At 41.9% G+C, this 121,896-nt stretch overlaps 1 protein-coding gene across 1 annotated transcript; it reads left to right on the top strand.

The window, feature by feature from the left end:
* The first annotated feature begins 962 nt into the window (after nt 1–962).
* LOC109875886 (E3 ubiquitin-protein ligase RNF152-like) lies at nt 963–117,459 on the top strand. The gene is made up of 2 exons (XM_020468326.2): nt 963–1,190; nt 112,790–117,459. The coding sequence occupies exon 2, from the start codon at nt 113,266–113,268 to the stop codon at nt 113,905–113,907; it is 642 nt and encodes a 213-aa protein (XP_020323915.1). The 5' UTR covers nt 963–1,190; nt 112,790–113,265; the 3' UTR covers nt 113,908–117,459.
* The last annotated feature ends 4,437 nt before the right edge of the window (nt 117,460–121,896 follow it).

Raw genomic sequence — 121,896 nt, 5'->3', positions numbered from 1 at the left:
CAAAGCGCAGAAATGTATTCTTGGTAATAAATGTCTAGACAATCTCCATTATGTCCATAGACCTGGAGGCGCAGCATGAACTTCAGGTAGCTAGCAACTAATAGTGAGGTTGACTCCCAAGTAATCAGCATACTAACATTAACACCTTCATTTAGCTGTAAAAATACGGAAACTACTTGTAGATTTACCATCATACAGTGTTCTGAGAATGTCCTAAAAAAGTCCCTGGGACATCCCTGGAACAATAATGTAACTAGACAAAACCTGGAGGGGACCATAACTTTACATTTTAATTAATGTCTGTCATACCTTTTTAAGTAAATTATTCTAAATTACATTTGACATCTCAGCTTTCACATGTGCTCAAATGTTGTCACATGTATAGTGTTATGGTACAGTATCACATTCCTCATGTTGTCACATTTATTTCACATGAGATCGTGTTTTCACATGTCATGTGTAGTTTCATGTTCTCACATGTTGACATTTTGCATCCCCATGTTGCCACATTTATTTCACATTCATTTAATGTGAGATCATGTACTCATGTGCTTACATGTCACATGTTGCTTCACTTGTGTTCACATGTTATCACATTAAATCCCATCAGATCACTGAAATTCATCTGTGTTTTTGTAAGGATCACTGATGTAATGGACAGATCGTAGAAATTCAGTGAATAAAGAAATTCAGTGTAAACATGAAACGGACAAAGGTGAAGACCATTAATAAAAAGCCAACTTTCCCCTACTTGACTACGCAACGGATCACCTACATTGTGTCACACAAGGTGGCTCTCTCTACACATCGGAAGTGCTAAACTCAAATTGAATTGTTTCACAATGTCTAGCAGTTAAACAGAACGATCTTCATAATAAAGGAGAATTCATATTAGAGGGCGTATCCATCTGTGCGGAGGCTGATATATCAACGGTAAGAGAGCGCGGAGGGAGGGTCTTCGTTTGGTTGGTAGGAACAGGCACACTGTACACAACCACTCGGTGAAGTAGCCCACTCAAACTACATCAAGGCGAAGCCAGCATTTTTTAAATCGCTGTCTATCCAGTGTAGTCTATACTCGTGCGGCAGAGACAGCCCAGGTACAGACATAACATATCAAACAGACACTGAAGCCGAATGTGGATTGCTGCTGTACTTTCAGTATAGATGACACACAGCGGATATATAAGGTGAGATTGAGATGATATTGTTGACGTGCATATTGTATGGTAGGCTTAATTGTTTGAGTTGTCTAAACAATATAAACTTATTTATTGGATAAGGCTACAAATGTTCAGTAACATACACTGTCTGCAGCTTGCTACCCTCGTTAGCTTGGTGCTTTATCCTTTCTCTGATAATAATGTTACAGGAAACGTTAAACATGTGTTATGACACCGATTGCTGCAATAACACATTGATTGCCCCTTTATATTTTAAAATAATTTAGCCTACACATCAAGCTTCAGTTTGGTTGACAAATAAGTGTATCATGCAATGCATTGATGGGGAGGTCAAAATTCCAATATATCACGTTTTTTTTAGAAAGCTAATTGGTATTTCAAAATGTCTACCCTGTTAATAGTGTTATGTAAAAACTGTGTTACAGTCTTTTTGTAGTTGCTTCTATTTGACTTCAGAGCCCACTCTGCTCCCTGATATGGAGAGAGAACAGAGAAAGATAGACAGACCATGACATAATAGGAAGGTTTTGCATTGTCTCAAGTCCATCGCATGATTTGCCTATTGCTTGTAGGCCTAGGATATAGAGTAGGGCCTAGTCTGATTTAATCAGGCTGTAATACACAATTAATTGGTATATATCTACAGCCTGAAACAAATGCCTGCAAATTCGTGTAAATGTTCCTTACAAGCGAGAATGTTGAATACAATTAAATGTAAACTTACTCTACTGGTTGTCTGTGCGGTATGTCCTTCAGCTGCTCGAAATTTGAGACAAAATATCTACAGAAAAATATATTTGTTTACCCAACATTTTAGAGAGCCTGTAGGTATGTAGTTCGTTTTGGCACCTAGGTTAAATTTGTTTTATATTAGATGTTTAGCTTTCTCTCGTCAATAGCTATTGAACCAAGCATGCCATGACAGTGAAATCCGAATATGGCTGTATATACCAATTTATTCAAGTTTTAATGTCATGTGCACATGTACAGTGAAATGCCTTCCTTGGAAGATCTAAACCCAACAATGCAGTACTTCATATCATTGTAGTACTAAATATAACATAAGGTAGGACAAGAACACACAAGATATAAAAATAATAAATAAGAAGATGAGAAAGTAAGAAGCTATATACAGTACAGGGTTAGTTTCAATACCATATTTACAATGTGCAGGATACTGTAGTGAAAGAGGTAGATATGTATAGGGGTAAGATCACTAGGCATCAGGATGTATGATAAATAGAGTAACAGCAGCGTATGTGTGCAGAGTCAGTATAAATGTGTGAGAAAATTGTGTGTGTGTGTGTGTGGTGTGTGTGTGTGTGTGTGTGTGTGTGTGTGTGTGTGTTGGAGTGTCAGTGTGCTTGAGTGTATAGAGACAGTGTAAAAAACAAATACAAAGAACAACTCAGTGCATGTAGCCATTTGGCTGCTATTTTGCAGACTTATGGCTTGGAGATAGAAGCTGTTACGGAGCCTGTTGGTGTCAGACTTGATGCACCAGTTACTGCTTGCTGAGTTGAAGCAGAAAGAACAGGCAACGGCTTGGGTGGCTGGAGTCATTAACAATTTTCCAGGCCATCCTTTCACACCATCTGATATACAGGTGCTGGATGGCAGAGAGCTCCGTCCCAGTGATATACTGGGCTGTCTGCACCACCCTCTGTAGTACCATGCGATCGAGGTCAGTGCTGTTGCCATACCAAGCAATGATGCATCCAGTTAAGATGCTCTCAGTGGTGCAGCTGTATAACTTTTTGAGGATTTGAAGGCCCATGCCAAACCTATCCAACTCCTGAGGGCCGAAGAGGTGCTGTAGCACCTTCACGACTGTGCATTTGTGTGTGGACCAATTTAAGTCCTTAGTGATTTGGACAGCCTTAATTGTGTATTACAGCCTGATTAATCAGGCTAGATAAAGAGCTTATTCTGTAGACAGCAATTCAGGCATTGATGGTGGATGTATGATATTGACCCTTTCAACATGTAAATGTTTCATAATTCTATCTAGTTTTTTGGGGGGCAAATAGCCCAATAATGTCTCTTCAGGAATGTTGGCAAGTTTACCAAAACTCATTAAGTTTACCAAAACTCATAGTAGAGAGAATTATTTATTTCAGCTTTTATTTCTTTAATCACATTCCCAGCGGTTCAGAAGTTGACATACTAATTGAGTGTATTTGGTACTATTGCCTTTAAATGGTTTAACTTGGGTCAAACGTTTTGGCCCATTCCTCCTGACAGAGCTGGTGTAACTGAGTCAGATTTGTTGGCCTTCTTGCTCGCACACACTTTTTCAGTTCTGCCCACAAAATGTCTGTAGGTTTGAGGTCAGGGCTTTGTGATGGCCACTCCAATTCCTTGACTTTGTTGTCCTTAAGCCATTTTGCCACAACTTTGGAAGTATGCTTGGGGTCATTCTCCATTTGGATGAACCATTTGCGACCAAGCTTTAACTTAACTGATGTCTTGAGATGTTGCTTCAATATATCCACAAAATTTCCCGACCTCATGATGCCATCTTTTTGTGAAGTGCATCAGTCCCTCCTGCAGCAAATCACCCTCACAACATGATGCTGCCACCCCCGTGCTTCACGGTTGGAATGGTGTTCTTTGGCTTGCAAGCGTTCCCCTTTATCCTCCAAACATAATGATGGTCATTATGGCCAAACAGTTCTATTTTGCTTCACCAGACCAGAGGACATTTCTCCAAAAAGTATGATCATTGTCTCCATGTGCAGTTCCAAACTGTTGTCAGGCTTTTTTTATTGCGGTTTTGGAGCAGTGGCTTCTTCCTTGCTGAGGAGCGTTTCAGGTTATGTCGATACAGGACTCTTTTGACTGTGGATACAGATACTGTTGTACCTGTTTCCTCCAGCATCTTCACAAGGTCCTTTGCTGTTGTTCGCACAAAAGCACTTTAATCTGTAAGAGACAGAATGCATCTCCTTCCTGAGTGGAATGACGGCTGCGTGTTCCCATGGTGTTTATACTTGCGTACTATTCTTTGTACAGATGAACGTGGTACCTTCAGGCATTTGGAAATTGCTCCCAAGGATGAACCAGACAAGAAGGTCCACAATTATTTTTAAGAGGTCTTGGCTGATTTATTTTGATTTTACCATGATGTCAAGCAAAGAGGCACTAAGTTTGAAGGTAGGCCTTGAAATACATCCACAGGTACACCTACAATTGACTCATGATGTCAATTAGCCTATCAGAAGCTTCCAAAGTCATGACATAACTTTCTGGTGTTTTCCAAGCTGTTTAAAGGCACAGTCAACTTCGTGTATGTAAACTTTTGACCCACTGGAATTGTAATACAGTGAATTATAAGTGAAATCATCTGTCTGTTAACAATTGTTGGAAAAATGACTTGTGTCATGCACAAAGTTGATGTCCTAACCGACTTGCCAAAACTATAGTTTGTTAATTAACAAGAAATTTGTGGAGTGGTTGAGAAACGAGCTTTAATGACTCCAACCTAAGCATATGTAAACTTCCGACTTCTGTATGTGTACATATTTACGTCAATTACCTAGTACCTCTGCATATCGACTTGGTACTGGTACCTCGTGTATATAGCCAAGTTATTTTTACTTTTTGTTTATTTCTTCCTTTTAAAATGTTTCTATTTCTATTTTGTTTCTCTGCATTTCACTGTTAGTCTACACCTGTTGTTTATTAAGCATGTGACAAATAACATTTGAATTGATAATTTCACAAATGCAAAATATAGACTTACTGTACACTTTTATCCGGCTTTATCACAGTTGCAGGCAACAGTATTTTTCAGTTAGCACACATTTCTGGCGACCTTCTTCTGTTACACACAGGTGTTCGGATTATGCTAGATAACTAATTAGCACAGGTGGTCGCCTCTGTCTTCCGTAAACAGGCGCTGTAACATGGAGATATGGCTGTGTGGGAACACTAACCATATAAAGGTGTGTAGTAATTTAACCTTTTATTTTTTTGAAAATGATTTCTTGCTGATATGAAAGATAAGGACCTTATGCTTCCAATACCGTATGGCAAGCAAAGCGTGTTCACTTGCAGAATGAGCGTCGGGGCTCTTAACAAAAGTCCCCTCGGCTTAAGGCAGTTAGCGTATATGAATGGGGTCGGTGGCAAAGAGCTTTGATAAGATAATACTGAATATTTGAAAGCCTGTTTTAACAGTAAAGGATACCAATCTGTAAATAAGAACCACTGTTGGCATTGACTTGTAAGCATAATCAGAAATGACAAGGATAGCAAAACAAGATATTGTTTTCAAAACCGGATGTTTTAGAGAACCACACATAGCAGAGATACATCATTTCGGGGGAGATTTTCAGTTTCAACATTTCTTTAGCCCCATCCCTCATCAGTTTACCAAAACAAGAGTTGGAGGTGTCCACTTTGCCCTTTGTTCCCAAACCCCTACTTTCTTTAGATAAATATATGGATACTATCCATTGGATAGTTAGGTTTCATAACTGTTGACAAGTATTTTCCAATACAAATTAAAAGGCTGGAAGGTAAGAATGCTGGAGGTCTGTATCATTTTAGGTTCACAAAGGTGGGCATGGCACTTTGGTCGATATTTTTGCATACACAGTAGCTGAGGTGTGATGTCAGTGGGAGTATTAAAAATAAATTAAAAAAGACACATTTCTCCAGTATAAATAGAGCAGTGATTGACACCCAGTCTTATTTAATCAATGCGTTGGTGGGAGGACATATGACAAAGAATACCAATTCAATTTAGGTTTCAGAATGAATACGCCTCTGTTGATTTTACAGTTGGATAATCTTATGAATAAATAGAGAAATATTCAATGCCAGGGCTTTCATCATCTCTTTCATACATCCTTCTATATTCACACCCTTCAGGTGTTTGTCTAACATCTCCTGGGAACCTTCCTCCCTTTCTCTCCTCCTCCTGTTCTTAATACAGACTTTCTACCCAACTCTCTCTTTCTCACCACCCCTCTCCCTCTCTTCATATCTCCCTCTCTCTCTGTGTCTCTCGGTCTCTCCCCCCTCTCTCTCTGTGTGTCTCTCGATCTCTCCCCCCTCTGTGTCTCACGGTCTCTCCCCCTCCCTCTCTCTACCTCTCTCTCTCTCTCCCTGTCCCATTTTCCAAAACTGCTCCACCACCTCCACTGTTCCCTTCATTAATTTCTCCTTTCCCAAGATGGCTTTCTCAGTACCTCTCCTCCTCCTCCTCCTTTTCTCCTCTCTTCCCTCCATTTGCATCCTGGCGCTACGCTCCACGCGTCTGGCTGGAGTCAGATGGCTAATTGTGTCCCATCTGTTGGGAGAGGTCTGTGCTAAATCCAGGCTAAGGCCCTATTCTGAGATGAAGGACAGTCTCTGAGGAGCGGAGTGGCGAAACAGATTTCTACTTTTCAATTCATATTACCTCCTTGCCTTACCTTTCGTTGTGGCTGGCAACATCACATTCTTGGTCCACAGCTCAAATTGACTGTAAATATCACAGTAGCCACTAAGCCACAGTAAGAACAAACTATTTAACAATCCTATCAACTTTTCTTCTAAAACATGTTACAATGGTTAATAATGCAACAATTCACAAGCATGTGCAGACAATTAAAGGGTATATTTTCTCATCTTTACACATTAAATTAGCAAACAATACACAGCTAAATCCTGCTAGCTAGCTAACTAACTCTATGCTTAATGATCTAGTAAGGTTTACCCCCCCATATGAATGACACTGTTTGCATACAGTGTCATTCATACTATAATATAGGCTACACATCTAGGTAACGTTAGCTAGCTAAAGAAAATAATTTCTGCATCCTCACATAAACATAAATGTTCAGCTGAACCATAGCTGGAAAGGAGAGCTCTTAGGCTTACACTGGCTACAGTATTAAAGTTACCTTAGAACAAACCAGGCTTAATTTGATCAATATCATTGAAGTCATTACAGTGCTGGACATTAACTTTGTCCTTTGGACAAGTAAGACTGATTATAAATTTTTTTGGTCTGAAAGCTCAAGTCAATTATCCCCCTAAAATGAATGGTCAGTACACCGTGGGCCAAAAAGGTGACTGAAAATTGTCTTTTGGATGCGAGAAACCACTGCACAAAATACATTTAATTATTATCACTGGTCTCTGATCCCTGTATTATATCTCCTGCCATTGTGGCTTTGACTAATGCACTTGGGGAAAACCATCCACGTCGCGGACACCAACACCTTCTTCGCCCGCTTTGAGGATAACACAGTGCCCCCGACGCGGCCCGCTACCATGGACTGTGAGCTCTCCTTCTCGGTGGCCGACTCGAGTAAGACGTTTAAGCGTGTTAATAACACTCACTGCTGCCGACCCAGAAGGCATCCCTAGCCGCATCCTCAGATCATGCACAGACCAGCTGGCTGGAGTGTTTACGGACATATTCCCAGTCTGCTGTCCCCACATGCTTCAAGAAGGCCACCATTGTTCCTGTACCCAAGAAAGCAAAGGTAACTGAACTAAATGACTATCACCCATAGCACTCACTTCTGTCATCATGAAGTACTTTGAGTGGCTAGTCAAGGCTCATATCACCTCTACCTTACCTGACACCCTAGACCCACTTAAATTTGCTTACCACCTCAATAGAGCCACAGACGATGCAATCACAATAGCACTGCCATATCCCATCTTTACAAGAAGAATACCTATGTAAGAATGGTGTTCATTGACTATAGCTCTGTATTCAACAACATAGTATTCCATAGTAGCACCATAGTAGCTCATCATTAAGCTTGAGGCCCTGGGTCTGAACCCCGCCCTGTGCAACTGGGTCCTGGACGTCCTGACGGGCCGCCCCCCAGGTGGTGAAGGTAGGAAACAACACCTCCACTTCGCTGATCCTCAACAGTGGTGCCCCACAAGGGTGTGTGCTCAGCCCCTCCTATACTCTCTGTTCACTAATGACCGCGTGGCCATGCACGCCTCTAACTCAATCATCAAGTTTGCAGACGACACAACAGTAGTAGGCCTGATTACCAACAATGACAAGACAGCCTACAGGGACGTGGTGAGGGCCCTGGGTGTGTGGTGCCAGGAAAATTACTTCACTCTACGTCAACAAAACAAAGGAGCTGATTGTTGACTTAAGGAAACAGTAGAGGGAGCATCCCCTCATCCACATCGACTGGACCGCAGTGGAGATGGTGGAAAGCTTCAAGTACTTCGGTGTACACATCACTGACAAACTGAAATGGTCCACCCACACAGATAGTGTGGAGGCTGAAGAAATTTGGCTTGGCACCTAAAACCCTCATAAACTTCTACAGATACACAATTGAGAGCATCCTGTCGGGCTGTATCACCTCCCGGTAGAGCAACTACACGCCCGCAACCGCAGGGCTCTCCAGAGGGTGGTGCGGTCTGCACAACGCATCATCGGGTGCAAACTACCTGCCCTCCAGGACACCTACAGTGCCCGATGTGACAGGCCATAAGGATCAGGGACAACAACCACCCGAGCCACTGCCTCGGGAAGGCGAGGTCAGTACAGGTGCATCAAAGCTGGCACCGAGAGACTGAAATACAGCTTCTATCTCAAGGCCATCAGACTGTTAAATTGCATTCACTAGCACATTCGAGGCTGCGGCCCCATATACATAGACTTGAAATCACTGGCCACTTTAATAACGCAACACTAGTCACTTTAATAATGTTTACATATTTTGCATTACCCATCTCATATGTGTATATACTGTATTCTATTGTACTGCATCTTAGTCTATGCCGCGCTGACATTGCGCGTCCAAATATTTATATATTCTTAATTTCATTCCTTTACTTAGATTTGTGTGTGTTGAGTGTATTGCTGTGAAATTGTTAGATATTGCTGCACTGCGTGGAGCTGGAAACACAAGCATTTCACAACACCCGCAATAACATATACTTAACACGTGTATGGGATTTTGATATCCCCCCACAAAGTAAAATACTGCACTGAAGGATACTGTATAAAACACATGTGGTCTGCCAACCATCCATCTGGAGACCTACTGTGTGTGCTGGCTCTTGACTCAACCTTAATCAAACACACCAGAGTCATCGTATCAAGGTCCTGTTGAGCAGCTGATTTCTGGGGTGTTTGAGCAGGGCTGGGGAAGAAGCCTGCACACCCAGTAGCTCTCCTGGATAATGGTTGCAACATTATCTCTCCTGGATAAACCCTGCAACATTACAATTCCCACCAACTACTTTTTAAGTCTGTTATTAAATAATTCCCTCACTCAATGAACCAGGGATCAAGTGGCTAACGTGTGCGAGGTAGCTAACGAAGATGTTTATCTATATTTAAGTCTTGAATATTCAGTGTTCTGGCCAGGGAGATTTATTTTTTAATTATATTACTAGGCAAGTCAGTTAAGAACAAATTCTTACTTTCAATGACGGCCTAGGAACAGTGGGTTAACTGCCTGTTCAGGGGCAGAACGACAGATGTGCACAGGCAGCTAGGTTCACTTTGGTCTCAAAAATGCATCTTGCGTCTTGCATGATTGAAAGACCGCTCGTGCCTGTCAATGAAAGCCATCAATAATTATACTCCTATGTGCTGTGAGACCTGTCAATGCAGGCCTACAATTATACTCCAGTGCACTCTGCAGAGATTGGGAGGTAAGTGCATAACACATCGTATCCGAAGGACACTTTGGTGGTGTCTAGACTTGACAGTTCATATATTTCTGTATTGTGATAATGGAGTTCTGATCATGGACTTCCGAACACGTCATGAATCTACATTTATATTTAAATGTGTCCACCATGTCCATGTTGTGTCCATTCCCGATCTATATTCAAGTGCCAGTATGCATTCTACAAACTGTGGAATAGGCAGCATATGATAATACCATAACAACTGATGGCAGTAGCTAACTACTGTAGCTAAGTAGCCAACTAACCTCTGTAGCTAGCCACCGAGTTAGCAAGCAACACTAAAGGGATTGCAAATAAGTCTCTCGTAATTTATTTCGAAATATTAGCTAGCTGGCTAGCATTTATGAGGCCTGGCAAACACGTTCCCCATACTCTAGAAATGTATTTCCTCCAACGTTATAATGAAAAGGTGCCTCTAGGGCACAAAATACATGTTTTCTGGAGACTTGTGGGAGGAATGCTGATGACGTTGCCCACTATGCGATTTTGGTAGCCGGATTGCGTCCAGACTGAGGAGGAATCTTCAAAAAACAACAGATCTGAACAGAATCACACCACAAAGCGGCTTTTGTGCGTCTTGACCCGTCTTGTCAATGAGCTCTTCGTATTCTGATAGCAGAAGTTGCATGTAATGTCAAGTGTAGATGACCTTTGATACAATTCTGATCGGAGTAACCTAATTATCTGATATTGGTATTTTTGCATAATGTTTTTTTACATGTCCTTTTAAATAACTTAATCCCTTAATCTATAATCTGCTTGTCCGGCAATTATTTTTACTTGCCCTGGGCTTTAATGTCGAGCCCTGCATCATATGAAGTAAAAGCAAATTGCTATAAAAATATTTGCTGTAAGAGTGCTGGCTCAACAAGATATTTCTGTTTACACTGCCCTGCTTAGAGGTGAGCAATTGTCGGACGAGTGTCGTGTGCTACCTCTGTAGGTAGCGGTCAAGACGTGACAAGTTCATAAATTTACATTGCATTATGTGTTCCCGAAGAGACTTTTAGCAAAAATACAAGTGTGAAGACCCTCTCATTTGTGTCAGGATTTTTACCATATTGACTCAGTTCTGCTGGGGGCAATGGCACCATGTTAACCACTTTCAGTGGGCTCAGATTCACAGATACACATCTTAGTTTTTTTTCTAGTTGTTCATGGACTCTTACTTGTGCTGTTCGGCTTGGGATGTGATTGAGACATTCCTGTGGCAGTGACTGACTTGACAGAAATGTGCAAAATAATGCTCCCTCCCTCTCCCATTCTGTAATATGTTGTACATGTATCAACGAGTTGTATTGGTAACCTCACTCCTCAGCTTGAAATGCCTCCACCTGCACCATCACGTTCTTGTTAGCGTTGTTGAGGGCAGAAATGCGTGTTTGTGAGACAGAGGACACAAGATGAATCCCAGTGAGTGAGGCAGATACAGTATACTGTTAATCAAGCAACAGAGCCCCATTACATAAGGATTGGGCTGAAGTGCAGACAGATCAAGTCTTCACTCTTTCTCTCTCTCACGTCTTCTCAAATTCAAGCTGCTTTATTAGCATGAAAAACATTGCGTCAATATTGCCAAAGGAAAACTGTATACAATATACATTGTAAAAAATAATGAAGAATTATAATACAAAAATAATACAAATAACAGCAACAGTCAATAGTAGAAATATAATAAATATAAAAGGCTAAACATGAAAAAAGAAACTACAACTAACTTAACTGTTATCCTCAACATTACATCAGTACTACAACTACAGTCATCATCATCACTATTATTACTACTACTACCATCATCATCATCATTCAACTGCTATTTTTACCATCACCCCTACTACCCATACCACTGCTATTTGGAATATTGATCACAACAATCATAATAATAATAATAATAATACTAATAGTAATAACAATAATACTAATAGTAATAACAATAATACTAATAATTATTATGTTACTGCTTACTATGCCGATGTTATTATTCAGTGTCCCTCAGCCTATGGCAAGGCAAATACATATTTGGTTGGAAGAGGAGCCGTTGCTCCTTCGACCCATGAGTATTTTTCATTTTTTCTCTGGGTTTAATAAATAAAAATATGGAATAAATGTAGTAGTTTCTGTGAATAATTCATGTCTTGGTGACAAATATTTCTCACAGTAAAGGAGAAAGTGCATCTCTGTTTCTACCTCCCCTCTCGTGTAGTGACCACATACACCCTCCTCTTTGGGTAGCCAAGTTTTTTTTTCAGCCTGCCAGTTTCTATTGCCAGTTGGTGGTCACTCAGCCTGTACTTGGTAAGGATCTGTCTCTGCTTCGTATCTCTGACAGTGTAGAGATAATCGGCCAATTCATATTCTCTGTTGGGGCCAGATAGTAATTTAGTCGGCTTTGGGATTTTGTTTAGTTTTTCGTTGTAAATATTGTTGTAAATATGAGTCCTTTAATTGGTTAATGATTTTGTTTATTTGAATTCTTTCTTTTGAAGCAGTTCTGGTGTCAGCTTGGTTGGTTAGGTCCAACACCAGCTGACTGAGAGGGCTCGTTTCTGGGCTCAGCTCTTGGGTTTGAAGTGCTTTAAATCGGAGACTTGAATTTGGACTTGAATTTAGTTGTAGACAAAATTGTAATTATCTTTTTTTGTACTTTCATTATCACTAGAAAGCGACCTAATCCAGCACTAGATGAATTAGTTGGGCCAGGGCCTAAACTTTGGTTTTAGAAGTGGGGGGGGACATAATTATTATTATTATATTCGCTTTTTATCAGGTTGGATAAACACTTGAAACAGCCTACCCGACTTCTCGGAGGCATTCGCATGGTCCTAAAGCACACCATTGCCTTGCGCAAGCGCTCTCTCTCACTCTTGCATGCTCTCTCTTCCTATATACATTCTTTCTCTCGCTCTCACAATCTCTAACTCTTCCTATATCCCTCCTCTCTCACTCTCACACACACACTCTCTCTCTCTCTCTCTCTCTCTCTCTCTCTCTCTCTCTCTCTCTCTCTCTCTCTCTCTCTCTCTCTCTCTCTATCTTTATATATCCCTCCTGTCTCTCTCTGCCTCTGTCTCTCTGCTTTATTGGCATGGAAAATATATGCTTATATTGCCAATGCAAGTAAAATAGATGATAAACAATGAAAATGTACAGTTGTAACTAGTGCGATGAGAGTCGGGAAGCAAGTTCAGTGAGTGTGTGTTTCAAAAAATAAACACAACATAATTAGAAACAAGAACAACGCACAGACATGACACAGAAATAATAACTCCTGGGGAAGGACCCAAAGGGAGTGACATATATAGGGAAGGTAATCAGGGAAGTGATGGAGTCCAGGTGAGTCTGCCGCACAGGTTTGTGTAACGATGGGGACAGGTGTGCGCCATAATGAGCAGCCTGGTGACCTGCAGGAGAGGGAGCACACGTTACAACAGTAAACATTTCGCTCACAACATGTACAAAAGAATAGACATTTCAAATGTCATATTATACAGTGTTGTAACAATGTGTAAAGAGTTCAAGTACAAAATAAACATACAGTGCAATCGAAAAGTATTCAGAACCCTTTACTTTTTTTTGTTACGTTACAGCCTTATTCTAAAATGTATACATTTTTTTTTATTAATCAATCTACACACAATACCTCATAATGACAGCATTTTTGCAAATGAAAAAAAAAAAAACATGACACATTTACATAAGTATTCAGACCCTATTTTGAAGCACCTTTGGCAGCAATTACAGCCTCAAGTTTTCTTGGGCACACCTGTATTTGGGAAGTTTTTCCCATTCTTCTATGCAGATCCTCTCAAGCTCTCTCAGGTTGGATGGGGAGCGTCGTTGCACAGCTATTTCAAAGTCTCTCCAGGGATGTTCGATCGGTTTCAAGGCTGGGCTCTGGCTGGGCCACTCAAGGACATTCAGAATCTTGTCCCGATGCCACTCCTTTATTGTCTTGGCTGTGTGCTTAGGGTCCTTGTCCTGTTGGGAGGTGAACTTTTGCCCCAGTCTTTGGTCCTGAGCACTCTGGAGCAGGTTTTCATCAAGGATCTCTCTGTACATTTCTCCCTTCATCCTTCCCTCGATCATCACAAGTCTCCTGGTCCCTGCCACTGAAAAACATCCCCACAGCATGTTGCTGCCACCAACCTGCTTCACCGTAGGTCTGAGAGTTTTTAGGTGCCTTTTTGCAAACTCCAAGTGGGCTGTCATGTGTCTTTTACCGAGGAGTGGCTTCCGGCTGGCCACTCTACCAGGCCTGATTTGTGGAGTGTTGCAGATGGATGTCCTTCTGGAAGATATTCCTATCTCCACAGAGGAACTCTGGAGCGCTGTCAGAGTGGCCATCAGGTTCTTGGTCACCTCCCCGATCAAGGCCCTTCTCCCCCGATTGCTCAGTTTGGCGTGGTCGGCCAGCTCTAGTTAGAGTCTTTGTGGTTCCACATTTTTCCATTTAAGATTGATGGAGGCCACAGTGTTCTTGAAGACTTTCAATGCTGCATACATTTTTTTGGTACCTCTCCACAGATCTGTATCTGTCTCAGAGCTCTACAGACAATTAATTTAGACCTTTATGCTCTGACGTTCACTGTCAACTGTGGGACATTAAATAGACAAGTGTGTGCCTTTTACAAATCATTCCCAATCAATTGAATCATGTTCAATCAATGAATTGAATTTACCACAGAAGGACTCCAAGTTGTAGAAACATCTCAAGGATGATGAATGAAAACAGGAATCACCTGAGCTCAATTTTGAATCTCATAGCAAAGGGTCTGAATACTTACGTGAATAAGGTATTTCTGTTTTTTTTCTGGAAACCTGTTTTCCCTTTGTCATTATGGGGTATTGTGTGTAGATTGAAGAGGAAATTATTTTATTTAATCCATTTTCGAATAAAGCTGCAATGTAACAAAATGTGGAACACTGTAAATATGGGTTGTATTTACAATGGTATTTGTTCTTCACTGGTTGTCTTGTGGCAACTGGTCACAAATATGGATGCTGTGATGGCACACTGGTATTTCACCCAATAGATATGGGAGTTTATCAAAATTGGATTTGTTTTCAAATTCGTTGTGGGTCTATGTAATCTAAGGGAAATATGTGTCTAATATGGTCATATATTTGGCAGGAGGTTAGGAAGTGCAGCTCAGTTTCCACCTCATTTTGTGGGAGAGTGTGCACATAGCCTGTCTTCTCTTAAGAGCCAGGTCTGCCTAGGGTGGTCTCTCAATAGCAAGGCTATACTCCCTGAGTCTATACATAGTCAAAGATTTCCTTCATTTTGGGTCAGTCACAGTGGTCAGGTATTATGCCACTGTGTACTATCTGTTTATGGCCAAATTAGCTTTCTATTAAAAAAATTATATATATATATATATATATATATATATATATATATATATATATATATATATATATATATTCTTTCCAATGTGTAATTATCTTTTTATTTTTTCATGATTTGATTGGGTTTAATTTTGTTGCTGTCCTGGGCCTCTGGTCTGTTTGTGTACAGAGCCCCAGGACCAGCTTGCTTAGGGGACTCTTTTCCAGGTTCATCTATGTGTAGGTGATGGCTTTGCTATAGAAGGTTTGGGAATTGCTTCCTTTTAGGTGGTTATAGAATTTTAACGACTCTTTTCTGGATTTTGATAATTAGCGGTTATTGCCCTATTTCTGCCATGCATGCATTATTTGGTGTTTTATGTTTTACTTGGAGGATATTTCCGCTGATGTCTCAATTTGGTGTTTGTCCCATTTTGTGAATTCTTGGTTGGTGAGTGGACCCCAGACTTCACAACCATAATTGGTAATGGGTTCTATAACTAATTCAATTATTTTTTGCCAGATTCAAATTGGTATGTCGAATGATGTTCCTTTTGATGGAGTAGAAGGCCCTTCTTGCCTTGTCTCTAAGATCGTAAACAGCTTTGTGGAAGTTACCTGTGGCGCTGATATTTAGGCCAAGGTATGTATAGTTTTTGTGTATTCTAAGGCAATGGTGTCTATATGGAATTTTTATTTGTGGTCCTGGCAACAAGATCTTTTTTTGGAACACCATTATTTTTGTCTTACTGAGATTTACTGTCAGGGCACAGGTCTGACAGAATTTGTGGAGACGATCTAGTGCCCTCGCCAATTTGTTGATACGCTATATGACAAATGATGTGGACACCTACTCGTCGAACATCTCATTCCAAAATCACGGGCATCAATATGGAGTTGGTCCCCCCTATGCTGCTATACAGACTCCACTCTTTTGGGAAGGCTTTCCACTAGATGTTGGAACATTGCTGCGGGGATTTGCTTCTATTCAGCTATGAGCATTCGTGAAGTTGGGCACTGATGTTGGGTGATTAGGCCTTTTTATTTTTTTTATTTTAAAGAATTTTACCCCCTTTTTTCTCCCCAATTTCGTAGTAGTTACTACAACAATTGGACACTATCTTGTCTCATCGCTAGAACTCCCGTACGGGCTCGGGAGAGACGAAGGTTGAAAGTCATGCGTCCTCCGATACACAACCCAACCTAGCCGCACTGCTTCTTAACACAGCGCGCATCCAACCCGTAAGCCAGCCGCCCCAATGTGTCGGAGGAAACACCGTGCACCTGGCAACCTTGGTTAGCGTGCACTGCGCCCGGCCCGCCACAGGAGTCGCTGGTGTGCGATGAGACAAGGACATCCCTACCGACTAAGCCCTCCCTAACCCGGACGACGCTAGGCCAATTGTGCGTCGCCCAACGGACCTTCCGGTCGCGGCCGGTTACGACAGAGCCTGGGCACGAACCCAGGGTCTCTGATGGCACAGCTGGCAACTTCTTCCATTTAAGATTGATGGAGGCCACTGTTTTCTTGGAGACCTTCAATGCTGCATACATTTTTTAGGTATCTTTCCACAGATCTGTGCCTGTCTCAGAGCTCTACAGACAATTAATGGGGTTGATGTGCAGGCCAGTTACACCCCTCCAGCCGACGCTTAGCATTGCGCATGGTGTTCTTAGGCTTGTGTGCAGCTGCTTGGTCATGGAAACCCATTTCATGAATCTCCCGATGAACAGTTCTTGTGCTGACGTTGCTTCCATAGGCAGTTTGGAACTCGCTAGTGAGTATTGCAACCGAGGACAGACGATTTTTAACCTGTTGCGACGAGCAATCACGTATCCGGGAGCGTAATTATAGCCTCAAGCTCATTACCATAACGCAATGTTAACTATTCATGAAAATCGCAAATGAAATGAAATAAATATATTGGCTCACAAGCTTAGCCTTTTGTTAACAACACTGTCATCTCAGATTTTCAAAAAATGCTTTTCAACCATAGCTACAAAAGCATTTGTGTAAGAGTATTGATAGCTAGCATAGCATTAAGCCTAGCATTCAGCAGGCAACATTTTCACAAAAACAAGAAAAGCATTCAAATAAAATCATTTACCTTTGAAGAACTTTGGATGTTTTCAATGAGGAGACTCTCAGTTAGATAGCAAATGTTCAGTTTTTCCAAAAAGATTATTTGTGTAGGAGAAATCGCTCCGTTTTGTTCATCATGAAGAAAACCCCCCGAAAATTCAGTCATTACAACGCGAACTTTTTTCCAAAAGAACTCCATAATATCGACAGAAACATGGCAAACGTTGTTTAGAATCAATCCTCAAGGTGTTTTTCACATATCTATTCGATGATAAATCACTCGTGGCAGTTTGGTTTCTCCTCTGTTCAGAATGGAAAAATGCACGCACCTGGAGATTAGTTTCGACGGAGGACAACGAGCGGACACCTGGTAAATGTAGTCTCTTATGGTCAATTTTCCAATGATATGCCTACAAATACGTCACAATGCTGCAAACACCTTGGGGAAACAACAGAAAGTGTAGGCTCAGTCCTTGCGCATTCACAGCCATATAAGGAGACATTGGAACACAACGCATTAAAAATCTGGCTCACTTCCTGGATGAAATTACATCTGGGTTTCGCCTGTAGCATTAGTTCTGTGGCACTCGCAGACAATATCTTTGCAGTTTTGGAAAAGTCAGAGTGTTTTCTTTCCAAAGCTGTCAATTATATGCATAGTCAAGCATCTTTTCGTGACAAAATATCTTGTTTAAAACGGGAACGTTTTTCATCCAAAAATGAAATACTGCCCCCAGAGGTTCAAGAGGTTAAGCGCTATGCGCTTCAGCACTCGGTGGTCCTGTTCTGTGAGCTTGTGTGGCCCAGCACTTCGCTGCGGAGCCGTTGTTGCTCCTAGATGTTTGCACTTCACAATAACAGCAATTACAGTTAATTTCTCTAGGGTCTGTGGGACGCTAGCGTCCCACCTGGCCAACATCCAGTGAAATTGCAGAGCACCAATTTCCAAAAGAGAAATACTTATTATAAAAATTCATAAAACATACAAGTGTTATACATCGGTTTAAAGATGAACTTCTTGTTAATCCAACCGCTGTGTCAGATTTCAAAAAGGCTTTACGGTGAAAGCATAACATACTGAGAACAGCGCCCAGCTGACAAATCATTACAAACAGTTACCAGCCAAGTAGAGGAGTTACAAAAGTCAAATGAATCATGATAAAATTAATCACTTCCTTTGATGATCTTCATATGGTTGCACTCACAAGACTCCCATTTACTTAATAAATGTTTGTTTTGTTCGATAAAGTCCCTGTTTATACCCAATAACCTCAGTTTTGTGTCGCGTTTTGTTCAGTAATCCACAGGCTCAAAGGCATTCACAACAGGCAGACGAAAAATCAGAAAAGTATCAGTAAAGTTCATAGAAACACATGTCAAACAATGTTTATAATCAATCCTCCGGTTGTTTTTAGTCATAATAATTAATAATATTTAAACCGGGCAATAGCTTCGTAAATATAAAAGGAAAACAAGAAAGGCGCACTCTCGGTCGTGCGCAGGAAACAACTCTGGGGACTTTCCCAGACCACTCATTCAGAGCGGTCTAACTCCCTCATTTTTCAAAATACAAGCCTGAAACAATTTCTAAAGACGGTTTACATCTAGTGGAAGCCATAGGAAGTGCAATTTGAGTCCTAAGTCATTGGAATCTGTATTGGCAGTCAATGGAAAACTACAAACATGAAAAATCGCACTTTCTAGATGGATTTTTCTCAGGTTTTCAACCTACCATATCAGTTCTGTTAAAATCAAAGACATTATCTTAACAGTTTTGGAAACTTTAGAGTGTTTTCTATCCAAATCGACCAATTATATGCGTATCCTAACTTCTGGGTCCGAGAAACTAGCAGTTTACTTTGGGCACGTCTTTCACCCGGAGGTGAAAATAGTGCTCCCTACCCTAGTGAGGTTAACTTTGGAAGCTATAGTAGCTTAGAATTTTGAGAAACGGACTTATTAGAATCAAATCAAATTTTACTGGTAACATATACATGTTTAGCAGATATTAATGCGAGTGTAGCGAAATGCTTGTGCTTCTAGTTCTGACAGTGCAGTAATATCTAACAATTCCTCAACAACTACCCAATACACACATCTAAAGGGATGGAATAAGATTATGTACTTATAAATATATGTCTGAGCGATGGCCGACCGGCATAAGGAAAGAGGCAATAGATGGTATGAGATACATTACTCATCATATATGTATCTACTGTAAGATATGTAAACATTATAAAAGTGGCTAATTGCTGTTTAACCTTTTGCGTTTAGGGAGCAGTATTTTCGAATTTGGCTAAAAAAACATACCCGTTTGAAACCGCCTATTTCTCAGCCCCAGAAACTAGAATATGCTTATAATTGTCAGATTAGGATAGAAAACACTCTAAAGTTTCCAAAACTGTAAAAATATTGTCTGTGAGTATAACAGAACTGATATTGCAGGCGAAAGCCTGAGGAAAATCCAATCAGGAAGTGCCTCTTATTTTGAAACCTCAGTGTTCCTATGCATGCCTATCCTCCATTTAAAGGGAGATCAACCAGATTCCTTTTTCCATGGCTTCCCTGAGGTGTCACCAGTCTTTAGACATAGTTTCAGGCTTTTATTTAGAAAAATGAGCATGAAGGATCACATTGCGTAAGTGGATGGGTGGGGGCTCTCAGAATGAGTTTTGCGCAACTGAGTAAAGCGGCCATTGTTTCTCCCGCTGTTATTGAAAAAGCTACACACTCGGTTGATATATTATCGAATATATATTTTAAAAACAACTTGAGGATTGATTATAAAAAACGTTTGACATGTTTCTATGGACATTATGGATATTATTTGGAATATACGTCTGCGTTGTCGTGACCGCTCTTCCTGTGGATTTCTGAACATAACGCGACAAACAAACGTCGCTATTTTGGGTATAAAAATAATCTTTATGGAACAAAAGGAACATTTGTTGTGTAACTGGGAGTCTCGTGAGTGAAAACATCCGAATATCATCAAAGGTAAACCATTTTTTTGATTGCTTTCCTGATTTTCGTGATATAGCTACTTAATGCTTAGTGTACATAATGTTATGTTATGCTATCGATAAACTTACACAAACGCTTTGATTGCTTTTGCTGTAAAACATAATTTCAAAATCTGAGACGACAGGTGGATTAACAAAAGGCTAAGCTGTGTTTTGCAATATTGCACTTGTGATTTCATGAATATGAATATTTTTTAGTAATATTATTTTGACTGTGGCGCTATGCTATTCAGCCATTGCTGATGACGGTTTTATTTATTTTACCTTTATTTAACAAGGCAAGTCAGTTAAGAACAAATTCTTATTTTCAATGACGGCCTAGGAACAGTGGGTTAACTGCCTGTTCAGGGGCAGAACGACAGATTTGTACCTGGGTAGCGTCAATGCCTTGAGATAGAAGCTGTTTTCAGTCTCTCGGTTCCAGCTTTGATGCACCTGTACTGACCTCGCCTTCTGGGTGGTAGCGGGGTGAACAGGTAATGGCTCGGGTGGTTGTTGTCCTTGGATGATCTTTTTGGCCTTCCTGTGACATCGGGTGCTGTAGGTGTCCTGGAGGGCAGGTAGTTTGTCCCCGGTGATGCGCTGTACAGACCGCACAATCCTCTGGAGAGCCTTGCAGTTGCCATACCAGGCAGTGTGATACAGTTGCGCCTTCTTCACCACACTGTCTGTGTGGGTGGACCATTTCAGTTTGTCTGTGTATGCCAAGGAACTTAAAACTTTACACCTTCTCCACTACTGTCCCTTCGATGTGGATAAAGGGATGCTCCCTCTGCTGTTTCCTGAAGTGCATGATCATCTCCTTTGCTTTATTGACGTTGAGTGAGAGGTTGTTTTCCTGACACCACACTCCAAGTGCCCTCACCTCCTCCCTGTAGGCTGTCTCGTTGTTGGTAATCAACCCCACTGCTGTTGTTGTCTGCAAACTTGATGATTGAGTTTGGGGCGTGCATGGCCACGCGGTCATGGGTGAACAGGGAGTACAGGAGGGGCTGAGCACGCACCCTTGTGGGGCCCAAGTGTTGAGGGTCAGCGAAGTGGAGATGTTGTTTCCTACCTTCACCACCTGGGGGGACCCTGTCAAAGTCCAGGACCCAATTGCACAGGGTGGGTTTGAGACGCAGGGCCTCCAGCTTAATGATGAGCTTGGATGGTACTATGATGTGTAATGCTGAGCTCTAGTCAATGAACAGCATTCTTACATAGGTATTCCTCTTGTCCAGATGGGATAGGGCAGTGTGCAGTGTGAAAGCGATTGCATTGTCTGTGTAGCTGTTGGGGCGGTATGCCAACTGAAGTGAGTCTAGTGTGGCCGGTAAGGTGGAGGTGATATGATCCTTGACTAGTCTCTCGAAGCACTTCATGGTGACAGAAGTGAGTGCTAAGTGAGGCGATAGTCATTTAGTTCAGTTATCATTGCGTTGTTGGTGGCCATCTTGAAGCATGTGGGGAAAGCAGACTGGGATAGGGAGCAATTGAATATGTCTGTGAACACACCAGCCAGCTGGTCTGCGCATGCTCTAAGGACATGACTAGGGATGCTGTCTGGGCCAGCAGCCTTGCGCGGGTTCACACATTTAAATGTCTTACTCATGTCGGCCACGGAGAAGGAGACAGGGGGGCTGCAGTCCTTGTTAGCGGGCCGCGTCGGTGGCACTGTATTAACCTCAAAGCGTGCAAAGAAGGTGTTTAGTTTGTATGGAAACAATCCGTCGGTGTCCGTGACGCGGCTGGTTTTCATTTTGTAGTCTGTAATTGCCTGTAGACGCTGCCACACACGTCTCGTGTTTGAGCCGTTGAATTGCGACTCTGTCTCTATACTGACATTTCACTTGTTTGTTTGCCTTGTGGGGGGAATAACTACACTGTTTATATTTGGCCATATTCCCAGTCCTCTTTCCATGGTTAAATTTGGTGGTTCGCTATTTCAGTTTTGCGCGAATGCCGCCATACATACATGGTTTCTGGTTAGGGTAGGTATTAATAGTCATAGTGGGTACAACATCTCCAAAGCATTTCCTTATAAACTCACTCACCGAGTCAGCGTATAGATCGATGTTATTCTCTTAGGCTGCCCTGAACATTTCCCAGTCCGTGTGATCAAAACAATCTTGAAGTGTGGATTCCGATTGGTCAGACCAGCATTGAATGGTTCTAGTCACGGGTACATCCTGATTGAGTTTCTTCCTATAGGATGGTAGGAGCCAGATGGAGTCGTGGTCCCTATACAGAAAGGGGGTATCCTATGACAGTGCCAGGTTTAAAGTCACTGAGCTCCTCAGTAAGGCCATTCTACTGCCAATGTTTGTCTATGGAGATTGCATGGCGGTATGCTCGATTTTATGCACTTGTCAGCAACGGGTGTGGCTGAAATAGCCGAATCCACTAATTTGAAGGGGTGTCCACATACTCTCACTCTCTCTATCTATCTAAAATGAGTTTTCCATGCATACAAACAATAGGCATATTGATACACCGACTGTGTCCCAAATGGCTCCCTATTTATACAACGGGTGGGTCTAATCCTGAATGCTGATTGGTTAAAACCACATTCCATCCGGTTTCTATTCCACAAGTTGCCACCGGCTAAATCTACGACCTTAAAATGCCTATTTACTCTGTTCCATCTGACTGCACAATCCACTGTCTCATCAGCCCAGCCAGGTAACTTATAAACACTATAAAAAGCATCTAAACATTATCTCACATTTCTTTTAGACTAACATTTTGTTTTCAACAGTGGAGATTTGTATAAATATTGCTGTTGGTCTATGACATTTGCAGCATTGTTTCAATATTCAAATTCGATCTCCTGCTGTCCCCTACTAATGAACGTGTCGGGAGTCGGAGACAGACAGGCAGGCAGCATTTCTCAGCCAGTCGAAATCATGAATTAGCTGGCATTTTTTTATGGATATATATATCTATTTTTCAATTGAAAAAAGGTTAAACGAAATGCAGCTAATATGCAGTCTTTCCAGCTTAGTTTGAAGTGACTGTGTTACTGCAGTTGCGTTATTTGATAGCTCCTCTGAACAACAATGTCCTTACGAGTGAGCACATTTTCTATGACAGGCAAAATTGCGCCTCATTAGCTCATTGTTATGGATGTACCCAAATAAATGTCACTAGAAAACAGCTTTTAAAAAATGCAAATTAAGCTACTTTGCTGTTATTCTGGCATTACTTTTTGACGTGACTGTTAATTAGCTGTAGTTGGCTAACTACAGTAGCAAGCAAGGAATAAGAACATTGCCAGTCAGTATGCAACATTTAGAACACGTCCATAGATACAGAACAAAAAGATTGGGTCTTGTCTCAAGCGACCCTATATTTCTGTCGGGACTATATCTTGTGGAAGGATGAAATTGTATGAATAAATTAATCAATAACGTTTTTAATTACAATGTCAATCATTCTTTGAATATGTTGGCAACCCGTTGTATAGAACACAATGCCCTCGAAGTGGGTGTTTGGACAGTGGATTTCAGTGGATTTACTCACTGACTTATCCTTGATGACAATATTAAATGCATTTCCGAGGCCTTTCTTGAGCTCTGGTATTTAATAAATACTGTTTTTCTTTCTTTCTCACCTACTAGTTTTGCTGCAATGTCTCCAAATGTAATCAATCACCATCTCTAAGGTGTTCTTGTTTTAGACATCTTCTTGTTAATTATTACTGTTATTTCTAGCTTCCTGGATGTATTGTAAACTTGGCCTGCGTCCCAAATGGCACCATATGCCCTACATAGTGCTCTACTTTTGACCAGAGCGCTATGGGAACCCAATTGGAGCTGATAAAAAGTAGATCACTACATGGGGAATAGGGTGCAATTTGGGACGCAGTGGGCAACAGCAAATGCGTCCATTGTTGTCAGATCAAATTTATTTACTCTGCTTCCAGCGTGCTACTAAGACAGAGGTAAGGTAGAGAGGTAGCATCTGCCGTGGTGGCAGTGATTATTTTAGCATCTGCAGCGGTGGTAGTGGTTATTTTGTTGTACTGTGTGCTGTAGCTAACCCTTCACAACATTGAAAGGTGAAAGAAAGCATTACCACACTAACAGTTGTTGTCAGTGCACACCATGGCTTCACAGCACAGGTGGTCTTCTGTTACATTTTGTTTTGTTCTGAACAGACCTTGTTGATTTGCGTACGTACGAACTGTACGTTAGTAGGTAGTGTACTAGCCAGTGTGTGTGGGAGGTTGGGGACACTGCAGTGACAGTGGTGAATGAATGGCACGGTTTGATACTGTTCAATTAATTACATTCCAGCCACTGTGTCATGTGTTGGGTCAATTCAGTTGTAACATTGATGCTTTGGCAATATTAACTCAATGTTTTTCAGGCAAATAAAGCTATTTGAATTTGAGAGAGAAACATAGAGATTGCGATGAATGGCTGTCACAGTAACATTGATAGTTGCAGTGTAATATCCCTGAGCTGTGAATGTCTAACCCTATACAAACTATATAATGATGTAGAGACAGAGAACAGCGATATGACCCCTAAGTGTGTCATTAGTGCGTCCCAAATGACACCCCTATCCCTTCATAGTTCACTCTTTTGACTCGGACCCATAAGGATCTGGTTAAAAGTAATGCTCTTTAAAGGGAATAGGGTGCCATTTGGGACACACGCATTGTAATTTACTTGGTACAGTCATTGACCTGACACTGCAGATGACCATGACCTTTTTATTATCCAGTCGATGAAATGCAGCCAATGGACTAATCTAGCATAGTTCACTTCCTACCACTCAGATGTGTGGCTTATTCTCTCTCTCTTTCTCTCTTTCTGCTTATTCAGATTGAGGAAGGTTGGATGAGCGTCTGCAGAGCAGACTGGCGAAGAAATGTTTTCTTTTCAATGTATTTTTTTATTACATCCTAGCCTTCACTTTTGTTCTCCATGGAAAATCATTTTGAAAGTTGAATTTATGTTCCCAAAATGTAATAATGATGGTGTTGCTGCTTCCTGTTGACAATACATTATGATAATAGCGCAATGTCAAAACACAGTTTTAACATTTCCAAATCCATAACCAATATGCATAAACAGTTTGTGATATATTGAAAACTGAAATGTACTATCTAAACATACAGTTGAAGTCATACATGTACAAAGCCAAATATATTTAAACTTAGTTTTTCACAATTCCTGACATTTAATCCTAGTAAAAAATCCCTGTCTTAGGTCAGTTATGATCACCACTTAATTTTAATAATATGAAATGTCAGAATAATAGTAGAGTGATTTATTTCAGATTTTATTTCTTTCATCACATTCCCAGTGGGTCAGACGTTTACATACACAATTAGTATTTGGGAGCATTGCCTTTAAATTGTTTAACTTGGGTCAAACATTTTGGGTAGCCTTCCACAAGCTTCCCACAATACGTTGGGTGAATTTTGATCCAAGTTCCTCCTGACAAAGCTGGGGTAACTGAGTAAGGTTTGTAGGCCTCCTTGCTCATACACGCTTTTTCAGTTCTGCCCGCATATTTTCTATAGGATTGAGGTCAGGGCTTTGTGGTGGCTACTCCAATGCCTTGCCTTTGTTGTCCTTAAGCCATTTTGCCACAACTTTGGAAGTATGCTTGGGGTCATTGTCCATTTGGAAGACCCATTTGCGACCAAGCTTTAACTTCCTGACTGATGTCTTGAGATAATATATCCATATAATCTTCCATCCACATACTTTTCTCACCTCAAGATGCCATCTATTTTGTGAAGTGCACCAGTCCTTCCTGCAGCAAAGCACCCCCACAACATGATGCTGCCACCCCCATTATTTACGGTTGGGATGGTGTCTTCGGCTTGCAAGCCTCCCCCTTTTTCCTCCAAACATAACGATGGTCATTATGGCCAAGCAGTTTATGTTTGGCCACATTTCTCCAAAAAGTACGATCTTTGTCTCCATGTGCAGTTGAAAACCGTAGTCTGGCTTTTTTATGGCGGTTTTGGAGCAGTGGCTTCTTCCTTGCTGAGCGGCCTTTCAGGTTCTGTCGATATAGGACTCGTTTTACTGTGGATATATATACTTTTGCACCCATTTCCTCCAGCATCTTCACAAGGTCCTTTGCTGTTGTTCTGAGATTCATTTAAACTTTTCACACCAAAGTACGTTCATCTCTAGGAGAATGTGTCTCCTTCCTGAGCGGTATGACGGCTGCGTGGTCCCATGGTGATTATACTTGCGTTCTATTGTTTGTACAGATTAACGTGGTACCTTCAGGCATTTGGAAATTGCGCCCAAGGATGAACCAGGCTTGTGGAGGTCTACAATTTTTTTCCGAGGTTTTTGGCTGATTTCTTTCGATTTTCCCATGAAGTCAAGCAAAGAGGCACTGAGTTTGAAGGTAGGCCTTTGAAATGCATCCACAGGTACACCTCCAATTGACTCAAATGATGTCAATTAGCCTATCGGAAGCTTCTAAAGCCATGACATAATTTTCTGGAATTTTCCAAGCAGTTTAAAGGCACAGTCAACTTAGTGTATGTATACATCTGACCCACTGGAATTGTGATACAGTGAATTATAAGTGAAATCATCTGTCTGTAAACAATTGTTGGAAAAATGACTTGTGTCATGCACCAAGTTGATGTCCTAACCGACTTACCAAAACTATAGTTTGTTAACAAGAAATTTGTGGAGTGGTAGAAAAACAACTTTTAATGACTCTAACCTTAGTTGGACTTCAACTGTACATGTACAGTTGATATCATATCATAATCATATCACTATTTTTTTTTTAAAGCGAGGACCTAATAACCTGCACACACATCAAAAACTCTACTGTTGTAGCAATAAATTACTTACAGTATAAAATTGTCAGATAAAAATATTTGTTTATACAGACTAGCTAAAAGATGTGAAAATTGACAAATTATTCAATGACAATTTTCTGGTGGCTCATTCGGCCATGTGGACAATAGGCTTTTTCGCTCATCTCAGTCGTGAAGAGGAATAACTTTGTAGGTGTTTCTGATTAATAAAAAATGCCATGCTGGTGGCTGGTAACAACATAATATAATAAAAAACCCAGCCCTGAAAATAAATGTAGGCTGAAAATAATGTGTCATATCATAGGAAAAGACACCGCAAATTAAACAAATTTGCTCAAAGTGGGCAGTTCAGATTTGTCACTTCAAAGCCAACTATATCATACTTTGACTAAAACAATGACTAATTGACTTAAATCACGATCGTCTTTCAGCTTGAAAAAGTGGATTTCTTCTGGTGTGGGTGTTTTAATGCAATTTCACATAACTCAAAACAAGTCTCATATGTCTACACATTTCAGCTGTTTCAACAAACATTGCTCAGCTATTATGATTTTTTACTGTAGGAGCACAAAATTCTGTTTACTCTGTCATGCCTGGAGGGGGGCAAGTCTAGGGACATTGTTGTGTGCCATCTACGGAGGTGGTGTACGAGACATGAAACCGCATCTCGTATGTAAACCGCATCTCGTACGTCGTATGTCTTAGATTACAGTAATACGTCTAGCTGCAGGTATTTTTTTATACCTCGAATCTATCATAGTGTAAAAACGGCCTCTCTCTCTCACGATTCAGCCATTTTAGAGGAAACAGAGGATGAAAGAAACTATTCTAGTTGGAAATGGCTGCACTGAGGAGGGCGCGGCGCGTATCTTGCCGGTGCAATAATTTATTACGACCCTCAAACACTTCTGGATCATGAATCGGAAGCTACACATATTTCAGCCTCCCAGACCTGGAATACTACATCCACTCCTTTGTTCCCCGCACAGCGGGATTACCTGTTGCTGCTGACCAAGATGACCAAAGGCATGACCGGTGATGGAGAAGAGGAAGGAAAGGGGGCTATACGTCTTTTCAGCTAGTCTGAAAAGACGGGCTATACGGCCTCCTCTTCCTAGTATCCTGATGGCTAATGTCCAATCACTGGAAAATAAACTTTGAACTCCAAGGAGGGCTTCATTCGCAGAGGGACATCAGGGAATGCTATGTCTTTGTTTTTACAGAGACATGGCTTGCTATAAAACCAGATGGCTCTTCCATTTTCCATACAGAGAAATCAATACCATGCTGAGAGCCCATACTGCAGCATTCAATGTCAGCAGAGCGAACCCAGATGACTCGGTGGCACACGACCTGTACAAGGCAAGCTCCGAAATCCATTCCGGACACAAAGAAAACTTGAATCAATGTTCAACAACACATACTCGTGACGCATGTGGCAAGAACCACAGACTATCATGTACTACAAAGGCAAATCTAGCTGTGAGGTGACCCCCGAAGCCTCCCTCCCAGACAAGCTTAACACATTATATGCTCGCTTCGAGGCAGACAATACCAAGCCATCCAGGAAGGCTCTCGCTGCTCAGGACGACCAGGTTGCTTTCGCTGTCTGAAGCTGATCTGAGAAATTTAAATGTAGGGGACATCTTCTCTGACATCTTCAACAACCTGTCTCTGTCCTAGGCTGTAGTCCCCAGCTGCTTCAAGGAGAGCACCATCAGCTGTACTCCCTGTTCACCCTAGACTGTGTGGCTTCATATGACACCTACTCTATCATATTGTTTTGCTGATGACACCAGGGTTTTAGGCCTGATAATCAACAATGACGAGACAGCCTATAGAGAAGAGGTAAGTAAACAACAATCTCTTCCTCAACGTGAGCAAATCAAAGGAATTGATTGTTGTTTTCAGGAAGCAGAGAACATGCCCCGATCCACATCGACGGGACTGAAGTTGAGTCAGCAGTTTCTCTGCATCCACATCACGAGGACTTGACATGGACCAACACCACCACCACTCTTGTCAAGAGGGCGCAACAGCGTCTCTACTTCCTAAGGAGGCTGTAGAAATTTGGCATGCCACCCTGGTTCCTCTCCAAACACACCACTGAATCATCGAGAGTTTCTTGACCGGTTGCGTCATGGCCTGGTACAGAAGTTGCTCTGTCCACGACCGCAAAGACCTCAAGTGGGTGGTGAAGATGGCCCAGTACATCACAGGGACCGTACTCCCATCCATCAAGAACATCTACTAGAAACGGTGCCTGAGGAAGGCACGCAGCATTATGAAGGACACCACACACTCCAGCCTTGAGCAATTCACTCCCTTACTTTTGGGCAGACGGTATCAGAGCATGAGGTCTGATACCAACAGGCTCAGAGAGAGTTTCTATTTACAAGCCATCAGACTGCTGAACACTTGAACTGGACTAACCACCTGCACTGACTCTCCACACCTTAGTACACATGCACTCACTCACGCACACAGGCACTAATCCACTCATGCACACTTCCACACATATACAGTGGGGTCTGAAATGATTAACATCCTTTATAAAGGGTTAGGGTTGTATATTGTATGCTCAAAAAAATTGGGACATTATTGTGGATGCTACCTTGATTACGGATGATCCTGAATAATACTATAACTATTATAATATAATTATAATATAATAATAATATATTATACTTACGCAAAAATAAAACATTATATTCTACTGCCATTTACTTTGTTTGGATTATTTTATTAATGCTTATAGTTGTTGCATTTTCAAGAAGGAAGCACTTAGTTGTATGGTGAATACAATGCGTATCTTGTACATATGACTAATACTTCAAACCTGTCTCTTTTCCACCCTTCTGTCAGACATAATCAACATATTTTGCAAGATTGTATCCTGTGATTCTAATCATGAATGTGTCCCAAATGGCAGTCTATTCCATATGGGCCCTGGTCAAAAGTTGTGCTTTATAAAGTGAAAAGGGTGTCGTTTGGGGCGCACTCCATGTCTGCCTCTGAGATCGTGGTGTTGACATCACGCTACTGTGTAGTTAGCAACAGCATCATCAGCCAGACAGACACAACAGTGCATTCAGAAAGTATTCAGGCCACTTCCTTTTTCCATTTTGGTATTTTACAGCCTTATTCTAAAATATTTTTAAAACAAAAATCCCCAGCAACCTACACACAGTTCCCCATAATGACAAAGCACAAACATGTTTTTAGAAATCTTTGCAAATGTATAAAACATACAAATCAGAATGACCTTAATTACATAAGTATTCAGAACCCTTGATATGAGACTCAAAATTGAGCTCAGGTGCATCCTGTTTCCATTGATCATCCTTGAGATGTTTCTATAACTTAATTGGAATCCACCTGTAGTAAATTCAATTGATTGGACATGATTTGAAAGGGCACACACCTGTGTATTTAAGGTCCCACAGTTGACAGTGCATGTTAGAGCAAAAACCAAGCCATGAGGTCGAAGGAATTGTTCGTAGAGCTCTGAGACAGGATTGTGTCGAGGCACAGATCTGGGGAAGGGTACCAAAGCATTTCTGCAGCATTAAAGGTCCCCAAGAACACCGTGGCCTCCATCATTCTTATATGGAATACGTTTGGAACCACCAAGACTCTTCCTAGAGCTTGCCGCCTGGCCACACTTAGCAATCGGGGGAGAAGGGCCTTGGTCAGGGAGATGACTCTAACAAAGATCCTGAGTTCCTCTGTAGAAATGGGACAACTTAACAGAAGGACAACCATCTCTGCAGAACTCCACCAATCAGGCCTTTATGGTAGAGTGGCCAGACGGAAGCCATTTCCCAGTAAAAGGAACATGACAGCCCACTTGGAGTTTGCCAAAAGGCACCTAAAAAGAACTCACACCATGAGAAACAAGATTCTCTGGTCTGATGAAATCAAGATTAAACTCTTTGTCTTGAATGCCAAACGTCACTTCTGGAGGAAACCTGGCACCATCCCTACGGTGAAGCATGGTGATTGCAGCTTTGTGCGGTAGTGATGTTTTTTAGCGGCAGGGACTGGGAGACTAGTCAAGATTGAGGGAAAGATGAGAGATCCTTGATGAAAACCTGCTCCAGAGTACTCAGTACCTCCGACTGGGGTGAAGGTTCACCTTCCAACGGGACAACGACCCTAAGCACACAGCCAAGACAATGCAGGAGGGGCTTTGGTACAAGTCTGAGTGGTCAGCCAGAGGCCGGACTTCTCTGGAGAGACCTGAAAATAGCTTTGCGGCAACGCTCCCCATCCAACCTAACAGATCTTGAGAGGATCTGCAGAGAAGAATGGGAGAAATTACACAAAAACAGGTGTGCCCAGGCTGTAATCTCTGTCAAAGGTGCTTCAACAAAGTACTAAGTAATAGGTCTGAATACTTATGTAAATTTGATATATTTTTTTTTATCGATTTTGCAAAAAACAGTTTTTGCTTTGTCATTATGGGGTATTGTGTGTAGATTGAGGAGGAAAACAATTGAAGGCTGTAATGTAACAAAATGTGGAAATAGTCAAGGGGTCTGAATACTTTCAGAATGGGAATAGGGTGCCATTTGATATGCCAACTGTCTTGCTCTCACATTCACAGCTTCATTATTTAATGTGGAAATTGACACAAACAGTGGTAATTTCTCCTCATAAAAACGTTATGAGAACATCAGTACGACGACCAACACAGTGGTAATGTTATGATTGTAGTGTACGGTAACTTAAGCATATAGTGTCCTTGTAATGATGGGGCGGTGAGTCAGAAGCAGGTGCAGGTGAAACATTTTTAATAAAAACAAAACCAAGAACATGACACCTAACATAAGGCAGTACGCCGATACACAAGTACAGTGCCTTGCGAAAGTATTCGGCCCCCTTGAACTTTGCGACCTTTTGCCACATTTCAGGCTTCAAACATAAAGATATAAAACTGTATTTTTTTGTGAAGAATCAACAACAAGTGGGTCACAATCATGAAGTGGAACGACATTTATTGGATATTTCAAACTTTTTTAACAAATCAAAAACTGAAAAATTGGGCGTGCAAAATGATTCAGCCCCTTTACTTTCAGTGCAGCAAACTCTCTCCAGAAGTTCAGTGAGGATCTCTGAATGATCCAATGTTGACCTAAATGACTAATGATGATAAATACAATCCACCTGTGTGTAATCAAGTCTCCGTATAAATGCACCTGCACTGTGATAGTCTCAGAGGTCCGTTAAAAGCGCAGAGAGCATCATGAAGAACAAGGAACACACCAGGTAGGTCCGAGATACTGTTGTGAAGAAATGTAAAGCCGGATTTGGATACAAAAAGATTTCCCAAGCTTTAAACATCCCAAGGAGCACTGTGCAAGCGATAATATTGAAATGGAAGGAGTATCAGACCACTGCAAATCTACCAAGACCTGGCCGTCCCTCTAAACTTTCAGCTCATACAAGGAGAAGACTGATCAGAGATGCAGCCAAGAGGCCCATGATAACTCTGGATGAACTGCAGAGATCTACAGCTGAGGTGGGAGACTCTGTCCATAGGACAACAATCAGTCGTATATTGCACAAATCTGGCCTTTATGGAAGAGTGGCAAGAAGAAAGCCATTTCTTAAAGATATCCATAAAAAGTGTTGTTTAACGTTTGCCACAAGCCACCTGGGAGACACACCAAACGTGTGGAAGAAGGTGCTCTGGTCAGATGAAACTAAAATGGAACTTTTTGGCAACAATGCAAAACGTTATGTTTGGCGTGAAAGCAACACAGCTCATCACCCTGAACACACCATCCCCACTGTCAAACATGGTGGTGGCAGCATCATGGTTTGGGCCTGCTTTTCTTCAGCAGGGACAGGGAAGATGGTTAAAATTGATGGGAAGATTGATGGAGCCAAATACAGGACCATTCTGGAAGAAAACCTGATGGAGTCTGCAAAAGACCTGAGACTGGGACGGAGATTTGTCTTCCAACAAGACAATGATCCAAAACATAAAGCAAAATCTACAATGGAATGGTTCAAAAATAAACATATCCAGGTGTTTGAATGGCCAAGTCAAAGTCCAGACCTGAATCCAATCGAGAATCTGTGGAAAGAACTGAAAACTCCTGTTCACAAATGCTCTCCATCCAACCTCACTGAGCTCGAGCTGTTTTGCAAGGAGGAATGGGAAAAAATTTCAGTCTCTCGATGTGCAAAACTGATAGAGACATACCCCAAGCGACTTACAGCTGTAATCGCAGGAAAAGGTGGCGCTACAAAGTATTAACTTAAGGGGGCTGAATAATTATGCACGCCCAATTTTTCAGTTTTTGATTTGTTAAAAAAGTTTGAAATATCCAATAAATGTCGTTCCACTTCATGATTGTGTCCCACTTGTTGTTGATTCTTCACAAAAAAATAGTTTTATATCTTTATGTTTGAAGCCTGAAATGTGGCAAAAGGTCGCAAAGTTCAAGGGGGCCGAATACTTTCGCAAGGCACTGTACATTTGCTTTTGATCGATCTGTTCTTTTTTCACTTTAAATAAATGATTGGAAAAATCACTCCCTGATGCTTCCCTTGGGTGAGGTGTTACTGACTCTGTTTTCATGTTGGTGCGTGTTTCATTTATTTATAAAAACACTCAGTCCCTGAACTTACTTCATAACTCTCAGTGCACATCGTTACAGAATAACACCTCACCTAAGGGAAGCATCAGGGAGTGTTTTTAGTTTTTTCATGTCAGTGTAAATGACGTCGGGTCCGGAAGCCGCTACAGTCTCTCATGCCTCCGCCGCATCGCCAGGCTCCTCTGCTTACACCGACTCTCCAGGCTCCCCTGCCTCAGACGGTCTGTCAGGTTTCCACACCCCAGCCAGCTCGACAGGTACCCGCGCCTCAGCCGGCGTGCCAGGTTCAAGCACTTCGGCAGGGGTGACCGGTCTGCTACTGATCCCTGGGTTCGTCCCCTTTGTCGGCGTCCTGCGGCTGGAGCCGTGCGTCGGGGAGGGTGTACAGTAACGTATACTCCCTCTCTGGCCTCTAGGTCATCAGGCTGCTGATTATCCCACACACATCACCATCGTCAAGTGCACCAGCGCCTCATGACACTCACCTGGACTCCATCACCTTCTTGATATTCTTCCCTAAACAGTTGAAGTCGGAAGTTTACATACACTTAGGTTGGAGTCATTAAAACTTGTTTTTCAACCACTCCACAAATGTCTTGTCCTAACCGACTTGCCAGAACTATAGTTTGTTAACAACTACTTTGTGCACGAGACAAGTAATTTATCCAACAACCTTTTACAGACATGATTTCACTTATTCACTGTATTACAATTCCAGTGAGTCAGACATTTACATACACTAAGTTGACTGTGCCTTTAAACAGCTTGGAAAATTCCAGAAAATGATGTCATGGCTTTAGAAGCTTCTGATAGGCTAATTGACATAATTTGATTCAATTGGAGGTGTACCTGTGGATGTATTTCAAGGCCTACATTCAAATTCAGTGCCTCTGCTTGACATCATGGGAAAATCAAAAGAACTCAGCCCCCAGAAAAATAATTGTAGACCTCCACAAGTCTGGTTCATCCTTAGGAGAAATTTCCAAACGCCTGAAGTTACCACGTTCATCTGTACAAACAATAGTACGCAAGTATAAACACCATGGGACCACAGCAGCTGTCATACCGCTCAGGAAGGAGACACGTTCTGTCTCCTAGAAATGAAGTACTTTGGTGCGAAAAGGGGGAGGCTTGCAAGCCAAAGAACACCATCCTAACCGTGAAGCATGGGGGTACTTCGCTGCAGGAGGGACTGGTGCACTTCACAAAATAAATGACATCATGAGGAATAAAAATTATGTGGATATATTGCAGCAACATCTCAAGACATCAGTCAGGAAGTTAAAGCTTGGTCGCAAAGTTGTGGCAAAATGGCTTAAGGACAACAAAGGCAAGGCATTGGAGTGGCCATCACAAAGCCCTGACCTCAATCCTATAGAAAATTTGTGGGCAGAACTGAAAAAGCGTGTGCGAACAAGGAGGCCTACAAACCTGACTCAGTTACACCAGCTCTGTCAGGAGGAATGGGCGGAATTCACCCAACGGAATTCACCCAGGAGGAATTCACCCAACTTGTTGTGGGAGGCTTCCTGAAATGTTTGTCCCAAGTTAAACAATTTAAAGGCAATGCTACCAAATACTAATTGAGTGTATGGTAATGTCTGACCCACTGGGGATGTACGGAAAGAGTAATAGCTTAAATAAATCACTCTCTACTATTATTCTGACATTTCACATTCTTAAAAAAAAGCGGTGATCCTAACTGACCTAAAACTAAAAAAACGTACAAAAAAGGGACTTTTAAATGTCAGGAATTGTGAAAAGCTGAGTTAAAATGTATTTGGCTCAGGTGTAAGTAAACTTTGACTTCAACTGTATCTGTCACTGACTCTGTTTCATGTCGGTGCATTGTTTGTGTTTATTGTTCTGTTTATTTATAAAAACACTCACTCCCTGTACTTGCTTCCTGACTCAGTCCTGGAGGTTAGGGGCCTATCCCAAATGCCACCCTATTCCCTGAACAGTGCGCTACAATTTTACTAGAGTCCTTGTCAAAAATAGGGCACTATTCTGGAAATCGGGTGTCATTTAGGACGTAACCGATCTTGTGCTTGGTATGTAAGTGGGGTTTTGTTTCATTTCTCCCTTCTGTTCACTGGCCAGGTAGCTGGATATTTTATTCTCCCTCTATTTTTGCTCCCTCTCTGCCTGCCTAGCCATAGGCATATCATTTTACTTTCAGATTTGACTCGGGATTGAATCAGAATGTTAATTCCCCTACTGAAGAATTGCCTTGCTGTAGTGATATCTAGGTTCAGCTCCAGTCAACAGGGTCGTTTTTTTTGCTGGGTAGGACTTACTGGGAGAGACTGGGCTGCTGGAAAGGAGGGAAGGGGCTTTAGGGGAATCTTTAATAGGTTATTATCCCTGGAGGGGAAGTGTGTGAGTGTTTGTTGAAACGGCCGCCCAACTGTGTTGATTCTGCTGGGGTGGAGTCGTTGAAACGCATACGCCTGTGGAGCTCCAGATTGTGGATTTATTTCCTGGTTCCGTAAGGACACAGAGCATGTGTCTCAAGTTGCACCATATTCCCTACATAAGGGCACTACTTTCGATCAGGGCCCATAGGGATCTAGACAAAGTAGTGCACTATGTAGGGAATAGGTTGCTATTTGGAATGTAGAAACAAACATCTCCCATAGGGCTGCTTCTCAGTGAAACCTTGCCAATGATCTAAAAAAGGAGAATGAGGGAGAGATCAAGAGGCAGAGTCAAATCAAGGATATACAGTAGCTTTACACAGAGGATGCTTTTTCAAGTCTGTTATACTTTCATATTTTCAAACCATCTCAGTCAGTTTAGACACACTTTAGTGTACTGCCACGCTTTCGCTCTCTTTATCCCCTTTTTGATTTCTCTTACTACCACAATGTTGATGCTGTGTGTGTGTGTGTTTGTTACACTGTGCAGTCTTTCCCATTTAGGCTCACACTCTTATGTGCTTGGCAGTTGCAGCCAGATCTTGGCTGTGTGTAAAAAAAAAAGTCTAAAAGTGAGGGAAATGGGAAGGTAATAAGGAAGGAGTCTTCCATTTCTTTCACACTGTATTTCACTCTGTTTTACACACTAATGTCGGTAGATATAGGCGATAGATGTTAGCTTTTGTATGGGATCTGTCTAACATGGATAATGCCATACTTGACTGTTGCTGTATGTTGTACAGTAGTAGGTGTGTGTGTGTGTGTGTGGTATGCTCTTGATTCATTAATTCATATACACACAGACAGAATGCCTCATTGACTTTACCTATCTTTCTTTATTTGCTTAAACTGCTAACAGTATGACAAACAGGCCAATCTGGCTACCGCAATAATTTATCATCAAATCAAATTATTTATATAGCACATTTCAGACATGGAATGCAACCCAATGTGCTTTACAGGAAAAAACTATGACAAAACAATGAGAATAAAAGCTGAAATATTTAATACACAAAGTTAAGATAAATACAAAAGAATGACACTAACTGAACAACTAAGGAAAAGCTAAAAATGTTTTGGCAACCCTCAGGTTCTCTGGCAGGCTATTCCAGAGGCTGGGGGCATAATAACTAAAGGCTGCCTCTCCATGCCTATTGGTCATAAGCTTTGGCATAGTTTAAAGACCAGTGCCAGAGGACCTGATGACCTACTGGGTACATAACTTAAAAGCATGTCTGACATGTATTGGGGAGCACAATTTTGGATTGATTTTAAAAACCAATAGAAGAAGCTTAAACTCACAGGCAGCCAATGCAGAGATCTTAAAACCGGTGTAATGTGTGCTCTCTTTGGTTTTGTTCAGTACCCGTGCTGCAGCATTCTGTATGTTTCGCAATTGACTTTCTTGGGTAGACCAGACAGGAGAGCATTACAATAGTCAAGCCTGCATGTAATAAACGCATGGATGAGTCTCCCCATCAGCCTGAGAGAGAAATGGCCGCACCTTGGCAATGTTCCTCCGGTGGTAAAAAAAACAATTTTTATCACATTCCTTATGTAGTTCAGAATCTAAAATAACACTTCGGTTTTTTTACCTGGTGTTTTATCTTTATTGCCCATGAATTAAAATGTGCGGGCGGCTAGATTCTCTCTCTGTGCTTTGGCTCCAACAATATGTACCTCTGTCTTGATTTAGCTGGAGGGTTGTGAGCCATCCAAGTATTTAAATCACTAATACAGTAATAATTTATCTGTGGAGGTCAAATCCTCTGGTGACACAAATGTAAAGTTGTGTATCATCTGCGTAGAAGTGAAAATCAATGCTGTGCTTTCTGATAATTCTGCCAAGGGTAACATATATAAACTGAAAAGTACCGGTCCCAAAGTCTAACCTTGTGGAATGCCACACGTGATATGTATTTTCTCTGAGTCATGTTCACCAAGGGTGACAAACCCTTGCCAGGTTAAATAGGTATTAAACCAATTTAGATATGGACTGGAGAGGCAGACCCACTTCTCCAGTCTGTCCAGAAGGACATCATGGTCAATAGTGTTGAATGCAGCACTTCTAAGATCTAAGAGAACAACAGAGAGCTGTTTGGCATCTTTTACTACTTTATTTAAGGCTGCATTTATGCTGTGGTGGGTACGAAAACCAGATTGGAATTTTTCAAAAATACATTTGACACTTAGAAAATCATTTAGCTACACCAATTTCTCCAGAATTGTGCTTATAATTGAAGATTGAAGATTGTCCGAAAATTGCTAAGAGCTGAAGAATCTAGATTACTTTCATTCAGAAGGGGTTTCACCATAGCAGTTTTTAGTGCAATGGGGAAAGTGCCTGTGAACAGGGAGAGATTAACAATAGCTTGCACTTTTTCAGATATGAAATTACATTTTTTTGAAGGGGGCGGGGATAGGATTGAGAAGGCAGGTAGAAGGCTTAAGTTGTGATATGAAATCTAATTTTATTTGTCACATGCGTCGAATACAACAGCTTGTAGACCTTACAGTGAAATGCTTACTTTACAAGCCCTTAACCAACAATGCCGTTCAAGAAAAAGTTAAGAAAATATATACTAAATAAATGAAAGGAAAAAAATAAATAAACTCAGCTAAAAAGGTTATGAGAAATTAAGACACTAAAAGAGGCCTTTCTACTGGTCCCTGCTCATCTGTGTGAACATGCCTTAGGCATGCTCCAAGGAGACATGAGGACTGCACATGTAGCCAGGGAAATAAATTGCAATGTCCGTACTGTGAGACGCCTAAGACAGTGCTACAGGGAGACAGGAAGGACAGCTGATTGTTTTCGCAGTGGCAGACCATGTGGAACAACACCTGCACAGGATCTGAACATCCTAACATCACACCTGCGGGACAGGACCAGGATGGTAACAACAACTGTCCGAGTTACACCAGGAATACACAATCCTACATCAGTGCACAGACTGTCCGCAATAGGCTAAGAGAGGCTGGACTGAGGGCTTGTAGGCTTGTTTTAAGGCAGGTCCTCACCAGACATCACCGGCAACAATGTCGCCTATGGTCACAAACCCACCGTCGCTGGACCAGACAGGACTGGCAAAAAGTGCTCTTCATTGACGAGTCGCGATTTTGTCTCACCAGGGGTGATGGTCGGATTCACGTTTATCCTCGAAGGAATGAGCGTTATACCGAGGCCTGTACTCTGGAGCGGGATCGATTTGGAGGTGGAGGGTCCGTCATGGTCTGGGGCGGTGTCACAGCATCATCGGACTGAGCTGTTGTTATTGCAGGCAATCTCAACGCTGTGCATTACTGGGAAGACATCCTCTCTCAGGTAGTACCCTTCCTGCAGGCTCATCCTGACATGACCCTCCATCATGACAATGCAACCAGCCATACTTCTCGTTCTGTGTGTGATTTCCTGCAAGATAGGGATGTCAGTGTTCTGCCATTGCCAGCGAAGAGCCCGGATCTCAATCCCATTGAGTACGCCTGGGACCTGTTGAATCGGAGAGTGAGGGATAGGGGCATTCCCCCCCATAAATGTCCGGGAACTTGCAGGTGCCTTGGTGGAAGAGTGGGGTAACATCTCACAGAACTAGCAAATCTGGTGCAGTCCATGAGGAGGAGTTGCACTGTGGTAATTAATGCAGCTGGTGGCCACACCAGATACTGACTGTTACTTTTGATTTTGACCCCCCCCGTCTTTGTTCAGGGACACATTATTCAATTTCTGTAAGTCACATGTCTGTGGAACTTGTTCAGTTTATGTCTCAGTTGTTGAATCTAGTTATGTTTATACAAATATTTACATATGTTAAGTTTGCTGAAAATAAACGCAGTTGACAGTGAGAGGACATTTCTTTTTTTGCTGAGTTTTATATATCAAAAAGTAACAATAAGAGAACATAACAATAACATGGCTATATACGGGGGGGTACCGGTATTGAGTCAGTGTGCTGGGGTACAGGTTAGTCGAGGTCATTTGTAAAGTGACTATGCATACATTATAAACAGCAGTGTAAAAACAAACAGTTTCATCAAACTTTCTCATCAAATCAAAATCAAATGAAATTGTATTAGTCACATGCGCCGAATACAACAGGTGTAGACCCTACAGTAAAAGGCTTACTTATAAGCCCCTAACCAACAATGCAGTTAAAAAAATTCAAATAAGAAAGGAAATAAACAGAACAAGTAATTCAAGAACTGCAGTAAAATAACAATAGCGATACTATATACAGGTGGTACAGAGTCAATGTGCAGGGGAAACCGGGTAATTGAGGTAACATGTACATGTAGCCAGAGTTATTAAAGTGACTGTGCTTAGATAATAACAGAGTAGCAGTGGCGTAAAAGAGGGGGGGGGGCGGCAATGCAAATAGTCTGGGTAGTCATTTGATTAGATGTTCGGGAGTCTTATGGCTTGGGGTAGAAGCTGTTTAGAAACCTCTTGGGTCTAGACTTGGTTCCCCGGTACCGCTTGCCGTGCGGTAGCAGAGAGAACAGTCTATGACTAGGGTGGCTGGAGTCTTTGACAATTTTTAGGGCCTTGACGGGTATGTTATTACCTACCTTTACCTACCTTTACCACCTGGGGGTGACCCGTCAGGAAGTCCAGGATCCAGTTGCAGAGGGAGGTGTTTAGTCCCAGGGTCCTTAGCTTAGTGATGAGCTTTGAGGGCACTATGGTGTTGAACGCTGAGCTGTAGTCAATGAATAGCATTCTCACATAGGTGTTCCTTTTTTTCCAGGTGGGAAAGGGAAGTGTGGAGTGCATCATCTGTGAATCTGTTAGGGCAGTATGCAAGTTGGGTTAGGCCTAGGGTTTCTGGGATAAGGGTGTTGATGTGAGCCATGACCAGCCTTTCAAAGCACTTTATGGCTACAGATGTGAGTGCTATTAGCTTAGTGTTCTTGTGCACAGGGACTATGGTGGTCTGCTTAAAACATGTTGTTATTACAGACTCTGACAGGGAGAGGTTGAAAATGTCAGTGAAGACACTTGCCAGTTGGTCAGCGCATGCTGCAGTACACATCCTGGTAATCCGTCTGGCCCTGCGGCTTTGTGAATGTTTAACTGTTTAAAGGTCTTTCTCACATTGGCTGCAGAGAGCGTGGTCACACAGACGTCCGGAACAGCTAGTGCTCTCATGCATGTTTCAGCGTTATTTGCCTCTAAGCGAGCATATAAGTAGTTTAGTTCCTCTGGTAGGCTCGTGTCACTGGGCAGCTCTCGGCTGTGCTTCCTTTTGTAGTTTGTAATGGTTTGCAAGCCCTGCCACATCCGACAAGTGTCGGCGCCGGTGTATAATGATTTGATCTTAGTCCTGTATTGAAGCTTTGCCTGTTTGATGGTTAGTCGGAGGGCATAGCAGGACTGCTCATAAGCTTCCGGATGACAGTCCTTGAAAGCGACAGCTCTAGCCTTTAGCTCAGTGCGGATATTGCCTGTAATCCATGGCTTCTGGTTGGGGTATGTATGCACTGTCACTGTCTTGCTTGAAACCGAGCATAATGTTGGTTATCTTTGAAATATGCCGCAAACTCATCACATTTAGATGTGGAGGGAAGTTCACATAAATCCTATCCCCAAAAACCTATCAGGCCATCAATGTTCGAGAAGAGCACTCTAAGTATTCTGATTTAATAGTGATCATGTTAGAAAAATGAGCCTGTCTGGTATTTCTAATTGCCTTGTTATATATTCCAAGTTGCTCTCTCAGAATATCATAATGGACCTGCAACTGTGACTTTATCCACTTCCGCTCTGCCTTTTTGCAATTCCACTTTTAATTGATTAGTTTCCTCACTCATCCAAGGGGCTCTCCGATTGGATGTTGGCTTTTTCAACTTTACTGGAACTATGACATCAATGATTTCCCTCTATTTGCTCATAAAGTTGTAAACTAAATCATCCTGCACATTATGTGTTCACTTCACTCCAGAGTGTCTCCATGGCAGCCCTTACATTAGGCTGTGGTGCTCTGCCAGCACCTTGCCAGAGGGGAGGTTGACAGTAGATGGTGGATGGCCACGGTCACGTGTGTGTCCCTTAGTCTGAACCCTGTGACCTCCCTCTGGCTGTACTGCCTGTGGACAGATGTTATTCTAGCTGCTGGTGATATACTCCAGGGGCCGGATTCACGAAACCTTCTTAAGAAGAAATGTCTTCTTAACTTTCCTTAAATATACACTTATGAAGAAAGTTAAGCAAATTTACTAGTCCTCAATAAAGTGGAAATGATTTTCCTATGTTTCTTCATTAGAAAAAAGTTAAGAAGAAATGGGATTCTTGAAAATAATGTTCTATGATTTCTTCTTGGAAATGTACTTAACTTTAGGAAAGGTAAACTCTTGTCTTGTGAGGAATGTATACTTTTGCCACCATTAACGTTTTCTTGCGCCACAGACACAGTGGGCTACCGGACGTTTAAATACAGCAAGACCGAGAAATACACCGGTTGGGTGTATTAGGAATGCTGATTTCTGGTCCCAGTCTGTCCCTGGAAGGAAGTGTGTGGATTTGCAATGAGATTTGAAGGCATAGTTGAGCAGAGAGCCTGGGGCTGAAACCTTTTAATGATCCTTCACTATATCAAACCAGCTAAACCATTCCAGCCAGGCTCATGTTGATGTTGAACTTTTCCAAGATGAGATGCTGTTTATTTTCTTGTGAACATCTATACGCGTTGTACAATTTGAATTAATTGGACTGTAATCTAATACCTACCACAGAGTTTTTCAAACCTCTGCATCCCAAATAGCACACTATTCCCTATGAAGTGCACTACGTTTGACCAGGGCTCTGTTCAAAAGTAATACGCTATATATGAAATAGGGTGCCATTTGAGATGTAAACACTGGCATTCTGGATATGGGTGCATATATACAACAGTTTATTCTGAATACTAATTGTTATTAAAATCCTTTCCTTCCCTACCTGGTGAAGAACAGTGTCTGCTCCCCAAATGACACCATATTCCCTCTCTCTATAAACTGCTCACTGGGTCCTGCACTGCAGCTTCCCTCTGCTCCAGCCTCTCCAACGTAATGTGTGTATATGCGTGTGTACTGTATTTAGGGAAGGGAAAAAAAGGCAAAAGAGAAGAAGAAGGCAAATTCCTATCTAGTATGGACATGATATCTTATCTTACATACAGTTGAAGTTGGAAGTTTAAATACACTTAGGTTGGAAAAACTTTTTTTTAACCACTCCAAATGTCTTGTTAACAAACTATGGTTTTCGGTTAGGTCGGTTAGGACATCTACTTTTAGGACATCTACTTTGTGCATGACACAAGTCATTTTTCCAACAATTGTTTACAGATATTTACACAGCTTGGGAAATGATGTCCTGACTTTAGAAGCTTCTGACAGGCTAATTGACATCATTTGAGTCATTTGGAGTTTTCCCTGTGGATGTATTTTAAGGCCTACCTTCAAACTCAGTGCCTCTTTGCTTGACATCATGGGAAAATCAAAAGAAATCAGCCAAAACCTCAGAAATGTAGACCTCCACAAGTCTGGTTCATCCTCGGAAGTAATTTCCAAACACCTGAAGGTACCACGTTCGTCTGTACAAAGAATAGTATGCAAGTATGAACACCATGGGACCATGCAGCCGTCATACCGCTCAGGAAGGAGACGCATTCTGTCTCCTACAGATGAACGTACTTTGGTGTGAAAAGTTTAAATGAATCCCAGAACAACAGCAAAGGACCCTGTGAAGATGCTGGAGGAAACGGGTACAAAGGTATCTATATCCACAGTAAAATGAGTCCTATATCGACATAACCTGAAAGGCCGCTCAGCAAGGAAGAAGCCACTGCTCCAAAACCGCCATAAAAAAGCCAGACTACGGTTTTCAACTGCACATGGAGACAAAGATCGTACTTTTTGGAGAAATGTCCTCTGGTCTGATGAAACAAAATTATAACTGTTTGGCAATAATGACCATTGTTATGTTTGGAGGAAAAAGGGGGAGGCTTGCAAGCCGAAGAACACCATCCCAACTGTGAAGCATGGGGGTGGCAGCATCATGTTGTGGGGGTGCTTTGCTGCAGGAGGGACTAGTGCACTTAACAAAATACATGGCATCATGAGGATGGAAAATTATGTGGATATATTGAAGCAACATCTCAAGACATCAGTCAGGAAGTTAAAGCTTGATGGCAAATAGGTCTTCCAAATTCAATGACCCCAAACATTCTTCCAAAATTGTGGCAAAATGGCTTAAGGACAACAAAGTCAAGGTATTGGAGTGGCCATCCCAAAACCCTGACCTCAATCCTATAGAAAATGTGTGGGCAGAACTTAGAAAGTGTGTGCGAGCAAGAAAGCCTACAAACCTGACTCAGTTACACCAGCTCTGTCAGGAGGAATGGGACAAAAAACTAATAAAATTAAACAATTTGAAAGCAATGCTACCAAATACTAATTGAGTGTATGTAAACTTCTGACCCACTGGGAATGTGATGAAAGAAAGAAATGCTGAAATAAATCACTCTACTGTCTTATTCTGACATGTCTTATTCTGACATTTCACATTCTTAAAATAAAGTGATGATCCTAACTGACCTAAGGCGGGAATTTTTACAAGGATTAAATGTCAGGAAATGTGAAAAACTGAGTTTAAATGTATTTTGCTAAGGTGTATGTAAACTTCTGACTTCAACTGTAGTTAACTTTAATCTGAGCCCAATGGGCCCCGGTCCAAAAAAGTGCACTGCATAGGGAATAGGGTCCCATTTGAAACGCAGCCTATGACCGTGTGTACCTGGTAATGAGGAAAGCATTTATTGTGCAGGAGGCAGCAACTAGCGAGGTAATCAGTAATTAATTGCTTTAATGCCTGGACAGCACTGTAATGGTTCTGGAGATTAACAATTAGACGTGTACAAGGTGTGTGCCTTGTCCTTCTTTCTGTCTCTTTCTCATTTTCTTGCTTGCTCTGGCTCTCTCTCTACCTCTCTTTCTCTACCTCCAAAGAGATGAGCAGTAGGAGATTCTGAAATTGCAGCTGGCTTTTGTGAAATAATAGAGCTGTAATTAGGAAGAGCAGGCAAATGTTAGAGCCAATCTAGCCAGATCTGTCTGGTTTAGCCAACAATTCTGGTGTTGGTTGTTATGCCAAACATGTAGCCATGTAATGACAGTTTACAATTAATGAGTTGGCTGAGGCACAAATAGATCTAGCAGGCTAGGGAAATCAAATCTACCTTAGTTCCTTCCCACAGATCCCAAATACAACAATCATTATGCTACAGACAACAGTCCTGTCTGTCTGTCTGTCTGTCTGTCTGTCTGTCTGTCTGTCTGTCTGTCTGTCTGTCTGTCTGTCTGTCTGTCTGTCTGTCTGTCTGTCTGTCTGTCTGTCTGCCTGCACGCTTATTCTCCCTCCTTTTCCATTCCCCCTAATTACTACAGAAAGCTGGGCTGTAGAACCAAAGCTACGTAAGATGATGCAGATGACAAGATAGAAAGAATGAATGAATGAAGGAGAAATGGAGCAGCAGAAAGGAAGAGCTGAGAGAAAGGGAGAGTGAGTGGTGGAAAAAAAAAAAACAGGGACAGAGAATAAGTTGTCTGGCTTGTCTTGACATTTCTCTCTGTCTCCCCGGGGATAAATCCCTGGGTTTTAAACGATCTAGACTATAGATGGAGGAAAGGTGTGGAGAAGGAGAGAGGGAGAGCAAAGGGGAGAGGGGGGGAGGAAAGGAGGAAAGAGTGACATGAGAGGAGGGGATAGAGAGAGAGAAACTACTTACACACACAGCAGGTAATGCTACTAGCACATAACATATGCAACTTTATAGTACAGCGTTTCTCTGTACCAGTGACTGTACCGTAGTCGTCCTCCTTTTTTTGCCAGCTCTTTTTTAACCAGCTCAAGTTTAAGGCAAATACAACATCTAAAAGCACCACTGGAGATACAACTCACCAGTATATCGTTGCCTCCCTGTTAATGCAGTCTGTTTCTGCATCTTATCTGCTGTCACTCTCTCTCTCTGTCTGTCTCTTGTCTGTCCGTCTGTCACTCGGTCCATCTGTCTGTCTTTGCTTCTCCTTGTGCTCTTCTGTTGTCACTCCTAAGTGTTAATTGCTGTTACATATAGAACCAACATACAGTGCCTTGCAAAAGTATTTATCCCCCTTGGCATTTTTCCTATTTTGTTGCATTACAACCTGTAATTTAAATGGATTTTTATTTCGATTTCATGATATTGACATACACAAAATAGTCCAAATTGGTGAAGTGAAATGAAAAAAATAACATGTTTCAAACAATTCTACAAAATAAAAAACAGAAAAGTGGTGTGTGCATATGTATTCACCCCCTTTGCTATGAAGCCCCTAAATAAGATCTGGTGCAACCAATTACATTCAGAAGTCACATCATTTGTTAAAATAAATTCCACCTGTGTGCAATCTAAGTGTCACATGATCTGTCACATGATCTCAGTGTATATATACACCTGTTTTGAAAGGCCCCAGAGTCTGCAACACCACTAAGCAAGGGGCACCACCAAGCAAGCGGCACCATGAAGACCAAGGAGCTCTCCAAACAGGTCAGGGACAAAGTTGTGGAGAAGTAAAGATCAGGGTTGGGTTAAAAAAATATATCAGAAACTTTGAACACCCATTGGAGCACCATTAAATCCATGATTAAAAAATGGAAAGAATATGGCACTCCAACAAACCTGCTAAGAGAGGGCCGCCCACCAAAACTCACAGACCAGGCAAGGAGGGCAACAAAGAGACCAAAGATAACCCTGAAGGAGCTGCAAAGCATAGGACCACTTTAAGCCGTAAACTCTACAGAGCTGGGCTTTACGGACGAGTAGCTCCCAAAACATATGGATGAAGGTACGCTGGTCAGTTGAGACTAAAAATTTGCTTTTTGACCATCAAGGAAAACGCTGTGTCTGGCGCGAACACAACACCTCTCATCACCCCGAGAATACCATCACCACAGTGAAGCATGGTGGTGCTAGCATCATGCTGTGCAAGCACCACCATGTTTCTTCTCATCTTCAAATTGGTAGGCATGTTGTGTAAATCAAATGATACTTACAAACCCCCCAAATAAAATTTTAATTCCAAGTCGTAAGGTAACAAAATAGGAAAAATGCCAAGGGGGGTGAATACTTTCGCAAGCCAATGTATTAAGGAACTGGCAGTACATCTATCCCTGTTTTCTTCCGACCTCCACTGCACTCACCTCTGAGCGGTCTCTGCTAAGCCTAGCATCCTTTCCCACAGCACTTGTACTAGAAGACCAGGGAATCACACTGCCTGTGCTGGGCCCATCAACATCCCAGTTGTGAATGAATAAACACATGTATTAGATAATGAAGAAAGTTTATGGAATAAATGCCTAAGAGATTACCATTGGCTCATAATACGTTATGAAAGCCTAACTACTTACATTATATTGCAAATATAAGTGCCTGGCTGTCATACATGTCCCCCCCCCCCCGTATCCTAAGGGTTAATTACTATTACAAATATAATATAGAACCAAAATATCAATAAACTGGCAGTACTGTACATTTCGCTCTCTCGCTGTCACTTTGAGTGTTTCTCAATATGCATACTACCGTGCTCCACACTCTGATGCTCCAAGTAGAATCTCTGTGGACATTCTCTTGACTATGTTTTTGTGAGGACGAGAGTGTGGAGAATGCATAAAACATTTAAGAAACATCTGCTCTCCCCCTACTGTATTACCTCGCGCTGCATCTCCCCATTCTCTGAAACGTCTTCCAGCCAGGACAATGGCAACAATAGAGACAAAACAAGACATACACAAAGCAAAAATGTTACTTCATAATTATCAGCAAGATACAGTTAAAGTCAGAAATTTACATAAACCTAAGTGTAAGTCATTAAAACTTGTTTTTCAACCACTCCACACATTTCTTGTTAACAAACTATAGTTTTCTTAAGTCGGTTAGGAGATCTACTTTGTGCATAAAACAAGTAATCTTTCCAACAATTGTTTAAAGACAGATTATTTAATTATAATTCACTGTGTCACAATTCCAGTGGGTCAGAAGTTTACATACACTAAGTTGACTGTGCCTTTAAACAGCTTGGAAAATTCCAGAAAATTATGTCATGGCTTTAGAAGGCCAGCATCCTAGAGTCACCTCTTCACTGTTGATGTTGAGACTGGTGTTTTGCTGGTACTATTTAATGAAGCTACCAGTTTAGGACTTGTGAGGCGTCTGTTTCTCAAACTAGACACTCTGACGTACTTGTCCTCTTGCTCAGTTGTGCACCTTGGCCTCCCACTCCTCTTTCTATTCTGGTTTTAGCCAGTGCACTGTTCTGTGAGGGAAGTAGTACACAGCTTTGTACAAGATTTTCAGTTTCTTGGCAATTTCTCGCATGGAATAGCCTTCATTTCTCAGAACAAGAATAGACTGACGAGTTTCGGAAGAAAGGTTTTTGTTTCTGGCCATTTTGAGCCTGGAATCGAACCCACAAATGCTGATGCTCCAGACACTCAACTACTCTAAAGAAGGCCAGTTGTATTGCTTCTTTAATCGGAACAACAGCTTTCAGCTGTGCCAACATACTGTAATCGCAGTATGTAGATATTCCATAAAATTCCGTATAAAACATGGTCCGGCCCTTCTGGCATTTGCCAGATGGCCAATCCACCCATGGGCAGGTTGATGTATTAGTTATTACACACAGTAGAGTAGAGTTGGCCTATAATTTGGTTTTAACTTGATGTAATTAGGAGATTAAGGCCTCAGCAGTTTTCCCCCAGCTAATTTGTTTAGAAGATGCTAATTTCCCCCAGGTGCCTTGCAGGAGAGCCGGTGGTGACAGCTAGCTCAAACACAACACTGACTCAAACGTAACAATGGCCTACAGGTGTCCAGAGTGTTACTTTTTGTGGTTTGTCACAGTTTTGTTTTACCGCAGCTTACCTCTCACACACACACACACACACACACACACACACACACACACACACACACACACACACACACACACACACACACACACACACACACACACACACACACACACACACACACACACACAATGCTAATAGCCACTGAATAGAGCTGTAAGGGGAGGTACTGTGTGTCATCAGTGGGCTGTAATGAATGGTGATAAATGGGTGGTTTGGCTGGTAGTGTGTACCACCCAGCATGGCCTCACAATGGGAGACAGAGACAGCCGAGCCACGTTTCAATCAGCAGCCAGACGGCTGCACATCATATGAGCTGACAGTACAGACAGAACTAAAACACAACCAGCTTCTGTGAGATATGGGGCTCCAGAGATCAGGGTTTATAGACTGAGGGGGAAGTGAGGAGTGAGAGCGACAGAGAAAGACAGTGAGAGATACCTATTTCAGACAGAATTTACAGGGTTTTCTGTAAAAATTAAGGCAATGTTTATATGACCCCTTTCAAACAGTCCTTTTATTTGCCACTTTCTTGCAGGTATAATTTATATACACCCCAGTGTAGCCTGCATCGCGGAGGGATGATAGTAGGGGGTGTGCCAATGTGGCCATAGCCTACTTGTATTCGTAATCATATCCATAATTGACTGTTGATAGTCTGATAGAGGACTCCAGACTGAGACCATTTAGTCACATTTTGTGACTGTTTGACTTGGCTGTGCGAGTAAAAATATGTATTGGTCGCATCGGTGCAAGCTGCACATTCTAAACAGGTCACCTCAATCAAAATTTCCTATCATTTGGCTAAAAAGATGAAAGTGATTGCCCAGCCCCTATGCCGGTTTCGCTGGAGCCTGCTTCTGAGATGAGCTAGCCACTCTCAGTCCCATCTGCCCTCTGGGAGAAAAAATGTGTTCTGAATTTACAGGGAAACACAGCTATGGAAGAGAAGATGATCCCAGGTTTCTGTAGGTATCATTTGTATTTATCAACTCTCAATAACAACTATTTTCCCTCTGAGATATTTGACATGGCTTTGAGATGGAGTGCATGAAATACGCATCAAGTACAACTGCATTTTTATGGGGGGGACATTACATTTACTGTTAGTACATGGCTACTAATAGCAATCTAGCTACTGTGTTTTGAGTTTCACTTCCTCAGGTGATTAAGTTGTCCCAAATTCAGGAGATGTTTTATGGCTCGGTTTTCAGAGTGGTAGACAGAATCTTTAAAGAAAGTACCGCAATCATGACTACCTCTTGTGGGTTTTACTGTGCAACATTTGTTAACACCTACACCTTTCTGATATGTCGAAAATATGGTATAAAGATGACGCAATGGTAAAGATTGCTCATCTGCCTCAGTATCTGCCTCAGTATCTGCCTCAGTATCTGGATAACATGTGTGAAGTGCTTGATAATGTATGTGATATCAACAGAGGTATATTTTCAGGCTGATTTTAAACATTGACTGGCTTTCATCAAGCAGCCCACTCAAGAAAAAGCTTCAAACAGTAAACAGTGCCTGCATCCTGATTCAGGTTATCAGTCAACCTATCAGGGTATTTATAAACAGCACAGGAATTAAATAATCTAAATGTATTGATCACATTTTTACTAATGCTGCAGAAATTTGCTTTAAAGCAGTATGCACATCCATTGGATGTAGTGATCACAATATAGTAGCCAGGAAAATAACCTCACACTCAACGTCAACAAAACAAAGGAGATGATTGTGGACTTCAGGAAACAGCAGAGGGAGCACTCCCCTATCCACATCGACGGGACAGTAGTGGAGAGGGTAGTAAGTTTTAAGTTCCTCGGCGTACACATCACGGACAAACTGAATTGGTCCACCCACACAGACAGCGTTGTGAAGAAGGCGCAGCAGCGCCTCTTCAACCTCAGGAGGCTGAAGAAATTCGGCTTGTCACCAAAAGCACTCACAAACTTTTACAGATGCACAATCGAGAGCATCCTGTCGGGCTGTATCCCTGCCTGGTACGGAAACTGCTCCGCCCACAACCGTAAGGCTCTCCAGAGGGTAGTGAGGTCTGCACAACGCATCACCGGGGGCAAACTACCTGCCCTCCAGGACATCTACACCACCCGATGTCACAGCAAGGCCATAAAGATCATCAAGGACAGCAACCACCCGAGCCACTGCCTGTTCACCCGGCTATCATCCAGAAGGCGAGGTCAGTACAGGTGCATCAAAGCTGGGACCGAGAGACTGAAAAACAGCTTCTATCTCAAGGCCATCAGACTGTTAAACAGCCACCACTAACATTGAGTGGCTGCTGCCAACACACTGACTCAACTCCAGCCACTTTAATAATGGGAATTGATGGGAATTGATGTAAAATATATCACTAGCCACTTTAAACAATGCTACTTAATATAATGTTTACATACCCTACATTATTCATCTCATATGTATACGTATATACTGTACTCTATATCATCTACTGCATCTTTATGTAATACATGTATCACTAGCCACTTTAAACTATGCCACTTTGTTTACATACCCTACAGTACTCATCTCATATGTACAGTGGGGCAAAAAAGTATTTAGTCAGCCACCAATTGTGCAAGTTCTCCCACTTAAAAAGATGAGAGAGGCCTGTAATTTTCATCATAGGTGCACTTCAACTATGACAGACAAAATGAGGGAAAAGAATCCAGAAAATCACATTGTAGGATTTTTTATGAATTTATTTGCAAATAAAATAAAAATGATCATGCAAGAAGAGCACACCTGTATCATTTAGGACACACAGGATTGGCTCCATCGCCGGATTGTCCTGTAATTCTTGCATTCTTATTGGACATCATGCAGTTGATTTGGTTTTGCAGTTCAAACACGTACACATGGATTTTGTAGATATATGATAGTAGAGTAGTGGCCTGAGGGACCACAATGTGTTGTAAAAAGTGTTATGAAATGTAATGTCATGTAATATTTAAAATGTTATTAATGTTGCTGGACCCTAGGAAGAGTAGCTGCTGCCAAGGCAGCATGGGGATCCTTAATAAATACAAATTCAGGATTTATGTAAAAGGGACTAGAGAGATAGGTGGGTGGAGCATATGGGGCAGAAGAAGAAAAGGGAGAGGGAGGAGTGGGGGTAGAGAAAGATGGCGTGAGAGTATGTGTTTTAAAAATAATGGAAAACTGTGAAGGAGATATATTCCCTGCCCCCGAGGTACAGTGTAACTCAAGGTTTCGCAACATAGGCTAGTAATAATGACAGCCTAAACACACGCATGTCCCTCCACCTCACCAGTCAGCGTAACTCAGAGGAGAAACATTTCTCTATTCCACTTTCAGACACACTTTTTGTGTCACAAAGGATAACACACATATCATTTTCCAATGCAGTATATTTCCATTACTATTGTGTTTTAGTCCAATAAGACTGGTTTAAACTGGCTGTCTGCTCTGCTCTATCTGCGGTTGTAGCTAACCACTGACAAAATCTACAGATAACCATCAGCTTTCTGTCGAGAGAGAGAGACATTTTGCAGATACAAGGTTATCATTTTTGATATTGCTTTGAACTGAACAAATTGGAAGGACACATTTTACAAACCGTATTTTAGGAAAATTATAAATGAGCCCCATTGAGCACACCTTAAGGCTGGTCTACACACCACATGAGGGACAGAGTTTTACAGTGTGTGTGTTGCAAATGCATTTCGTGCACTTGATGCATGTGTACTGTGTCTTCCTGTCCTTCTTGGATCTACACACATCGGAGCGCTTCTTCTTATTGCTACCTGCTGCAATCTAGAATTATGAAAACACTTAGTTCAGGAATTCTACTAACATCTCACTCACTCACATATATAGTTACAGTTGAAGTCAGAAGTTTACATACAGTATACTTAGGTTGGAGTCATTAAAATTAGTTTTTCAACCACTCCACAAATTTCTTAACAAACTAAAGTTTTGGCATGTCGGTTAGGACATATACTTTTTTTTCCAACAATTGTCTACAGACAGATTATTTCACTTATTCACTGTATCACAATTCCAGTGGGTCAGAAGTGTACATACACTAAGTTGACTGTGCCTTTAAACAGCTTGGAAAATTCCAGAAAATTATGTCATGGCTTTAGAAGCTTCTGTTAGGCTATTTTACATCATTTGATTCAACTGGAGGTATAACTGTGGATGTATTTCAAGGCCTACCTTCCATACTCAGTGCCTCTTTTCTTGACATCATGGGAAAATCAAAAGAAATCAGCCAAGACCCCAGAAAAAAATGGTGGACCTCCACAAGTCTGGTTCATTCATCAATTTCCAAACACCTGAATTGTACCACGTTCATCTGTACAAACAATAGTACGCAAGTATAAACACCATGGGACCACGCAGCCATCATACCGCTCAGGAAGGAGACACGTTCTGTCTCCTAGAAATGAACGTACTTTGATGCGAAAAGTGCAAATCAATCCCAGAACAACAGCAAAGGACCTTGTGCTGGAGGAAACGGGTACTAAAGTATCTACAGTGCCTTGCGAAAGTATTCGGCCCCCTTGAACTTTGCGACCTTTTGCCACATTTCAGGCTTCAAACATAAAGATATAAAACTGTATTTTTTTGTGAAGAATCAACAACAAGTGGGACACAATCATGAAGTGCAATGACATTTATTGGATATTTCAAACTTTTTTAACGAATCAAAAACTGAAAAATTGGGCGTGCAAAATTATTCAGCCCCTTTACTTTTAGTGCAGCAAACTCTCTCCAGAAGTTCAGTGAGGATCTCAGAACGATCCAATGTTGACCTAAATGACTAATGATGATAAATACAATCCACCTGTGTGTAATCAAGTCTCCGTATAAATGCACCTGCACTGTGATAGTCTCAGAGGTCCGTTAAAAGCGCAGAGAGCATCATGAAGAACAAGGAACACACCAGGCAGGTCCGAGATACTGTTGTGAAGAAGTTTAAAGCCGGATTTGGATACAAAAAGACTTCCCAAGCTTTAAAATTGTTTAACTTCCCAAAACAAGTTGGGAGAATTTTGGGCCATTCCTCCTGACAGAGCTCGTGTAACTGAGTCAGGTTTGTAGGCCTTGCTCGCACACGCTTTCTCAGTTTTGCCCACATATTTTCTAGAGGATTGAGGTCTGGGCTTTGTGATGGCCACTCCAATGCCTTGACTTTGATGTCCTTAAGCCATTTTGCCACAACTTTGGAAGTATGCTTGGGGTCATTGTCTGTTTGGAAAACCCATTTGCGATCAAGCTTTAACTTCCTGACTGATGTCTTGAGGTGTTGCTTCAATATATCCACATAAATGTCCTGCCTCATGATGCCATCTATTTTGTGAAGTGCACCAGTCCCTCCTGCAGCAAAGCACCCCCACAACATGATTCTGCCACCCCCGTGCTTCACGGATGGGATGGTGTTCTTCAGCTTGCAAGCCTCCCCATTTTTCCTCCAAACATAGCGATGGTCATTATGGCCAAGCAGTTTCTGTTTGGCCACATTTCTCCAAAAAAGTACGATCTCTGTCCCCATGTGCAGTTGCAAACCGTAGTCTGGCTTTTTATGGCGGATTTGGAGCAGTGGCTTCTTCCTGACTGAGCGGCCGTTCAGGTTATGTCGATATAGAACTCGTTTTACTGTGGATATACAGTGCCTTGCGAAAGTATTCGGCCCCCTTGAACTTTGCGACCTTTTGCCACATTTCAGGCTTCAAACATAAAGATATAAAACCTTATTTTTTTGTGAAGAATCAACAACAAGTGGGACACAATCATGAAGTGGAACGACATTTATTGGATATTTCAAACCTTTTTAACAAATCAAAAACTGAAAAATTGGGCGTGCAAAATTATTCAGCCCCCTTAAGTTAATAATTTGTAGCGCCACCTTTTGCTGCGATTACAGCTGTAAGTCGCTTGGTGTATGTCTCTATCAGTTTTGCACATTGAGAGACCGAATTTTTTTCCCATTCCTCCTTGCAAAACAGCTCGAGCTCAGTGAGGTTGGATGGAGAGCATTTGTGAACAGCAGTTTTCAGTTCTTTCCACAGAATCTCGATTGGATTCAGGTCTGGACTTTGACTTGGCCATTCTAACACCTGGATATGTTTATTTTTGAACCATTCCATTGTAGATTTTGCTTTATGTTTTGGATCATTGTCTTGTTGGAAGACAAATCTCCGTCCCAGTCTCAGGTCTTTTGCAGACTCCATCAGGTTTTCTTCCAGAATGGTCCTGTATTTGGCTCCATCCATCTTCCCATCAATTTTAACCATCTTCCCTGTCCCTGCTGAAGAAAAGCAGGCCCAAACCATGATGCTGCCACCACCATGTTTGACAGTGGGGATGGTGTGTTCAGGGTGATGAGCTGTGTTGCTTTTACGCCAAACATAATGTTTTGCATTGTTGCCAAAAAGTTCAATTTTGGTTTCATCTGACCAGAGCACCTTCTTCCACATGTTTGGTGTGTCTCCCAGGTGGCTTGTGGCAAAATTTAAACAACACTTTTTATGGATATCTTTAAGAAATGGCTTTCTTCTTGCCACTCTTCCATAAAGGCCAGATTTGTGCAATATATGACTGATTGTTGTCCTATGGACAGAGTCTCCCACCTCAGCTGTAGATCTCTGCAGTTCATCCAGAGTGATCATGGGCCTCTTGGCTGCACCTCTGATCAGTCTTCTCCTTGTATGAGCTGAAAGTTTAGAGCGACGGCCAGGTCTTGGTAGATTTGCAGTGGTCTGATACTCCTTCCATTTCAATATTATCGCTTGCACAGTGCTCCTTGGGATGTTTAAAGGCAATGCTACCAAATACTAATTGAGTGTATGTAAACTTCTGACCCACTGGGAATGTGATGAAAAAATAAAAGCTGAAAAATCATTCTCTCTAATATTATTCTGACATTTCACATTCTTAAAATAAAGTGGTGTCCTAACTGACCTGAAACAGGGATTTTTTACGAGGATTAAATGTCAGGAATTGTGAAACTGAGTTTCAATGTATTTGGCCACAATAGGTGTATATAGGTGTATATAAACTTCCGACTTCAACTGTACATCAGGCCATGGTAGGAGAGTCAGACACAAACACACACACACATACATGCAACAACATCACTTACACTTACTTCCGGTAGTGGGGTTGATGGTTCTGTGGTTCAGGCAGATGGTGCATAAGCATCCTCCTCACGATGGCCCGCAGAAGCTAGGGTCCTTGGGATATGTTGCCTCCTCTGGATTTGAGGTCTTACCAATGCCTTGTCCAGGTCCTTGAGAAAGAGCAGTCTCTTCTGGAGCTTCCCTCTGTTCCAATCTGGGTTCAACGCTATACCGATGACAAATGCGTTGCATGACGAGATGTTGAAGAATATTACAAGTGACCAGCGTAGGGTTCTTCTTCTGCAGCTGTAGCCAGTCACCAGCTTGTTTGTTGTCCACCCCTCCTTTTGTGGCATTGTAATCCATTATGATTTCTGTTTTTTGATATTCCTGGCCACAGAGTCTCCGATCCCTATGCAGCGTACTCATGAGTATCACATTTTGTCTTTCTTTGGCATGTAGGTCACTAGGGACGTGTCAGCCGTGAACACAACCTTCGAGGAATTGATTGGCTTGTTCCGTTTATTCAACTCCTGAGGTGGGTTCTCTGGCTTGTTTTTTCTTACTGTTCCTACCATCGTCAGCTACCTCTTGAGGAGCTCCTGTCCCAGCTTTTGCATAGTAAAAATAGTTATCGCTTGTGATTGAGTCCCTGTGTCATATTTAGGACAACCCACACCCCTTGGTTCTTCTCAGGGGCTCCTCCATCTGGCTTCCCCATATACACTTGCAAGTTCCACACATATGATGAAGCAGCATCACAGGGAGCCCAGATCTTGACTCCATATTTTGCGGGTTTAGACTGCATGTACTGCCTGAAGGGGCAGCAGCACATGAATGGCATACGCTGCACATCAACAGCAACGTTGGGCGTCGGGTGGTAAAATCAGGGAAGGCGGTCCACCCACTTGTCCCACACTGACCTGATTGCAGCTAGCTTGTCTCTCCACTGCTGAGCTGGTCTGGTGTCTCAATTATCAAAGAGGATAATCCTGGAATTAATGTGGAAGTTTTCCAGACACATTTTTGCACGGAAAAGTTCTCTGCCAGTTTCTGCATCCCACAGGGTTTCTGTGGATTCCCCATTGGATGTATTTTACGCTGCTGCTACTCTCTGGTTATTATCTATGCATAGTCACTTTAACGCTACCTACATGTACATATTACCTTGACACTCCTCTGTACTGGTACCCCTTGTATATAGCCTTATTTTACTGCTGCTCTTTAATACATTTTTTGCTTATCTATATTTTACTTAACACTTATTTTTCTTAACTGCATTGTTGGTTATTAAGGGCTTGTAAGTAAGCATTTCACCGTACACCTGTTGTGTTTGGCACAAGTGACAAATAAAATTTGATTTTAACACCAAGGATAAGATCGCTGAAATATGCATGTAAATGAGTTTGGTCCATCTTTCTCCAAAAACACATTTTCTGGATGGTGTCTGGGATGAACAGTTCAAAAGAAGACTATGTCCTGCACATGAGTAACCACCATCCGATTCGGCCCTGGTTGCATCCTTATCACATTGGCAGTCATGCGGGGTGGCTCATTCTTTGGGCAACATATTTCTTCTCCTGCAGGCTGTTGATGAACTGGTTGCTGACGGGCTGGTCCTTGTTGAGGGTCAATCTCATCTTCTTCCAACTCACTGTCAGACTCTGAATTTTCATACTCAGAAAATGTTGATGTTCCTTCCACACTAGTTTCTCTCTCTGCAAAAAAAAAATTCTAAGGCCCCCTGAGAAGAGATTATTTTTGCCATATTGATTGATTGTGGTAAGGAGCCACAAATGCAAAGCTATTATTTGTTGTATCCCTCCCCCATTTTCACCTGGCTGGGGTAGAGTGTGGGAAAATAGTGAATTTGTATTGAAATAATGTATCAAAATCATATATAGTAATGACATTGTGTTGTTATACACACTACAAAGGGTAAACAGTGCGAGGAAAAGCGGGAGAGGCAGACAGGCAGGGAGACAAACAGGTTATTGGTGCTATGTTGAAACAGCAGGCCGAGGGAGGAAGAAGACAGAGTGAAGGCACACAGCAAACCTTTTTGTTTAATTTTTACTTGTTTTCACCTACACACACTTATTACCCTCGGGTCCAGTAGACCCAAACACCACATATGTAATATAAATATGTAGGAGTGTGCACTCAATGAAAATGTGTTCTTCATGTAAAGTCTCAGGTTGAAAAAATAATTAATTGTATCATTTTTCTTTTAGTAGACATTGAAAATGGGTCCCACAGACCCTAACACCTAAACCTATTTTATTTCAGTTAAGAAGAAGTAGAATTTATAATTCTTTCTATTTTGGTGTCTTGTTACCATGACAATGGCTGCTCCAAAGGATGGGATACAGTGCCTTGCGAAAGTATTCGGGCCCCTTGAACTTTGCGACCTTTTGCCACATTTCAGGCTTCAAACATAAACATATAAATCATTTTGCACGCCCAATTTTTCAGTTTATGATTTGTTAAAAAAGTTTGAAATATCCAATAAATGTCGTTCCACTTCATGATTGTGTCCCACTTGTTGTTGATTCTTCACAAAAAAATACAGTTTTATATCTTTATGTTTGAAGCCTGAAATGTGGCAAAAGGTCGCAAAGTTCAAGGGGGCCGAATACTTTCGCAAGGCACTGTACATTTAGGTTAACCACGGATTAATAATATATAACTATCCAGTATTTCTCCTGCATTTAACAAGAGAAACATCTCTATAGGAGGATAGGTTATGTTTCGGTCACACTTTATTTATAAAGTCCCATATCAACCTGGACTCAGGTCCATCATCAATTTTGTATGTTATTTTACGAATTACAATTTGTATAATATGTTACGAATTGCAATTTGTACTATGCAGTGGGGCAGAAAAGCATTTAGTCAGCCACCAATTGTGCAAGTTCTCCCACTTAAAAAGATGAGAGAGGCCTCTAATTTTCATCATTAGGTACACTTCAACTATGACAGACAACATGAGAGAAAAAAATCCAGAAAATCACATTGTAGGATTTTTATTGAATTTATTTGCAAATTATGGTGGAAAATAAGTATTTGGTCACCTACAAACAAGCAAGATTTCTGGCTCTCACAGACCTGTAACTTCTTCTTTAAGAGGCTCCACTGTCCTCCACTAGTTACCTGTATTAATGGCACCTGTTTGAACTTGTTATCAGTATAAAAGACACCTGTCCACAACCTCAAACAGTCACACTCCAAACTCCACTATGGCCAAGACCAAAGAGCTGTCAAAGGACACCAGAAACAAAATTATAGACCTGCACCAGGCTGGGAAGACTGAATCTACAATAGGTAAGCAGCTTGGTTTGAAGAAATAAACTGTGGGAGCAATTATTAGGAAATGGAAGAAATATAAGACCACTGATAATCTCCCTCGAGCTGGGGCTCCACGCAAGATCTCACCCCATGGGGTCAAAATGATCAGAAGAACGGTGAGCAAAAATCCCAGAACCACAATGGCACCTGTTTGAATGACCTGCAGAGAGCTGGGACCAAAGTAACAAAGCCTACCATCAGTAACACACTACGCCGCCAGGGACTCAAATCCTGCAGTGCCAGACGTGTCCCCCTGCTTAAACAGTATGTTTAAGCATGTCCAGGCCCGTCTGAAGTTTGTTCGAGAGCATTTGGATGATCCAGAAGAAGTTTGGGAGAATGTCATATGGTCAGATGAAACCAAAATAGAACTTTTTGGTAAAAACTCAACTCGTCGTGTTTGGAGGACAAAGAATGCTGAGTTGCATCCAAAGAACACCATACCTACTGTGAAGCATGGGGGTGGAAACATCATGCTTTGGGGCTCTTTTTCTGCAAAGGGACCAGGACGACTGATCCGTGTAAAGGAAAGAATGAATGGGGCCATGTATCGTGAGATTTTGAGTGAAAACCTCCTTCCATCAGCAAGGGCATTGAAGATGAAACGTGGCTGGGTCTTTCAGCATGACAATGATCCCAAACACACTGCCCGGGCAATGAAGGAGTGGCTTCGTAAGAAGCATTTCAAGGTCCTGCAGTGGCCTAGCCAGTCTCCAGATCTCAACCCCATAGAAAATCTTTGGAGGGAGTTGAAAGTCCGTGTTGCCCAGCAACAGCCCCAAAACATCACTGCTCTAGAGGAGATCTGCATGGAGGAATGGGCCAAAATACCAGCAACAGTGTGTAAAAACCTTGTGAAGACTTACAGAAAACGTTTGACCTCTGTCATTGCCAACAAAGGGTATATAACAAAGAATTGAGATAAACTTTTATTATTGACCAAATACTTATTTTCCACCATCATTTGCAAATAAATTCATCAAAAATCCTACAATGTGATTTTCTGGATTTTTTTTCTTCTCATTTTGTCTGTCATAGTTGAAGTGTACCTTTGATGAAAATTACAGGCCGCTCTCATCTTTTTAAAAGGGAGAACTTGCGCAATTGGTGGCTGACTAAATACTTTTTTGCCCCACTGTATGTTTCAAATTTGTAATATGTATAATTCCAATTTCTTGTGGCTAACGTTACCTAGGTGGCTAATGCTAAAGTTAGCTAGGTGGCTAACATTAGCTAGGGTTAGAGTTAAGGTTTGGAGTTAGGTTAAAAGGGTAGGGTTAGTGAATGGGTAAGCTAAGTAATAAGAAGTTGTAAAGTTGCTAAAATGCTAAAGTTGTCCGTGACAAGATTCAAACACGCAACCTTTGGGTTGTTGGATGTTTGTTATACTCTCGCCGCCCATCCATCCATCCATCCACCTGGACCAACCACCCTCCTTTTTTTGTTTGTTTTTGACTTAAGTAACCTTCTGTCTCATGTCACCATACTAAACGTAACATACAGGATCATACTAATTTGATTGAGCTGGATTTACTTTTACTATGTTATGTGTGGTCTATGAGACCAGGCTGCCCATATAGATGATCTACAGATGGTCTTACTATTAACACACCATCTGTTGATAAGCAACTGCTTGCTAAGGTTACAATTAGGGTTAGGTTTAGAATAAGGGTAAATGTTAGGGTTGGAGATACGGTAAGGATTAAGGTTAGGGTTAGTGCATAGTTTGTTGAACTGTTGTTGACAGTTAGTTGAACATCTACAAACCATCTACTTGGGACTATCCAAATAATGTGTTACCCATGTTTCTACTATGATGACTAGCAGCTGGCTTAGGATGTGTGACGTGTGAGTGTACAGTATGTGTACCTCTCATCGACACAGTATGACTTCCCTCTTTCTGGATGTGTCCTGCTGCTCCACATTGACTGGCTTTGCTGACTGTGCATTGTATAGGTCCTCTTTATGTGTCTTTCATTGACTGTGTTTAGGCTGTGGTGTGTTATTCATTGACTTTATATGTGTGTGTGTGTTTCATTGACTCCTCTCTTAATGTATGTGTTTGCCTGATTCTTAACGACCAGCTCATAGTGTGTCATTCCCATCGATTGGTTCTCTGGTGGTGATCTTCTTAAGGCTTTTGTTACTGTGCTGATTTCAGTCTCACACTGCTGAAGTGTGTGTGTGTGAAGGGTTGCGTACAGTGGAAAAAGAACACCAGGTGTTAGCACTTTACAGTCATTAGGTTCCATTCAGACTGATGCTGTTGTGAGTGAATCCCAAATGGCACCATATTCCCATCATAGTGCCCTACTTTTGACCAGGTCCCATGTGGGTAAAAGTAGTGCACTATGGAGGAAATAGGGTGCAATTTGGGACGCAATTTCAAACAATAGGGCTTTTGTGTGAAGATCGTCACTAAATGGCTGTGGTATTAACTAGGGTAGAACCCTCACTCATTATAGAAGCCACGAAGTTCAAGGTTGATCAAGGCACTTCAGGAATTATTTGCATAAAACAGGATACCCAATTATGGTGAAGTGGAAAATGGCAATCATCCTGTAAATAAATAACAATTTAGAAGACAATCATGGTACCAATAATTACTTATATTACGCCAGATGTCCTTGAACCGATTATGTTAAGTCTCACACAGATGTTAAGGATCATTTAGTAGCTAATGGCAGCCTGCAATACCCCGGTCAGCCTGCAACCTGAGATACTCAAGAGGTGGCAGCACTGAGCTAGCTTGCAACCTCAAAGCTCAAACTGCGCATGTTACAGTTGAAGTCAGAAGTTTACATATACCTTAGCCAAACACATTAAAACTCAGTTTCACAATTCCTGACATTTAATCAGAGTAAAAAATTCTCTGTCTCAGGCCAGTTTGGATCAACACTTTATTTAAAGAATGTGAAATGTCAGAATAATAGTAGAGAGAATTATATATTTCAGCTGTTATTTCTTTCATCACATTCCCAGTGGGTCAGAAGTTTACATAAACTCAATTAGTATTTGGTAGCATTGCCTTTAAAATTGTTTAACTTGGGTCAAACATTTTTGGTAGCCTTCCACAAGCTTCCCAAAACAAGTTGGGTGAATTTTGGCCCATTCCTCCTGACAGAGCTGGTGTAACTGAATCAGGTTTGTAGGCCTCCTTGCTCACACACACTTTTTCAGTTCTGCCCACAAATGTTCTATAGGATTGAGGTCAGGGCTTTGTGATGGCCACTCTAATACCTTGACTTTGTTGTCCTTAAGCAATTTTGACACAACTTTGGAAGTATGCTTGGGGTCATTGTCCATTTGGAAGACTCATTTCCAACCAATCTTTAACTTCTTGACTGATGTCTTGAGATGTTGCTTCAATATATCCACATTATTGTCCTTCCTCATGTGGCCATCTATTTTGTGAAGTGCACCAGTCCCTCCTGCAGCAAAGCACCCCCACAACATGATGCTGCCACCCCCGTGCTTCATGGTTGGGGTTGGGATTCATGGTGTTATTCGGCTTGCAAGCCTCCCCCTTTTTCCTCCAAACATAATTATGGTCATTATGGCCAAACAGTTAGATTTTTGTTTCATCAGACTAGTGGACATTTCTCCAAATAGTATGATCTTTGTCCCCATATCCAGTTGCAAACCGTAGTCTGGCTTTTTTTATGGTGGTTTTGGAGCAGTGGCTTCTTCCTTGCTGAGCGGCCTTTCAGGTTATGTCGATATAGGACTCGTTTTACTGTGGATATAGATACTTTTGTACCCGTTTCCTCCATCATCTTCACAAGGTCGTTCTGTTGTTCTGGGATTGATTTGCACTTTTCGCACCAAAGTACATTCATCTCTAAGAGACTGAACTCGTCTCCTTCCTGAGCGGTATGACGGCTGCGTGGTCCCATGGTGTTTATACTTGCGTACTATTGTTTGTACAGATTAACGTGGTACCTTCAGGCGTTTGGAAATTGCTCCCAAGGATGAACCAGACTTATGGAGGTCTACAATTATTTTATGCGGTCTTGGCTGAATTCTTTTGATTTTCCCATGATGTCATGCAAAGGGGGCACTGAGTTTGAAGGTAGGCCTTGAAATACATCCACAGGTACACCTCCAATTGACTCAAATGATGTCAAATAGCCTATCAGAAAGTTCTAAAGCCATGACATAATTTTCTGGAATCTTTCAAGCTGTTTAAGGGCACAGTCAACTTAGTGTATGTAACCTTCTGACCCACTGGAATTGTGATACAGTGTATTATAAGTGAAATCATCTGTCTGTAAACAATTGTTGGAAAAACTACTAATGTCATGCACAAAGTAGATGTCCTTACCAAAACTATAGTTTGTTAACAAGACATTTGTGGAATGGTTGAAAAACAGGGTTTAATGACTCCAAACTAAGTGTATGCAAACTTCCGACTTCAACTGTACGTCTACATAAATCTCACACTCGAGACGCCATCTTAACCAACTTCCTGAGTTTCAAATTCACTATTGAGTCTTCATATACAGTGGGGCAAAAAAGTATTTAGTCAGCCACCAATTGTGCAAGTTCTCCCACTTAAAAAGATGAGAGAGTCCTGTAATTTTCATCATAGGTACACTTCAACTATGACAGACAAAACGAGACAAAGGATCCAGAAAATCACATTGTAGGATTTTCTATGAATTTATTTGCAAATTATTTTGGAAAATAAGTATGGCTCTCACAGACCTATTGTGTAACTGGGAGTCTTGTGAGTGCAAACATCCGAAGATCATCAAATGTAAGCATTTAATGTATTGCTTTTCTGACTTTCGTGACCAATCTACTTGGCTGCTAGCTGTTTCATTTTTTGTCTACTGAGAGAGATGTCCTTACATAAACGCTTGGTATGCTTTCACCCAAAAGCTTTATTGAAATCTGACACGCCAGGTGGATTAACAACAAGCTAAGCTGTGTTTTGCTATATTGCACTTGTGATTTCATGAACATTAAATATTTGTAGTAATTTAATTTGAATTGGGCGCTCGCTCTGCAATTCAGCAGTGGTTGACGAAAGTGATCCCGTTAACAGGATGAGTGCATCAAGAGGTTTTAACCACTGCATTCAACTTCACGGTACTTGAGGAGACAATGTGTGAAAGGATGAATCACAAGTTCTTATAGCTTCAAACCACAAACTGTTCTACATATGGAATATGATGTTGAGCAATTTAAATATTTACTTAATGCTCTAGTCTACAGCCGTGGCCAAATGTTTTGAGAATGACACAAATATTAATTTTCACAAAGTCTGCTGCCTCAGTTTGTATGATGGCAATTTGCATATACTCCAGAATGTTATGAAGAGTGATCAGATTAATTTGTGAACGCTACCATCAGTCCTGTGTCATGCCAACAGTAAAGCATCCTGAGACCATTCATGTGTGGGGTTGCTTCTCAGCCAAGGGAGTGGGCTCAGTCACAAATTTGCCTAAGAACACATCCATGAATAAAGAATGATACCAACACATCCTCCGAGAGCAACTTCTCCCAACCATCCAGGAACAGTTTGGTGACGAACAATGCTTTTTCCAGGATGATGGAGCACCTTGCCATAAGGCAAAAGTGACTAAGTAGATTGGGGAACAAAACATTGATATTTTGGGTCCATGGCCAGGAAACTCGCCAGACCTTAATCTCATTGAGAACTTGTGGTCAATCCTCAAGAGGCAGGTGGACAAGCAAAAACCCACAAAATCTGACAAACTCCAAACATTGATTATGCAAGAGTGGGCTGCCATCAGTCAGGCCCAAGTTTATTGACAGCATGCCAGGGCGGATTGCAGAGGTCTTGAAAAACTTCATGTAATTGTCAATAAAAGCCTTTGACACTTATGAAATGCTTGTAATTATACTTCAGTATTCCAAAGTAACATCATACAAAAATATCTAAAGACACTGAAGCAGCAAACTTTGTGGAAATTAATATTTGTGTCATTCTCAAAAATCTTGGCTACGACTGTACTTCTAATAATCTGATACTTACCCTTTTCTCATCTGCAAACATGTGGCCATCTCTCTACTCTTCCAATAATTCAAATGTAGTCCTAAACCAAACAGTCTTAGGATTAGTGAGTGTCTCCTTTTGCCAAATGTCAAGCTGTTCTCCTTTCAAGAATACGGTGTTAGTATATCGACTCTTTCGACTCTGTCAATCACCATATTCTTATCGGCAGAATCAGTATCCTCGGTTTTTCGGATGACTGCCTTGCCTGGTTCACCAATGACTTTGCAGACAGAGTTCAGTGTGTCAAATCGGAGGGCATGCTGTCCGGTCCTCTGGCAGTCTCTATGGGGGTGCCACAGGGTTCAATTCTCGGGCCGACTCTTTTCTCTGTATATATCAATGATGTTGCTCTTGCTGCGGGCGATTCCCTGATCCACCTCAATGCAGACGACACCATTCTATATACGTCCGGCCCGTCCTTGGACACTGTGCTATCTAACCTCCAAACGAGCTTCAATGCCATACAACACTCCTTCCGTGGCCTCCAACTGCTCTTAAACGCTAGTAAAACCAAATGCATGCTTTTCAACCGATCGCTGCCTGCACCCGCATGCCCGACTAGCATCACCACCCTGGATGGTTCCGACCTTGAATATGTGGACATCTATAAGTACCTAGGTGTCTGGCTAGACTGTAAACTCTCCTTCCAGACTCATATCAAACATCTCCAATCGAAAATCAAATCAAGAGTCGGCTTTCTATTCCGCAACAAAGCCTCCTTCACTCACGCCGCCAAACTTACCCTAGTAAAACTGACTATCCTACCGATCCTCGACTTTGGCGACGTCATCTACAAAATTGCTTCCAACACTCTACTCAGCAAACTGGATGCAGTTTATCACAGTGCCATCCGTTTTGTCACTAAAGCACCTTATACCACCCACCACTGCGACTTGTATGCTCTAGTCGGCTGGCCCTCGCTACATATTCGTCGCCAGACCCACTGGCTCCAGGTCATCTACAAGTCCATGCTAGGTAAAGCTCCGCCTTATCTCAGTTCACTGGTCACGATGGTAACACCCATCCGTAGCACGCGCTCCAGCAGGTGTATCTCACTGATCATCCCTAAAGCCAACACCTCATTTGGCCGCCTTTCGTTCCAGTACTCTGCTGCCTGTGACTGGAACGAATTGCAAAAATCGCTGAAGTTGGAGACTTTTATCTCCCTCACCAACTTCAAACATCTGCTATCTGAGCAGCTAACCGATCGCTGCAGCTGTACATAGTCTATTGGTAAATAGCCCACCCATTTTCACCTACCTCATCCCCATACTGTTTTTATTTATTTACTTTTCTGCTCTTTTGCACACCAATATCTCTACCTGTACATGACCATCTGATCATTTATCACCCCAGTGTTAATCTGCAAAATTGTAATTATTCGCCTACCTCCTCATGCCTTTTTGCACACAATGTATATAGACTCCCCTTTTTTTTCTACTGTGTTATTGACTTGTTAATTGTTTACTCCATGTGTAACTCTGTGTTGTCTGTTCACACTGCTATGCTTTATCTTGGCCTGGTCGCAGTTGCAAATGAGAACTTGTTCTCAACTAGCCTACCTGGTTAAATAAAGGTGAAATAAAATAAAATAAATAAAAAATATCTGTTGCACTGTGCTGTGCTGCTGTTCCAAGAGTTTTCATCTGATTCCGATTGTGTCGGTAGAGATTGTGAAGGAGGTTTAAACAAAACCCTCAGACTTTGTGTGTCAAACTTTGTAGGAGGAAGAGCTAAATAGATGCATACAAAAAAGGAAAATATTACATGAAAATATGCTAGAATTACTGTATATTACTGAATATGCAATCCCAACATACCTGGCTCATGTTGACTTTTAGGTGGAAGAGACAAGAAAGAGCGTGTGTATGTGTTTACAGTATGTTTGCGTAAGTGTGCATGTCTGTATTTTTTTGTGTTTATTTGTTTTGTGTCTGACCTTTTGATTACCCCACTCCCCCACCACTTCCCTTCTCCCTCCCCTGGGCTGTTGGGTATTATTTGTGTGGAGACATGAAAAGAGAGAGGTTCAAAGTGGAATGGAGAGATGGACAGAAAGAGAAATAAAAAAGAAGTGGTGGAAGAGACAGATGGAAAGAGAGCAATAATAACACCTCATCAAGGAGAGTGTGTTTATATGTCATGGTCAGGGGGGGGTCGATCCCATACTTACATTAAGTATGGGATCGACCCCCCCTGACCATACAGGATACATCAGATCATCCTCCCTCTGCCCACTTTCCCTGTCTCTGCCTCCCCTTCTCCCCCTGTCCTTCCTCTTCCCCTGCTGCCTTTACCCCTGTCCATGTCCCATCTCCCCTGCCTCTTCCCCTGTCCCTTGTCCCTACTCCTGTACCTGTCGGTGTATCTGTCTAGCTATCTGTCAGACAGACAGGCCCATATGGTACTGAGGTTGGGAGATTAAAAAATGGTTAGCAGATGTTATTGCGGGTGAAGCGAAATGCTTGTGTTTCTAGCTCCGACAGTGCAGTAAAATCTAACAAGTAATATCTAGCAGTTTCACAACATATACCCAATACATACATATCTAAGTTAAGGAATGGAATTAAGAATATATAAATATGGATGAGTAATGTCAGAGCAGAATGACTAAGATACAGTAGATTAGAATACAGTATATACATATGAGATGAGTTCTGCAAAATATGTAAACCGTATTAAAGTGACTAGGGTTCCATTTATTAAAGTGGCCAGTGATTTCAAGTCCTATGTATATAGGCAGCAGCATCTAATCTGCTAGTGATGGCTATTTAACAGTCTGATGGCCTTGATAGAAACTTTTTCAGCCTCTCGGTCCCATCTTTGATGCAACTGTATTGACCTTCCCTTCTGGATGATAGCGGGATGAACAGGCAATGGCTCAGGTGGTTGTTGTCCTTGATGATCTTTTTGGCCTTCCTGTGACATCGGGTGCTGTAGATGTCCTTGAGGGCAGGTAGTATGTCCCCAGTTATGCGTTGGGCAGACTGCACCACCCTCTGAGAGCTCTGCAGTTGCGGGTGGTGTAGTTGCTGTACCAGGTAGTGATACAGCCTTACACATATGCACAATTGAGAGCATTCTAAAAGTTTGAGGATTTTAGGTGCCAAGCCAAATTTCTTCAGCCTCCAGAAGGCGCTGTTGCTCCTTCACCACACTGTCTGTGTGGGTGGATAATTTCAGTTTGTCAGTGATGTGTCTGCCGAGGAACTTCAAGCTTTCCACCATCTCCACTGCGGTCCCATCGATGTGGCTAGGGGGTGCTCCCGCTGCTGTTTCCTGAAATTCACGATCATCTCCTTTTGTTTTGTTGCCGTTGAGTGAGAGGTTATTTTCCTGGCACCACACTCAGAGCCCTCACCTCCTCCCTGTAGGCTGTCTCGTCATTGTTGGTAATCAAGCCTACAACTGTTGTGTCATCTGCAAACTTGATGATTGAGTTGGAGGCATGCATGGCCACGCAGTCATGGGTGAACAGGGAGTACAGGAGGGGGCTGAGCACGCACCCTTGTAGGGCCCCAGTGTTGAGGTTCAACGAAGTGGAGGTGTTGTTTCCTACCTCCACCACCTGGGGTGGCCCGTCAGGAAGTCCAGAACCCAGTTGCACAGGGTGGGGTTCACACCCATGGCCTCAAGCTTAATGATGAGCTTGGAGGGTACTATGGTTTTGAATGCTGAACTATGGTTGTCTGTAGACCCTGCCACATACGTCTCACGTTTGAGCCGTTGAATTGCTACTCCACTTTGATTCTCTATACTGACGTCATGCCTGTTCGATTCCCAGTCGTCTTGCCATGGTTTAATGCGGTGGTTCACACTTTCAGTTTTGCGCGAATGCTGCCATCTATCCACAGTTTCTGGCTAGGGTAGGTTTTAATAGTCACAGTGAGTACATCTCCTATACACTTCCTGATAAACTCAGTCACCGTATCAGTATATTGATCAATAATATTCTCGAAAGATACCCAGAACATATCCCAGTCTGCGTGATCAAAACAATCAAAACAACAAGTGGTGTGCATGCCTCCTAAGTCAGACTAGAAGACCAATCCGAGTATCTCTCCTCTGCCAGCGGTGTTTTGAGTCGGTCTCTGGAATCAGTTAAATTGCTCTGGGGGGTGCAAACAAAGGATCCACTTCAGGAAAGTCGTATTCCTAGTCGTAATGCTGGTAGTGCTGTTGAGTTACCACTGCTCTGATATCCAATAGTTCTTCCCAGCTGTATGTAATAACTCCCCAAAAATTCTGAAATAATAATGTAAGAAATAATACATAAAAAAACTAAATACTGCAAAGTTTCCTAAGAGCTAGGAGCATGGAAGCCCTCTCTGTTGGTGCCATTTTTCCCTTGTAGTATACTACTTTTGACCAAAGACCATAGTGCTCTGGTCGAAAGTAGTGCACCGCTGATATTGAATAGGTTGCCATTTGGGATGCATGGCCTAACAATCTCAACATAATGAACACCTTCCTACTTAGCTACAGAAGTCAGACCACCAGACTCGACCTACCACTAGATTCCAAATTCTAGTGCATGACCCTAGGATTGCAACAAATACATTCTAAGTTGTTTTAATGGGCTTTCTCCATTCAAATGGCTTTATACTGTTCAAACAAAAATATTGGGACATAACTGACTGTTTTTAATATTATTTGTAGAACATGACATAGGAATCAAAATCTTCTTTTGTTGCCTCACTCTGGTACTTGACCAATGTTTGCCATTTGCATTGCATAGCATTCATTTTCATACATTTCTTGATTTCCTGCACTAATTTGTTATCATTTACAAACCGTGTCACATTTCTTTTGTCGTAGTATACCTCTATTCCGTAAAAAAAAGAATCCTTTATCAGAATAATTATTATACTCTTACCGTGTAATTTCAGTTCTTACGTTAGCCACTAGATTAGTGAGTCGGGCAATTTCCCAGGGTCTCTACTTGGCAAGCTTGCTCTCCTGAAGTTGACTTGTGCTTGTAAGTTAGCAAGCAGTTCTCAGCGGAAATGATGTCATTACTGAATTATTTAATGTAACAAATTAAACATGAAAATTCCGTCGGAGAACATCCAATAAAAATCCACACCGGTGTATGGATCAATATCGTTATTTTGTCAAATATGATATGCTGCCTAGCCCTACTTTACACTAATAGCCCAATTACAATTGAATCCCTGCAAATTCCTACAAAGAGCTGGTTTTGTACACCCATCATGTTCCCCTCTCCTCCTTCACACATTTTTTAAGTTGTATTTATTTAACCTGGCAAGTCAGTGACATTAACTCATTTTAGATACGTTTCTACCTGCATTGTTATGAAACCAATTAACTAGCCTGCTAATATTGTTGCACTCACTAAGTTTAGGGATCTTAGGCCTAGGTAACTGGTCTGTAACCTGATTAAACATGTGCAGCTACAGTATGTGAGAAATCAGCATATGAGGATCTTGCTGTATTTTTTAAATGATTTAACCTTTTTTTAACTAGGCAAGTCAGTTAAGAACAAATTCTTATTTACAATGACGGCCTAGGAACAGTGGGTTAACTGCCTTGTTCAGCGGCAGAAAGACATATTTTTTACTTGTCGGCCTGGGATTTGATCTTGCAACTTTTCGGTTACTGGCCCAGTGCTTTAACCCCTAGGCTACCTGCCGCCCCTAAATGATGTACATATGCCTAAATTTACCAGGATTAGAGCCCGACTGATTTGGGATTTTGGGGTCTGATACGATTTGAGGGAGGAAAAAGTCATCGATTTAGCGATATATCTGCCAATATATTGTTTTTTAGAGGTGGAATGAAAAACACACTTTTTTTTTTCACACATTGTGCTTCAAATGATTAGCAGTTACAAAGGATTAACATTATTTAAGAACATTTTATTCGTAGTTTACAGGATATCCACCAAAAACCAACTATATCCTCTATAAATAAGACAGTACAACTTGTTTAGTTTACCTTCCTTGGTACAACTTAAATATGTGCTATCTATGGCAGTGGATAAGAAGTATGCACAAGTGTTTGTGCTAAACCACCACAAGGGGTGGTTGGTAGAATGAGTGAAACTTTGTCTCATGTTCACAAGTTCACAAATAAGCACTGAAATGCGGTAACATGCCTTTTGTAATGTCACCACTAGGTGTAAGCGTTAGCATTTGTCTTAAGTAGATTTACTACAGTGTTTACAACAGTCTAAGGTCATGTAAACACTTTATGGCAACCTTGCAATGAGAATTCATTATGACCTATACCTCAGTGGTTATGACAAGCACAAGCTAGCTGTTCATTATGACAATGTCTTCTTACGTTACACTGTTACTCAATGGAAAATGTATTGGCTATACATTTCAACTGCATATGGCATGCGCTGATGACTGAAAACATTTATTCAGGCAAACGCTTGCCCCACCCATTTTAATCACATGTAATAATTTAGCTAGTTAGCTACATATCTCATCATGACTGCAAGCACATGGCCTGAATGATTTATCTGTGCCAACTGTCTTGCTTTTTGCAGATTGCATATTTCAGAAAACAAACTAAATAAGCCTACCTGCTAATATAACAGACCCAGACAGTAACAGTGTTTTTGTATCAAGGACGAGTGTTCACTTTGGCGCCAGTCCAGTCTTGGCACACAAGTAGCACAGATTGCTTGCTAGCTAGCTAAGATATCCACCTTGTTGGCTAGCTAGCCAGCTAACATGAACTAAGTGAGAATGTGACTAGGACAGGGCTGCTTGCTTGGTGAAATGTACTTTTGATTATTTACTTACTCAAATACGCTGGCTGTGGAAAGCTCCTCACCATCAAACAACCATACCTACTCTCTCTCTCTCTCTGTGAATTATGTTCAATGAGCAGCTCATAGAGCACCCTCTCTTCAGGCAACCATTGAAAATGACCGCAAATGTGCAGACATATGTTTATTCTATATATGTATATATATATATATATATATATATATATATATATATATATATATTTTTTTTTTATCTGTCCTTTATCTGTGGAATAAAGACCAATACAAATATTTCTGTGAAAGGCTAATATGGACCAATGATAATTGATGAACCGATGTATCAGTTGGGCTCTAGTCATGACCTCTTTTCCAGCCAGTCCAAGCAGATAAGTATTCATTCAGTGGTGACCTAAAATAAATATATACAGAAATAATACCACAAAGAGGCAGGGTTAAACTAATGAGGTTACACAAAACAACACCAAACACTGGCAGGCCGGGAGGCCTCTGGTCACAAATTGCCAATCATCCTGATTGCTCACAGCTGTCAATTTTATCCAGGCTTCCTGGCAGAGCACAGCCTTTGACCCGGTTGGTGCTGCCACCAGGGGATGGAGTGTGGAAGTGTATCCTGGTAGTGATGCCTAACTGTTCGAACACTAAACTACCTCATATATCATAAGACCAATTGTTATGGGTCTACTGTATACTGTAGCTCTTTGCATGTCGCTAAGGTGTGAGTGGGTTCCTCTTGCATGCACACTTGAGCAACAAGTCATCATTCGTGAATAGCATTTTTTTTTACATAACCCGTGACCTTATTTTTGCATAAAACAGAGAGGAATAGAACTCTAACTTCACTTATCCGTTTCGGTTGTTAATCCTTCAGAGCTTTGTTCGGATATCTATCAGAAAATGCATTGCTTTCATGTTGCTGCTCTCTGCTTGTCGTCGCGTGTTTTTCGTTGTCGTTTGGAGGCCTCACATAAGTATCACAGATGCCCCCTCATCTGTCAGAAGAGACGGCGCTCATTTTCCAGCATTTGCCAGGTAAGAGGGCGGATGAGGGAAAGGAGGAATATCAAAGGCTGTTGATTTGCCAACATCTGGTGATGTTTGCAGTGGGAATAAAAATATTTGAAAGGCGACTGTCATTAAAAAGGAAATAATAGCTGCAGGGTTCTAGAGGGTGGAGAATTTAAACCACTTGTCACTTTATATCAGTTACCCTTTTTACAAAATATGTCCCCTGGAAAGAAAGAAGTGTTTTTATTAGCTTTAATCGCTGTTTTTTCATGTGTAAGGGGAATAGAAAGGACCTAGGAGGGTGTGTGAGTATGCCAACTTACAGAGATGTGTCTGAGGGTGATTGAGATGAGAAAGGGTGAGAATGAGACATGAGTGTGTCTAATATTGATGGTTTAATTTCAAGGGATTGAATGTGTCCCAAATGGCACCCTATTCCCATAGGCCTTGGTCAAAAGTAAGCTTCTACAGAGGGATGCCATTTGGGATGCAGGCAGTGTCTTGGCTGGCCCAGGGCCGGGGTGTGGTGTGCCAATCATTTCATCGATCCGTTTGTGTTTTCACCAGCCAGAGGTGTCCACCACCGCACTGACGCCAACCAGTCAGATGAAATATCTCACCCCCTTCTTCACACCAACCTTTTCTTTTGCGCTTAAAGACACGAGGAGCGGGAGAGCAAGAAAGCGAAAGGGAGAAAAAAAGAGAGAGGGGATATGAAAATAGCCAACAGATGACAGGACAGTCATCCCTCCAGTGTCAGTGAACCCCAGGGTAGCAGTTGTCATGACTACTGGCTCTGACAGTATGGGTTGAGAATATAGCCCATTCCTTTGTTTTTGTATAGCTCAGATCAGGCTTATTTTGTCACGCACTGATTGTACATGCCTTTCTTTTGTTCCAATTGAGGACAACCACCGCACAGCTTTCGAGTCAGAAAGTTAAAACTATGATCTAGTCAATGTACAGTACATACTGTACATTCATATATTTTATGAGCAGTGTTACTGTAATCCAAGCTATTTCTTACACAGTAGCAATGCTCTTGAAATACATTTTAGAGGGACACAACGTACAGGCAGAAAACATGTGTGAAAGCTGTCCCTGTAAGTGTTGTTAGCTAGTGATTTGATACATGTTTGTGAAGAGGCTTATTGAGAAAATTACCCTCTTGAATTTTAAATATCTTTAAAGAGGTGGAATTAGGTATTTTTATAATTGGTTTATAGTCAAAGGATTATCAACTATTGTAATTTATAAGAACTGATACAGAATATATACAGTACCAGTCAAAAGTTTGGATACACCTACTCATTTCAGTTTTTTTTCTACATTATAGCATAATAGCGAAGACATCAAAACTATGAAATTACACATATGGAATCGTGTAGTAACCAAAAAAGTGTTAAACAAATCTAAATATATTTTAGATTTTAGATTCTTCAAAGTAACCACCCTTTGCTTTGATGACAGCTTTGCACACTTGGCATTCTATCAGCCAGCTTCATGAGGTGGTCACCTGGAATGCATTTCAATTAAACAGGTGTGCCTTGTTAAGTTAATTTGTGGAATTTCTTTCCTTAATGCATTTGAGCCAATCAGTTGTGTTGTGACAAGGCAGGGGTGGTATACAGAAGATAGACCTATTTAGTAAAAGACCAATTCCATATTATGTCAAGAACAGCTCAAATAAGCAAATAAAAATGACAGTCCGTCATTACTTTAAGACATGAAGGTCAGTCAATCCAGAACGTTTCAAGAACTTTGAAAGTTTCTTCAAGTGTAGTCGCAAAAACTATCAAGCACTGTGATGAAACTGGCTCTCATGAGGACCGCCACAGGAAAGGAAGAGCCAGAGTTACTTCTGCTGCAGAGAATAAGTTCATTATAGTTAACTGCACCTCAGATACTGCAACCCAAATGAACGTAACAGACACATCTCAACATCAACTGTTCAGAGGAGACGTGAATCAGGCCTTCATGGTTGAATTGCTGCATCAACAAAAAACACTCCTGAAGGACACCAATAAGAAGAGACTTGCTTGGGCCAAGAAACATAAGCAATGGACATTAGACCGGTAGAAATCCAAATGTTTAGATTTTTTTTGTTCCAACCGCTGTGTCTTTATGAGACTCAGAATAGGTGAACGGATGATCTCTACATGTGTGGTTCCCACCGTGAAGCATGGAGGAGGAGGTGTGATAGTGTGGGCTCTGTGCTTTGCTGGGGACCCTGTCTGGGATTTATTTAGAATTCAAGGCACACTTCCACACTTCAAGGCACATAATTCAAGGCACACCTCCAGGCTGTGTAAGGGCTATTTGACCAAGAAGGAGAGTGATGGAGTGCTGCATCAGATGACCTGGCCTCCACAATCACCTGACCTGAACCCAATTGAGATGGTTTGGGATGAGTTGAAATGGAGATTGAAGGAAAAGCAGCCAACAAGTGCTCAGCATGTGTGGGAACTCCTTCAAGACTGTTGGACATTTATTCCAGTTGATGCATGTTGAGAAATGCCAAGAGTCTGCAAAGCTGTCTTCAAGGCAATGGGTGGCTACTTCGATGAATCTAAAATATAAAACAATATATATTTTGATATTACAGTTTTTTGGTTACTACAAACCCGGTGGCCAACTACAATAAACGTCTGGCCTCTGTGATTGCCAACAAGGTTTTGCCACCAAGTACTAAGTCATGTTTTGCAGAGGGGTCAAATACGTATTTCCCTCATTAAAATGCAAATCAATTTATAAAATGTTTGACATGTGTCTCACTGTTCAAATAAACCTACCATTAAAATTATAGACTGATCATTTCTTTGTCAGTGGGCAAATGTACAAAATCAGCAGGGGATCAAATACTTTTTTTCCTCACTGTACATGATTCCATAAGTGTTACTTCATAGTTTTGATGTCTTCACTATTGTTCAAAAATTTAGAAAATAGTAAAAAATGTATTCAAACCCTTGATGGAGTAGGTGTTTCCAAACTTTTGACTGGTACTGTATTTTTATCTCCAAATTTAAAGACCGTTTGAAAGGAAGGACAATAAAAAAGAGGACTGTTTTAGAATGCAGTTGTCTGTAAGCACACACAGGGACAATATGGGGAATTTAACTGAGCGAAGAACCTGGTTAGATTGACTGATAATTAAGGACCAATTGATCCCCAATTGATGACGTAGATGGGACTTAAATGGCACCCCATTATCTTTGTTGTGCAGGACTTCTGAGCAGGGTCAAAAGTAGTGCACTATTAAACTAATAGGGTGTCATTTGGGACACATCCTTATGTCCACAGTAAGGCCCTCCTTAGTAATTAACGACAGAGGTTATCGTTTCAATTATTTGTTTTGTTATCTCACATGAGGGATTCACCTGAATCTCAGCAGCTTGTAGAATCAATCACACTGTCAGACAGATCGGTCAAGAGGCAAATGAGATGAGCCCCTCCCCTCATCATAAAAAGCCACTCGCTCACCCTGTGATCATTCACACTACTGTAAGTGCTCCTCAGCGTGACTTGATCTCTTTTCCTGTTGAACTGTACAAAGGTGTGCCACAAACTCCCCTCTTGCACTGTCCTAGAAAAGCAACTCATGCCAGCTTGCGTGGCGGAAGCCGAATGTAATTAGGGGAAAACTTGACCGGCAAAGTCTAAACTAGACTTTTTGTCCACATGAATGTCAAGGACATCGAGGAGCTGGGCCTCGCCAAGCCTCCGGTGGTTGAGCCATTACTGGCCAACCACCTCAACCCCAGTGCATTGTCGCTGACAGGCACTTTCCTCCCTGGTAAGACGGACCGCTTTTCTGCATCAATCAACCAAAAGGTCTGCGTGGCTGCCACATGTTCTGTATGGGTGCTGGATGTTATGTCCCTACTGCTGGTTTACCAGGCCAATTTGATGCTAGAGATGCATAATCTTCTAGCCATCAGCAATTCTAACCCAGACCGTTGGGATGAGAGCTGTGTCGTCACAGACTTCAACCTCCGAGCCTCCAGATGCTGGCCGTGCTATGAGCCTTGCAGTGGTGGTGAAGGGAGCCTTTTGGCTCAACTTTCCAGCCTGTCAGACAAAGAGAAAGCAGATTTCCTTGATGCTCCTGTCGAGTCGAAGGAACTGTTTGGTCCGGCTGTCGCCAAAGTCGAAGCTTTCAACTTCTGCCTGCGCCGTAGACCAAGGAATTGTGTGTAACCGGCATTCCCCTCCATGGACTAAGGCTTGGCAGCAGGGAGAGTGCAATTCGCTGGCACAAGGGGTTTCCCGCGCAAAGCCCCCAGCGATGCAGCGGGCACTGACCCCACAGTACAACTCCCTAAACAGGGGCCAACTGGGGAAAATGGGCCTGTACTGCAGCCACATCGAGGGCCTGCCCATCTGATTCCCTGCGGGAAAGCAATGGCACCCGAACTAGGGATACGCCCCCTGTGGCAGAGCGGGGCAGCCAACAGGTCACCTTGTTCTGCCCTGCCACCTCTCAGGTGGAGCACAGACGTGACCCCCCCCCCCCCCCCCACACACACAAACACAATGGGGGAGAGGCACATCTGTGCTCTTAGAACCCTTCCCTTTGTGCAACGACCCATTCTCATATGTTCGCTCTCAAGGAAGACGGAGGGAATCCACTCTACCCCCGAGTGCCCTCTATGCCATGGCTCTCCCGCCAGCTCTAGTTCAAGGGGTAGGAAGCCATTGTCAGTCACCACCAAGAGCTGTCCCCATTTTCCAGTGTGACAACACTGCCCTTTTCAATAAAAAAAGTATCTGCTGTATCCAGGTGTCATGCCAAGCACACAGAGCAAAAATACACTGAAAGGGCAACTTGCTCCATCGCCACCAGAAGGATGCCCTTGCACCACTGGTGAGCAAGAGTCTACCAACCTGTAGGCTACTCGCCACTAGAGCAGGGAACTGTCATGCATGCGCAGTCCAGCCTTAGGTCTGGTTCACTGTTACGAAGGATCACAGACTGCAGTTCACGCTGAGACCACATGTTTTCAATGGATTTTGGAATCCCTAGAGACTGGTGACTCTGGCTCACATACTAGAGCAAGAAATCTACTCTCTATTGTAATAACTGTCCTTTGAGGATCACAATGGGTCAGTTCAGCTTGGCAGTGATTGACAATGACCAGACCATCTGTCACCAACAGAAGAGGTGAGGAGGGAACTGGGCCGGTTTGACAGTTCATACCATGTTGAAAATTACAGGAGAAGGGGGCTCTTTCTCCTCCTCCAGTAAAATCCCCCGTAGTAATCACTTTGTTAAAAGGCTTTTCCCACCAAAACTATAACACAGTCAAAAGTGGATACTGGAACAATAATTCTAACATAAGAATGTGGGGAATGGTCAATGGGGAGCTATAGAAAACAAATGTTAAATTGGTTTTGATTTAGTGATGTCATTAAAAAGGTTATGAAGGAAATACTGTAACTTGAAAATATTGTATATGAATGAATGTTGTATATGAAATAAGATGAAAGTATGTATGATAAGATAGGAATGTGATTATAGGAGGTATAAGAGAATCTATCCTCTATAAGCTCTGCATAGTAAGTAGCCCCGCCCCGAGTGTGGTCATGGAGCATCTCAGACTGACAGAACTGTCCCCTAAAGTATTAGATTGACATTAGACCAGGAAAGACAGGAAGTTGCAGCCCATGTCTAAAGTGGTTTAAGCGCTGTATCTCCGAGACCAGGAGGCGGGAGCTACACATTTTAAATGGTTGGAACTTTGAACCTCAACACAAGGCGAAGAAATAAACTCACCTTCCTATAGACTAGAGAGACGGCGAGCTGCAGCTCATGTACATCGTGGTCCGAATCCTGAATTCCAACACAAGGCGGAGAACAAACTCCCCTCTCAGAAAATCTGAGACAACTGCGTTGAGTCAAAAGAGAATCTAAGTGAGACTGTCCTACTATGCTCATCACAAATTGGAACCATCGACACGGCTGGCTAGCTATCTTTCAGAGTGAACAAAAGTAGAAGAGACGGGTCCTGACACATTCGGACAATCAGAGCCTGACAGGCGTGCCACTGAAAGGCCAATCCACATCCTTCCTAAGAAGGCCTGGTTCTGACAGAGAGAAACGGAGAACAGGCACTCGCACGTAAATATATTTATGGTTTCTTATTCGAAACGGACAGTGGTTAGTGTGCAAAGTATATGATTAATGTGAGAATAGTTCTAAAATGTATTGACGATAAGTGTCCCTCTTTCTCCCTCTCCATGTCGTTGTTTAAAAAGCCATATTGTGCCAGTCTGCTAGGGACCTTTGTCTCATGTAGTAAGTGTGTATGTTTATTCTGTTATTATTTAGTTAGCTAATAAATGAAGAAACCAGTTGGTGTTGTACTGAATCATGAGTAAGGCTGGGGTTTTTGCAGATGCATAAGGTTACGACTGTTCAGAATGATGATATGATAAGAGGTAATGATTAATACGTTGACTGTTTTATGGATGTGATAGGTATATACCTTTAGAGTTTAATTCAGGAGATGGTAGCCCCAAGGTATCACGTTCATCTGTACAAACTATAGTACGCATGTATAAACACCATGAGACCACGCAGCCGTCATACCGCTCTGGAAGGAGGCGAGTTCTGTCTCCTAGAGTTGTACGTACTTTGGTGCGAAAAGTGCAAATCAATCCAAGAACAACAGGAAAGGACCTCGTGAAGATGCTTGAGGAAACAAAAGTATCAAAATCCACAGTAAAATGAGTCCTATATGGACATAACCTGAAAGGCCGCTCAGCAAGGAAGGAGACACTGCTCCAAAACCACCAGAAAAAGTCAAACTACGGTTTGCAACTGCACATGGGGACAAAGATCATACTTTTTGGAGAAATGTCCTCTGGTCGGATGAAACAAAATAGAACTGTTTGGCCATAATGACCATCGTTATGTTTGGAGGAAAAAGAGGGAGGCTTGCAAGCCAAAGAACACCATCCCAACCATGAAGCCCGGGGGTGGCAGCATCATGTTGTTGGGGCGCACTTCACAAAATACATGGCATCATGAGGAATGACAATTTTGTGGATATATTGAAGTTACATCTCAAGACATCAGTCAGGAAGTTAAAGTTTGGTCGCAAATGGGTCTTCCAAATGGACCATGACCACAGGCATACTTCCAAAGTTGTGGCAAAATGGCTTAAGGACAACAAAGTCAAGGTATTGGATAGACCATCACAAAGCTCTGACCTCAATCCTGTAGAACATTTGTGGGAAGAACTGAAAAAGCGTGCGAGCAAGGAGGCCTATAATCCTGACTCAGTTACACCAGCTCTGTCGTGGGGAATGGGCCAAATTTCACCCAACTTATTGTGGGAAGCTTGTGGAAGGCGACTCAAAACGTTTGAACCAAGTTAAACAATTTAAAGGCAATGCTACCAAATACTAATTGAGTGAATGTAAACTTCTGACCCACTGGGATTGTGATGAAAGAAATAAAAGCTGAAATAAATCATTCTCTCTTCTATTATTCTGACATTTCACGTTCTTAAAATTAAGTGGTGGTCTTAACTGACCTAAGACAGGGAATTTTTACTAGGATTTAATATCAGGAATTGTGAAAAACTGAGTTTTAATGTATTTGGCTAAGGTGTATGTAAACTTCCGACTTCAACTGTACATCGACGATTACCTGCTTTGCTCTCCAAGCGGTACAAGCGGTACAAGAGACGACTTCCCTTGTATCCCACTTCGCTGAGCTAGGGTTCAAGATAAATCAGAAAAAAAAGTTGTTTGGTGACCACACAGACTATCTAGGCGTAGTGCTGGATTCTCTCATCAGGCAACACGATTGGATGACCGCATTGTGTCTTTCCGACAGTGGCTCTCCCTGTTCCACAGTGGACGCTTGATCACGTTTAGGACGTGCCGCCGAGTGCTGGGGTTGATGGCGTCCACCATCTCAGTAGTTCCTCTTGGCCTACTGAGGATGAGAGACTTCTAGCACTTGGTGTTTGGTGTTTGGCCAACATCTGTGTACACAGCATAACCTCAATCTTCAAATAAAGGTGACCTCCACATGGCTCTCGGCTCTCCGCCCCTCAATCTTCATTCTTTGCACTCCTCTAAGGGTAGTGGCAACAAGGAAAATGGTGATGACAGATGCATCACTCACAGGCTGAGGCGCAGTTCATGAGGTTGAATGCAATAAATGGACCTCACAACTGTGTATTGCTCACACAAATTACCTCTAAATGGTGAGTTTCTCTCTCTAAGACACTTTCATCCTTCCCTTTGTTATTGTAACGTTTTGATCAGAATGGACAATACATCTGTTGTGGCTTACATCAACTGCCAGGGTATCACTCAATCCATGCGCTTACCCAGACTTTCCATCGGGATTATTCAGTGTAGCAGAGAACACCTAATGTCACTACACGTGACTCATGTTCCAGGCATAGTGAACGTAGGAGCGGACTTATTGTCCAGGGAGAATCCCCTTCAAAGGGAAGTGGTGAAACAGATCTGGGCGAGATACTGTCAAGCATCCGTAGATCTATTCTCATCGCAAGAAAACGAGCACTGCCTGTTATTCTTTACGCTAGCAGGACATGGACCACTGGGGGTGGACGCACTGGCACACCCTTGGCCGAGGGTGAAGAAGAGTGAAGAAGCCTCCTCCCTCATCTTGGTAGACCCTCGCTGGCCAGACCAAGCTCTGGATAATGTAGATCATTCTCCTCGGGTACGACGAGCCCTGTCAACTCCCGTTACGCAGGGATCTTCTGACCCAAGTGAACGGAGAGAATTTCCACCCTCATCCGGACAATATGGCCCTCTGTGCCTGACCATTGAGAGGTTAAATCTGTATGCGACAGTCCTGCCTCGCTGAGTCATTGACACTGCCCACATGACAAAAAGACTACAGTTTACTACAGTATTTACTATATAGAATGATATACTGTAGTAAAATGTAGTATACTGTAGAATACTATACTACACACTGGTATCCTTCAATACTATAGAAGTAAATAGTACACTATTATCTGCAAAAAAACACTGTAATAAATACTACAGTAATGTCTGCAAAAAAACGACACTTTTTAAACTATAGCAAATACTACAGTATTTAATTTGCATATACCCTTCCCATTCCCCATATCGAATTTTGTGCCACCCATAAGAAAGAAACCTTCAGGCCATGTATAGACCATATAATGTTCACAGGTTATAGAAAATGTGCTCTTTTAGTATTTCTCCATTATGTTTCTTTCAGGAGAACGCCTCCACTTCTATGTCAAAGATAATAAACCAAAAACACTATAGTAAATACTACATTAATGTCTGCAAAAACACTACAGTAAATACTACATTATACTACTGTCCTCAGATACTACACTGTACTACCGTCTGCAAAACACTACATTAATCACTATAGGATATACTACAGTTTTACTACAGTATTTATATTACAGTTAACTACAGTATCCTAGATTTAAATTTTTTACATTTCAGTAATTCAGCAGACACTCTTATCCAGAGCAACTTAGAGTTAGTGCATTCTTCTTAAGAGAACTAGATGGAACAACCACATCACAGGCATAGGCATAGAGTGCATTTCCCCTCAATAACGTAGAGTCAGAGCTGGGGGGGGGGGGGGGGGGGGGGGGGGGGGGGGGGTCAAGTGTAAGTGCTAATGGGGGGGGGGGGGGGGGGCGAGGTGAGGAGGAGGATTATTTAAGATAATGTTTGAAAAGGTTTCAGATGTTTTTGGAAGATGGGCAAAATTCTGCTGTCTTAGCTTCAGGGGGAAGCTGGTTCCACCATTGGGGTGCCAGGACTGAGAAGAGCTTGGACTGGGCTGAGCAGGAGCAGCCCACACGTAGGAATGGAAGGCCAAGAGACCTGAGGTGGCAGAATGGAATGCTCGGGTTGGGTTGTAGGGTTTGAGTATAGCCTGAAGGAAGGGAGGAGGGTCAGTTCCTCTTGTTGTTCCGTAGGTAAGCACCATGGTCTTGTAGTGGATGCGAGCTTCAACTGGAAGCCAGTGGAGTGTGCAGAGGATCAAATCAAATCAATTGATTATTTATATAGCCCTTTGTACATCAGCTGATATCTCAAAGTGCTGTACAGAAACCCAGCCTAAAACCCCAAACAGCAAGCAATGCAGGTGTAGAAGCACGGTGGCTATGAAAAACTCCCTAGAAAGGCCAAAACCTAGGAAGAAACCTAGAGAGGAACCAGGCTATGTGGGGTGGCCAGTCCTCTTCTGGCTGTGCCGGGTGGAGATTATAACAGAACATGGCCAAGATGTTCAAATGTTCATAAATGACCAGCATGGTCAAATAATAATAAGGCAGAACAGTTGAAACTGGAGCAGCAGCACGGTCAGGTGGACTGGGGACAGCAAGGAGTCATCATGTCAGGTAGTCCTGGGGCATGGTCCTAGGGCTCAGGTCAGTTGAAACTGGAGCAGCAGCACGGCCAGGTGGACTGGGGACAGCAAGGAGTCATCATGTCAGGTAGTCCTGGGGCATGATCCTAGGGCTCAGGTCCTCTGAGAGAGAGAGAGAGAGAGAGAGAAAGAGAGAATTAGAGAACGCACACTTAGATTCACACAGGACACCGAATAGGACAGGAGAGGTACTCCAGATATAACAAACTGACCCTAGCCCCCCGACACATAAACTACTGCAGCATAAATACTGGTGGCTGAGACAGGAGGGGTCAGGAGACACTGTGGCCCCATCCGAGGACACCCCCGGACAGGGCCAAACAGGAAGGATATAACCCCACCCACTCTGCCAAAGCACAGCCCCCACACCACTAGAGGGATATCTTCAACCACCAATCTGATCTGGGTGACATGAGAAAACTTAGGAAGGGTGAAAACCAGGCGGGCTGCAGCGTTCTGGATAAGTTGCAGGGGTTTAATGGCACAAGCAGGGAGCCCATCGAACAGCGAGTTGCAGTAGTCCAGACGGGAGAGGACAATTACCTGGATTATGACCTGCGCCGCTTCATGTGCGAGGTACAGTTGTACTATAGTTGTAGAGTTGTAGAGAAGGTATTCCCAAACTGGGATATGCACAATGCCGTTGTGGGTACGCCAAATAAAAATGTAATTCATTTAAATAAATAATCACATTTTCAAACAGTTGATTTACATTTTCCAACAGGGATATAGATTTGGGTGAGATTTCTTTCTCGCCTAAGTAGCCTTGTTTCACTGCCGAAAATGTTATTAAACCATCTAGTGTTCAGCGAAATAACAACCCAATATCAAATACAGGTAGCCTAGTCAAATAGTTAGCGACCATGTAACGCTTTTACAACATACAGAAGTGCGCTGATTATCAAGGGGCAAAGTATTGACCCGTTTTTTAAAAATTGAGAGACGAGCTTAAAGGTTTCTTTACTGACCATCATTTTCACTTGTCTGACCACACGATTGGCCTATATGGGTGATGTTTTTTCTCGCCTGAATAATCTGAGTCCAGGATTACAGGGACTCTCCGCAAATATATTCAATATGTGGTACAAAATTGAGGCTATGATTAAGAAGTTGAAGCTCTTCTCTGTCTGCATTGACAAGGACAACACCCAGGTCCTTCTCTCATTGTATGATTTTTTTGTGTGCAAATGAACTGAAGTTTATGGACAATGTCAAATGTGATATAGCAAAGCACCTGAGTGAGTTGGGTGCACAATTACGCAGATACTTTCCCGAAACAGATAACACCAAGAACTAGATTCGTTATCCCTTTCATGCCCTGCCTCCAGTCCATCTACTTACCGATATCTGAACAAGAGAGCCTCATCGAAATTGCAACAAGCGGTTCTGTGAAAATGTAATTTAATCAGAAGCCACTGCCAGATTTCTGGATTTGGCTGCGCTCAAGAGTATCCTGCCTTGGCAAATGGCGCTGTTATGACACTGATAGCCTTTGTAACCACGTACCTATGTGAGAGTGGATTCTCTGCCCTCACTAGCATGAAAACTAAATATAGGCACAGGCTGTGTGTGGAAAAGGATTTAAGACTGAGACTCTCTAATACAACCCAACGTTGCAAAGTTATGTGCATCCTTTCAATCACGCCCTGTGGTGAGTTATTCACAATTTTTGATGAACAAATAAGGTTTTATATGTAAGATGGTTAAATAAAGAGCAAAATTATTGATTAATATTATTTGTGCCATGGTCCTATAAGAGCTCTTTATCACTTCCCACGAGCCGGGTTGTGCCAAAAACTCACACTCATTATTATGTTTAATAAATGTATCTTATAGTGTGTGTGTGTGGCAGTGACCCTGGTGCTAGAGGGTGTCCGCAGCTGGAGGTTGAATGTTTGAAGGAGTACGGGACTATAAAATGTTTGGGAACCACTGTTGTAGAGCATGAACTTGCAGCAGCGGGCCACTGTTTGATGTTTGCAGAGAATGACAGGGTGTTGTTGAGGGTCACGCCAATGTTCTTTGCACTAAGGGAGGGCAACACTGTGTAGTTGTCAACCTTGATGGAGAGGTCTTTGAGCGGGTAAGCCTTCCCCAGGAGGAAGAGCAGTTCCAGCTTGTCGAGGTTGAGCTTGAGGTGTTGGGCCAACATCCAAGTTGAGATATCTAGCAGGCACGTTGAGATGCGTGTCGCCACCTGGGTGTCGGAAGGGGGTAAGGAGAAAAGCAGTTGAGTGTCATTCGCATAGCAATGAGGGGAGAGACCATGTGAGAATATGACAGAGCTGAGTAACTATTTGTATAGAGAGAAAGGGAAAAGAACCATGAACTGGGGGGCACCAGTATTGAGAGTACCTTCTGCAGAAACAGATCCTCTCCACGTCAACTGCAAGGTAGGTTACAATCCAAGAATGTGAAGAGATTGAGAAGCTAGGCCCTGAGAGAGTGGAGAGGAGGATATGATGGTTCACGGTGTCGAAGGCAGCGATAGCTGTAGGAGGATGAGAACAGAGGAGAGAGCGAGTCAGTTTTGGCAGTCCGGAGAGCCTCTGTGACACGTTAGGGTTAGGGTCAAGAAGATTGTGCTATTGTGTGTTTTTTTCTCATTCTCAATTTATTTTGTACATAATGTTTCTACCACCGTCTCTTATGATCGAAAAGAGCTTCCAGATATCAGGACAGTGATTACTCACCTAGTACTGAAATAAGATTTTTTCTTTAACGAGTCGGACGCAAAGGATTTACTTCAGACACCCGACAAGGCCCTCATCCCCGACATTCGCAGTAGAAAGAGACGGAGATATCGGGGACGTAGGTCGGGGTGCCTTGTAAGGATCTGATGACGAGTGAGTAATATGCCTTTACCATCGGTCCAATTAGCCAACGTATGTTCATTGGATAATGAAATAGGCAAACTACATCACGTATATCCTACCAACGGGACATTAAAAACTGTAATATCTTATGTTTCACCAAGTCGTGGCTGAACAACGACATGAATAACATACAGCTGGTTTTACGCTGCATCGGCAGGATACAACAGAAAAAACTCTAGACCACCTTTACTCCACACACAGAGACACGTACGTAAAGGTCTACCTTGCCCTCCATTTGGCAAATCTGACCATAATTTTATCCTCCTGATTCCTGCTTACAAGCAAAAACTAAAGCAGGAAGCACCAGTGACTCAGTCAATAAAAAACTGATCAGATGAAGCAGATGCTAAGCTACAGGACTATTTTGCTAGCACAGACTGGAATATGTTCCGGGATTCTTCCGATGGCATTGAGGAGTACAACACATCAGTCACTAGCTTCATCAATACAGTGCCTTGCGAAAGTATTCGGCCCCCTTGAACTTTGCGACCTTTTGCCACATTTCAGGCTTCAAACATAAAGATATAAAACTGTATTTTTTTGTGAAGAATCAACAACAAGTGGGACACAATCATGAAGTGGAACGACATTTATTGGATATTTCAAACTTTTTTAACGAATCAAAAACTGAAAAATTGGGCGTGCAAAATTATTCAGCCCCTTTACTTTCAGTGCAGCAAACTCTCTCCAGAAGTTCAGTGAGGATCTCAGAATGATCCAATGTTGACCTAAATGACTAATGATGATAAATACAATCCACCTGTGTGTAATCAAGTCTCCGTATAAATGCACCTGCACTGTGATAGTCTCAGAGGTCCGTTAAAAGCGCAGTGAGCATCATGAAGAACAAGGAACACACCAGGCAGGTCCGAGATACTGTTGTGAAGAAGTTTAATGCCGGATTTGGATACAAAAAGATTTCCCAAGCTTTAAACATCCCAAGGAGCACTGTGCAAGCGATAATGTTGAAATGGAAGGAGTATCAGACCACTGCAAAAAAAAATGTGTCATAACCCTTGTTTTGTCACTGTAAAGTGTGCCGGTATAGTCAGTCTTCTGATTCAGAGGTAAACAAAACACAGACCCTGCCCAACTTGGTTTCGACCTACTCATTCCATTGTTAGTGGGGGTGGGGATTTTACACATAGTAAAATCATTTCTGTTTTTTTTTTTTATTAAAAAAAGACCTGGCCGTCCCTCTAAACTTTCAGGTCATAAAAGGAGAAGACTGATCAGAGATGCAGCCAAGAGGCCCATGATCACTCTGGATGAACTGCAGAGATCTACCGCTGAGGTGGGAGACTCTGTCCATAGGACAACAATCAGTCGTATATTGCACAAATCTGGCCTTTATGGAAGAGTGGCAAGAGATTTGTCTTCCATCAAGACAATGATCCAAAACATAAAGCAAAATCTACAATGGAATGGTTCAAAAATAAACATATCCAGGTGTTAGAATGGCCAAGTCAAAGTCCAGACCTGAATCCAATCGAGAATCTGTGGAAAAAAACTGAAAACTGCTGTTCACAAATGCTCTCCATCCAATCTCACTGAGCTCGAGCTGTTTTGCAAGGAGGAATGGGAAAAAATGTCAGTCTCTCGATGTGCAAAACTGATAGAGACATACCCCAAGCGACTTACAGCTTTAATCGCAGCAAAAGGTGGCGCTACAAAGTATTAACTTAAGGGGGCTGAATAATTTTTCAGTTTTTGATTTGTTAAAAAAGTTTGAAATATCCAATAAATGTCGTTCCACTTCATGATTGTGTCCCACTTGTTGTTGATTCTTCACAAAAAAATACAGTTTTATATCTTTATGTTTGAAGCCTGAAATGTGGCAAAAGGTCGCAATGTTCCAGGGGGCCGAATACTTTCGCAAGGCACTGTAAGTGCAGCAATGACGTTGTCCCCACAGTGACTGTACATACATACTAGGGATGCACAATATATCGGTGAACATATCGGAATCATCCGATATTAGCTAAAATTGCCAACATCAGTATCGGCACGATATCTAGTTTAACAGCGATGTTAAAAACTGATGTCAAAGCTACCGTGCATACCTATATAACGTACTGTAGGTACATGATGTAATAACGCCACGTAAAATGTTGCGCTACATGTGCAACACAGCATTCCTAACCTAGCCCACACAATGTCTGCTGTGTGGATCAAGCAGTCAACAAGTTGAGCAGTCATTTGAAAGAGTAAGAACATTTCAGTGAGACAACTCAAAGGCTAAATCCATTGAAGCCAAGATAATGGAATTCATTGCCCTTGACAATCAACCGTTTTCTGTCGTGGTCTATGTTGGTTTTCGCCGACTGGTCGAGCACCGGCAGACACTACCAAGTGTGCTATTTTTCAGATGTTGTCCTACTGGAGTTACACAGTACACAGTCATAGCTTCATGACATACATACCATGAAATGCTGTTTGGGTATTTGCGTGTCAAAAAAGATACAGTAGCACTGTCAAAGCTGTACAAAAAAGTCTGCAAACACCGCCACAAACAACTTGTTTACAATACCGCGTTGGTAATAAAGCATCATTAGTTCGCTCGTCACTTCTGGGGTAGCTAGCTTTAGCTTGGTACCTAGCTAGCACCTGAAAACAATGACCAGAAGAAACTGCAGTCATATTCATTATTCTTATGAATGATTTAGGAATCCTTGTGAGTAAGTATTAGCTAGTTTGCCACTTGTTGTTTGCCTACTGAAATTGAACTTCAGTTCATAAAAATAAATATCTAGCCAGCGACTTAACCCTGTTGCCCAAAGCTAACGTTATAAACAGCCAGCTAGCTTCATCTGACTAGTGAGGCTCGACCGGACCGGATTATGTGTTGTGAAGCTATCCACAATAAAGAATTAGGCACAATAGTGGAATTTGCGGTTTGCCTTCAAAATAAAAGTATGTAATTGACAGTGATGCAAATGAATACAAATAGTAGAATTATGTCATACTTTTACTTTGAAGGTTAACTGAAAAGTCCACTATCGTGGCTCATTCTTATTGTGGCTATCTTCACATAGATGGGTCCGACCACCATTAATCAAATAAGAACTGTCTCATAAATTAGGGTTATTTTAGATGATGACACCTAGCTATATAGTTAGCTAGCTAACTATATCTACTGAAACAGATTATGTTGTGTTATTTGACACGTCAAATAGTGTTATTATCTTTTTTGACTCGCAAAGACCCAAATGGCGTTCCATAGGAATCCTGGTTGAGAATGAAATGACTGAACAAATGAACAGCAAAACAACACAGCAAGTGAAGGAAATAGGTTTTGATTATGTTTTGCTGGTAATAGGGATATAAATAAATGCCTACAAAATTAGTTTTTGGTCAGTGTGGTGTGTGTGTGTGTGTGTGTAACCTTTATTTAACGAGGCAAGTCAGTTTAGAACAAATTATTATTTACAATGACGGCCGAACGACGCTGGGCCAATTGTGCACCGTCCTATGGGACTCCCAATCACGGCCGGATGTGATACAGTCTGGATTCAAACCGGGGACTGTAGTGACGCCTCTTGTACTGAGATGCAGTTCCTTAGACCGATGTGTCCATGTGTGTGTGTTAACTATTTAACTACTAGAATGCTTAAAAGGCCGCAAACATTTTAAATATTGAGTATCGGTATCGTTTTTTGGCAAGGAAAGTATCAGATATCTGTATCAGTCATATCAGTGCATTACTAGTACATACCCCAACCAGAAGCCATGGATTACAGGCAACATCCGCACTGAGCGAAAGGTTAGATCTGCCGCTTTCAAGGAGCGTGACTCTAACCCGAAAGGTTATAAGAAATCCTGCTATGCCCTCTGACGGACCATCAAACAGGCAAAGTGTCAATACAGGACTAAGATTGAATCGTACTACACTGGCTCTGACGCATGTCGGATGTGGCAGGGCTTGCAAACTATTACAGTCTATAAAGGGAAGCAAAGCCACAAGCTGCCCAGTGACACGAGCCTCCCAGACGACCTAAATTACTTCTATGCTCACAAGGCTGCAGGGCCAGACAGATTACCAAGATGTGTACTCTGAGCATGCGCTGACCAATTGGCAAGTGTCTTCACTGACATTTGCAACCTGTCCCTGACTGAGTCTGTAATACCAACATGCTTCAAGCAGACCACCATAGTCCCTGTCCCCAAGAGCACTAACATGTCTGTAGCCATGAAGTGCTTTGAAAGGCTGGTCATGGCTCACATCAACACCATACCAGAAACCCTATACCCACTCCAATTTGCATACTGCTCAAACAGATCCACAGATGATGCAATCTCTATTGTGCTCCACACTGCCCTTTCCCTAAAGGAAGAAGGAACATCTATGTGAGAATGCTATTCATTGACTACAGGTCAGCAGTCAACACCATAGTGCTGTCAAAGCTCATCACTAAACTAAGGACCCTGGGATTAAACCCCTCCCTCTGTAACTGGATCCTGGACTTTCTGACGGGCCACCCCCAGGTGGTAAGGGTAGGTAACAACACATCGGCCAAACTGATCCTCAACATGGGGGCGTGCTCAGTCCCCTCCTGTACTCCCTGACTGCATGGCCATTCACGATTCCAACGCCATCATTAAGTTTGCCGATGACACAACAGTGTCACCGACAATGATGAGACAGCCTATAGGGAGGAGACCTGGCCGTGTGGTGCCAGGATAACAACCTCTTCCTCAACGTGATCAAGACAAAGGAGATGATTGTGGTCTACAGGAAAAGGAGGAGCAAGCACGTTCCCATTCTCATCAATGGGGCTGTAGTAGAGCAGGTTGAGAGCTTCAAGTTCCTTGGTGTCCACATCAACAATAAACTATCATTGTCCAAACACACCAAGACAGTCGTGAAGAGGGCACGACAAAGCCTATTTCCCGTCAGGTCCTCAGATACTCAAAAGGTTCTACAGCTGCACCATCGAGAGCATCCCACTGCCTGGTATGGCAACTGCTCGGCCTCCGACCGCAAGGCACTACAGAGGGTAGTGCGTACGGCCCAGTACATCACTGGGGCCAAGCTTCCTGCCATCCAGGACCTCTATACCAGGCGGTGTCAGAGGAAGGCCCTAAAAATTGTCAAAGACTCCAGCCACCCTAGTCATAGACTGTTCTCTCTGCCACCGCACAGCAAGCAGTACCGGAGAGCAAAGCCTAGGTCCAAAAGGCTTCTTAACAGCTTCTGCCACCAAGCCATAAGACTCCTGAACAGCTAATCAAATTGCTACCCAGACCATTTGCATTGCCCCCCTCCTTATTTTACGCTGCTGCTACTTTCTATTTATTATCTATGCATAGTCACTTTATTTCTACCTACATGTACATATTATCTCAATTACCTCGACTAACGGGTGCCTCCGCACATTGACTCTGTACCGGTACCCCCTGTATAATTCCTCTACTGTTATTTTACTGTTGCTCTTTAATGACTCGTTACTTTTATGTTATATTTTTAACTTAACACTTATTTTTCTTAATTGCATTGTTGGTTAAGGGCTTGTAAGTATTCAGCGCATGTGACAAATACAATTTGATTTGAAATGTTGAAACTGTTACTTACTGTTCGCAAAAAAATGTCCATTACAAGCTAGAACACTTTACAATGCAAGAAGGTACCTTGTTAGCTTACAGCTGAAGTTAAAATCAATTCACTACCCTAGTACCTTGTTTGTGATAGGACCGTAACTCAAAATATTGCTGATTTCAAAGCTGATTGTCACCAAAAACTTTATTCACTCACTTTGTCTCCCAATCCTCACCTCTGTCCCAGTCAAGATCATATTTGCTCAAGCTTTGAAGTCTGTGAATGATGTCATGGGTCTCAAAGAGACAGCGCACAGCTTTATCAATTAAGATATTGCTTATTTTATGCAAATGTTGTTGAAATCAGCCAAAAGAGCTCAATAACTAAATTAATGCACATACTCCTATTGAATATACCTACGCTACGCCCAGTTTATCAATAGACTACAGATTTACCATTCAAATAAAGCCTTACCATTATGTTATGTAGTCTAATTGATTGCATACTGTAATTGATTCATTAATGCATACATTCAAAAATCTAACATTTTAAAATGTAATAATATTGAACTCAAAAGGTCTTTCTGGATCAAGTGCCATTCTGTGACTTTGGCAAATACGCCTTATTTATTTGCCATGCTATCGAGTATCGTGGTGGTATCAAGTATTGTGGTACTTAACCTGGTACTCCCTAGGACGGGAGGTCCCAATCTCGTCAGCGGTTATCACATTGAATTGTGGAAGCTATTATATTGGCCTACTATAGCAAGAGGTTACAGCATTCGGAAGGCCTGAGAGCTCACTCCATAGGTTTAGCTACTTCTTGGGCACTATTTAATGGCATCTCCTTGCAGGAGATTTGTGATGCAGCTTTTTGGGCATCCCCTCTTATGAGATTCTACCAGCTAGACATCACTGTGCCTACTTTGTGTGTTGGGAGTGATTACAGCCTGGAGTGTTGGGGCCTCTGATACAGTTAGACTACCTGGCTTCGGAGAGCATGCTGCCATTCGGGAGTTGGCCATATCCCGCATGTGAGATATTGAAAGGTATAATTGAAAATGAACTTAAGGTTACTTTCATAACCCCGGTTCTCTGATACAGTCCCTTACAAAATAATTCATCCCACTTGGCATTTTTCCTATTTTGTTGCATTACAACCTGTAATTTAAATGGATTTTTATTTGGATTTTGTGTAATGGACATATACAAAATAATCCAAAATAAAAAACAGAAAAGTGGTATGTGCACTGTAAGTGAGATATCTCACTGCATTCCCCTACTGGCAAGAGTGTGAGGATGTTCGGCATGCGCGAGAATGATGAATGGAGGGACTTACCTTATTTGCCACTCGACCGGTCTCTTCGACAGACGTGTTTGATTGGTTTTCTTCGAGCTTCTGAGATTCTGGTGAATCTCTCGTGAGATATCTCACTCATAATATTAGAAAACTGGGATTACGCAAGTAACCTTAAGATATAGCTGTAGCCTCCCATTGTGTTTTGCTATATGGGCTAAAACAATACTTTGTCTGCATCCCAAATTGTCTGCAACCATATTCTCTGTCAAGGATCATCAACTAGATTCAGCCATTTTTGAGTGGATGGTCAGGGGCTGGAGCATAATTACAAATAATTTGTAGACTGCATAATTATCTCAAGAAACCCAAACATAATTAATATTTGACAAACACATAATCATTTCAAACCTTTCTTACATTTGGATACGATCATGATCACGTCTCATTGCTTAAGAATACTTGTGAATCACTTGGATCTCATTTCCTGATGTTTTTACAGTATTTTATATCCAACAATGAAAATTCCCATAAATAAATCATATTAAACCCTGACCTATACTGCACCACTTTTGACCGGAGCCCTATGGGCCCTTGTCAAAAGTAGTGCACTTTTTAGGATATCCAGTTGAAGTTGAAAGTTTACATACACATAAGACAAACACATTTAAACTCAGTTTTTCACAATTCCTGACTTAATCCTAGCAAAAATTCCCTGTCTTAGGTCAGTTAAGATCACCACTTTATTTTAAGAATGTGGAATGTCAGAATAATAGAGAATGATATATTTCAGCTTTTATTTCTTTCATCACATTTCCAGTGGGTCAGAAGTTTACATACACTCAATTAGTATTAGGTAGCATTGCCTTTAAATTGTTTAACTTGGATCAAACGTTTCAGGTAGCCTTCCACAAGCTTCCCACAATAATTTTGGCCCATTCCTCTTGACAGAGCTGGTGTAACTGAGTCAGGTTTATAGGCCTCCTTGCTCGCATGCGCTTTTTCAGTTCTTCCCAAAAATATTCTATAGGATTGAGGTCAGGGCTTTTGTGATGGCCACACCAAAACCTTGACTTTGTTGTCCTTAAGCCATTATGATACAACTTTGGAAGTATGCTTGGGGTCATTGTCCATTTGGAAGATCCATTTGCGACCAAGCTTTAACTGATGATGTCTTGAGATGTTGCTTCAATATATCCACATAATTTTCCTACCTCACGATGGCATCTATTTTGTGAAGTGCACCAGTCCCTCTTGCACCAAAGTACCAACACAACATGATGCTGCCACCCCGTGCTTCACGGTTGGGGTGGTGTTCTTCGGCTTGCAAGCATCCCCCTTTTTCCTCCAAACATAACGATGATCATTATGGCCAAACAGTTCTATTTTTGTTTCATCAGACCAGACCTCCAAAAAGTACGGCCTTTGTCCCCATGTTCATTTGCAATCCGCAGTCTGGCTTTTTAATGGCGGATTTGGAGCAGTAGCTTCTTCCTTGCTGAGCGTTCTTTCATGTTATGTCGATACAGGACTCATTTTATTGTGGATATAAATACTTCTGTACCTGTTTCCTCCAGCAATTTCACAAGGTCCTTTGCTGTTGTTCTGAGGATTGATTTGCACTTTTCGCACCAAAGTATGTTCATCTCTAGGAGACAGAACGCGTCTCCTTCCTGAGGTGTATGACGGCTGTTTGGTCCCATGTTGTTTAAACTTGGGTACTATTGTTAGAAGGTACCACCAGATGAACGTGGTACCTTCAGTCATTTGGAAATTGCTCCCAAGGATGAACCAGACTTGCCGAGTAAAAAACAACAATTCTGAGGTTTTGTCTGATTTCATTTGATTTTCCCATAATGTCAAGCAAAGAGGCACTGAGTTTGAAGGTAGGCCTTGAAATTGACCAATTTTCTGGAATTTTTCAAACTGCTTAAAGGCACAGTCAACTTAGTGTATGTACACTTCTGTCCCACTGGAATTGTGATACAGTGAATTATAAGTGAAATAATCCGTCTGTAAGCAATTTTTGGAAAAATTAATAGATGTCCTAACCGACATGCAAAACTATAGTTTGTTAAGAAGAAATGTATGGAGTGGTTGAAAATGTAGTTTTAATTACTCCAACCTAAGTGTGTGTAAACCTCCGACTTCAACTCTATATAGGGTGCCATTTGGGACGTAGACCTTAACTCTATTATTTGGGTGGGTGGCTGTTGATTGGTTTGTAAATTGTCAAATTTTAAGTCAATAATATCTATGGGTGGTTAACTTTACATATTTGGAGTCTCTGTAGTTGGTACACACAGCATGGATTATAACTTTAGTAGCTAGCTACCTCTGCACCAGTTTAACAACATGAGGATCTGTTATGAGAGAGCAAGAAACTTCATTGGACGGGCATTTGAACATTGAATTGTTATTCATTATTTTGGCAGATATTTCTTCTAGAACGTAAACTTTCATGTGCTTTAATAACAAATGTGTATGCCATCTGTAAATACGTAAGAATAGAATTGCCTAGTTGGTTTAGCCACGGAAAAAGTCAGGAACCTTCCCACTAACTACGATTGGCTGATATAATGGATTGGCTCTACATTCTGAGAGATGAGTTCTGATTGGTCTACCATGTCTATAACATGAGCAGCTCAATATGCGTAGACAATCCTTTCTACCGCTGCTTTTTTTAAAGCATTGCTGCTGCTCTCAACAACATTGCTGCCCAGAATTTAGCAGGTGCTATCGACAAAGATCAGTGTGAAAAAGTTGTGATGGACTACATTCTGCGTAAGGTCAGTGTGAACAGGAATGACTAGACACATCAACGGGCCAAACAAGTTGTAGCTAGCTTCTAACCAAACAGAAAAGAAAACCATTTGCATTTCTAGTTATAGCCTAATGATAACTTGCTAGCTAACATTGAATGTAGTTGCTTAGCTTTAGCTACCTGCAGATTCATTCTCTGGCATTTCATGGTGGGTAGCTATGAAAATCTGTTTGTACTGTAGCTGTGGTTTAGGATTATGGGTCATTGTTTAGCTAACTAGCTAGATGTCTAAACAAAAGACTCCACTTTGCAAGATAATTATTACATGACCCATCAAGTTAGCCAGGTGTGTCTGGGGGTGAATACTGCCATCTATTGTATTTCATTATGTGTACATATCTAGACAATAGTGACCCATCCTCTTAGCTAGATGTGGCTGGGGTTGTGGTTATAGCATTTCTTTCTTTCCCGTGACCAATCAAAACTGTCTGGGTAAGCATCTAATAATTATGAAATATATTTTATCTGGATACTTTCAAAGTCAGATCAGGATATAGGGGACAGCTACAAATACCTAGGTGTCTGGTTAGACTGTAAACTCTCCTTCCAGACTCACATCAAACATCTCCAATCCAAAGTTAAATCTAGAATTGGCTTCCTATTTCGCAACAAAGCATCCTTCACTCATGCTGCCAAACATACCCTCGTAAAACTGACCATCCTACCGATCGTCGACTTCGGCGATGTAATTTACAAAATAGCCTCCAATACCCTATTCAATAAATTGGATGCATTCTGTCACAGTGCCATCCGTTTTGCCACCAAAGCCCCATATACTACCCACCACTGCGACCTGTACGCTCTCGTTGGCAGGCCCTCGCTTCATACTCGTCGCCAAACCCACTGGCTCCAGGTCATCTACAAGACCCTGCTAGGTAAAGTCCCCCCTTATCTCAGCTCGCTGGTCACCATAGCAGCACCCACCTGTATCACGCGCTCCAGCAGGTATATCTCTCTGGTCACCCCCAAAACCAATTCCTCATTTAGCCGCCTCTCCTTCCACTTATTTCCCTGACTAGCTTTAAGCACCAGCTGTCAGAGCAGTTCACATATTACAGCACCTGTACATAGCCTATCTATAATTTAGCCCAAACAACTACCTCTTCCCCTACTGTATTTATTTATTTATTTTGCTCATTTGCACCCCATTATTTCTACTTTGCACATTCTTCCACTGCAAATCTACCATTCCAGTGTTTTACTTGCTATATTGTATTTACTTCGCCACCATGGCTTTTTTTTGCCTTTACCTCCCTTATCTCACCTCATTTGTTCACATTGTATATAAACTTTTTTTTTCTACTGTATTACTGACTGTATGTTTGTTTTACTCCATGTGTAACTCTGTGTTGTTGTATGTGTCGAACTGCTTTGGTTTATCTTGGCCAGGTCACAATTATAAATGAGAACTTGTTCTCAACTTGCCTACCTGGTTAACTAAAGGTGAAATAAAATACAAATATATAAATAAATAAATATAAGCCAAGGACAATATAAAGTCTGTTTTTTCCCTTATTGTAGGCTACTACTTAAACCGCTGTTACTCTTAATCGTTGTCTTTTTACTACACTACCTTACTCACTCTGTTTATCAAATGGCTTCACATGTGAATCCTTAGAGAGTGTCACGCCCTGACCTTAGTTTACTTTTGTTTTCTTTATTATTTTGGTCATGTCAGGTTGTGACGAGGGTGGTATGTGTGTTTTAGTCTTGTCTAGGGTTTTTTGTAATTCTTTGGGGGTTTTGTATATCTAGGTATATGTAGGTCTATGGTGGCCTGAATTGGTTCCCAATCAGAGACAGCTGTTTATCGTTGTCTCTCATTGGTGATCCTATTTAGGTTGCCATTTCCATTTTGGTTTTGTGGGTTATTGTCTATGTGTAGTTGTATGTCAGCAGTCGTGTTATATAGCTTCACGTTCGTTTTGTTATTAAGTTTAGTGTTCTTTGTTTAATAAAGAAGAATGTATTCATATCACGCTGCGCCTTGGTCTCATCAATACGACGAACATGACAGAGATGGGTGGGGCTAAGGTGTGAATGATGCTGAAAAGGTGGAGACAAAAAAAGAGCTCTCTGGTAGGTGTACCAAAACATTCAAAGGCCATTTTCTCAAAAGTCGGGTTTCAAGTTTAGCAACTTTCAAAGCAGAATTACTTTCCCATTGTTCCTCAACTAGAGTGTATGATATAGCATTTTGTAAGTCTCTACTTTTATCCAATGAAAAAAAAATCTCCATCTCAAATTCTGCTACCTACAGTGCATTCAGAAAGTATTCAGGCCTCTTGACTTTATCCACATTTTGTTACATTACAGCCTTATTCTAAAATCTATTAAATTGTTTTTCCCCCCTCAATCTACACACACTACCCCATAAAAACATTTTTTTTTTGCAAAGCTAATCAACAAACTACTGAAATATCACATTTACATAAGTATTCAGAGCCTTTACTCAGTACTTTGTTGAAGCACGTTTGGCAGTGATTACAGCCTCGAGTCTTCTTAGGTATGATGCTTTAAGCTTGGCACACCTGTATTTGGGGAGTTTGTCCCGTTCTTCTCTGCACATCCTCTCAATCTCTGTCAGGTTTTCAATCTCTGTCAGGTTTGAAGGATCAAGGATCTCTCTCTATACTTTTTTCCATTCATCTTTCCCTCGATCCTGACTAGTCTCCCAGTCCCTGCCTCTTAAAAACATCCCCACAGCATAATGCTGCCACCACCATGCTTTACTGCTTTACCGTAGGGATGGTGCCAGGTTTCCTCCAAACGTGACACTTGGCAATCAGGCCAATGAGTTCAATTTTGATTTCATTAGACCACAGAATCTTGTTTCTCATGGTCTGAGAGTTGTCTTGACTTAACAGTCATCAGATTAATGAAAGTAATTTATTGAATCAACTAACTATGTTTATTTGTTACCCGATTTAAATGAATCATGTAACAATTACCTCATTAGGATTTTGGGGCACCACGAGAGCGGTTGTTTGAATATTTTACCATCTCCCGAATTAAACTCTAAAGGTCTTTACCTATCACACCCATAAAACAGTCAAGGTTAAATCATAACCTCTTATAATATCATCATTCTGAACAATCACAACCTTCTTGGAACTGCAAAAATCCCAGCCTTACTCATATTTCAGTACTACACAAATTGGTTTAATTATTTATTTACTAGCTAACTAAAAAATAACACAGAATAAACACACACTTAATACATGAGGAAAAGGTTCCTAGCGTACTGACAAAATATGATGGCATGTTACACAATGACATGGAGAGAGAGAAAAACAGAAATAGAGACTTATCATTGATACATTTTAGAAACTATTCTCACATTAATAATATACTTTGCACACAAACCACCCCCCATTTGAAGTAAGAAATCATTAATGTATTTACGTACTGTGAAAATATTGTACAATCCAGGAGTGAAAAGCTCTTACAGACTTCCCCAGAAAGACTCACAGTTGTAATCGCTAGTGATTAACATGTATTGACTCAGGGGGTTGAATACTAATGTAATCAAGATATGTTAGTGTTTTATTTTTCACAAATGTTTTACATGACAGAGTATTTTGTGTAGATCCTTGAAAAAGGGTGTGTGAATACTTTCTGAAGGCAATGTATTTGACCTGATTGTTGTAGCGAACGTCCTCTACTTTCATCATACGTGTTGAATAAGCTTGATACCTCTGGCAATGTTATTTCAAAGATTATTTTCAACAGCAAACCAGTTTGACCCACTGACTGTTTTACACTGGAGAGATACTCGAAGGCTTAAGAGTTGTAGCGCAGATGTGTTCCTGTTACTGTGGTTATAATGACAATGTAGCTGGTGTTGATCTTGAGAAGGTGAAAAGAAACAGTTTCAGGGCTGGCAAGTCAAATGAACAATATTCTCTGATATATTCTCTCTCTCGCATACATCTCTACACCAAGCCACATTTGTGACGACACTCAAGTATCTTCCAATGTTAGATCTCCATGTCTCCCTCTGTTTCTAGATATCATCAGTTTGACTGATGGAGTGAGGAAAGCTTTGCCTTTCGGTAGTGTAGAATCTAGTGTGTTAAGTAAATATGTTTTAAAGGCGTGTGTGTTTGAAGACTATAGTGTGTGTTTGTGTGTGTTTGAAGACCGTCTAATGGCGGCGGCCATCAAAAATAAATGGATAGATCAAGTTTTAGTAGAATATAAAGTGGTGTGTGTATAAGCGTTAGTAGAACATCAAGTGTCCTCTCACGCTGTAGTGCTGTGCTGCTCGAGTTAAGAAAGTCAAGCTGTCTCTTTCAGTGTGTGCAAGTTTGCATGTGCACACACACTGACATTCCGGGGACTTGTCAGGACATTCTGGTCGTGATAATGTAGGAAAACATGTACAAAAAAAAACACACACACTCCTGCTGCGTTACCTGTCGATGTGTGAATGATCTCATTCTCAGTCCCGAGTGGTGTGTGTAAAGTACCAGCTGGTTAACAGCAGGATGTGTTATTTCAAATAGGCACGTTCTTCTCTCCCCTGCAACTCATCCCCAGGTTATTGCTGTAAAATATGTTTTTTTTTCTGTCAATGTACCTGGTAAACTGATGGTTAGTCAACAACTCTAAGGGGCGCCCTGTAAAATCTTTTTATTTGATTTGATTTTTTTACTACAAATGACATTTATTGGTAACACTTTACATTAAGTTTCCCCTATTAGTATGTAATTAACACAGTGAATACTGAGTTAACAACATAGTAGTTACACTATATAATTACATGGCAATAGGGTTGTTGCGGATTCAGTTATTACACAATTGGAACAAGGAATGTGTAATTACACATTAACTTGCTGAAGGTTATTCCACGTGTGTAACTACTAATGTTATTACACATTTTTTTGTTCCAATATGTAACTAATGTTTTGTAATTACACGTTTGAAAGTCACCTGTGATTACCATGTTAATAACGCTAACCTGTAATACCAGGGTTGATAAACAGGCTATTGTAACAAGGCACACCCAGTCATTAACAGGTAATTTTCAATTTGTGTATTTCTATGTTATGAATGAAGTGTAATGTGAGAACAATGTAGTTACATAGAATTTACTTGTAATTCTCATATATCTACTCAGGAGCAAGTAACTTAATGTAAAGTGAAACCACTATGTAGTTGCAATGTTAGCCTATTGACTTTGCAGACAATAGGCTAACCAGGAGAAATTGGGAGACAGGAGAACATTAGGTGTAACCATTTTAGGTACATTGTACTTACAATGTACTACTCTTCAACAACCAACTTTGTAATTACAATGTTGTTACAAGGGATATACTGTACATGTATTTACAATGTACTTAACCAGGAGCAACCAACTTAATGTAAGTGAAGTGACATTTTAATTACTTTGTAATTACAATGTAACAACCTTTGCAACAATAGGCTAACCAGGAAAAATAAGGAGACAGTAGAATATTTTTCAGTTTGACTTTTTAATGGATTTGAAAAATTTATATAAAAAAATGTATATTTAAACCATTCAAATTCAATTCCACATTTCAGACTATATCGGCCTAAGCATATGGGTGTTTGAATGAATCATCGCTTTAGAAAGCGTTGTCCATTTTGAGCCCAAGCTATAAAAAAAACTGAATTAAAATAATGATTGTGCTATTATACAAAACGTAGCGTACCGCATATTATGCATGGCAGAAGAACACTTCAAATCTGATTTAACATTGTCTTTGGTACATAATTGGTCTAGCTCCAAAACTAAACAAATTATATTAATTACCATTGAATGTGGACTGTATTATTATGCATACAGAATAGACTGGTTACCTTATACTAAGCTCCAAACGTTTTATCCATGAGTCTGGTATAAGGTATGCGCCTAGGGCCTAGGCAATGCAATTGATTGCGCAGGGCGGCATACAGAGTTAGCCTACAATTATAGTGAATTTGTTTTTCATTTCAAATAGCCTAGTAAGAGGGCATTTTTTATATTTTCATCATGAATAGGCTGACACATTACCTTTAGCTACAGAATATCTCTCCACCATGTGTTTCCACCTCCTCCCCTCTCTCCTTCATTACTTTCTCAAGAGCGCAGAGAGAGGGGCTGTCCGATATGTTTTGTTGTGAAAACATCTTACTATTGATGTTCCCTGACCAGATTTCACTTGGTTTCCAAAAGTAATCACTGGGTAAGCTGCAGGAACAGGGTTGGACAGACCATGGCATGCAGAGGTTGGCTGTAATATCACCAGTTGTGCAGCAAGAGGATGCATGCTCCTAAAACCGTGGTTGATGTGTGGAGTGAGATAACCGGAGTAGCTACATGGCATGAGAACCGGAGGGAAAGTGGCTTTCGATGACACATTTTTTCTGTTCCTGCCCATTTGAAAATGGGCCATTCTGAATCAAAACTAATTTGACATATTAGTAAAGACAAGATTAAATTGAGAATAGTCTGATGGGTGTAAATCAACCCTGTCTTTCAAGGATAATTTGTAAAAATCCAAATAACTTCACAGATCTTCAATGTGAAGGATTTAAACTCTGTTTCCCATGCTTGTTCAATGAATCATAAATAATTAATGAACATGCACCTGTGGAACAGTCGTTAAGACACTAACAGCTTACAGACGGTAGGCAATTAAGGTCACAGTTATGAAAATGTAGGACACTAAAGAGGCCTTTCTATGCCCAGGGTCCCTGCTCATCTGCATGAATATGCCTTAGGCATGCTGCAAGGAGGCATGAGGACTGCAGATGTGGCCAGGGCAATAAATTGCAATGTCCATACTGTGAGACACCTAAGACAGCGCTACAGGGAGACAGGACGGACAGCTGATCGTCCTTGCAGTGGCAGACCACGTGTAACAACGCCTGCACATGATCGGTACATCCGAACATCGCACCTGCGGTACAGGTACAGGATTGCAACAACAACTGCCCGAGCTACTCCAGGAACGCACAATCCCTCAATCATTGCTCAAACTGTCCTCAATAGGCTGAGAGAGGCTGGACTGAGGGCTTGTAGGCCTGTTGTAAGGAAGGTCCTCACCAGACATCAACGGCAACAATGTTGACCATAGGCAAACCCGCTGGACCAGACAGGACTGGCAATAAGTGCTCGTCTCACCAGGGGTGATGGTCGGATTCGCGTTTATCATCGAAGGAATGAGCGTTACACCAAGGCCTGTACTCTGGAGCAGGATCGATTTGGAGGTGGAGGATCCATCATGGTCTGGGGCGGTGTGTCAAAGCATCATCGGACTGAGCTTGTTGTCATTGCAGGCAATCTCAACGCTGTGTGTTACAGGGAATACATCCTCCTCCCTCATGTGGTACCCTTCCTGCAGGCTCATCCTGACACGACACTCCAGCATGACACCAGCCATACTGCTCGTTCTGTGTGTGATTTCCTGCAAGACAGAAATGTCAGTGTTCTGCCATGGCCAGCGAATAACCCGCAACTCAATCCCATTGAGCATGTCTGGGACCTGTTGGATCGGAGGGTGAGGGCCATTCTATCCAGAAATGTCCGGGAACTTGCAGGTGTCTTGGTGGAAGAGTGGGGTAACATCTCACAGCAAGAACTGGCAAATCTGGTGCAGTCCATGAGGAGGAGATGCACTGCAGTACTTAATGCAGCTGGTGGTCACACCAGATACTGACTATTACTTTTGACCCCCCCATTGTTCTGGGACAAATTATTCCATATCTGGTAGTCGCATGTCTGTGGAACTTGTTCAGTTTATGTCTCAGTTGTTGAATTTTGTTATGTTCATACAAATATTTACACATGTTAAGTTTGCTGAAAATAATTGCAGTTGACAGTGAGAGGACATTTCTTTTTTTGCTGAGTTTATGATCGCTTGATGAGAAACAGCGTGTGCAGCCTGAGGAAAGGAACAGAGCGCAATCTTTTTTTGCAACTTTCTCAAATCATAATTCAGCTCATATATGTTTTGATTTCTAAGACATAAGGTTTGTATTATTCACAATGAAAGTTTCCAAATAACTCGAAATCTAGCGTATAGGACCTGTTTCAAATGATCACTTTTATGCATAACATAGCTACTTCATATGTGCATGCACACGCTCTTGAATAGGAAAAATATCCTTTCTATTTTTTTCAGCTAAATTCAATTACTATAAAATAATTTAATATAAAATAATGGCACTGGACTTATACACATATTTTCTGCTAAATGAACAAGCCAGCCTGTGGCATGGCGCATAGCCAGATAACATACAGTAGGCCAACGCATATTCTGTTCTTCTGAAATACATTGTCTTCATATCATAATGTTTCTTTAGACCTGCCTAAAATAAATGATGTCAGGCCTCCCGGGTGGCGCAGTGGTCTAGGGCACTAGACTACCGCACCACCCAGGAGACCACTAGAGACCCTGGTGGTAGCTACTATCTTGTCTCATCGCTACAACTCCCGTACGGGCTCAGGAGAGACGAAGGTTGAAAGTCATGCTTCCTCCGATACACAACCCAACCAAGCCACACTGCTTCTTAACACAGCGCGCATCCAACCCGGAAGCCAGCCGCACCAATGTGTCGGAGGAAACACTGTGCACCTGGCAACCTTGGTTAGCGCGCACTGCGCCCGGCCCGCCACAGGAGTCGCTGGTGCACGATAGGACAAGGATATCCCTACCGGCCAACCCCTCCCTAACCCGGACGACGCTAGGCCAATTGTGCGCCGCCCCACGGACCTCCCGGTCGTGTCCGGTTACGGCCTGGGCGCGAACCCAGAGTCTCTGGTGGCACAACTGGCACTGCAGGACAGCGCCCTTAACCACTGCGCCACCCGGGAGGCCCATGGCGCATTCTAGAAGGGCAAGGGAGGGAGTCAAATCCAGACTCATTGCATAGAAGAAACAAACATTTGTGAGCGTGGAGTTTGGCCAGAGCAATGAGTCTGGGTAGCAAGGCTTATCTTTTACTAAATTGTATTTAATTATAGAATGGATTCATGCCATTGAATATAGAAGATAGAGACATTGTATCATCAGTTGGATCTGGTTAGATATTACTATAATATTGATTGCTTGCAAGCCATGACGGACATCAAGCAAAGGATACTAAACCTGGATAGGTGGATATAAGCTTCTTATTTCACATTGAATTAACAACATTAAGGCGGGATTCAATCGAACAGCTATACACCTGTTAAAGACAATGTTCCCATGGTTATGGAGACTGCATGCATACATCCGCTAGTGCTGAGTGATTAACTACAATTTCATTTTCGGGGGGGGTTACTAAACAACAACTTGGTTTTGTTTTTGTCCCGGCTCCGGGTACACTTTTACGCCTGCTACGTTAGGTTAAGTACACACAGACTGTATAGAACGCATTAGAGAGACATGTATACAACATGACGAGAAGGATAAAGACAGTTCATGGAAGTATGCCTTATCTCCTTTGAAGAACTAGTAAAATATGTTTGTCAGGCAGCCCTGAGGCATGCTTAGGCAGGCTAGCCTAGCTAAATAGGATGACTAAAGACAGTACATTATAGGGAGCACAGAGATAACTTTAGATGGTCTGGTTGGCTGCTACTGCCTGAGCAGAGATGAGATGATGACTGAAGCCCTTTCCTGCAGAATGACTAAAGTGCCCTCTAGTGTCCTCATGGGTGGAATATTATTAATATTTTTCATAATTTCATAATTAATAAACATGATTTATTTTGAACCAATGAAATTCTGGTGTTTCTATGTCAAATGGTTTTGTTATATTTCTGTCTTGTGTGATCTATTTAAAGTGTAATATTGGGAGGCAAACGCAATATGTAATACATGGTACAAGTGTATTTTCTTTAAACCCGTAAGTAACCATGTTTGTGAGGTGTATACTTTTATTTCAAAGTAGATTTGTTTAATTAAGACCAAGGAACACTCTGTGTGACCCTGATTTAGCCCACTGCAGTTAAAGGTTAAGGAATTAAAAATAATAAAAGTGATCAAATAAAATAAATAAAAATATTTTTCTGTGGAAGTCTACTCAATGTTGATCTGACAATGGAATATTTTCAATGTTTTGGCAATTGAATGTTCGCAATTTTCAGCTGTAGAATTTCCATCAAAAAGCTCTAAAGTCATTGTAATGTCATTCTTCTTTTTAAAAAAATCGAATCGACCTCAAAAAGCACTAATAGCTCAGCTAATATCCACTCAATTGGAAATTCATACATGATAATATACTACAGTTTACTATACAATTACTACAGTACTTACTATAGAATTAAACTGTAGTATACTGTAGAATATGATAATACACACTATATTATCCCTCGATCATGTGTAGTACTGACAATAGAACAGTGGCGATTTTAGCCTGTAAATCTTGTTGGAGCGAAATAAATTACGTTTTATGTATGCCATCAAAGCCACTACACAACACAACACTAAACAATACATGAATTGCTGTCTTTAGTCCACAAAAACACTACAGTGAATAAATACTACAGTAAATTCCGCAAAAACACTACAGTATTTATACATTTACAAGGTAAGCATTTCCTTTGTGTGGACAGCACTGTTATGATAAAATTGTTTATCCTCAGAAAGACCACATTCTCAAATGATTAACGCCACATTATTTATTATTTTTCTATGGACATTTCTATGGAAATTTAGCCAGCTGAGACATTCAATTAATAATATGGCTCTATTGTTATGTCTAGTCTGTCCAGTTTTCCACCGGGGTGTGTTCATAAGAAAGGAAAGGTAGCCAAGAAACTTGTCAACCTACTCAAGAGATTTATGGTCACCTCCCTCTCCACCTCCCTCTCCAGGACACACACACATACTTCTCTGCCTCTTCAGCTGTTTCACTGATGTATCCCAGAGGTAGTGGAGTGTGTATATGTTGGTCACACTCATGTGGGTGTGTGGGCCAGAGCCCATATAGTACCGATGCCTGGCAGGCTCTCGTACTGCTGATGGAGACTCTGTGTGTGTGTGTGTGTGCTGATGGAGACTGGCTCCTCAAGCTGGAAATTGGCATAATGTGTCCTACAGCGGTCTGCTGCACAGGCCTCTATCAGGGATTCCATCTGTCCTGGACACACACAAACACCTTTCATAATCGAGATGCGTGTGATGTATAAGAAAAATGGAGTGGAATTGAGATTAATTGTTGAGTGGAGGATTAACATAGGAGTGAGTGTGGAGCGAAAAAGTGCTTGATAACTCAGACAACGGTTTTGTCCTAGACCTAGCCTCATGCCATGTAATGTCAACTAACCTCCTAGTTTCAATGTACAGAGAGTAAGAGCTTGTGAATCTCAGCCAGAGTTTTTAATCTTTGTACCTGTAAGTAAGTGGCCACTCGTGTGTTAAGTTGTTCACACCTCAAGGCACTTTACACATATGGGGCCAAGCTCCCTGCCATCCAGGACCTCTATACCAGGCGGTGTCAGAAGGCGGCCCTAAAAATTGACAGACTCCAGCCACCCAAGTCATAGACTGTTCTCTCTGCTACCTGACAGAAAGCGATACCGATGCACGTCTGGAACCAACAGGACCCTGAACAGCTTTTAAACCCAAGCCAAAAGACTGCTAAATATACTGAACAAAATATAAAGTGTTAGTCCCATGTTTTATGAGCTGAAATAAAAGATCCCAGAAATGTTCCATACACACAAAAAACATATTTCTCTCAAATGTTCTGCACAAATTTGTTTACATCCTTGTTAGTGAGGATTTTTACTTTGCCAAGATAATCCATCCACCAGACAGGTGTGGCATATCAAGAAGCTAATTAAACAGCATGAACATTACAGATGTACACTTTGTGCTGAGGAAAATAAAAGGCCACTCTATAATGTGCAGTTTTGTGACACAACACAATGCCACCGATGTCTCAAGTTTGTGGGAGTGTGCAATTGTAATGCTGACTGCAGGAATGTTCACCAGAGCTGTTGCCAGATAACTGAAAGTTAAATTCTTTACCATAAGCTGCCTCCAGCATCATTTTAGAGAATTTAGCATTACATCCAACCGGACTAAAAACCGCAGACCACGTGTAACCACACCAGCCCAGGACCTTCACATCTGGCTTATTCGCCTGCAGTATCGTATGAGACCAGACAACTGATGAAACTGAGGAGCATTTATGTCTGTAATAAAGCCCTTTTGTGGGTAAAAACTCATTCTGATTGGCCGGGCCTGGCTCCCAAGTGGGTGGGCCTATGCCCTCCCAGGCCCACCCTTGGCTGTGCCCCTGCTTTGTCATGTGAAATCCATAGATTAGTGCCAAATGCATTTATTTAAACTGACTGATTTCCTTATATGAACTGTAACTCTGTGAAATCTTGAAATTGTCGCATGTTGCGTTTATATTTTTGTTAACCAAATAGCTACCCAGACTATTTAACCATCTGCATTGATAGTCCTTTTTTGCACTGTTTTTTTGTCTCATCACATACGCTGCTGCTACTGGTTATCATCTGTCACTTTATTCCTAGTTATATGTACTGTATAAATGTACCTCAATTACCTCGTACCCCTGCACATCAACTCAGTACTGGTACCCTGCGTATATGGCTAAGTTATTGTTATTCATTTTGTATTCATTGTTACGTCTTTTACTTTTCTATTTCGCAATTTTCTTTCTCTCTGCATTGTTAGGAGGGCCCGTAAGTAAGCGTTTCACTGTTAGTCTACACCTGTTTGTTTACGAAGCATTTGACGAATAAGGGAAATAGGGAAATAGTGTGCCATTTTGGATTCAAACTTGGTCCTCTCTTTCTGAAGGTAATAGGCGTTAACCTGGGTTTCTTTTTCCATCCTCTCCTCTCTTCTTTTGTCTTCCTCCCCTGCTACATTCCTCACCTCCCTCTCTGACTTGCTCCAACAAGTTTATCATTTTTGAGAATGTGTGTGTGTGTGTGTGTGTCCCTGGTTATTTTCAGCAGCTGTCAGTGAGGAGGAGTGAATGTTCTCCCTCTGCTGATTGTCCTTGCTGTGGAGCGAGACAGGGGAGACTGGAGGGACAGAGAGTGTGTTTGTGTGTTACAGCCCCTCTCTGCTGAGGGAGTGTGTCTGTCCTTTCAGATGGTCCCAGGGGCCCAGAAGGGCTGTGAAGAAGGGACAGGGTGCACGAGTAGGGCACTCACCATCATTACTAAATCATATTCCCTTCCTTGCACAGTCATATGATATGATGGACCAAACCTTGACTGATACTAAGACTTTTTAAAATTCATTCACAGTTGCTTTTGAGGGTTTTCTAGAGGATGTTTAACAGTGAAGTGTGTTCTCTCCCACACTAGGTGTAATGTGAAAATGAGTCACAGAACTATAATGTCAGAGAAAGGGAGCGAGAGCTAGGGTAAATAACAGAGAATAGAGGGGAGATGGAAGTGGATGAAGGAGGTAAAGAGAGAAGAGTGGAAGAGTGGGTGTATAGGAATATTGAATCACAAAGAATTTCTGCCAGATCAAAGCTAATCCTTATTTTAGGAAGGGTTTTTACTAATATCCCTGGCTGTCTTACCCCTCAAAGGCAGGGCTTTCTTTGTCTTTCTCTCTTCTTCTCTATCAGTCTCTCCGCCCTCTCTCTCATCCCCTTCAACTTTAAAATTACAGATTTTTCTGCATTTGACTTGACTTTGACATGGTGGTAGAGAACGCAGAATGATTCAGAGAAACTAGGTCACACGGATAGTGAGGAGAGAAGCGGGTATCGCGTCAGGACCAACTCAGAAAGATGCATTTTGCCTGGGAAGGGAGAGAGGAAAAGAGGGGGGGATGCTAACCACTCCAAATGGGTTGTGTTAACAATGGATTTAGCATCCTAACAAGTCAGACACCTTTGTATCCCAAATGGCACCCTATTCCCTAACTAGTGCACTACTTTTGACCAGGGCCCATAGGGAATGGGATGCCATTTGGGACACAACGGTCTTTTCCACATGGACGTCTTCACAATGGCTGCAAGTCGATTACAACGTGGGAACAAACAGGTGTAAGAGCTGAGGGGTTTAACTTGACAAGCTGAGGGGTTTAACTTGACAAGATCTAATTTGCCAATACTGTTGACATGACTGTAGAGCTCTCCAACCTCATTCCTGGACAGCTACCATCCTGTAGGTTTTCATTCCTAACACGATAGGAACGTATTTCCTCCAACGTTATAATGAAAAGGTGCCTCTCGGTCCCAAACCACAAGTTTTCTGGAGACTTGTGGGAGGAGTGCTGATGAAGTCTCCCGCTGTATGTGCTTTCGGTAGCCTGATTGTGTCCAGACTGAGGAGAAGTCCGCACACAATACATCCCTGACCATCTCATGAAGTGATTATTTTTTTTTTTACCTTTATTTTACTAGGCAAGTCAGTTAAGAACAAATTCTTATTTTCAATGACGGCCTAGGAACAGTGGGTTAACTGCCTGTTCAGGGGCAGAACGACAGATTTGTACCTTGTCAGCTTGGGGATTAGAACTTGCAACCTTTTGGGTCCTAGTCCAACGCTCTAACCACTAGGCTAGAGCGTAGAGCGTTGGCTGATCATGAAGTGATCAGCCAGATCTGAACACAATCAGACCACAAAGCGATGTTTGTGCATCTAGACCCTTCTTTTCAATGCAATATTTGTTTTCTGATAGCAGAAGTTACATGTAAGGCTCAAGTGTAGACACTAAGTTATTAAGACATGTGGCTAATACCGTACAAGCTACAGTGTCCCTATAAGGCTTAGAGATGGAAGAGGAAAGACAAATCTCAATTTATTTTGAGTCCAAACCTCATTTCACACTCCCAACTCACAGGAAAATAAAGCGTAGGAAGAGATCCTCATTAGCATTTTAACAGCAATATTTTGACAGAACCTAATCATCTATCTGCAATGTACATGGATTAACTAACATGGCTGATATGATTATGCAAGATGAAGTGTGGGAGTAAGAAAAACCAAAACAAACTTTCACAGAGCCTGTGCAAACAGATCACAACATTTCCTTTGCAACTTTGGGCGTTCACTCTAACATTTCAAGTCCTCCATGAAAGCAGGCTGCTAAGAGAAGGACAAACTAATTTCCTTTCATGGAGGACTGGTTTGAATTCTGAGGATGACCACACAAATTATTTTCACCATGAGCAAAATCTATTGGTTTTCAATCCAAAGTTGCAAAGAAATGTTCTGATCTGTTTAATAGACACTTAAGAGCCCAAGCAAAATGGATGAAAAAGTGGTGGTATAGCAGCAACAGCGGCATCTAGTGATCAAAAACTGAGACTTTGTTTTGGTAAATAATGCAGACGACTTCAATGACTCATTTCTCTGAACAGTGGGGGAAAAAAACATCAGATTCACAGGGAATACATTACATAGTATAAAGTAGCAATTCTCCAAGCTACATCTTTATAATACTTGTCAAGCATAGAGAACTGACACTGTATACTGGTTGTTGAGGTGGGATTGCCGTGGGGCTTGGGGGATCTGTGGGTTGCTTTTGACAAATGTTTTGTATTCCTCATGCCTTACTCATTGGTAGGATGAAGTCTGTTCCATATCCGATGTTGGGTACTATATTTATTTAATATTATCTGAATCCTGTAAACTAAAATGGCCAATTTGGGTGCAATCAATTAGCTATATTTCCCTGAAATCAATTCAAATGTAAACAAAATAATGTCTCAGAAATGCCAATCTTACCTGTTTCTAAGTACAGGAACGATTTCAGAACAATTTGAGATGGTGGGTGTCATGGCTTGCTGAAATGACATGGAATGAATCACTTGGGGCTCCGGGTGGCACAGTGGTCTAAGGCACTGCATCTCAGTGCTTGATGCATCACCCTGGTTTGAATCAAGTTGGTATCACAACCAGCCGTGATTGGGAGTCCTAATCACAATTCACCCAGTGTTGTGTGTGTGTGTGGTGTGTGTGGCGCTACCCAGGGGGAAATGAGGGAGACAAAGGCTGCCTGTTAAATGGCACCCTATTCCCCCATAAGTCTCTGGTCAAAAGTAGTGCACTATATTTGGAATAGGGTGCTATTTGGGGGACACACAAAGCCAACATGCTCCTGCTCTCACACACACTTTTATTAGATTTTTTTATTTCACCTTTATTTGACAAGGTAGGCCAGTTGAGAACAAGTTCTCATTTACAACTGCGACCTGGCCAAGATAAAGCAAAGCAGTGCGACAAAAACAACACACATAAACAAGCGTACAGTCAAGAACACAATAGAAAAATCTATGTACAGTTGTGCAAATGTAGAAGATTAGGGAGGTAAGGCAATAAATAGGCCATAGAGGCGAAATAATTACAATTTAGCATTAATACTGGAGTGATAGATGTGCAGATGATGATGTTCAAGTAGAGATACAGGGGTGCAAAAGAGCAAGAAGATAAATAACAATATGGGGATGAGGTAGTTTTTGTGTGCTATTTACAGATTGGCTGTGTACAGGTACATTGATCGGTAAGCTGCTCTAACAGCTGATGATTAACAGCTTGAACCCTCTCTGACTCGTGGTCCTCTTCAGCCATTAATGCTGCTGTCTTCTCTCTTGTTTCACAGATGAACCACCATGTGACCTTGATCGTCCTGTGACATCACACCGACACTGAGACGGCGGGTGGGTGGAAGGACACACATGGAGGGACGCAGAGCAGAGCACAGAGATGAGAGCACAAGAGAGGCTACATACTTAAACAGCGCAGCTTTGCTGTGAGGAGGATTCAAGCACCTTGTAGAGGATCTTGATACCATTTGGATTTCTGCTAATACAGTCAAATAATAAGAGACGTTTTTCTTTGTCATCTTGGTTTGTGTTGCAGTAGTCAAAAACACCAGCATTTTACAACAAAGGGTCCCAAGCACCTTTTCATTTGTTTACGCAAGAGGATAAGAGTTGAGCACGTTCTCGCCTTCTTCTGAAACTAGCCTTGTGAAGTCAGCCTATTCTGTTTATAGTAAGTGAAACGAAACGTGAGCGCAACGATCAGTCTGCTCGACCAGGCTATCAAGGACCCATAATAACAATCCATAACATAATGGAGACTCTGTCTCTCTCGCAGGACTCCATCTTGGAGTGTCAGATCTGTTTTAACTACTACAGCCCGCGGCGGAGGCCCAAGCTGCTGGACTGCAGACACACGTGCTGCTCCGTGTGCCTGACCCAGATGAGGTCCAGCCAGAAAGAGATCCGATGCCCCTGGTGCCGCGGCGTCACCAAACTCCCCGCCGGCTTTTCCGTATCCCAGCTCCCCGACGACCCCGACATCATCACAGTTATCGCCATTCCGCACGCCTCCGAACACACGCCGGTCTTTATCCGCCTACCTAGCAACGGCTGCTACATGCTGCCCCTGCCTGTCGCCAAGGACAGGGCACTGTTACCCGGCGAACTGGGCTGCCGGTTCTTGCCAGGTGGCAGTGGGCAGCAGAAGGTGGATGTGGCGGTGGTGGCTATGCCTGAGTTGCAGCCCCTGGGTCTGGGGATGAGTCTCGAAGGCCTGGAGGAGACAGAGAGAAGGGGAGTCGGGGGAGGTGGTGGTGGAGGGGGGAAGGGCTCCACGTGGTCCGGGGTGTGTACAGTGATCCTGGTAGCCTGCGTCCTGCTCTTTCTCCTGGGAATCGTGCTCCACAACATGTCCTGTATCTCTAAACGCTTTACTGTCATCTCCTGCGGCTGAAGGGACGGGCCAGAAGGCATGTCAATTAACATGCCTCTCCCACCCCCTACTGTGGCTCCACCCCTCCTCAGCCAGGACTATGACGAGAATAAGGGATTTTACACATATCAGGGGTGGCCAAGGAAACTGCCGACAGACACACAGAGAGTGAGACAACCAGGACAACCACGAACAAACTAGGGAAAGAATCTTGCCTCCAATTGTTGACTTGGAGTTATTCTGGATACAAACACTCTCTCCCTCTGATTTGGGGTACCCTATGGACCTGGGGCCAATGGTAATTCACCATGGCCGATCTGTCCTGGTCTGTTTCTTTCTGTGGTCAGTAGAGTTACTTCAGTCAGTGATCATGTTGTTTAGCTAAGTGTCAGTACTGAGTACATATCTCCAGCTGGAGCTGCAATATACAGTGTTAGGACCTTTTGGCAGACCTGGGATCAAATACTTTAACAATCTTTTCAAAACCTTTAAGGGATTGCTTGAGTCTGTCTGGAGTGACAGGTGGGCAGGGTTTGGCGTTTTGGGGACTTTTCTATTGGTTTATTAAGCCGGGAAAGTTTAAAAGGGCACAGATGTATATTAAATGGATTTTTCAAGTAATTGAAACCCAGATCTGCTTCTAGGCTGCTTTTGTCTTTGCTGCGATTTAGCAGTGTATAAATTAGCTATGTACAGTCCACCAAACCACCGTTGCTCATAAAGGGACTGCATAAAGGGACTGAACAATCAATACTGGTGGTGGTGGTTCACTGTGGTTGTGTCCCAAATGGCACCCTATTCCTCATATAGTTCTCTATTTTGACCAGGTCCTATAGGGCTCTGGTCAAACATAGTGCACTTGAAAAACAAGTATTTCGCTGCATCTTCGATAACATCTGCAAATCTGTGTTTTTTTATTTGATATTGAGAATAGGGTGCCATTTGGGAAGCAAGCCTGTGTTTCTTATTTTCTCAGAATCACTCTAACGTTCTGAAAACAGTGTTTACTTACTGTTGCTCCAATATGTAATGCAGTACTGTATGTATGTATGTATGTGTTTGTATTTTGATCAATAATGTGTTAAACACAAAAACAGGGAAATATGTGATTGTGTGTTGTGCTATATACATATAAACCAGCCTATATTTGACAGAAAGCACACACTACATGTATTCAGTAGCCAGCCAGCCTAAAGTAATAATGATTAAGTTACTGTTGAGTATTACAATTAATTGCCTAACCCCGATACCCTTCACTGAGAACAGATGGTCATTGCTTTTAATATTGAACTCTCTCCCTAAGTCCCAAATGGCACCCTCTTCCCTATATAGTGCACTACTTTTGACCAGTCAAAGGTAGTGCACTATATAGGGAACAGGGTGCCATTTAGGATGCATCCTATGACTTTGACCTGGTTATCACGAGTGCCCATACACTCTCTCTCTACTATCAATCTCCCTTTAGGTTAATACTATATTTGATGTTTGTATGGGGGGTGTTGGTTCACAGTGAGGTGGAGTGTGGGTACTGGGAGGGGTTAGGAGTGGGCGGGCGGGCGGGTGGGGAGTCCCCATCTTAATGCTAATTGCATTGATTTCTGAACCGTTTTAAATACTTTCTCTTCTATGCCGGTGTTTCTCTTCTGTTGTGTTTCAAATGGCATACCATTCCCTGTATAGTGCACTACTTTCAACCGGGGCCGGTAGTGCCCTGATCAAAGTAGTGCACTATATAGGGAATAGGGTGCAATGTGGGACACATCCATGTCTTTGTTGTTGTTGCCAAAATGATTGTGATCCAGTTTCTACTGTATTAAAGCAATTGAGTGTAAACACCAACAAACAAACAGGGTGAACTATTTTGTATAGCAGCCATGTACAGAATGATTGTATTTATCCTTGTTGTCCTACTTTCTATTTGTGCTCTACATGTTTACTTCTGTCTGTCTGTAATAGTAGCCTGGTCTAGAATCAACTCTTATTGCAGCAGGTTAGAACCCTTGGTGGACAGTGTTTGGTAAAGATGTGGTTGGACTGGTCTAAAATCAGTGCTAAAGACAGTGGGTTATTTAGGCACCTTGTTAGGTTTCCAAAATTCCAGTAACTTTCCTAATTTTTCAAGAAATCCTGGTTGGAACCAATCACAGCCAGAGAAAGAGGAGGTTGTAGAAATGAGAGATTTCAGTTGTTGTGGGATTGGCTGTTTAGCTCTTACCTAGGGATAATTGCACTGGGTTTCTAGGCTAGCTATTAAACTGAGATTGTGCCATCTCACTTACTGACTGGCTTCCAATTTGAGTCCAATATGGAGTTACATTAGTGCCAAACATAGTAGCAGCCCAGGATTTCTGTTTGATGTTTAGAGGGGAAGGATAGAGAAAGTGTATGTGCCAAATGGCACCCTATTCCCTTTAAAGTGCACTACTTTTTTCCAGGGCCTCAAAGTGCACTATATAGGGGATATGGTGCCGTTTGGGATGCAGGCATAGAGGTCATGCAGAGGTTCCATCATGGCCGTTGGTGGCCTCGGCATCTCCCTGCGATACACAGTAAGTGGTAGCTCAATAGCTGACAACTTTTTTTTCACTTATCGTAACAGACATCTTGAGGTGGTGCATATGAGTCAGCAAAGGGGCAATTGATTGTCAGCTATTGATTAACTGATCTAACGATACATAAGCCGCCCTGAGTATTGTTATATTAGACAAACACTGAAGATGTATTGAAAATGCTATAAATGTATGGTGCCAGTAAACCAGACTACTTAAATTAGTTACACTAGTTACATTGTCTGTAGATAGATACCGCAGTAAACAGCATAAACAGTACCCACTGGGCATATACTAGTTGAATTGATGTTGTTTGAATCAACGTGGAAAACTGATTTGATTTGAAAATTTTTTTTTTTTTTTTTAAATCCAACTTTTAACCTAAATCCAATGACCTGGTGACATTTTTTGTTGATTTCACGTTGAATTTACCAAATGTAAATCAAAACTAGATGTTGAACTAATATGGACCCAACTCAAGGCCTCACACCCAGCCAGGCTTTGGTTTGGTTCCCAAATTGCTACCTATTCCCTATATAGTGCTGTACTTTTGGGTGTCTGTCTCCATCATAGCTAGCCCCTTATCTGAAGGTCTAATGGCCAAAGAATTTCTTTAGGTCAGTGGTGGCTGTTGAGGGGAGGATGGCTCTTAGATTGGAATGTTACCTTTCCATGTATTCCATTCCAGCCATTGCAATGGGCCCGTCGTCGGGTTTAAAGTGGCACCAGCCACCACTGCTTTAGATCAGTGTTGTTTGATGTAATAATACATACAGCCAGTAAAATGACTTGAACCAATTGACTCAATGTGTTGGAAATCCATGTTGTACTGCCAATAGATCCATTGTTGAAAGATGCAATGCATGATGCTTGGATGGAGTTAGTAGAGGTTGTGGTCTCATATGCAAATGAAGGTAAAGAGGAATATCAAATAATATACACTGCTCAAAAAAATAAAGGGAACGCTAAAATAACACATCCTAGATCTGAATGAACGAAATATTCTTATTATATACTTTTTTCTTTACATAGTTGAATGTGCTGACAACAAAATCAACAAAATTATCAATGGAAATCAAATGTATCAACCCATGGAGGTCTGGATTTGGAGTCACACTCAAAATTAAAGTGGAAAACCACATTACAGGCTGATTCAACTTTGATGTAATATCCTTAAAACAAGTCAAAATGAGGGTCAGTAGTGTGTGTGGCCTCCAAGTGCCTGTATGACCTCCCTATAACTCCTGGGCATTCTCCTGATGAGGTGGTGGATGGTCTCCTGAGGCATCTCCTCCCAGACCTGGACTAAAGCATCCGCCAACTCCTGGACAGTCTGTGATGGAGCGAAACATGATGTCCCAGATGTGCTCAATTGGATTCAGGTCTGGGGAACGGGCGGGCCAGTCCATAGCATCAATGCCTTCCTCTTGCAGGAACTGCTGACACACTCCAGCCACATGAGGTCTAGCATTGTCTTGCATTAGGAGGAACCCAGGGCTAACCGCACCAGCATATGGTCTCACAAGGGGTCTGAGGATCTCATCTCGGTACCTAATGGCAGTCAGGCTACCTCTGGCGAGCACATGGAGGGCTGTGCAGCCCCCCAAAGAAATGCCACCCCACACCATGACTGACCCACCGCCAAACCGGTCATGCTGGAGGATGTTGCAGGCAGCAGAATGTTCTCCACGGCGTCTCCAAACTGTCACATGTGCTCAGTGTGAACCTGCTTTGTGAAGAACACAGGGCGCCAGTGGCGAATTTGCCAATCTTGGTGTTCTCTGGCAAATGCCAAACGTCCTGCACGGTGTTGGGCTGTAAGCACAACCCCCACCTGTGGACGTCGGGCCCTCATACCACCCTCATGGAGTCTGTTTCTGACCGTTTGAGCAGACACATGCACATTTTTGGCCTGCTGGAGGTCATTTTACAGGGCTCTGGCAGTGCTCCTCCTTGCACAAAGGCGGAGGTAGCGGTCCTGCTGCTGGGTTGTTGCCCTCCTACGGCCTCTTCCACGTCTCCTGATGTACTGGCCTGTCTCCTGGTAGCACCTCCATGCTCTGGACACTATGCTGACAGACACAGCAAACCTTCTTGCCACAGCTCACATTGATGTGCCATCCTGGATGAGCTGCAGTACCTGAGCCACTTGTGTGGGTTGTAGACTCCGTCTCATGCTACCACTAGAGTCAAAGCACCGCCAGCATTCAAAAGTGACCAAAACATCAGCCAGGAAGCATAGGAACTGAGAAGTGGTCTGTGGTCACCACCTGCAGAACCACTCCTTTATTGGGGGTGTCTTGCTAATTGCCTATAATTTCCACCTGTTGTCTATTCCATTTGCACAACAGCATGTGAAATTTATTGTCAATCAGTTTTGCTTCCTAAGTGGACAGTTTGATTTCACAGAAGTGTGATTGTGTTGTTTAAGTGTTCCCTTTATTTTTTGAGCAGTGTAGTTATAAAAGGTGTCTGTACACAATGTTTGATGAAGCATTAGAGTGGGGATTTTTGGACTGCGTCCCTGAGTAGGACGTGTGTCCCAAATTGCACCCCATTTCTTATATAGTGCAATACCTTTGACCAGAGCACTATGAACCCTGGTCAAAAGTAGTGCACTATATAGGGAAGAGGGTGCCAATTAGGACCCAACGATGGATACATTTTCTCACCTTTCTATCCCTAGAACACCTGTACTGTATGATTATGAGAGAGGGAAGGAGACTTAGGGTTGTCAGTCTGCTTGTGTGTTTGTCAATCAGTGATGTACATTTCCTATAGTAGTTTCTGTCCGGGTTGACAGAAAAACACAGCTGTTTCAGTGATCTATTAAATAAACCTGTGAAATTAACCAGCACTCTGTCTTATTTATTTTTTCAACAACTATTTGTTATTTTAAATCAATTAATACTCTTAAGAATAACAGGCCCAGCAGCCTAGTTAGTTGGGTTTTGGGGCACAGAGTTGAACAGCAGACAGAGAAGCGTGAAGAAATATTATGGTTTTACTTACAGTGCTTGTAAAAGCCCACAGTGCAAATTTGATGGTGAAGACATTTTCAGTCTAGGTATTCAAGACAAAATAAATAGTTGAAGGTCAAGTTTGCTAACTACCTCTCTCAAAGAGTGCAGTATATAATGTCAGAACATCTGCTGTCTCAGCCACTGCCTGTCACCAAGGGTGTACCAGAAGGCTCGATCCTAGGCCCCACACTCTTCTCAACTTACATCAACAACATAGCTCAGGCAGTAGGAAGCTCTCTCATCAATTTATATGCAGATTAAACAGTCTTATGCTCAGCTGGCCCCTCCCTCAGATGTTGTGTTAAATACTCTACGACAAAGCTTTCTTAGTGTTTAACAAGCTTTCTCTGCCCTTAACCTTGTTCTGAAACCTCCAAAACAAAGGTCATGTGGTTTGGTAAGACAAATGCCCCTCTCCCCACAGGTGTGATTACTACCTCTGAGGATTTAGAGCTTGAGGTAGTCACCATATACAAGTACTTGGGAGTATGGCTAGACGGTACACTGTCCTTCTCTCGGCACATATCAAAGCTGCAGGCTAAAGTTAAATCTCGACTTGGTTTCCTCTATCGTAATTGCTCCTCTTTCACCCCAGCTACCAAACTAACACTGATTCAGATGACCATCCTACCCATGCTAGATTATGGAGACATAATTTATAGATCGGCAGGTAAGGGTGCTCTCGAGCGGCTAGATGTTCTTTACCATTTGGCCATCAAATTTGCCACCAATGTTCCTTATAGGACACATCACTGCACTCTATACACTTCTGTAAACTGGTGATCTCTGTATGCCCAACGCAAGACCCACTGGTTGATGCTCATTTATAAAGCCCTCTTAGGCCTCACTCCCCCCTATCTGAGATATCTACTGCAGCCTTCATTCTCCACGTATAACACCCATTCTGCCAGTCACATTCTGTTAAAAGTCCCCAAAGAATTTGCTCTTAACTGACTTGCCTAGTTAAATAAAGGTAAAAAAAAGTTTTGACAAACAGACATTGACAAACAGACAGGGCAATAGGCTACAAAGACTAGGCTACTTACTGTAGCAACCTAACAAAAATGACTAGCAAATGCGAAAGACTAGCATACAAAAAGATGATGCCGACGGAGAAGGGCGACATGTTACAAGTTCCAACTCAACTTAGCTATTTAGTGACATTTATCATGTTTATCTTTACTTTTTTTGTACAGAAAGTTCATATTATTATCACATATGATCGGCAAGCACTCTGGAAATCAGATCGACAGCTACTAACCTCAATTTTGACTTCAAATACGACTTCAACTCCGACTCGGCTGTTCCGCTGTTCATACCGGGACTTATTCATTTGTTAAATGGGCTACCGAAACGCTGCAGGAATACACGAAGGAGACGAGGTGGAATCCTGGTGAAATTGAGGCTAAGAGAAATGGGGCTCCCCTCTGTTCTTTTGGCAAATGTTCAGTCACTCGAGAATAAAATGGATGAGCTTCGTTTGAGAGTCTGCTATCAGTGAGACTTGAAAAGCTGAAATATTATATGTCTTACTGAAATGTGGCTGGAAGATGACGCCATGCACGTAGTACACCGTGGATTCTCCATGCAGCGGCAGAATCAGACGCCGGATTCGGGGTTGTCGAAAGGATGAGTGTGTTTTTTATATACAGTGCCTTGCGAAAGTATTCGGCCCCCTTGAACTTTGCGACCTTTTGCCACATTTCAGGCTTCAAACATAAAGATATAAAACTGTATTTTTTTGTAAAGAATCAACAACAAGTGGGACACAATCATGAAGTGGAACGACATTTATTGGATATTTCAAACTTTTTTAACAAATCAAAAACTGAAAAATTGGGCGTGCAAAATTATTATTAAATTATTGTTGTTTGATGAGGAAAAACATTAATTTAAACAATTTTAAAATAAAGCTGTAATGTAACAAAATGTGGAAAATGTCAAGGGGTGTGCATACTTCCGAATGCACTGTATGCACACACGCACACGCACACACACACACACACACACACAGTTTTACACATAATTTGGTCTTGCTACTCTGTTCTCTATTTTACTCATATTATCTATCCTGATGCCTAGTCACTGTACCCTGCCTTCATGTACATATCTACCTCAAATACCTTGTATTTGCATATTGATCTGGTACGGGCACTTCCTGCACATAGCCCCATTCTTGTGTGTTTAATTTTGTTTCTCTTGTGTTACAAATTAAATAGTATTATTATTTTTAAACTCTGCATCGTTAGGCAGGGCTCGTAAGCAAACATTTCGCAGTAAAGTCTACACCAGTTGAATTCGGAGCATGTGACATATATATATATATATATATATATATATATATATATAATTTTTTTAAATGTTTCTTTTTTTATTTAATGGCTACAAAGACAGAATGCCAAAATACTACATAAACAGAGATACAGCAACAGCAGAAC

Source organism: Oncorhynchus kisutch, linkage group LG11, assembly GCF_002021735.2.
Source record: "Oncorhynchus kisutch isolate 150728-3 linkage group LG11, Okis_V2, whole genome shotgun sequence".
NCBI lineage: Eukaryota > Metazoa > Chordata > Actinopteri > Salmoniformes > Salmonidae > Oncorhynchus > Oncorhynchus kisutch.
Note: the sequence above shows the minus strand (reverse complement) of the source record. Positions and strands in the feature narration are given on the sequence as shown.

Excerpts from the sequence above, each read along its gene's own strand:
- LOC109875886 (XM_020468326.2), top strand. The coding sequence starts at position 113,266 with ATGGAGACTCTGTCTCTCTCGCAGGACTCCATCTTGGAGTGTCAGATC.